The 105609-nt window shown below is 42.7% G+C and overlaps 1 protein-coding gene across 1 annotated transcript; it reads left to right on the top strand.

The window, feature by feature from the left end:
* The first annotated feature begins 751 nt into the window (after positions 1-751).
* Positions 752-61257, top strand: LOC105024434 (ephrin-B1). Its single transcript, XM_013133508.4, has 5 exons — positions 752-1876; positions 31852-32129; positions 51120-51212; positions 55566-55700; positions 56601-61257. Exons 1-5 carry the CDS (start codon positions 1758-1760, stop codon positions 56993-56995), a joined length of 1020 nt encoding a protein of 339 aa, XP_012988962.1. The 5' UTR covers positions 752-1757; the 3' UTR covers positions 56996-61257.
* The last annotated feature ends 44352 nt before the right edge of the window (positions 61258-105609 follow it).

Here is a 105609-nt window from a genome sequence, read left to right as displayed (position 1 = left end):
ACTGGACACATCAATCTATGGTGTTCCCCGTTTAAGTATACAATGCTTAATACTCTATGCATATTAAGATCACGCTAAACTGTCTGTTATCTTTCTTCTCCAACTCTGTAAGTGGCTCCTCATTCCAGGTGATCTATCAATCGATCTGTACTTAACCATTAGGGGGCGACATTGATTAAAAGATGGGCACTAACCTGTAGAGAACAGACACACACACACACACACACACACACACACACACACACACACACACAAACAAGAACCTGTAGAAACACACACACACTAATGCACTTTTATACGCACGTTAATATACACTCACAACACACAAAAAGGGGTGTGGAAACGGACGTGATCAATTAAGTGTCAAGCATTTCTTCCCTAAAATCAATGGGCTTCCCTATTGTGTTTAAAATAATAGGTTGCCATGAAGTTCATTGTCTGACATTGTGACACTTGACGCTTCAGGAGATACATTCTTAGACCACTCGCTGAGCAAAATACATGCTTGAAATAAGCCAACAAATTCACAAATGTTTCCCTATTTGATTTATCACACGTAAGCCATTGCAATACATTTGCTTCTTTTATAAATGTTCACATATGTAGTTTTAGGTAAGAAAAAGGTTTTAAATGGCTTTCAGAGAAATGGATTTGGGTAATGGACCGGAGCAACACACATACGCGCATCGATGCCCGAGTTCGGACCGAGCTATCTGATTGGTTGAAGCGGTTGATATGGTGGGCAGTCCCCGGCGCGCCGGGGCATCAGGTTACCGTACAGCCGTAGCCGTTCAGCTCGAGGAGGTGCGCAAACCAGGAGACATCGAGTTTTACGGACTGAACTAGAGAGAGAGAGAGAGAGAGAGAGAGAGGGCGAGAGAGAGAGAGAGAGAGAGAGAGAGCGAGGGAGAAGGGAGAGAAAGCCCTAACCCTTGGTAAACTAGACCACTTCTAACTGCACAATAACCCAGGGACAAAGAGGACATACGGCTCGGGCTACTGGGCATACGGGCAGTGCGTGCAGGAATGGCTCCGTCTCTTTCTATCGGACCCCTCACGTGCTCTAGGACCTACTGAAGAGAGACTGGGAGCGCAGCGGACGAGAGGAGCGGAATATTTAGCTACTACATTAACTCACTGCAGTTTCCCTGCTCTGGGGAAGAGAGAAGCGACCGAAGAGAATACATGGATGAAGTATCCGGAGTGCTGCAGATGGAGTTTTAACTGATGGATGCGACAGGTAGAGAAAGCGTTGCAGGGAGATAATATTCATTTTACAAAGACATTGATCGTTATTCAGTCCATCTGAACGCAGTACACATAATCGTTGCTTGGGAGACCTCATTAGGCTTACCTGGTCTAACGACGTACCGGATCTGTGTGACATTTAGGGGAAAAGAGAGAAGAAACGACATCCCACATTTCTCAGCTACAGGTCAACCGGATCACCTCAGCTTTCAACCGGTCTTGAACCTCTCAAAACCGGATTTTTAGGGCTAACGGTTCTTGTTATACCCACGCGCGCTTTGCAAACGGTTCAATCAAGGACACCGGAGCTTTAACCGGGGATCTGAAGACATTAACCGGACAAGAAGGACAGATGTATCTAACATCGACCTCACATGCACCCGACTGACATAAACACTCGACTCGAGCCACTGAAGAAAGCGGTAGATAGAGGCTGTTGCCCTGCCACGCGCACGGCTGGTCAGAAGCTCTTCTGAGTTCTCGGCTTGCTCTATCTTCCGGTTGTGAGAATGGCGAGGGTCGCGTGCTGGAAGTGTTACCTCTGGATCTTTATTGTGGTATGGAGGTCGGCGTTACCTTCTGTCGCCAAATCACTGGAAACTATAATCTGGAGCACTCAGAATCCCAAGTAAGTGTCCTATTTCATGATTCAGCTAGCAAATACTGTTTCAGTGTGTGTCTGTGTGCCTGTCTGTGTGCTACTTGCGAGTAGTGCTACTTTGTGTAGGATACTTATCCTCACAAGAATAGTGAACGAAGGGAAATTCCAATAAGTTAAGACATTAACCGTTGCTGTATGCGCGCGCGCGTGTGCACGCTTGTGAGGGGCATGCACACTACTGTTTGTGTGTAGCCTCAGAAGACCAGGAAACCGAGGAAAATTCGGACAAGTTAGGTAGGACGTTTCCTGGCCTTCACCTATAAAATTTTAGGCTCGAGTTATTTGTGTATGTGTGTGTGTATATGTATGTAGGATATTTATGCATCTCCTACATATGCATAAATAATAGAAATTAGGAGAACAATTTATGGATATCATTGTCTTTGGCTAATTCCATAATGTTATAACAGAGTCATTGTATTCAATATTTTCCTCAAACTCTCCACCTCATGGGAGAATGAACAATGCGCACAGGCATAGGAATGAGAAGAAAAGCCACCCGCGGACGATGCCAAGTGTGTCAAGGTGTAGCCTAACGCTTCTAGCTCGCGCTATACACTCAAACGAAGAAATAATACTTCTCTCCGTTAGACCTCGAGCTTTGTGTCTGAACATGCTCAGGCGAGAAATAAAAACGTGCACGCGCTGAGCTCAGCACACACACTTTCCTAATTATAGTTCCGGAGAGACGTCTCGAGGCTACCGGCAGTGAAAAAATGTGTTCTTGTAGCATTTATCACTCACACTATATTGAGTCCCCATCAAACTCAGTTGGTTTACATCCACATCACATAGGCCTACCGTTTTGGGAAACCATTTTCTTCAGCGTTTGGTAAAGGCACACGGCATTATTTGTTAATATCACAGGTGCGTGATTTGGATGCATTCATAACTTACTACTTAATTTGTTTGCCAATGCACCAAGAATACAGTCAGCATTTTATGCACCATAACTTTAGTTAACGTAAACTGATCAGTAAAGTATTTTTCAGAGAGAGCTATACTCTTGTCTGACTGACCTCTAGGTTTATGTGTCAATGGCAGGGTCAGTCTAACTAAAGTTTTTCTGAGTGCAGTGTGAATTTGCTCAGCACTGTCCAGTGTGGACTGGTGTTTGATGGACAGGGCTGTCTCAATTTGTCAAGCCCCAACGACTCCTTGCGGTAGGTTGGGCACCTGCAAGCTCAATCATGGCTATTGGATCGGGAATGAGCTTTCCTCCCAGTCCCAGGCTATATTATATGCATGCCAGTACTTTCTGTTTGAGTGATCAGTGAGATAAGAAGCACAACGGCTTGGCTAGATGTGCATGAGTGGACAAGTCTTGAACTTCGATCAGGGAGGGCCACAGTGGTGAACTGAATGTCTCAATGTTAGAAAAGGAGAAAACAGGGGTAAAACATTTTGAAGAAAGAAAAGCAAAATAAATCAATGATAACTTTTGGTGTATTCAATGTTTCAAAAGGCTTTCAAAATTTCCAGTGAAAAATGTCAGAACAAACACATTTGCCCTAACAAAAAAACCTAACAACTCCCACAACATTTCTTAGGAGTAATAATCCATAACATTTCACATTTCAAGAATATTTATTTATTGTTCATGGAACTGACTCAAATCAATATGCGCAAGCAATATGGCGAGTGGCCCGAGCTCATGAATGATTGTTTGATCATCACCAAGCTGACATGCAGCAGGGAACTATGTACGAGTCCCAAATGTGGTCACATTTCCTACCTTTTACCAGAGCATATGGAGGGAGTGGAGTGCCTGTGTGTTGTGTTTATTAGGTGACTATGAGCGGGCGCTTCATAGCATATCCGTTATTTATACAGCTGATTCCATTGGGATTAAACATCTATAGTACATCTCCGGGGTGGGCTTTAGAGCTCTGCCATGTGTTTATGAAGATGAGATGTTCGGCTGCTCTGAGAGTAAGTGTGTGTGTGTGTGTGTGCGCACGCCCGCACGAGCCTGAGAGAGCTACAGAAGTGTGGGTGTGTGGTCTGCTTAACTGTGGGACTATGGCCAATCATGTTTTATTTGAATTGACTGGGCTAGTCAAGATCATTAGAGTCTTTACACGCACTCACGCACACACGCACACACACACACACACACACACACATCAGGGTTGTGTCAGGCAGTCAGGCATGGAAGTTGGAAGGAGACAGACATATATTGATTTATGGTTTGTGATGTCATATATATGTAATGACATTAGATGTAAAACTCAGTGACATACTAGGACAGACTTTTTCCATCTCCCATTGTATGGAATAATTTTTACAGTAATTTAACTGCCAATTGATGGAATTATAGTACACTGAAATCTAAGACCTCTGGAGATATAAAAGGAGGCACTTTAAGTACAACAAAAATGGAGACCCACAGACAGATATTGGTAGTGTTGTTATGGAGAAGTGACACACAGATATAGGTAGGGTTGTCATGGTGAAGTGACAGACAGATATTGGTAGTGTTGTTATGGAGAAGTGACACACAGAAATGGGTAGTGTTGTTATGGGGAAATGACACACAGATATAGGTAGGGTTGTCATGGTGAAGTGACAGGCAGATATTGGTAGTGTTGTTATGGAGAAGTGACACACAGATATAGGTAGGGTTGTCATGGTTAAGTGACACATAGATATAGGTAGGGTTGTAAAGGTGAACTGACAGACAGAAATAGGTAGGGTTGTCATGGTTAAGTGACACACAGATATAGGTAGGGTTGTAAAGGTGAACTGACAGACAGAAATTGGTTGTGTTGTAAAGGTGAAGTGACAGACAGATATTGGTTGTGTTGTAAAGGTGAAGTGACAGACAGAAATTGGTTGTGTTGTAAAGGTGAGTGTCAGTAAAATGTAAAGCTGGAGGGCTGGAGGGATGTGAAAGATAACATCCATTGTGCATTTCTCCTATAGTTGGACACATTGTCTTGTTTGAGACCTCACCCCCTCCCTCCACCTCACCCCCTCCCTCCACTTGAGTGAAAGAGACAGAGAGAGGGAAACAGAGAGGAAAAGATGTAGAGACAGAGATAGGGTTAACGTTAGAGACAAAGAGAAATCTTTAGAGCAGGGTTGGCAATAGTCGCCCTACGGGCCATTATCATCCGAAAATAAGGATTTTTCTGGGACATATTTTGTAAAAACAAATATGTGCATGATTTTAGTTTTTTGGTCCAAAATTATTTTAAAATTAGCAGGAATTCTGCAATATAATTGTTTAATTTAGGAAATATGTCCCCAATTATTCCCAAAAACTAGAGACCGTGTCTGTGATCTTGTCTGAATCTAAACATGGTTTAACATTATTACCATTTTCAAATAGAATCAGTATGGTCCATTAATATGTTAACATATATATTTTTTAAATAATTATGGTTGGACCATCTGATCAGACAGCTACTGGTTGCCCTCTAACATTGGCTGAGTCTAGTGGCCTGATATAGAGGATACAGTATCTGATGTCTCATCTAGATTTATCACATCTTACTTTCTGTTCCAACTATAGACACCACTGCAGTCTCAGTTAATACATTAGGACTGCCCCCCCCCCCACAACACACACACACACACACCCACACCCACGCCTTAAACCTGCCGGGTTCCCTCTGTCACATAATTCACACCAGGGCGAGGTAGTCCCTACATTGTTGTCAGTGTGCGTGTGTGCGTTTGTGCGTGCGTGTGTCCAGCCTCTAGGACTGAACAGTTACAGATTGTTATTCCAGGATGATAGCCCTCTTCTTCTTTATTATTAATAGCTGATCAATAGGAGAGGAACTCTATTGATTGATCCAGTGCACCACAGATATCCAGACCAGCAGCAGAATTCGTAGCATGGTATCAGAACTTAGGAAATGGTTGGACGGCAGACGGAGAATGAGAGGAGCCAAATGGTTTTTCGTATTACAACAGATGAAATATGAATGTAGAAAGAAGCAATTTGCCAATGTTTATAGCTGCTGTATAATATTTAGTATTTATTCAGATTAATATGTATTTCCTCAATGTTTCTTGAAAACCTTGACAATTCTTGTTTATTTTATAGTTGGAAGATTTAAATTTTTTTGCTTTCTGTGAGCCTAAAAATTTAATTAATGTTAAAAGAGAAAATATAATATGTGGAATGTAGAAAATATTTGTATCATTATTAATTTCCATTTTGGCTTCATGCCTGGAAATGCTTTTGTCCGGGGCAAAGGACATTTTAAACTCTTAAAAACTTTCTGATAATAGTACTTTGTGCCTTTGATCAATATTTCTCACTGTTATTCCTGGAAAATATCTCAAGAGATTTGGTTAGATATGAACAAATCCTAAATGAATGAAGAATCAGCCGGGTCAGTAAAACCATAAGGACCTCTTCTTCACATTTTCATTACAGTGCAAATAGATGACATGGTCATGGTGTGGAAAGTAAAATATTTAAATTATCATGGACACAATCAACTCCATCTCCCTGATTGTTTAAGATACGAGATATATATTTGTTTAAATGTTTATTTGAATTTGTATATAAAGTGACCTTTTCACTTTCACAATCAATTAACTGACCATGTCGTAATAGTTATTTTATAATTGTTTTTTTATGCCAAAATGGTAATCAAATTTGCTCTGGCACTATAAAATAAAACTAACTTTATAGATTTGTATTACAGGTCTTTTAAAAAATTGTTGGATAATAAATGTAAAATGTAGATTTTATAGTGTCTGGTGGACTAAAAATGATTAAAGTTAGTTGCATGTAACAAGGCTCACTTTACACGTTAGGACAGCTGATACTGTTTATATATTTAAGATTTCAAATTTATATTATTACATTTCATTAATAAAAATGGATTGTCCTGGTTTTCAAAAATCCCTGACCTCTCTTTCACACAGAATTTGTGAATCAGTGTGGTTGCAGTAAAGACGAATCTGACAAGGCAACTGTACATCCAACCTCCCCAGTATACATTCCTCTCATGATTAGCTGGCAAAACCAGCTGGTCACTGTTTACCGACAGGGACATCAACTATGGTAAACAGAAATGAGGAGGGAGAAACGGGAAACATATGCACTGGAGTTAATAGAAAAGGCATCTTAGTGTGTCTTCAAGCCTGGAAAGTCAGTTTGTTTCAGCAGGCTGTTCCCTATAGAACGAACCACTACTGAAAGAGGGTCAACCAGTTGTTTAGTTCTGTTGCTCCCGTACTTCTTCCCTCTTTTTTTCCTCTCTCTCTCTCATTCTATCTCTTAGGTCTCCCCCTCCCTTTTGCTCTTTCCCACTCTTTCTTTCTTTTTCCCTCATAGTCGTCAGTATGTAATGAGAACTGTAGCAGAGAAACATGATCAGAGCCCGAGAGAGAGACACAGAAAAAGAAAGGTCGAACAAAAAGAGGAAGACGGAGGAAGCGAGAGGGTACATTTAAGGGAGAGCAAGAGAGGGCGAGAGAGAAATAAAGAGGGAGCAGAGAGAGTAGAGGAAGTGAGGAAGAAAAAGAGAGGCACACCCCGGCTAACAGCGTCTCTACTTCTGGAGAGCAACTGGCGCTCTCCCGGTGCTTTAAAGGCTGACTCTGTCTGGGCTCATTGGGACAGCTGGACTTGCTTTAGTTTGGAGTGTGTGTGTGTGTGTGTGTGTGTGTACGTGCATGCGGCTGTAGTGCTTTGGTCATCAGAGACACCTGGACAAAAGGGGCTTTAGTTTCCATTGGCCCTCTTCTACTTCACCAGTTGGACACGGTTCAAAGTTTCCATTTACTGGATATCTACGTATCTGTGTAATCTGTCTGTCTGTCTATCTTAATATCTGTCTGTTTGATGACACATCACAACATGGGAAGCCACATTTTCTGTGGCAGCATGTGTCTGCTTCGCCATTGATATCAAACATTTTTCTCTCACTGATTCAACACTTCAGGTTAGGGGGATGTGATGGAGACAACCAGTCATAGGCTGATGGAATACTGATGGACTTCACAGGGTGTCCCCTCTCTATCTCTGAGTCCATGCTCACTCTGCCAAACTCTCATAGAGGTTGTTATTGACATGAGAACCATTTTAAATATTGCCGAAGTGTCAATGTTTATATGTCCCAGGCCTTTCCACCAGAGTTTTGCTCAGTCTTCTCTAAACAAACTCGGTGTGACCCATTTCCCTGCTTGACACACAAACACACACATACACACACGGGTTTGCTACAGTATACACCAGTCAAAAGTTTGGACACACTTACCCATTCACTTCAATGGGTAAGTATTTCCAAACTTCTGACTGGTACTGTATATATTTATATATATTTTAAATATTATATGTATATTATATAGTATATTATAATGTAATAATGCCATAATAATCAAGCATGCTATTAATCACAACAAAATAATACAACTGGCAACAGTGGAATGATAACAGCAGATATAAATACGTGTAATAGTGTGAAGACGAAGAATAACAAGCTCCTATTATTTCTCCTGCTACATTTTGACTACCTCTTGCTCTCTCTGGGGAGTCAGTGTAAGTGTGTCAGTGAAGCAGATGGACTGCTGCTGTAACAACACTCCATTAATTATCTAACATCCTAATCCATCCGACTGGAGATATGGAGAACATTAGGCCTGGGCCTGCACGCATGCACTCTTACACACACACACCCACACACCCACACACCCACACACACACCCACACACACGTCTGTGTTGGAGCATCCCTCCTACCATGTGCAGACCAGACTCTGACAGTGACATCTCCATCCGTTCTGAAATTCACAAAGACCCTGACCTGATCAGCCCCCCCCCCCCCCCCCCCACACACACACACATGCACACATGCACACACACACATTCACACACACACACACACACACACATATGCACACATGCGCACACACACACACACACACACACATACACACACACACACACACACACACATATGCACACATGCACACACACAACCCCAGTGGAAGAGAGGTTTGTGGGTTTAGCGAGGCGTTAGACAAGATTAAAGTTAGCCGGGGTTCCATATCTGATGTCATTGTTCACTTTACGCCATCTGATGGATGTGTCCAACACACACACACATACACACACCATCACGAACCCCACCCATCCACTCTCACACACAACACACACATCGCTGACACACAGAAACAGAAATTCCTCCCGGTTGTTCCCCGGGGTAGCTGATTGATTGCTGGTTCCTATAGTATGTGACTGGTGTGCATCCTGTGGAGAAGGAATTCTTTCACATACAAAATAGCATGGAAATCACCCTGGATCTCACTCCATCAATCACACTAGCAATCAAACTAATTCAATTAGACGGACACAAATCCCGCTAGCTTACGGCCCCCTCATCCCACGGACCGAAGACTGACTTGGTTCACACACAACGCCATACATGAGAGTATTAACTTTTTTCCCCATTGTCAAAATGGAGGGAAATCCAGAGGAAAGATTAGATTCCATTCTGTTTACTGGGAGAAGAGAGGCGAGTAACAAAAGGCAACAGGACACGGAGACTGAGATCTGTGTGGACGTGAGGAATTGGCTCTTTCGGGTTTCCGAGGTGTTCAGGAAAATGCAGGCCTTTGTGTGAGCCTGCGTGTGTGTACGCGTCTGTCCCCGTGTGTCCGCGGGCTCGCCAGTGTGTGTGTGTGTGTGTGTGTGTGTGTGTGTGTGTGAGGCCTCCCAGAGAGAAGCGATTGAGGCGTCAGTCACAGCTGTCACGCAGAGCTGAACGGAGAGCTTTACCCAGCATGCCCCTGGCCGAGCGTTGGGCTGACACAAGGCTGGTCACAGCAGGACTCCCATCAGGCCTTTCTTCCATATCCTCGCCGTAGCGGACCCGGAGGATTGGAGGCTGTGTGTGTGGGTGTGTGTTTGTGTGTCAAGCAGGGAAATGGGTCACGCTGAGAGTTTGTATTGAGAAGACTGAGCAAAACCCTGTTGGAAAGGGTTAACGGGGGCACAGATAAATGCTTTTGGGCAGCGTGTCTTGACTCCCATGGACATGGTGGGGGAAATAATTTAACAAAAAGAATCATGTGCTAAATCAAATGTACAGCTCAAATCTGACACACACACACACACACACACACACACACACACAGACAAACTAACTCTATTAGAGGTGCATTGAAATAGCATGATATAATCCAGAGGATTTTACTACTGTTAAGGTCCAGGGCAGAGAGAAAAACAAATCATATTTCCATTAGTCTTTTTTCAGGAATTCATCCCTCACTCAGCCGGCCCCATAGCCTGTAGCGCGCTTGTGTGTGTCTGTGTGTGTGTGTGTGCGTGCGTGTGCGTGCGTGTGAGTTCCCTGTTGTAGTCAGTCAGGGCTCTTCTTTTCCCACTGCTTTAGTAACTCGTCTTGATGTACTGAATTGACGGAGCCAGAATATATACTGTGTGTGTCAGCATGTGTGTGTGTGTCAGCATGTGTGTGTGTGTGTGTGTGTGTGTGTGTGTGTGTGTGTCAGCATGTGTGTGTGTGTGTGTGTGTGTGTCTGTGTGTGTGTGTGTGTGCGTATACACATCGGTGCAGGGTACCTCATTCTATTCACGTTAGCCAGTCAGTTTCATCTGTGCCATATGTTTTTCCTCATAGGTGTTGATCTTGCCCCATTCTGCGTTTGTATACGAAACATTCTGTGTGCTGAAGACAACTTGCCTCACACTGGACCTTCAAAGCACCTTGGGACAGAGCTGTGTTCCACCGTCTCAGTGACGTCACTGGGGAGTCTGGAGATATGAAATGGCTGTTTATGTTCATTACATGTATCTGTTACGTTCTCTCTGTTGTTCTCTACATATGCAGCTGATTTGGCCCATCTTGACTGAAGGACATACAAACACACAAACTAAAGAAATATATATATATATGTATATAAAATACACACACTATAGAAAGGCATCTACACAAACACACACTATAGAAAGAAATACATAAAAACACAAACACTATAGAAAGGAATCTTTACAAACACATACTATAGAAAGATATTACATAAAAACACATACACTATAGAAAGGCATCTATACAAACACACACTATAGAAGTATATACATATGAACCTGGCAATATAAGCCATTACAGTAAATGCATTGACAGTAAGTATCATTTGCAGTCTTTCTGAAGAGGTGTAGTTCCCAAACTAGACAGACGTCACTAAGATGTCTGTAAATATGTATTTACAATAATATAAAACAGTTTGTCACAAAAACGCGTGGTATATCTCAGTTGAAACCAGAGTGCCAGGGGAATTGCACCGGTCATGGCCATTTTTCACTCAGACACACAGCTTCGATACAGCCGAATCCGTTATTGGCAGTTGTGTTTTCACATAGACAATCGCCATGACCAAATGGAGCTCATTTGATTCAGGAGAGTCTCTGGAACACGTGGATGTGTTTAATTTTGATGTACGATGCCCACAAGCCATGTTATCAACCAAAAGATAAGATGAGGAGTCAGTGGAAAATCAGCCTCATCACACGTCAGAATTACTAGTTGGAGCTAAAAAATTATGAAAATATGTTCTATATTCAGTAGTGTCTGGAACAAGGAGGTGGTTTTGGTTTAGCTCTAGGACGCCCACAGGCTGATCTACAATTGCAAGGGTAAGCACAGTGTGCATGTGGGAAAATGGACAATGAGCGTAATTTTTTTTATTTTCTGCCAAACAATAAGAAATGAATACTTTCCTTCTTTTAGATACAAAATAGGCCACATTGTATGGAAAACTTGGTAAATTTTGTAAAGTCTGCTTTTATACACTATAAAACTAAAGGCACTTTATTGGCATATCAAATCATTTTCCATTATTTTTTCTGGAACGCTACAACTCCATATCAAGATAAAAAATGATCTATGCAAAATGTATCTTAAAACAATTGTTTGCTTTGCACTCACTGAATTTAGTGCCTTGGAATTTAGTGCCAGATCTCTGGAAGTATAGGGCCAGTCACTGCCATCAGATCTCTGGAAGGATAGGGCCAGTCACTGCCATCAGATCTCTGGAAGGATAGGGCCAGTCACTGCCATCAGATCTCTGGAAGGATAGGGCCAGTCACTGCCATCAGATCTCTGGAAGGATAGGGCCAGTCACTGCCATCAGATCTCTAGAAGGATAGGGCCAGTCACTGCCATCAGTGGCATGGAAGGTTAGCATTAGATGCTGCCATCAGTGCCATGAAAAGTTAGCGTTAGATGCTGCCATCAGTGCCATGGAAGGTTAGCGTTAGATGCTGCCATCAGTGCCATGGAGGGTTAGCGTTAGATGCTGTCATCAGTGCCATGGAGGGTTAGCGTTAGATGCGGCCATCAGTGCCATGGAAGGTTAGCGTTAGATGCTGCCATCAGTGCCATGGAAGGTTAGCGTTAGATGCTGGCATCAGTGCCATGGAAACTTAGCGTTAGATGCTGACATCAGTGCCATGGAAGGCTAGCATTAGATGCTGCCAAGGAGTGAAGTGCTAGCGCTCACCTCACAACCATTATACCTATATTCATGAAATAATGCAATTGCTGTGTATCTGTACATAACATTAAGACCTGCAAAAGCAAGCAATAATGTTAATATATTACACATTACATTAAAGAAACTGCCACACAACCCTAGGCCTACGTGAGAGAAAACCACTGAATTAATAATTTTAGCACCGCGGCCAGGCAGTGCTAGCCTAGAGGAGGTAGCTTACCATTTAGAAGAGTTGCAGCCTCCTCATGCTGTGTTGAACCTTGTGAGAAGTTTCTGATTACATTCTATTTCCTGGTGAAATGTACCTGTCAGGTCTCTCAAATATCAGCGGGACATGTCAGGTTTTTTGTTGAGGCGACATAATGTTTGTTACAGAAAGCCCTGTGCGTTGTGCAGGGTGGAGAAGGAACAGGCCCAACAGAACACTGCTGACACCATCCCGCTGCCATATCTTTTAAGATCCTTGAGTGGGATTCCTTTGTTGCTGGCTGCAGTTGTGATTTCATGTTGCAAAAATGTGCAAACCACAATAATGTCAGCGTTTGGTTCAGATTCTGGTTAAATTCAACACTAGCGTGACCTAGTTTACATCCAGAAGGGTTGGGCTCTCTGGATCTATGTCTTTTTGGCAGATCTTTGCTTGCTAATCAGAATTTTACCAAATAGCCACCAGTGGAACTAAGGTAGGTAGTGGCCATAACTGCAGTTTAATGGAATTGCATGACGGTGAGTGCCAATCAGAAAGCATTTCTTTGAGTTGAATGGCGAGGTTTTTAAATTAAAGAAAAATAATTCTGTCTTCCCAATCAAATACAGCTGGAATAGTGTATTCCCAATCAAATACAACTGGAATAGTGTATTCCCTATTGAATGCAACTCTCATTGTTTGTTCCCTATCAGGTACAATGGGTATATGTTTATAGTATTGTACGCACTGGAAGTGAAGGAAAATATTTATAAAGCCTTGCATTATATGTCTGTAATTGTGGAGGTCTGTAGCACCCTGGTCAGTGGTGTTAGAGGTCTGTAGCACACTGGTCGGTGGTGTTAGAGGTCTGTAGCACACTGGTCAGTGGTGTTAGAGGTCTGTAGCACACTGGTCAGTGGTGTTAGAGGTCTGTTGGAGACTGGTCTGTAGTTTTGGAGGTCTGACGCTGACTAATCTGTAATGTTGAAGGTCTATAGTGGACTGGCCAGAGGCATGTAGCAGACTGGTCTGTAGTGTGGGAGGTCTGTAGGAGGCTGGCTCTGCTTGTGTCACAAATGGTCCCCTATTCCCTACATAGAGCACTGCTGTTGGGGTGCAGCCTAAGTCAGTAATGTTGGATGCCTGTTGAGGTTGGTTGAGTCAGTCTCCTGGCTGCAGACTTAGCCAGACTTCTCTCAGCATTAGATATGCATCCTGTGACAAGGCTTTGAAGACAAGAGGCTCTGGCACTGGGCTTGGGAGGGGATTGGGAATGTGTGAGTGATCTGCACCCCACCTTCCCCTGTGTGTGTGTGTGTGTGTGTTTGTGTGTGTGTGAGTGTGTGTGTGTGTGTGTGAGTAATCTGCACTCCACCTTCCCATGTGTGTGTACGTGAGTGAGTGATGTGCACCCCACCTTCCCCTTTCTGTGTGTGTATTTGTTTTGTTTAGGGCTGTTTTTTGTGAGTTATGATGTGATGCTTTTTGAGTGTTAGCCTATGAGTGTGTGTGTGTTGTCAGTAGGGAGGCTGTGCCCTCCTTGTGCAGCCTGCAGAAGCCTGAAGCCACTCAGTGCTGGTCAAGTGGCTCGGAATAATGCGGCTCAACCCAGAAGCACACGGTGTGACGAGCACAGCTGCACACACACACACGCACGCACACACACACCCTTACAGGGTAGGTAGGCTGAAGATTGTGTTCTGGTTGAGGGGGCTTGTAGGGATTACGTTGTGTGTGTGTGTGTGTGGTGCAGATGGTTGTAATGATGATCAGATTGCTTTTTTAATGAGACACTAAGACTATGACACACAGAGTGACTTGGTGAGACAGACAGACAGTTAGTGGTTAATGTGTGTGTGTGTGTGTGTGTTGCAAAAATCTTTCAGATTTTGTTAGGATCCCCATTAGTGACCATCACAAACAGCAGTTCCTCTTCCTGGTGTCCCCAGACAGACAGACAGACGTGAGGGTGTTATGGTTGTCAACATTCTACAGACGCTGCAGGCGTGCTGACAGGGAGCTGATAACGTTGAACAGGGGCTAATTTCCATTTTGTCTGAATTGTCAAAGCAGGCAAATGTTTAGTTTGAAAACAACTTTCAGTCTTCGTCATGTAATCAAATTGACCTTAGAAAGATAGCAGTGTTGTCATTACATAATGTTAGCTAGCTCAAATTCAATTGACGGCCCTCAGTCTTAGCTAACATTATTACATCTTAATATGAATCTGGCGGCATTAAGAGGATGGCGAAACGTTTCCCTACAAATTATCAGGCTTCTTTAGATATAGTATTGTGTTTTCAGGCCTTTCGTGCACACAGTCCTTCACAACTCTAATCTACTCCAGTTAAGGGTGAATTGAGTAGACTGCTCACTTGGGCATCAACTTCAAAATGATAATTCAAAACAATATTGTTACGAAATTTGCAACCCATGAACAGCTATAGAACACATGATGTTTCCTGTCTGTCAAGCGTCAACGTCCTGCCAGGTCTGTCACTCACAGACCCACTATGCTGTTGGCCACAGCTCTCAAAACCAATGAGAAACACTGCTTGTTTATCTCTCTCACACACACACACACACACACACACATTGGCGGTTTGTGTGTACATATGTATGTTCAAAACAGAGTGACAGCCTAGCTGCTAGCGATGAATCATCAAAATGATTTGAAAGTCAAATGTACAGTTTCATAACAGGCACATATTATTATTTTCTCTGTAAGCCCAACACAGTTTTCTTCTTACAGAAGATTAAATGAGCAAAAAGACCAGAGAGATAGTAGATCAGACCAGAGCAGTTTGGCTTATTATATTATGTGATGGCATCCATAAGTACATCCATAAGTACATCCACCTATACCTACATACAATACATCCATACAGTACACCCCTCCATCCATGCAATACACCCCTCCAGCCATACAGTATATCTATACAATACATCCATATAGTACATCCATCCATCCATACAAAATATCCTTCCATACAGTACATCCCTCCATCCATACAAAACATCCATCCATACATTAATCCATTCATATATAGATACATCCATACATACAAACATACATAGATACATACAAACATACATAGATACATACATACATACAAACATAAATAGATACATGCATACATACATAGATACATACATGCATACAAACATACATAGATACATACATACATACAAACATACATAGATACATACATACATACAACCATACATAGCTCATACAGAAGACAAAAACATCAGTAGAAACAACTTCCTACTGCTGATAGATGGTTAGCATATCTTCCCTGTCTATACATTACCATCACATTCCATTTATATTTTAGCTATAAAGACTATAAAACCTTTTACAGCTTACAGATACTAAAATGGTTTCTGTCATCAGTGACCCGTGACCTGGAGAAGAAAATCAATTTCATGCCTGTTACATCCACACAGCAACAATTCACTTCACATGATCTGTCCGAGTAATTCCCTGATGGCGAATCGATATCATCGGTCTATCCATCACGTGAACAATATATATATTTTTTTATATGAGCAAATACTCTTTAAATTTTTATGACATTTTGTGCATCGTAAGTCAAACACATGAGAGAGTGGAAGGCGTGGCATTTATTGACATGTATGTAAATGTAAAAGGCTGACGTGCCAGTAAATGTGTGTGTATGGGTGTTGAGATGTGCCCACGGGGCTGTAGTCAGGTACTTTCAGAGAGGGCTGTCCATGAGGCATCCAGAGAAGCTGAATGTCTCATTAACCTAGCTCCATCCAATATCCTTCCTAATTCATTTAGCCCTCCACGCTTCTCCTTGTGTGTGTGCCATTGTGCGTCTTTGTGTCTATGACCTGTGTGTGTGTACTAATATATTCTCCATCCTCCTCTCACAGGACTCTGTGATGATGGCGTATCCATGGCAATGATTGTGTGTCATTATTTCCCCCATCAGATGAGTGATATCCCAAAGGAGAGAGGGAGAGAGAGAGTGATTAGACTTGCTAATGCCCAGTGTTGCTGTGTTTATTATTCAGTGTCTCGATATTGGAGACAATCAGGCCAATCAAAGTGTCTCCCTGACGGAGATAGGAATGTGTCCCAAATGATACACTTGGGTGCTCTGTAGTACACTACTTTGCACCAGGGCTTGGGTCAAAAGGAGTGCACTGGGTAGGGAATAGTGTGCCATTTGGGACACGATTAAGGGCCGCTGTTTAATCTCAATTGTCCACACATACAGTCCCTCTCCTTCATTACGCCCTCTCTCTATTACCCACTCCCCCTTCCTTTCTGTCTTCTCCCGTGTTGGTTCTAAGGTGTTGTACTACCTTTCTACTGTACCGTTTTATTACTTGCTTGCTTACAGCAGGAGAGCGAGATGAGAGTGAGTTTTTAAGAAAGAAAGAGAGAATACAATGTAGCAGACTACCTGACCTGAAACGCTGACCCAAAATGAAGAAACATGTTGACTGTTTGCAGATTCATTGTGCATGGTTTGATATGGAGAAAGGCTGCTATAGACAGACCTGGCTCTCAATAGTAGCCTGGATAAGCGCTCACTGCCAACTAAATTAGGTGGAAAGAAAGAAGCACCTCCTAATCTCCAGCATAATGAATGACCACATTAGAGACACATTTTTCCCTTAGATCATACAAACCCACAAATAATTTGAAAATAACATTGATAAACTACCATATTTGTTAGGAGATATTCCACAATGTAGAAACATGGCAGCAAGATTTGTGACCCATTGCCATCAGAAAAGGGCGACCAGCGGAGCGCACTGGAAACATAACCAATATTTATATTCGATTTATTTTCCCTTGTCATTCATAGTCTAACTATTTGCACATTGTTACAACACTGTACATAGCTTAAATAATTACAATTTTCAAGTGGCTTTATCCATTTCAAACTTCGGTTTACCTCAAATTTCTGAGTTCTTTTTCACCTTTGTTATTTTACATTTTATCTTTCTTATTCTCCACTTTCTTTGGCAATGTAAAGAATTGTTTCCCATGCCAATAAAGCCCTTTAAATTGAAATTGATTTGAATTGAGAGAGAGAGAGATGGAACAGTAAATCTGCAGGCCTCTCCATCATGTGTAGTGGCGCTCCCGTCTCCTTCAGCTGAGCGATATTATAAAAGACAGCGTTCCAAATGACAGCCTACTCCATGCATAGTGTGCTACGACGCTTGTTTAAAGGCAGTGCACTATTTGGGAAATATGATGCCATTTAGGAAGCAGCCCAGGCTGTATGGTAATAAAGGAGCCTGAGACAAACATAAATTTCATCACAGAGAGAGAAGGAAAATACACACACAGATTAGTCGATGATTTCATGGCATCCGAAATCGTTTGGGGCTGAATTATTGGTTGTGCGATGAGGAGATTATTTCAAAAAGGGACTTAAAGGGATACTTTGAGATTTTGGCAATAAGGCCCTTCATTTGCTTCCCCAGAGTCAGATGAATAGTAGACACGTTTGTTATATGTGAGTCTAGTATTAAATTAGTTATGTAGTTTCACAAGCTAATGCTAACTCGTGTTATCAAAATTACTGAAAGTATTTGGTAGTGAAAGTGTGCAAGAAGATACTATAGATAATCATTAATTGTGGTAACACTTCTGATTGTGTTGTGTTCATTTTGGCTGCTATTTTAAATTAAATTCATCATTTTACTATTAAGTGTATCTTAATAATTTGACATAAACAATTAGATGTTGGTCACATATTGTTGTTTTGAGTATATTTTGTTTTAGTCAAGTCCAATATTAATGATTTGTCCGGTTTAAGTAAATTAATTTAAACATTTTAGTAAAATTTTATGTTCCATTCTTCAGTAGTGAATTTTTTTTTCTCACTTAACCATTGTCAGGACTGTAGAAGAATATTGTAAACAAAATTTACACTGCGCTTGTGCAAGTTAGGAACCCACTTTAAACAAGAAAAAAGTAGTTTCCACAAGCCACATCTGACTCTGGGAAGACAGATTAAGTGCTTCTATCAAGTGGCTTTGTTACGAATAGAACTGACAAACAGATGAAAAATGGCAATGGGTTTAGCAAGAAAACAGAATACCTTAGAATAGCAGACATCTAAATGTGCTTTATATGCTGTGCTTCATTGGAATCCACCTCCTCCCAATGAGTAGCCATTTTGACTTAAACATTCTAACTGTGTAATAAATACATTTCGCATATGCAATTGGAAAAAAATATATAATTTAGTTGTGTTTATGAAGGTGCTGGCTATAATAAAAAAATGTATTATTATGTTAATTAATACAGTAGCATTTCCATTTTTATGTTACACTTGGCTTTTATTTGCCACAATCTTTTTTCTGTCAGAGTGCAGAAGGCACCTGTCACATATTAGTTTTGGTTTCAGAACGAATCCATTATGGGTTAAAGTGTTCCATTCTGAAAACACAGGTGTCTGATAGGCCTATTGACCATGACATTTATTTCCAAGTTCCGCATTGCTGTATTTATGTAGACTTGCTGCAATTATCCACAACGTCTCATCCATCTTCTCTCTGCATGTCGGCGGTGTGTCTGCTTCTCTGCCGTTTCATATGTTTGACCCTGCAGGCCAAAAAGCTCTTAGAAATGAACATCACAATCCAGTGTCTATCCTTCGATGAATATGTGATTGAGATAGATGTGGTTTTTTGACGCAAAGGAGGGATGTGTGTGGTTGAGATAGCGCTATCAAAACCAAATACTGAAACCAAACAGCAAAAAGCAGCAGGATAAAAACCCCACCTCAATTCGCTTTATACCATGTTTTCCAAGTTTTAACCCAGGCCTATTTTCTGCACTCTTGGTGCACTTTCACAGGCTCTGTGTTTCGAGATCCAGACTTTTGAACGCAAATCTCAGTTGACTCAGTCCGCCCAGATTTTCTTTTGTTGGGACAACCCTTATTGTTTTAGTTTTTGGCAAGGCTTTAAAAAGTGTTTGAAAAGTGTCCCAATCTGCTCTTTCTGATATTTAACAGACATCTGAATGTATTACCTGCTTCTGACTGAAGGGTTTGAAAAAGTTTGATTCGGTTACCCTGGGAAAATATTGACATGTCTTTTTTAAACTGCTTAGAACACTTTCTGCTTTTGTAATCTAAATCTGGACGTGAGAGAGATTTACATTCCGTTTTTGGAGAGATACTGTATTTAACTCTACTCTTACAAAAAAGAGATACTGTATTTAACTCTACTCTTACAAAAAGAGATACTGTATTTAACTCTACTCTTACAAAAAGAGATACTGTATTTAACTCTACTCTTACAAAAAGAGTATTTAACTCTAATCTTACAAAAAGAGAAACTGTATTTAACTCTACTCTTACAAAAAGAGATACTGTATTTAACTCTACTCTTACAAAAAGAGATACTGTATTTAACTCTACTCTTACAAAAAGAGATACTGTATTTAACTCTACTCTTACAAAAAAGTGATACTGTATTTACCTCAGCTCATACAAAAATAGATAGTGTATTAAACTCTTCTCATACAAAAAATAGATACTGAATTTAACTTTACTCATACAGATAGATACTGTATTTAACTACACCGAGAGATAATGTATTTAACTCAGTCTTTACATACATAGAGATGTACTATACTTAACTCAGTCTACTCATACATAGATGGAGACTGTAACTGTACACTGAACACTGAAAGATAATATATACACTAAAAGATAATGTATTTAATTCAGTATTTACATACATAGAAGGAAACTGTATTTAACTCTGGGTTGGTTACTGTTGCACATGCATGCGACACGTGTACACGGAAGAATCTCCCCGAGGTCATATATGTTCTTCAGACAGACTAGTGGGTACACGCCTGTGGAAGGACAGGTAGGGACAGGTGTGTATGATGGAGGAAGTTTGTGTCTGCAGGAGGGGGGGTGTCTGGTATTTGTGAGGTTTTGAGCCAGTGTCGGCTGTAGTGAGGAAAATGATTAAATTCCATTTGGCTGTAGCTTGGTGGTAGTTCATCTAAATTCAAATCCAGGTAGTTTTTGCATTACTTTTGTGCCTTGTAGTGATGTTGTTAACTACTGGATATACATGTTGTGTTTTTTGCACCAAGAAATTAAAATATGAAGCAAATAGGCAATACCTTCTTTTCCTTTCTAAGGCCGACTAAATTCTGACTTGAAACAAAGTTTGCTTTTGATAGGCTGAATTACATTTCTATTAAAAAATCTGACCTGTTTGTGAATGTCCATGACACAGATTTACATCTAAATTATAAAATAGTAAATGCAATTGAGTTTAGTAAACTATATTTTTATGGGTAGATTTAGTAATGTCTGCGTGTAAAGTAATTGGTAGCTTGGTAAACTGGTTTTCAAAGTCGCTTCCCCTAACACTGGCTGAGACAGAGTTCCTGCAGGCCAGAAACAACTGGGAGTGTGGGAGAAAAGAATCATACAGGAACATGTATTTATGGTTGATTTATGCATCGGAGGTCAGTTATGGACACAATTTGCATTCGCATTGAATGCTCATTTAGCACATGCTCTCATCCGGTGAGACTTACAGTAGAGAGGGCCTCCATTCTGGGATACCTGGTGTGAGAGGTCAGTGTCTATGTGTTTGATCAGGTAGGGCTTCAGGGCTGCCCATCATGTACCTACAGAAGCTTTGGCGGGTGTAGACGGGTTATGGAAACCACCGGTTTGGAAGGAGGGAGAATGCCTGCACACTGTTTAATATGCTCCCAGTTTTAATGCTGCCACTGAATCAGTTGAACATGCCTGGAATTAATCGCAGCAAAACAGTGGTTGCGTTTATTGGCTCCGAAGCCTGGTTCACGATTGCCGGCAACAGCCAACAACGAGGAGCGCTAATATGTCTGTGGCTCTGGAAATTATATTGGCTTCATTAACATCTTGTTCACGGTTGATCGATCCCATTGTCACTGTATCAATATGAAAAGCAGCTTGTGGTCTGCTGGGACAGAAACATGTGTTACAAACTACAATAACATATTATTCACTGATTAGAGTTGCTGAGATGACACTGTGTGTGTGTGTGTGTGTGGGTGGGTGTGGGTTGGTGGGTGTGTGTGTGTGTCAGCAGGAGACATTTGGTCAGCTGTTTTCAGTTTTCTCAGGGAAGCCGTTTTACCAACGCAACAGAAACACAACAATGGAGACGCCAACGTTACGCAGTGCTGTTTTTAGCTTCATTTATTACCTTTGGTTGGCCCTGGAGTGGTGTGTGTGTATGTGTGTGTGTGTGTGTGTGTATGAGAGATAAGGTGAGTGACTGCTCCGTGCATGTCTCAGACACACATCACCTTGTATTCTGCTCCATCCATCTTGTAGCTCTAAACAATAACAGGAACATATGAATAATACCAGCCTGGATGTCAGGACAACTGAAGGAAAGGAGACATGATGGATATTGGGTTTGTACTTTCCCTCTCCCCTGTCATTGTCCCAGAGTCTGACAGATGAACAATGGTAGTGTTTTGAACTTTGCTGCGTGTTATCTTTCACTTTGTCTTCGCTGAGGGCTTCACGTCAGCCTGTCAGACTTATATTATTCTGCTCTCTGTGTCTCTCTGTCTCTCTCTCGCTGTTTTCGACTCCTCTCCTTTTCCTCACGGTGTGTTGCAACAGGTGTGGGTCGTCTCCAGCGGCCGTGCTATTAGCTGTTCTAGCTGGCTCATGTTAGCACCTGTCCATCCTCTTAAGTCCTTCACGCAGTGCACACACACATGGTCCCATCCATATTGATGCCGCGCTCTGAAGGCTAAGCATTCCGCCCGAACCCCCCAAACCCGAGGTCTCACACACGCCCAGCGGGGATATAAAGGCCCCCCAACACAACGCTGCCGAGGCAGGCACACACGGGTTGATGGTGGGGTGGGGGCGAGCCTTCCATGCCAACGTCTGCTATTGATTTGAGGCCGAACGCCCCCCTCCCAACCCCCCCCCCCCCCCCCCCCCCCCGGAAGTCAATTCAGACCCGGTTCAGATTCCTGTCTTGACCCGTCACTTCGGCCGACAACCCCAAGTCACCCCTGTTCCCTACGTAGTGCGGAACTCTTGCAGGACTCGGGTCAAACGTAGCAGAGCGTATAGGGACTGGGGAGTCATTTGGGACGCGATCCGTAACCACCCGGGTGCAGCTGTCCTCTGGTCGCCCCGCAGCCAGCTGGGAAGGTTTGATAATCATTATCATTCTTCTTCGCTTTTCTTTTCAGGGTGTGAAATGTTGCCCAGTGAATATGAGAGATGCTATTGTTTCTTCCTGCGAGGCTATCCTGTTCTCTCTCTCCGCTGCTTAGGTCTGATTAGAACCTTGGATCTGGGCTCCAACCCGCAGCCTTGGGGGAATCCACCCAATCCCAGAACCATCCTCCCTCTGAGCCTCTCTGGCTTACTATGGCTAGTGCACACACACACACACACACACACACACACACACGCAGTGAGTGGTTGTGGCAGGGCTGGGCTGGTTTGGCTGTCGCCTGTAGAGAAGAGAGATTTCTACTGAGCATGCAGAGTCCATCTGTAGCTGAGCCCCTGTGATGTGAGGCAGCTGGTTGTGTGTGTGTATGTTGCGGTGCTTGGATGGGAGGAACTGGGAAAGAATGAGCTCTCTGTGTGTTAGGGTCAGATTGCGACCTCATGACCGGTGCTCCAATCTGCTCAGAACGAACTCTAACTCTCCCTCTCAGCGTTGACCTGGGTGAAAGCTGTTGATCCTCATGTGACAGTGATTGAGGCAACTCACACTGATGTTATGTTTGCGGTTGTTTGTTTCGAGCGCGCGCGCGTGCATTTACGCGCACGTGAAGTGGGAACTGTCAGTTCGGGGCTGTTTAAGGCGAGGCCTGTTGAATGGGATTTTCACCGCATTCCAACTTGAGTTCATATAGAATCCTTTATCTCTGCGAGAGAGGGGGGTCTGTATTCACAGGGCATTCAGAGTTTTCCGTTTGTCAGGGTGCGTCTTTGACATCTTCATTATGCAGTACTGTCCTGACTCCTAATAGGAATGATAAAGAGGAGGAGTTTGGTACGTGACAGAGCAGAAATGACTGGATTTTCTCCAATAATAACCTGTCACTTGCTTGTTTGTTTCTTTGTAATTCTTGAAACCCACTAACTAGCTAGGCAGCAGATTTTTTGTTCACCCTTTTTAAAATGGAGACAACTAAAGTCTGGCTCTATGTATTCTGGGCTAGTGTCTGAATCCAGCCTTTAGCATGAAGTCTGTAAATTCAGGTCAAATCTGCCCTGCTGACTAAAACATGGTTAGCGCCAGATGTTTGTGTGTGTGTGTGTGTGTGTGTCTGTGTCTGTGTCTCTGTGTGTGTGTGTGTGTCTGTGTCTGTGTCTCTGTGTGTGTTTGTGTGATTATGGCAGTGCATCAGCTCTCTGACAGTCTGTTTATCTTTTTTGAAATGTGAAGAAATATGTGTGTGGTGTATGTTCAGTTCTGTGTGTTTATACGTGTGATGTATGTGTGTGTGTGTGTGTGTGTAGGCTTTTTGTGTGTGTGTGTGTGTGTAGGCTGTTTGTGTGTGTGTTTATAGAGCATTAGTGTTTCTTAATAACATCTGTACAGTGACAGGACACAGCTTGGGTTAAGAACTAACGGGAGAAAACATTTAGAAGCAAAACAGATCACAGCTGGAGCTAAACGAGTTCCAAATGTTGAATTCTACCCTCCAAATTGTGTACTCTTTTTATAGTGCACTCCATTTCGGAGACCCTGGAAATCAATATGACATTTAAACGTCGTGTTCTCTCTGTCGGAGCGGATGCGGTTCGTATTGATTGACATGAAAGAGGCCAAGCTGCACTGTACTCCATGAAAGTAGATACGTCAAGGAGCCTCCCGGGTGGCGCAGCGGTCCAAGCGGCCCGTTCGTGGCAAAGAGCTGACCGACGCAGTCTAGGTTTGAGCCTTGGATTTGCCGCTAGCTGGCGAGTGGCTGTCGGAGCCCCGTGGGCTATGCGGACAGGCCTGTGTGTCACTGCGGTCCTGCGACTCCGTTCCTTCCACTCTCGCGAGCTCCCCAGGGCCCCTGCGACGCTAACCAATGCGGTCAGGTGGGCATCTTATCACGCAATCTGTCCCAGGTGACTTCCTGTCGGAGGAGCGGGGCGGAAGTCAGCAGAATGCCTCGGCACGGGTAACTATGACGACAGCTTTCCCCCGCTCTTCAACTACCCAGAATCCATTGGAAGGGAGGTGGGATTTTATTGAATATGACACAAGTCAGGGAAGGGCGGGGAGAAGGAAACTAGATACATTACCTCCAGGTCTGTTAGAAGCCATGTTTCAAACCTCTACTGTCGACTCGTTGAACAGTCAACGTGTTACAAACCATAATTAACACAGTACTGTAACAACCATACTGAGCACAGTCAACAGTTTTAAGACCTTAACTAGTCTGTTCATACTGAGCACAGTCAACAGTTTTAAGACCTTAACTAGTCTGTTCATACTGAGCACATTCAACAGTTTTAAGACCTTAACTTGTCTGTTCATATTGAGCACAGTCAACAGTTTTAAGACCTTAACTAGTCTGTTCATACTGAGCACAGTCAACAGTTTTAAGACCTTAACTAGTCTGTTCATATCGAGCACAGTCAACAGTTTTAAGACCTTAACTAGTCTGTTCATATCGAGCACAGTCAACAGTTTTAAGACCTTAACTAGTCTGTTCATATTGAGCATAGTCAACAGTTTTAAGACCTTAACTAGTCTGTTCATATTGAGCACAGTCAACAGTTTTAAGACCTTAACTAGTCTGTTCATATTGAGCACAGTCAACAGTTTTAAGACCTTAACTAGTCTGTTCATACTGAGCACAGTCAACAGTTTTAAGACCTTAACTAGTCTGTTCATATCGAGCACAGTCAACAGTTTTAAGACCTTAACTAGTCTGTTCATATCGAGCTCAGTCAACAGTTTTAAGACCTTAACTAGTCTGTTCATATTGAGCACAGTCAACAGTTTTAAGACCTTAACTAGTCGGTTCATATTGAGCACAGTCAACAGTTTTAAGACCTTAACTAGTCTGTTCATATCGAGCACAGTCAACAGTTTTAAGACCTTAACTAGTCGGTTCATACTGAACAGTCACAATGATTAAAACCTTAACTAGTCTGTTCATATTGAACACAGTCAACAGTTTTAAGACCTTAACTAGTCTGTTCATACTGAACACAGTCACCATGTTTAAAACTTTAACTATTCTGTTCATACTGAACAGTCACAATGATTAAAACCTTAACTAGTCTGTTCATATTGAACAGTCACCATGTTTAAAACCGCTACTGTCGACTCATATTGAACACAGTTACCATGCCGACTCATTTTCAACACAGTTACCATGCCGACTGATATTGAACACAGAGGGCCTTAACTAGATGTTCTCTGCCCCGTCATACAGTACTGAACAAACCTTAGCTAGACGTTCTGTCTATGCAAGCAATGAATTTATTCATTTGAAACAAGCACTAAATTAAACACATCAAAAAGGAACAGAAAAGACCGGAACATTTACATGAATCATTGCTGACCCTTATATTTCAAGTCAGTACAATTGAAATGTTTCCATTAGAGCCGAAACATTTCGGTGTATTGTGTTTTGCAGTAGCTTAAGAGCAATGCTGACCCATTAGCATATTGGATAATAGCAGTACAGAAATAATTGGTGAGAAAACACTTCATAGAGTGATAATTACTGGGGCTGGAAGAGTGAAGGCTGGAGTCCCTGTGACGGTGAGTTTACGTGTGATTTTTGTACGTGTGAACACCGAGACATGAGAGTACCCATCTCTGTATGTGGCTCCAGTTGGCATGTTCCCCTAGTTTCAGGCTAATTAGCCTGTCTGAACAACGCTAATGAATTCTAATTGATATATGGGCTGTTCACGCTGCTTCACAGGATGAGGAATCAATTTACTGTACCACATATGGGCCCGAGCACATACACACACACACACACACACACACACACATACTTGTCAATGGGCACGCACACACACCAGCCGGCCTGTATATTCGTGGGCACACACACGCACACACACACGCACACAAAGGAATGTACACACGCCAGCCAACACGCATGCACGAACATACATACCGTCATATGGGCCTTTTTTGACTGAATTCATATGGGCTTTCTCATTGAGCCGTGGCAGGGTTGGCGCTGGGTACTTCCTGCTTCAGACTGGGTTATGCTTGGAGGGGGTACTGTCTGATAGAAAGGGGGTGTGAAGGCCAGTGAAAAGACAGACTATATATATGCTGAATAGGAACAGAGCAGGACTGGGGCTAGGGTTAGGGCAGAGCTGGGCGGGGACTGAGGGGCTATGTGGTCTGACTGAAGCAGTGTGAATGGAGCAGGCTGAGGCCTCGGGGTCCGGGGATGGAGGAGAACTCCAAATGCACCCCACCGGGCTTTGTGTTTTCCTCCTTTCCTACAGGGGAACTTGTGAAACTGGGCTGGTGTGAGTCTGTAAGAGAAAAAGAGAAAGGGACCGGACGAGGGAGAGTACATGCCTGCTGAGGGAGAGAAGGGAGGGAGGGAGAAAAAGAAAGATTGTGAGAGCCATAGAGAGATCATGCACTCATATTCTCCAGTGAAACAGCCCCCTTCACATCCCCTCTTCACTCCACTCCTCTCCTAACATCCCCTCTTTTCTCTAATCCTCTCTTCCCCTCTCCTCTGTTCCTCTGCTCTTCCTTTGCTCTGTTGTTCTAGTCTGTTCTTTCTGTCTCTGGTTGTGTAGTGTTGTTGTAGGCTGAAGCCGGCCCGAACAGGCCCACAACGGAGCCAGAAGAAACAGAATCAACTCTTCTGGTTGTTTTGATTCTATTCTCTTTATTGTGTTGGATTCTGATGGACACACTGGGTTTCTCCCCTCCTAATTTCTTGTGGACAGATTCTAATGGAGAGAGTAATTGATGAGGATCCATCAAGGGTCGCATAGAATGTTGAGTTTAGGAGCAGCAGTTGTTACTGTTTACGTTTTTTTTATTCCCTGATTATTTGGAATCAGGATTGGGCAAAGGCATTATGTAAACTATGAAGACCCTGTTCGGATGATGAACGGTTTCCGCCAAAATCCACGGCCACAAAGTAAAAATTGGCAATATCGTAGAAATGTGTGAAAATAAAGACAAGCTTATTGGCCATGATAAACAGGGGTGGAATTAGCTGAAGGGAGAGGTTTGGCTGAGGGTTTCTTTTTGCAAGGGAGTATACTTAGCTTCCATCCCTTACACAACGGGAATCACAAATGTTAATGGCATTCCCCCCCAGAAGTGAAACAGGAAATGCCAAACTTTTTGCGTGACAATTTTACTCCTGGTTAACAGAGATTACTCTTCTTCCTCTCCTGAGTCTTTTAGTGAGGACTGTGAGACAGACAGACTCCTAGCCTGTGAGTATAGCTCCCTGTTGGGTGTGTAGCAGGGCTTGCTGCTTGCCAAGAGGAGGGCTTTTAAAAGGGCCTAAACACTAATTGCTGCCCCATTTCTTTTATGCTGCTTCTCGTCCATCTGCGCCGCACTTCCAGCCTCACAACTCAGCCGGAGACTCATTACCACACTGTTAACAAAGACTGGAGACAGACAGACTGAGAGACAGACAGACAGAGAGACAGACAGACTGAAAGACAGACAGACAGAGAGACAGACATACTGAGAGACAGACAGACAGACAGAGAGACAGACAGACAGAATGTAGAAAGACTGACTGAGAGACAGACAGACTGGAGACAGACAGAGAGACAGACTGAGAGAGACAGAGAGGACTTAGATCAAGTACAGCTGAATGTTCATCCGTCTCTCTATTTTGCTTCTGAATCATTTTAAAAGCCCTGTGTTTAGTGTCCAGTGAAAATCATAGAAATGAACTGATATCAGACTGTTGATTGGCAAACCAACATGTATTTTAATGACTTTTAAGGTTGTTTCCCATGCCTGCAGTTCTTTTTCAATTGTTTGTCTGTAATGGATCACAGACTGTGTGTACAAGCGGGCGCATATGTGTGAAAGAATGAATGAATGAAAGAGAAACTGAGAAAGACAGACACAGAGGGAGAGAGAGAGAGAGGCGGCAGAGACCGAGAAAGAAAGCAACAGGGGTAGGTAGAGAGGAATGGTCAGCTACAAAGCAAAGTGTTGCTATGGTAACTTGTTTATGCCTCACTGGTGCATCTTGTAGATCCAATTAGCGCCCGATGGAGTCCCTGTCTGGGGCTGGCACGACACACACACGCACGCACACACACACACACACACACCCTCTTATCGCCCTCTGAATGAATGCTCCCCCCAAAGCAGAGAGGCAGACAACAGGGTGAGTAGCGGCCCATTGCCAAAACCCTATCAGATGTGTGTGTGTGTATTTGTGTAGCGGCCTAAGACCATGAGACCTCTATCATCTCATTTCATTAACACAGAGGCCATTCTCATCATCTTAACATCTCATTTTGGATTTATTCTGGCTAGTCCTCCTTTATTTCCCCTAACCCTAATACGTGAAGACATTTGGTAATGCCTCTATCCAAATAGAATACGAATGAATCCTGGAAATCTCTCTCATCTGTATCTCTCTCTCTCTCTCTCTGTCCCCCCTTTTGTCTTCCTGACAGGGAGTAGTTTAGTGGCGAAATGAGCTGAGTGATGATAGAATGTAGATAAGATGGCAGGGATTACACCCTCTGAGTGAGGCGAGCGGGAGAGAGCGACCGAATGAACGAGACTGAGAGAGAGAACCGGAGGGAGAGAGTCGGGAGACAAAACAAGGGAGACAGAGGGCGAGAGATGAGTGTCCCCGCTAAAGTCCCCGCTAAACCATGAGGGATCAGTAAAAACATCTCACTCCCTTAGTATCTGCTGCCGTGGTCAGATCTCATCCGCTGATAGCTGGAGCGCCGCATGTGCTCACTGCTCATGGCCATGAACACACACATACACGCACGCACGCACACACACACACACGTTGGGTCTGGGTTAATGGCCTGGCTAACTGGGACAGTGTCACTGAACCCTGTTGACATTTTAAACCCACCTAGAGTCCAGAACAATGGTTCAGCCTGTCCGCCCAGAGCAGACCGCACTCTCAGCGCTTTACTCTTTATCACGGGGTTAGGGTCAGGCTGTTGAAGTGACACGTTGTGCTTTTAACATTTGACATTCACATCTCCTCTCAGCTCTCGTTGTATGCTGTAAAAGGCCATTTCACCTACTACCGATGACATCATCACGAGGAAACAGTCGATCATCTGAGGCTGCGTAAACCGGGCTGCGTTCCCCGCTCCCCCCCCCACCCACACGTTCTTCTTTAGGCCAGTCACATTGGCTCAAAATAAGAGCTGATGTGAATAAAGCTAATGTGGTTGGTCAAAAGACCAATTAGTGGAATAACGGAATCAGAATCGGGCTGCTGGTTTCAATGCAGCCAATGTGGTCTGTGGAGCCAACCCACCCCCAAACTCAGTAATCAACAATCCTACTAGACCAGAGGGTGAAAAGGAGGGGTTTGGAAAAATGTGCCCCACAAGCCAAAACTGGTGTGCTAGGGAATATTTTGGCCCCAATGCCTTTTTTCTTTCTTCCTTCAGAGAACCACGATTATGTGAGTAAACTTTGGTAGCCGCTTGATGGGGTTGTAATAAAGAGAGCAACAGATGTAGCTCTAACTTTTAAATGGTTGAAGCTACAAAATATTATGACCCCTTTCCAGGAGGATAAGAATCCCAGGATTACACTGATGCCTCTTACAACACGTGTGGACAAGACCAGGCACTAAATCAGACTGGGGGAAAAACCATTAACAGAGTGGACAGAGTGGATCATTATCTTTTCTACACAGAAGGTCATACACAGCCTGATGATGTTCCTTCACCATAAAAAAATAACTGCCTAACTCATTAAAGTAATTGAGTAGTAGCTACTCGCACATCTACTAAGGTCACTTGAACTCAAATCATAAATGTGTTACTTTTCTTATCTCTTAATGTTTTTGAGTGCTGATAATGAATGTTTGGTTTTATTAACTATTTGTTTGTTTACTGCTCTAACATGTATCTAACACTTGCTCTAACATTCATCTAATATTTATTAAATATGTTATTTTCACTTGATATTATTTGTCATTTGAATAAAATACAATTTAATTAATTGCAAAAAGATACATCCTGTGTTGTATTATTTTATAATTATAAAATGTTAATACTTGCTAGCGTTTTAGGTCATTATATTTTTGTTGTTGATGCATTTACGCAATGCTTAATGCATTTTTAAAGGAAAAAATAAAATTTCTGAAATAACTTTAAAAACAATTTGTGGGGTGGTGTCACTTTTTCTTTTTGTAAGTATTGTCACTCCCATACTTTGAGCAGAGTTACTCAAAGTATTCGTTGTAACTTGTTTCTACAAAATAATTGCTGTAACTCAACACATTTTTACCTAGACCTTTTATCCAGACCAAATGTTGAAATGTACCTATACCTTTTTGATCAATTCAAACCATACTTCTCGTAGGTGTACTGTACAAATCAGCCAGTAATACATTTTGACAGTGTCTAACAGCCACAGTTTAAAAAGTAAGCATGTTTTTTAAATTACTTTCATGATGGGATCCGGCTGTAAAATCACCAAGAATTCTATTACAACAGAAAAACGTGTATTTAGTATTCCAGCAAATGCAGAGGGTTGGGTAATCGATATTAAGGTCTACATTGATTGTTATTTTTCTTATGCAATCAAATTTCATGGCTTACAGTAGTTGTGGTTCATTTGCGATGTATAATTGCGGGCCTGGGGTGGTGCAGCGTTCTAAGCTGCTGCCTCCCTGTACATGTACTGCTGTAGCATTGAGTCAAATCCAGCCCACTGTTCTTCATCAAAAAATTGCTCTCTTTTTTCCCTGCTGTCTCTATCAATAAAGCGTGCATGCAGGGGAAAAAAATTCTTTAAAAAAGAAAGGATTTATACAGTATATCATAGTTATGTTGAAGCCCCCTGACAATCCGCTCCATCAGAAATTGGCCCGCGGCTGAATGTAATTGCCTAGCCCTGGTGTATTGTGTAGGGGAGTACTCATGACTGAGGCTCAAAGGGCTCTGGTCAATAAGAAGTGCACTTTGTTGTAAATCACGGGCCGCTGGGAACGCAGTCAGAGCAGATCATGCATCAGCCACTAGGTAGGAGTGGTGGTAAAGATCACAGCCTTTAACTGACATTCTCCACTCCCTCAGGTTCTTGCCAGGTAAAGGCGTGGTGATCTACCCGAAGATTGGGGACAAGCTGGACATTGTCTGCCCCAAGGCAGAGCTGGGGCGGGACTATGAGTTCTACAAACTGTATCTGGTCCGGAGGGATCAGGCGGAAAGCTGCAGCACGGTCCTGGACCCCAATGTCCTGGTCAGCTGTAACAAGCCGGAGAAGGACATCAAGTTCACCATCAAGTTCCAGGAGTTTAGTCCCAACTACATGGGCTTGGAGTTCAAGAGGAATCAGAACTACTACATCACATGTGAGTACCGGTTTGAAACGTTTTCTAATTTCTTGTGGTCTTTCATCACGTGACTCGAGATACAGGTTTATAGTTTAACTTATTCATTTTATTGATGATGTCCTAACAGCCTGAACATTTGATTCACTCCTGTTGACTCGAAATTAATTAGCAAGGTGAAGAGAAAATGAATTCTGAAAGAGTTCGCACTCCATCAAATAGTTGCAGTTTTATAACGCTTGACGAAGCTTGATTAAGCTTGGCCGGTGTGTGGGAGAGTGGGTGTAGAATGTTTTGTCATGTACCCTAACCTAGCAGTATTTATTTGTCCCCGCTGATGGTGGAGTAAGTAAAGTGAATCAGAGAGGAGTACATCTGTTATACAAAGACACTTTAGTTTATCTGTGCTGCCAGAGAGGAAAAAGGGGACAGAGAGAGGATAGAGGAGGGGACGAGGAGTGGAGAGAAAAGGGAGGATGTGCAGAGAGAGGGAAGAAAGAGAGGAGAGATGAAAGAGAGAGAAAAGAAAGGAGAGAGACGAGATCCTGTCGGGAGCAACATGTAGAGTGGGTGGACGTCCAGCCGTTGAGCCAAGAGCAGGAAAAAGCCACCTCTTTTTCCCTTTCCGCCTCTCCCTCCACCCCCAGCCCTCTCCCTCCACCCCCAGCCCTCTCCCTCCACCCCCAGCCCTCTCCCTCCACCCCCAGCCCTCTCCCTCCACCCCCCACCCCCAGCCCTCTCCCTCCACCCCCAGCACTCTCCCTCCACCCCCAGCCCTCTCCCTCCACCCCTCTCCTTCTCCCTCCACCCCCAGCCCTCTCCCTCCACCCCTCTCCTTCTCCCTCCACCCCCAGCCCTCTCCCTCCACCCCCAGCACTCTCCCTCCACCCCCAGCCCTCTCCCTCCACCCCTCTCCTTCTCCCTCCACCCCCAGCCCTCTCCCTCCACCCCTCTCCTTCTCCCTCCACCCCCATCCCTCTCCATTTCAATTTAAAGGGGCTTTATTCCCTTTCTTCTTCTCTCTATACCTCTCGGTGCACATGTGGATTGGTCATTCAGCCCAAAGCCTCCCCTCCCCCTCCCCACACCAGCAAATGGTGTGTGTCACACAGGACTGAACTCCCCCGTATCAACAGACAGGCCGCCCTTACGGGGCGCCCCCGTATGGGGTACGGTCTTTCTAAGGCAGCCTCTCATGGACTCCTGGGGGTTACGGGTCTGGGTTAAAGGTCAAAGGTCAGGGCGTATCAGCAGGGGTCGACGGTGAAGATAACTTCTGAACCAACCTCCACCGCAGGGTCCATTTGGTTGGTTAGTGCCACAGCTTGACTTCCCCAGCTTCCAGAGCAGGCCTGTCGTAAACCCATCGACCTGAATCATCCCAACTATTCCAGACACCACAGGCATTCAGCTATGTTTGTGGACCATCATGGAGCTGAGGATAGATGTTTCAAACATACAGGGACATTTGGATTTTATTGTCCTTATTTTTCTCTTCAGAAATGTAAACAAATGTTTCCCATGCCAGTAAAGGCCACTATATTGAAACATTTGAAGAAGGCCGCCAGAGAGAGCGAGAGACAGAGAGAGACGGAGACAGACAGAGACGGACAAAGAGAGACAGACAGCGTCAGGAGGTGAACAGGAGCCTGCTGTCATCCGTTGTCAACTCTGCATTGATTTCCTGAGAAGTCTGAGGCGAGAAACGGGCTGACACATGCCACTCTGCCACCACAGCCAGACAGTCTCTGCCCCCTATCTCTCCACTCCTCTGTCCACATCACTTCTGTTTTAACAGCCTGCCTTCTACTGAGAGTGAAAGACTGTAGGGAAAAGAGAGAAAGAGAGGGAGAGACCACAAAGAATGTCAAAACAATCAAACCTTGATAAACTCCCACATTTGTTAGGTGATATTCCACAATGTACAAACATGGCAGCAAGATTTGTGACCCATTGCCATGAGAAAAAGGTAACCAGCGGAGCGCAAACAACACTGGAAACATAACCAATATTTATCTCTTTATTTATTTTTCCCTGTCTTCATACTTTAACTATTTGCACATTGTTTCAACACTGTGCGTAATTAAAACATAACAATTTGACTTGTGACCGGGTAAAGTTTGGTTAGAATTTTCTTTCTTCACTTTTCTGAGATTATTTTTCCAAACAAATTTTTCCCATGCTAATACATTATTTGGCATTTGATTCAGTTTCATTGATAAAGAGAGGGAGAGATTCACGTGCATTTCAATGCTCTATCCTTGTGTAGACCATAAAAATATTCCCCTAAACCTAACCCCTAATGCTTAAACCTAAAAGCAACTCCAATTTTAACACTAACCCCAATTGTATGTTTTAACCTAAACCAAACCCCAAAGCCGGAGATAGACATTTTCCTTCTGGGGACTAAATAACCGCGTGGGGACCGAAAGTCAGGTTTTACTATCTTCTTTTTTATAAAGACTATTGGTCCCCACATGTAAATGCATGGTCCCCACATGGTAAAATCGGTAACACACACACAGAATCAGAGAGGTAGTCGTATCCCAGTGTTTGGTAAACAAGTCTGTGTTAGTGTTTACTGGCGGTGTATGGGCTGTCCTCCTACTGACTGTAGAGGGATGTGGGCTGCCTGCCTCTGTCTCTTATCATATTTCATTCTGAAAGGATGAGCAGCCTTGTATGTAAGCAGCGGAGGGTTATTGAGGTTGGTTATTGCACTGGTTTTATTATTACTCTGAGGCCTGTTTAGATAGAGAGCGAGGAGAGAGGCAGAGGGAATGAGAGGGCAACGGAGAGAGGGAAGGGGAGAGGGAGGAGGGAGATGGCGGGAGAGAGAAAATATTGAAAGAGCAAAAGGTAGGGGGGAGAGAAAAGGAGAGACAGAGGGGAACGAGGGAGAGAAGGAAGGCTGCTTTTAATTGTCATATTACGGCAAGTGAATAGTAGCCATTGGTTACGGTAGAACCCTCTCTCAGATTAATCTCGTATTCATGTATTCGTCTAAATTAATCTGCACTCTGCATCTGCAAAAACACACACACACACACACACACACACACAGCCACTCATCCTGTTTCAGCCACGCATGACTCTTATCTTATTACGGTTGTATTTTATCTTACTCCTTTCCCCACACATCCTCACACTTCCCTTCATACATCCCTCTCTCTTTTCGGCCCTCCCTCACTCACTCCATCCTCTCATTCACACGCCATGGGTGCAGTGGAGGAGTGATTTTGTGTGCCCCCCCCGTCAGTGTATTTGCGTGTGCACTGTATTTAGCAGAGATCCCTTTATATAAGTCAACTTTGTTACAGTAACCGAGAGCTTAGATGTCCTCCTCCCAGCCAAACGCTGTGATCTCAGTCCAATAACTCTCTTTGCGCTGTCCAACCATTACACACACATGTTGAAACACACACACGGGACTGCATACATGTATGAACGGAGAGAAGAAAAGTGAGCGAGCACGAGTGCTGCGACAGAAAGCGAGCGAGAGAGACAGAGGACAAGAAAGATGAAAAGATTAGAAGTAGGGAGGGCGGGATGGAAAGAGAGGGAGAGAGTCGACCACAGCCTGGTAGTTAAGTTGACTTGATGAAACTGGGACCGCTGGTGTGAACATTTCTGTGGTGTTTAGCAGACAGTTTGTTGATTAAATCTCAGATGAACGAAGTAAAGAAAAACAAACATGAATCATTGTGCTGTGAGGGAGATGACTGTGGCTGCCCAGCACATAAATAAACCCGACAAATAAATATATAACTTCAGAAAGACTGCTATGATGGCCGAAGCCAAAAGCCCTTTCTCTGCGTTCGGCTCAACAGCTAAATGGGCCACGGCTCTTTTCAACACAACCACCGACCCACGCGCGTGCCTCGCTCTTGCGCATGCTTGCACACGCAAACACGTGCGCTTTCTGTGCCCTTTTGCTCCTTGCCGGGCTCAGCTCATGTAATGAAAGCGGAAGTGTTGTATATTGGTTAATGTACTTCTTCTGAAGCCACTGGCTGAGTGACAGATATGTTTAGTCAGCACAGCCATCAGAAGGCTTGGCGTACGCCTCCCAAATGGCTATTCCCTTTGGGCCCCGGTCAAAAGAACTGCACTACACTGGGAGGAAGGGAGGCTGTTGGGACGACACCAAGGTGTTTTCTGTCACCAGCTGCTCTGAGTAAATGTATTTCCAGTGAACTCAGCAGTACGTTGTCAGGTAGAATGCTGCTGGGATATTGTATAATGGATGGTGTACTTTAGGACAGTGTATGTTTCCTCATAATAAATACTCTGGCTGAGATTGAACCTAATATAACCTAGCAGGCGTGTCATAAAAGAAACACCTGAGTGGGATGCTCCACGTTCTGCTCCTGACGAGGCAGAATAAATGGCTGCGACCAATTTGGGAGACGGGAGGGAGGAGTTATGGATGAAACTGCAGGGCGTTCGAATCGCTTCGGCCGGTTCGTTTCCCCACAAAAGTGATGTTCACGAATTGAAACGGGTCGCTGTGTATTCCAGGGCTGTGACTTCACCCATACCATATGATCTGTATAACCATTAAGGGCCTGATACCATACAGTGGATATAAAAAGTCTACACACCCCTGTTAAAATGACAGGTTTTTGTGATGTAAAAGAATGAGACAAAAATAAATCATGTCAGAACCTTTTCCATCTTTAATGTGACCTATAATGTGAACAATTCAATTGAAAAACTAACTGAAATCTTCAAGGGGGAAAAATGAAAACCTTACAATAACCTGGTTGCATAAGTGTGCAAACCCTCTTATAACTGGGGATGTGGCTGTGTTCAGAATTAACCAATCACATTCAAATTCATGTTAAATAGAAGTCATTAAACATCTGCCATCATTTAAAGTGACTCTGATTAATCACAAAAAAAGTTCAGCTGTTCTAGTAGGATTTTCCTGACATTTTCTTAGTTGCATCTCAGAGAAAAAGCCATGGTCCACAGAGAGCTTCCAAAGCATCAGAGGGATATCATTGTTGAAAGATATCAGTCAGAAGAAGGGTACAAAATAATTTCCAAAGCATTAGATATACCATGGAACATAGTGATAGTCATCATCAAGTGGAAAAATATGGCACAACAGAGACATTCTCAAGAACTGGACGTCCCTCCAAAATTGATGAAAAGACGAGAAGAAAACTGGTCAGGGAGGCTTCCAAGAGGCCTACAGCAACATTAAAGGAATTGCAGGAATTTCTGGCAAGTACTGGCTGTGTGCTACATGTGACAACAATCTCCCGTACTCTTCATATGAATCGGCTATGGGGTAGGGTGGCAAGATGGAAGGTTTTTCTTACAAATAAAAACATCCAAGCCCAGCTGAAGTTTGCAAAAACAAACATCAAGTCTCCCAAAAGCATGTGGGTAAATGTGTTATATGTCTGATTGAACTTTTTGGCCATAATTCCAAAAGGTATGTTTGGCACAAAAACCACCCTGCACATCACCTAAAGAACACCATATCCACAGTGAAGCATGGTAGGGGCAGCATCATGCTTTGGGGCTGTTTTTCTTCAGCTGGAACTGGGGCCTTAGTCAAAGTGGAGGGAATTATGAACAGCTCCAAATACCAGACAATTTTGGCACAAAACCTTCAGGCGTCCGTTAGAAAGAGGAAGAGGAAGTTCACCTTTCAGCACGACAACGACCCAAAGCACACATCCAAATCCACAAAAACATGGCTTCACCAGAAGAAGATTAACATTTTGGAATGGCCCAGCCAGAGCCCAGACCTGAATCCAATTGAACATTTGTGGGGTGATCTGAAGAGGGCTCTGTACAGGAGATGTCCTCGCAATCTGACAGATTTGGAGTGCTTTTGCAAAGAAGAGTGGGCAAATATTGCCCCGTCAAGATGTGCCATGCTTATAAACTCCTACCCAAAAAGACTGAGTGCTGTAATCAAATCAAAAGGTGCTTTTTTATTTTTTATTTCTCCCCCTCAAAGATTTCAGTTTGTTTTTCAATAGAATTGTTCGAGTTATAGGTCACATTAAAGTTGGAAAAAGTTCTGACATGATTTATCTTTGTCCCATTTTTTTATCACTAGAACCTGACATTTTAACAGGGGTGTGCAGACCTTTTATATCCACTGTATGATGCCATGTGGCAAACATATGGGTTATCATACACTGTGTACAGTTGTGGCAAAAACTGACAATATTATTGGCACCTTCGAAAAGTAGTTACATATACAAAGAACAAAATTATAAACGCAACACTTTTGTTTTTGCCCCCTTTTATCATGAGCTGAACTCAAAGATCTAACACAAAAAGCCTATTTCTTTCAAATAATGTTCACAAATCTGTCTAAATCTGTGTTAGTTAGCACTTCTCCTTTGCCGAGATAATCCATCCACCTCACAGGTGTGGCATATCAAGATGCTGATTAGACAGCATGATTATTGCACAGGTGTGCCTTAATCATGCTGTCTAAGTTTCACTGTATTGGGGGGTCCGGGGGGAGTCCGAAAACCAGTCAGTATCTGGTGTGACCACCATTTGCCTCACGCAGTGCAACACCTCTCCTTCGCATAGAGTTGATCAGTGGGCTGTGGAATGTTGGTCCACTCCTCTTCAATGGCTGTGCGAAGTTGCTGGATCTTGGCAGGACCTGGAACACAATGTCGTATACGCTGATCCAGAGCATCCCAAACATGCTCAATGGGTGACATGTCCGGTGAGTATACTGGGCATGCAAGAACTGGGTTGTTTTCAGCATCCAGGAATTGTGCACAGATCCTTGCTACATGGGGTTGTGCATTATCATGCTCCAACATGAGGTGATGGTCATGGATGAATGGCACAACAATGGGCCTCAGGATCTCGTCACGGTATCTCTGTGCATTCAAAATGCCATCAATAAAATGCACCTGTGTTCGTTGTCCATAACACGCCTACCCATACCATAACCCCACCGCTACCATGGGCCACTCAATCTGAAATGTTGACATCAGCAAACTGCTCACCCACACAATGCCATCTGCCCTGTACAGTGAAAACCGGGATTAATCTGTGAAGAGAACACCTCTCCAAAGGGCCAGATGCCATCGAATGTGAGCATTTGCCCACTCAAGTTGGTTACGATGACGAACTGCAGTTAGTTTGAGACGCCGATGAGGACGACGAGCATGCAGATGAAGTTCCCTGAGACGGTTTCTGACAGTTTGTGCAGAAATTATTTGGTTCTGTAAACCGATTGTTGCAGCAGCTGTCTGGGTGGCTGGTCTCAGACAATCTGTGAGTTGAAGATGCTGGATGTGGAGGTCCTGGGCTGGTGTGGTTACATGTAGTCTGCGATTGTGAGGTCGGTTGGATGTACTGCCAAATTCTCTGAAACACCTTTGGAGACGGCTTATGGTAGAGAAATGAACATTAAATTAATGGGCAACAGCTCTGGTGGACATTCCTGCAGTCAGCACGCCAATTTCACTCTCCCTCTCCCTCAAAACTTGCGACATCTGTGGCATTGTGCTGTGTGATGGAACTGCACATTTTAGAGTGGCCTTTTATTGTGGCCAGCCTAAGGCACACCTGTGCAATAATCATGCTGTCTAATCAGCATCTTGATATGCCACACCTGTGAGGTGGATGGATTATCTTCGGCAAAGGAGAAGTGTTCACTAACACAGATTTAGACAGATTTGTGAGCAATATTTGAGAGAAATAGGCCTTATGTGTACATAGAGAAAGTCTTAGATCTTTGAGTTCAGCTCATGATAAATGGGGGTAAAAACAAGTGGTGCGTTTACAATTTTGTTCAGTGTAATTACATTTCAAGCAGGTAGATATTCTTTACTTTGGTATTAAACTCAATGTGTTGAGATGTAGGAGGCTGAAATGTGGAAATCACTTCATTTAACATTTCAATTCAACCCGTTTGAATGGAAAAGGACTCATTGTCATGTTTTGCATCAATTTGTGTACCACAATAAGCACAGAGAAAAAAGGGAGAATTATATGTGTAAATCTGACAAGTTTGTAGCCAAACATGGATAAGGCCATTTCCAGGGACCTTCAGACACAAGATAGGGCAGTTTTATTATCCTTGCCAACTCAATGAAAGGGGGTTGTCGGTAGAAGACCCAAGAGGACCCCACTGCTGAAAGAGAGACATAAACAAAGCCTGACTGTAATTTGCCAAAACACACCTGAACATGCCATAATCCTTCTTGGAGAATGTCCTGTGGACAGGTGAGACCAAATTAGAGCTTTTTGTTAAAGCACATAATCTCTATGTTTACAGAAAACAAAATAAAGCGTTCAAAGAAAATAACGCCTTCCCCCATTCAAACATGAGGGAGGTTCAGTTATGTTTGTTGTTGCTTTGCTGCCTCTGGAACTGGGTGCCTTGAACGTGTTCATGGCATCATGAAATTATAGAGTACCAAGGCACTTTGGCGCCCAATGTCAAATCCATTGTCAGAAATCTGCATCCTCGAGAGGTCATGGGTCTTCCAGCAGGAAAATGACCCCAAACACCCTTGAAAAAGCACCCAGGAATGGTTCAATACAAAACGCTGGACTGCTCTTTTGCTGCTAGTTTGGCCTGAGGCTGTACTACCAAATAGGCTAGGCTGTCAATAATTTTGTCAGTGTCATTTTTATTTATTTATTGATTTAAATACATTACGTTTTGAATCAGAAACAAAGGTTGCAAGGGTCTGATTGTTTTTGGCCACAAATGTTTGTGCAGTTTTGTTCAGTCATGGAAATAAAATCTGCTGAAATTGGCTCCGTATTTCAAAATAACTTTGAGGACCTGCTATGAAGGAAAAATATAGGGTTGTAGGTGCAAGTAACCTTCCCTGAAAACCGGAAGCATCCTGATCTGGCTGTCCCAGGAGAGTTGAATCTCACTATACAGGTCCTTCCAGATCATCTCGCTTTGCTTTCTGTTTTCAGTTCTATGTTTTGTTTTACTAATATATCTGAATGATAAAACAGGACACATTTGTACATGATTCTCTGTGAGGGCTTTTGCTTTCCTCTGTAGATGTGCTATAGAGGGTTAGTTACTAGTCTCCACACAGTGTAGTCTGTACTGTGGATTGTTGCTGCTGATTAGGATGTCTCATTGTCTCTCCATCTTATTATCCCTGTTCTCAAATTAGATCTGGGTGATATTTAACATTAAACACTCTGTTTCTAGAACTGTATCTCTGTTCTCAGATCAGATTTGGGTTTTGCTTCTTGAAATGACACACTCAGATCTTAGATCTGTCTTTATCTCTGTTCTCAGATCAGATCTGAGTGTTGCTACTTAACATGACACACTCTGATCCTAGATCTGTGCCTCTTCACATGGAACTGACACCAAGGAGCATGTAATCCGGGTGTGTGTGTGTGTTTGTGTAGGTGTGTGTACGTGTGTCTGTGTATGTGTGTGGTGTGTGTGCTTCCGTGTGTGTGTCAGGATGTAATCAGTACGGTTTTCTCTGAGGTCGGGTGATGTGAGGCTGGGGTTTTGGCGAGCGACAGAAAGAATTGTTTTGTCTTCTTCCCTCTCCTATTACAGATGGCCTTAAACTGGCTCTTCTGTGGTGGTTTGGAACAATTCTCTGTTGATTTGTGTGTGTGCGTTTGTTTGTGTACCAAAGTCCTCACAAGTATAGTAATCCGTAGAACACTTGGCGAATTGAGGACAGTTGACCGGGCCTGACAAACAAAAAAATCTGTTTCAGGCTTTGAGGGGTTAAGGTTAGGGTTAGACTTAGAGTGAATGTTAGGGATTAGGAAGAGAAGTTAAGTTTCGGTTATGGTTAGGGTTATGGTTATCTTGTGTAATCTCTAAGTAATAGTAAATCTCTGAGTAATAATTAAGCACAATGTTTTTTGTAAATGCAAATGTTTAATTCTCTTTTGGATTATTATATGACTTGATCCAACAAGCCTATAATACATTTTTTTTCATCTTGATTTTACTTAAATTATGACAGAATTAATTAATCAATTAATTAAGAATAAAAAACAATTAATGAAGAAATATATATTATTCTGAAGAACCTGTCATGATTACTGGCACCCCTTGATATTTTTTTCAAGTTAATCAGACAAACTCTTAACTGGTCATTCATGACTTGTGGGAGTATCATCACAGTTTGAGAATTGTAGAAGTTGGTTGAATCTTGGGGTGACCAAACTCCAAAGCTACGATTACAAGTCACTTTCATGCCAATAAGCTATTTTGACGTCTTGCTTTTATAAGAAAGCACTTATCAAGACAAGAAATTGTGGTATACATTTATATCTTGATAAGCCTTAGAATTTCTCGAACTGAAAATAATAGTGGCATGTTTTGTGAAAATTATTTTTCCTCAGTGTTTCATTTCTTTTGCATTTCAAATGTATTACCAAGTTGATGAACAAAAATGGCAATTTTTCATATCCTCTTTTGCTCATCTTCTCTAATAATTCTGGAGGGCACTGTATACTAATGTTTGTGTATGTGTGTGTTTGTGTTTGTTTATGTGTGTGTGTGTGACTGGGATCCCCTGGTAGCTGTAGTCAGCTCAGTTCATATTAGCAGGCTAGAGATGTTACCCATGGGCTGCAACATGAGTGCTACCTCCAAACACACACACCGACAGAGAGATACCATACAGGCACAGATTACAGTTAAGTGAGACTGTATGAATATACATCTACACACACTCGCGGTCTCTCTTTTACAATTCAATTTCCATTTAAAAGGCTTTACTGGCATGGGAAACATTTGTTTATATTGCAAAAACCTGGAGAAAATAAGAAAGATCAAATAAAAGAATAACTAACAAATGAATAAACTCAAATACAATTATAAAGTAAACATGACACCCAGAAAAGGATTTTCAGTGTGTGATGAGCTATCTTCAGTGTTGTAACAATGTGCAAATAGTTAAAGTATAAATGTCAGCGGAAAATAAATAGATAAATAGAGGTTAAGTTTACAGTGTCTTTTCTCAATTGCAAAGATATGCTCACTGTGTCTGAGAATAGTCAGTTTTCTTAATTTTGGTCAGCCTGCCATTGAGTACAGTCTGTTTATGGTAAGGTAGCATTCCAATTCCATTTTCAACTGTCAAATAATGCAAATAACACTTTTACTTTTCTCATGATTTGGTCTGTGTTTCACTCTCCTTGGTCAGTTTGTGTTTATTCTCTATGACACCCATCACACACACACACACACACACACACACACACACACACACACACACACACTCCGTCTCTATCTCTACATCTACATCTTTCTGTCTCCCCACCAATCCCCTTCCTCTCTCCCTTTCTGAAACTTCCCATTACAAATTAATAATGAGACTATATCATAACAAACACAAATGCAATTTTAATATTGGGAAGATAATATTGATTATAATTCCAACACAGCTCCACAGAGGCTCATTACCAACACTGTGAATCTCTTTAGAGTAAGAGGATTCCAACACAGAAATTGTTTGTTTCTTTGTCAACAGGAAGCTAGTCTTCCTGTTGAGTTATTTTTTTATTGTTACCTTCAGCTGTTGTCAGAGGGGCGGGCGGGAGGCACTCTGTGTGTTTGTGGGACTGTGTTTGCATCAATGTTTTGATAAAAAATCTCCACAAGAACAGTAAAACAAGGGAAATTCGACCTTCTGGGTACATTTTGCCTTTCCTCATGATAAAACGGGTCTTTAACGTACGGGTTAGTTTTAGCGTAAATGTTAGAGTTGGGGTTAGGATTAGAATCAGTTTTAGAGTTAGTGGTTAGGTATAGAGTTAGGTTTAGGTTAAGTTGGGGTTTCATTTTGGTTAGGTTTAGATTTAGGTTTAGAGTTAGGTTTTGGTTAGGTATAGAGTTAGGGAAAATAATAAAAGGAATGTGTAGAATGTGTGTGTGTTTGTGTGTTTGTCTTCAGCTGTTGTCAGATAGGCGGTCTGGAGACCCTGCTGAAAAGGTCAATGGAGACGGCTGGTGGAATCTATTGAGGATACACACATACACACACACACACACACACACCGGAGAAAACAAACAAATGAAAAATGCACAACCTAAGGCACACATGCACACAGGCTGTTGTTAGTGCATCTTTCACCACTGTCAGCCCATTTGTTAACCTTTAACTCTTGACAGGTGAGAAACTTGTTTTTCTATGGCTAATTTCTTTGACTAGCGACTCAGCAGCACCTGGATTGTACATTTGGACTCATTCTCAACATTTCCACGTCTTAACGGTCTCGTGCACATTACAGCTGACATTATCACAAGTTTATCAACACTTGTTTCCGCCCCCGGGAACAATTCCTGTCTTGCAAAATAAATAGATAATAGTGGCCACACATAAAACAAGAAAGACATCTTATTTTCATTGTTCTGGTTAATGTTGCCATTATTTCCCTCATTTTGTAATCTCTGCATGGTTTAGGAGCACCATGAAGGAGCATTTCAGTCCACCTGGCACAACAACTTTTATGTTGTGTGTGAGGCCAGTAAAAGTTGATTTGATGTGTCTTGTTGTTCTCCTGAGGTCAGTGACCAGCAGTGGCTAGACGGGCCTGGTACTGTTTGATGGAAACAGAGAAGGTCAGAGGAGGATGTGATGAAGGATCAACCTTTATGAAAAGAGGGACTGGGAGAGAAAGTGTGTGCGCATGTTTGTGTTTGAGCGGTCCATCTGTGTGTGTGTGTGTGTGTTTCTGTGTGTTATGTGTCTGTGTGGGCTTGGGTCTACTTGTGTCTAGGGTGGTCTTTGTGTCTGTCAGCGACGAGATGAGAATACCATGCAGTCTATTTTAGTTTGAGCCAGATGACTACCCCCCCAAGGTATACATATTATTCTGCATCCTTTAGCTCACACACTGGGTTTGTGTGTTCTCCTCTGTGCGTGTCTGTCTTCCTCTGTGACAGTGTGTGTGTGTGTGTGTATTCCTTTGTCTGTTTTCGTTTGTGAATGTGTGTGTGTGTGTGTATTCTTCTGTGTGTGTGTGTGTGTGTGTGTGTCTGATTGTGTACATGTGTGTTTTTGTGTCCTTCACCATGTGTGTCTGATCTGCCCTTTGTTGAGAATCTGTGGCTGAAGACAGATAAAATATGTTAGCAGCAGAATGCTGAGTTTGACTTCAGAGACAGGAGGTTGAAAGCAAAGTAAAGCAGGATAAAATGGTACTGATGTGATTCACTGGAAAGGTGACACACTGAAAGCCACCACTAAATGATGCAGAAGCCCTGACTGTCTGGGAGCAGGAGGGCTCGCAAACTCATTTTGGGTAGGTGTGGCTGATGGCAAGACTGCATAGGTTAAAAGCTGTCCTCCCTGATGTTGCCTTGTGGGCGGCCTAATGGGACATCTCACACACAGACACACACACATGCATATATACACACATTCCATGTCAAACGCAGGCTCCTACTTTACAGGGATAACACTTTCCCATCCAAAGAAACACCTCATCAAACTGTTCCTGCCAAGCCCCCCCTCCAGTAAACTCACCCCTTCCTGTTCCCTTCTCTCCCACCTAAACCCACCCCTTCCTATCCCGCCTCTCTCTTCATCTCAACATTCCATGCCCCATGATGCTCTCTGCTGGTAGTCTGTAATTTTCTGTGCTTGAGCTCTAAGTCCTCCTTAATCTGCTGGTAACACAGGAGGAGTGTGTGTGTGTTTGTGTGTGTGTGTAATCCATTGACAGTTGCAGGAGTACCCCTCCGACTGCTTGTTCGTGCTGAGTGCTGAGCAACAGTTCCAGAGAGAACACACCACAGATCTGTTTAGGAAATCATACTCATTCGCTCTTTCTCTCTCTTTCTCATTCTCCCTCTCTCTCACTCCTTCCCTTCTTTTTATCCTCTCCTCCTGCTAAAGAGCCTGGTTGGCGTTTGATTGTTTTATGTCAACTGCATCGAAGGCTGGCTACGTTATGTCCTGTTTGCAGTTCTACACATTATCATCTGGAATGCAGATCAAACACGCATGCGCACAATCACACAAACACTGGAAGTATTTAGCTCAATTTCATCTCCTCGTGTACCAAAGTAATCAGGATTATTTAGGCCAGAGGATTAGCTGAGGGTCAAAGTGCAGACAGACATTTTCTGACAATTAATCCTAGTCTGCCAGCCACCAGTGTGTGTGGGTGGATGTGTTTTTGAGTGTGTCAGGGGCTTTATCACTAGCACAAAGCCTAACCAAATATTACCCTGTCTGTGTTCATTGAAGGGTGAGATATTGTGTGCTAATGGAATGTGGTAGTCTGTTTCACAGTCTCTTCCAATATGTGCAGCTGGGTCTTGCTAACATTAAAAGAGAACAACGGCAAATTTAGAAGGTCTATGTGCCTAAACGTCCCTGACAAAGGGCTTATTTACACAAACAACCGTGGTTGTTATGACATTCCAAATTAAATAACATTTACATAATATATAAATACACTTCTCTTTATATTTGCATCTGGAATGTATTGCAAAAACAAAGCTTGACGACAGTTGGAAAACTTGTCCGTGTAGTGCTTTGCCCTGTCAAAATATTTTCTGTTGCTTTGGGCAACAGGGCTATAGTATAGCATATAGTTGGCCAGCATGCTCAGTTTGTAATCTACTTAGTTATTTTCAGGAAATTAAGTTTGATTTAAAAAGAATAACGTGATTGCAATCACATAGATCACTAAATCAATCTTAACAACACTGAACATTCTTGTCATTGTTTTCAGGCTGTTTCCTTCTCTGTATCTCTGTTTTCCTCTGTCCACTATTCCGTTAATTGTAAAAAGATGCTCAGCCCCTGCTGATGAGACGCATCCCCACGCCTGATGCTGCCTCCACCGTACTTCAGTGTAGGGATGGTGTTCACCCAGTTCACTGTGTTTTGGCCTATTTAATTCAGGTTCTTCCTTTTCTTAATATTTCCAACAGAAAACCAATGTCACCTTACAATAAAAGATTTTGGGTGTCAGTGCCTTAAATTAACTTATCTGACGCAACATAATTTTCAAGTGCCATTTGTAATTTTGTGTGAGAGAATTGATCAGCGGTTTGAATACCTTTGCAAGGTACTGTATACAGTGGGGAGAACAAGTATTTGATACACCGCCGATTTTGCAGGTTTTCCCACATACAAAGCATATAAAGCATTTTTATTATATGTACTCTTCAACTGTGAGTGACAGAATCTAGAAAAAAAATCCAGAAAATCACATGGTATGATTTTTAAGTAATTAATTTGCATTTTATTGCATGACATAAGTATTTGATACATCAGAAAAGCAGAACTTAATATTTGGTACAGAAAACTTTGTTTGCAATTACAGAGATCATACGTTTCCTGTAGTTCTTGACCAGGTTTGCACACACTGCAGCAGGGATTTTGGACCACTCCTCCATACAGACCTTCTCCAGATCCTTCAGGTTTCGGGGCTGTCGCTGGGCAATAAACTTTCAGCTCCCTCCAAAGATTTTCTATTGGGTTCAGGTCTGGAGACTGGCTAGGCCACTCCAGGACTTTGAGATGCTTCTTACGGAGCCAGTCCTTAGTTGCCCTGGCTGTGTGTTTCGGGTCGTTGTCATGCTGGAAGACCCAACCACGACCCATCTTCAATGCTCTTACTGAGGGAAGGAGATTGTTGGCCAAGATCTCGCAATACATGGCCCTATCCATCCTCCCCTCAATACGGTGCAGTCGTCCTGTCCCCTTTGCAGAAAAGCATCCCCAAAGAATGATGTTTCCACCTCCATGCTTCACAGTTGGGATGGTGTTCTTGGGGTTGTACTCATCCTTCTTCTTCCTCCAAACACGGCAAGTGGAGTTTAGACCAAAAAGCTCTATTTTTGTCTCATCAGACCACATGACCTTCTCCCATTCCTCCTCTGGATCATCCAGATGGTCATTGGCAAACCTCAGACGGGCCTGGACATGTGCTGGCTTGAGCAGGGGGATCTTGCGTGCGCTGCAGGATTTTAATCCATGACGGCGTAGTGTGTTACCAATGGTTTTCTTTGAGACTGTGGTCCCAGTTCTCTTCAGGTAATTGACCAGGTCCTGCCATGTAGTTCTGGGCTGATCCCTCACTTTCCTCATGATCATTGATGCCCCACGAGGTGAGATCTTGCATGGAGCCCCAGACCGAGGGAGATTGACTGTAATCTTGAACTTCTTCCATTCTCTAATAATTGCGCCAACAGTTGTTGCCTTCTGACCAAGCTGCTTGCCTATTGCCCTGTAGCCCATCCCAGCCTTGTGCGGGTCTGCAATATTATCCCTGATGTCCTTACACAGCTCTCTGGTCTTGGCCACCGTGGAGAGGTTGAAGTCTGATTGTGTGTGGACAGGTGTCTTTTATACAGGCAACGAGTTCAAACAAGTGCAGTTAATACAGGTAATGAGTGGAGAACAGGAGGGCTTCTTAAAGAAAATCTAACAGGTCTGTGAGAGCCGGAAATCTTACTGGTTGGTAGGTGATCAAATACTTATGTCATGCAATAAAATTAATTATTTAAAAATCATACAATGTGATTTTCTGGATTTTTGTTTTAGATTCCGTCTCTCACAGTTGAAGTGTACCTATGATAAAAATGACCGACCTCTACATGCTTTGTAAGTAGGAAGACCTGCAAAATCGGCAATGTATCAAATACTTGTTCTCCCCACTGTATGTCATATTTAGCAGTTTTAGCAAAGCTCTCAGAAAAGGTAAAATTGTGCATGCTGCATTCGACGGCATTGTATGCAGTGCTCCAGTGCAGAGCACTGCAAACACTGGGAGTGTTTATAACCTTGTGATGGGGTCCTTAACTCATGGAGGTGAGTTAAGGACCCCATCTACACAATGTGCAGTTAAATGAATGACATAGATATTGGGCATTGTTTTAAATATGAACTCGTGGTGTGATGGAGTATAACAGGTAGCTTGCCAATTAATGCCCCTCCACCATCTCTATGTCTCTCCCTCTCCAAGTTGGTCACCTCCCTACCTCTATAGCTTTATATCTCCCTTGCCATCCATCTCTCGGCCCTTCACTTCCTCTGCCCTCACTCTTTCTAACTCTTTCTAACTCTTTCTCCATCTCTCCCTGTCATTAAACTGCCCTGCTGCACGCTGCTTATCATACGGGCTCAGGCAGATTTTGGGGCGGATATATGTGTGCGTGTTTGTGCGTTGGCCGAGCTAGCGAAGAGTGATGGGTTTCTATATTTATTTACTGAACCTACATACTAAATGAGGTCAGTGAGTCCGGTGGCCACGCTGTTAAACACACACATATGCACAGATGAATTCCACTGATACAGCAACATACATTCATACAGCTCTGTCATGATCCAACCAGCCCTTTTTATCCCTGACCAGTCTGGGAGGCTGCAGACAGCTGGATACCTATGGTATACTGGCCCGAAGGATGTGTGTGTGTGTGTTTGCGTGTTCATTTTGTTGTTGTGTGTGTTGGCAGTTATTGAGCAGGTGTTTGTTGTCCCAGCTCTTTGGTGATGTGTTAGTCCATGCTGTTCTCTGCTTTGTTGTTGTCCTATCTGCACCTCCTGTCTTCCCGCTCTTCGTCTGAATTTTACAGCTCTGTGCATATGTGATGGTGTGCTTGTGTGTCTGTGTCTGTGTCTGTGCTTGTGTTCGTTCCTCCTGTGTGTTATTCTCTGTTGACAGTCCAGGAAGCCCCAATTCCCCAACGTCCCGCTTCCCAAGCAGAACACGAACACGCTCTTTAATAATGGGACTATCCAGATTTGGATTAAAATCAGGGTGAGGAGAGAGGAGAGCTTGGATCTGATTACAAACTCATATAGCAGACTGTAGCTGTGTCTTTCCTGCATCAGGGAGAGTGGCCAAAATGGCCCCTTTTTCCCAACATAGTGCACTAGTTTTAATCAATGGACCCTGGTCAAAACTAGTGCTAGCGTTCAATTTCTCCATTTAAGACATGTTTAGAGGCAGAGGCAGATGAGAAATGTCTGGTTAGAGTGGATTCTGACATTGTAGACATAACAATAGCTGCTGGTAGTATGTTTATTTGAGAACTTTGTAATTCTGTTATGCTGCAGCTTGTATAGTATTTATTAATCCACCCTGTATTTATATAATTGTGTGTTAGTTTAACTTGGAATATGGAATGTAGAACAGTCATATATCTTGATGTTTACAACAAAAAAGAAGAAGAACTATTTGTATTACGTAATTGTTTAGCACTTATCAGTTAGAATCTTCAGATGTTCTGGGAATACAGTGTTCAGAATGGATTTGAACTTTGGAATTCTTTCTGCAGAATCATAACGAGGTCTCCTAAGAAACACTCAAATAAGCCATCCTGAGAATTGTTTTGTTTTGAGAAAAATTGCTGAATCAGTATGAGCCACGCAACTCTTTGTACTCTGCCTCTTATCTAAAAGCAACCCTCTAAGATCTAACTTATCATATCAACATCAGTTAGGAGAGCTCCTATGAAGTCACCCTGGAGGAACACTAGATTTGAATGACTGAGAGGGTGTGTGTGTGTGTGTGTGTGTGTTGTAAGCCTGAAGGAAGAGAACATTTAGATGACAGAAATGAGTTAACATGGGGGGGGGGGGGGGGGTTTGCTGTCCCTGAGCGGATATACAACTCAAAGCATGACGATCTCGCTCTTGCACTCTCTCTCTCTCTCTCTCTCTCTCTCTCTTTCTCTTTCTCTCCTTCAGCCAGATTATTCAGGCTGCTTTCAGCTCTATCTTCAAAGAGCTCATTTTCGTCTAACCTTGCCCTGGGAAGTTAAACCTTAGAAAAAGAGATCAGGAGGAGTAAACAGAGGAATGGTTGAATAGTGGTGAAGTCTGGAGGTTTCAGGGTTGAGGACTGTTGGCCTTAAAAAACTTTTTTCACCTCAGCAAAAACTAACAATTGTTTTATATTGTGTCTGCGAACAGTCTGAGGCTCCCGACTATTGATTACTTATTTCTGCCTTGGAATCTCTCTCGTTTCCTTTCAATATGTTTGATGATGTGTTTCTAAAACCATTCTTCTCTCTCTCTCTCTCTCTTCCAGCCACATCCAATGGCTCAGTAGAAGGCCTGGAGAACAGAGAGGGAGGAGTCTGTAGGACCAGAACCATGAAAGTGGTCATGAAGGTCGGACAAGGTAAACAAACAAACGGCTTCATAGCTTCACCCGTCAACACCATGACGCAACTATACATTCCTCCAAGCCGTACTAAAATGTCCCATGTTGTTCCATATTTACCTGCTTAGGTCTACCACATACAGTATCTCACAAAAGTGACACAAGCTTGACACCATCTGAACCAAATAAGTTTATCTTGGTCTCATCAGACCACAGGACATGGTGCCAGTAATCCATGTCTTTAGTCTGCTTGTCTTCAGCAAACTGTTTGCAGGCTTTCTTTTGCATCAACTTTAGAAGAGGCTTCCTTCTGGGACAACAGCCATGCAGACCACTTTGATGCAGTGTGCGGCGTATGGTCTGAGCACTGACAGGCTGACCCCCCACCCCTTCAACCTCTGCAGCAATGCTGGCAGCACTCATACGTCTATTTCCCAAAGACAACCTCTGGATATGACGCTGAGCATGTGTATTCAATACCAAATTTATCACACCCGCTCCCCATTCACACCTGAGACCTTGTAACACTAATGAGTCACATGACACCAGGGAGGGAAAATGGCTAATTGGGCCCAATTTGGCCATTTCACTTAGGGGTGTACTCACTTTTGTTGCCAGCGGTTTTACACATTAATGTGCTGTTGTGTTTAGTTATTTTGAGGGGACAGGAAATGTACACTGTTATACAAGCTGTACACTCACTACTTTCCATTGTAGCAAAGTGTCATTTCTTCAGTGTTGTCACATGAAAAGATATAATCAAATATTTGCTAAAATGTGAGGGGTGTACTCACCTTTGTGAGATACTGTAGCCAAGGGGACAAAAACGAGCCTCCACTTAATATTTTAGGGGCCAAATTCATGAACTTTTGATAACAACTGTTGGTTTGAAATAGCTAGTTGCTAGATTTTTTATTGGCAATCTTGGCAAAATTTGCAAGGATGCCAGGAGCCGACTGGCTGAGCAGATAATTATACCCGGTAAGTAGGCCCTTATCAGCCAATTGAAGTAGTTTATGTGGTGGGTCATGATCCAAAGTCCACCCGCATGTTCTGATTTTCAATCAGCTACATCACCACTAGACATGTGTCAAGATAATTAGCTGAGTTATTGACCCCGAATTCTTGAAATGTTTTCACGACTTGAGATTCAGTCCCTTGTGGGGTATACGTTCTCCTTTGATACATGGAGTTACTACTATTATGGTGTTGAGAAGAGGACTGCAGTCACCTTTAAAATGAAGATCAAGGTTTTTAGAAAAGGTCTTTCCTCAGCCTTTTTCAACCCTGCTGGATCCAATAGTAATAATCATAGCATATTGTAAAATATTAGGGGAAGACATTTTTATATATTTGTTAAATTCTGTTATGTTAATAACTGAAATGAAATCAATATCTATACTTTTTAATATTGATAATTACAGAAATCAATGATTAAATGGTTTACCAATTTCCCTATGGTGGAAAATGACGTGATTTACATGATGTATAACAAATGGGATCGGATGGGGGCAAACATGTTTGATTATTTATTTTGTTTCTGTATACAACTCTGTCAACCAGCATCATAGCTAATTCTACCAGGTTGGCCAAGAGAAAATCTAGCAGCTAGCCAATTCAGACCAGTGGTACACTAGTATGACCCCAAATTGTCTGCCTATCAGTTTGTATCTCAGTATGCAACCTTGAGGCTAACCATATTGGTTAACATGGTCACAATGACTCCACTAAATCATCCACTTTGACACTGCACAGACCTTAGCATCCTAGCATGCAGATATCATCATACATTATTCATATCATCTCCTAAGTGTGTGTGTGTGTGTGTGTGTGTGGAACATCTCTGTGATTACAGTAGAAGCCAAAGAGCAGTAAAAGCATAGATTCTATCCTCCCTCCTCCCTGTTCAGTCCTCCTCTATGGCAGGATGTTGCTGTGAATATTTAAAATTGCGCACACACACACACACACACACACCATCCTGCTGGCGTCCTTCCTTTCGTCTGTCTAGCGAAGGGAAATGTCAGCACATGCAGAGTAGAACTGGGTCACAAGATGAGAGAACACTCAACTGCACGTGCTCAGTCTGCCAAATGCCACTTCGGTTCAGGCCTGAGCAAATCAGATGGTCTGTAGCCTCTTATAGTCTATAACAGATAGAGAGCATATGTGTCTGCCGCTTCACACCCTCATGCTCAAACACTCTATTATGAATCAGTCACAACACTGGAGTTGAGCTGACGACCACTGGAAACCTCAATTACACTACAGCTATGAATATAAAGAGGATGGAGGAGGATGAGGAAGAGGAGAAACAGGAAAATCACAAACCAAAAAGAAACCATCCAATACAACGGTGACTAGTATGAAAGACCCTTGTTTCTCTCCGTCTCTATCTTTCCAATTCAAATTAGCTTTGTCAGCATGAATGGCATCAAAACTTACAGTAACATATAAATCATTGTAATATTAGAATATATTTCTTTATATACTGTATGTAGAAACATCATTAGGGGCCTCCTAGGCTGACCTGCGCCCATCTTTCTTAGCGCCAAGCTGTTTACCAGAGTTTAGATTATGGTTGAAAGAAATTAGCCAGCAACGACTGAGGGGGGGACATCGTCAGCAGGAATTTCCGGATCTCATATTGCTGCAGTGACCCCCCAGGTGAGTGAATGTGCCCTCATACACGATGATCCTTGTGACTTCGTGGTTGGATGAGCTGTGGCTTGGATAAATGCCTATAGGGAAGGATTGCTGCAATCTTCAAAAATGTTGGCATCCCCACTGCCAACAATTTGGGCGACCCCACAAGCTAGGACAACAGTCCTAGCCCACTTTCCAAAACCTTTTGAAATCCGACACAACTAACACGTCGGTGCCGAGGAGTAGTGCTGAAAACCACATCGATGATCGTGTTTCCTAGACTTACTCGTTAACACAAGCGGTTGGGGTTGTAGAGACATTTTCATGACTTTGTCTTTTACAGATCCTCTTATTGTAAGCAAACACTGCAGTCCCCAAGCCTTATACAAGTCAATACATGAGTGGCGTATGCTGGTGGATTAGGAAAATCCCCACAGACACAGGAAAAAGTTTCTACCACAAATAGAGCTATTTATAACAGAACATTATGATGTCAAACTGGTCTAGCAGGCAAGATATTGACTTTTACAGGACTTTTACACATGCTAAGTATGACTGACCTTTAATCTTCTCAGGATGGTGACTTTAAGTACATACACAAAATTGTCATATCTGTAGATATTTTCCAAAACCTAATTTAATATGATTTCCATATTCCTTTAGGATTGACATTGTTTTCCTCTTTCGGTTTCCAGACTTAGTTTTTTCTAACTTTTACTTAGATATTCTGCCAATGTACATTTTCTATTTAGGTAGAAATGCTAACACTCAAGTTTGTTCAGCAAATGTCTTTTGTTGTTTTCAATTTGGTGTGTTGGTAGTTTAGATGTTTGTTAGTGAACTGCAGAGCAAGCTGACCGAGGGAATCATCCTCTGAGGAGAAGTGGATTTCCCTATCTTTCTCTTTGGCTCTCTCTCCCTATATTTCTTTCTTTCTCTCATTTTCTGTCTCTCTTTATTTCTCTCTCCCTCCATCTCTCAGACTCCACATACCCATCTCTCTTGGCCAAACCAGAGTGAAAATAGAATTATAGCCCCCCCCCCCCCCCACCAACCACACCACCACACACACGCACAGCTCAAAGGAAATAATTGAAATACCAGACGCACGCACGCACGCACACACACACGCCCACGCACGGCGGTGCAGTCTTGCCCTAGGGGGAGATGCAGATAAGACATGATAGTTTAGATTGATCTGATAGTCTGGCTGTCTGCCAACCATGCTCTCAGAAACACACACACACACACACACACACCCTGTTTGTCTACACGTCCCCGGTAAAACCATCAGCAGAAAGACTAATGTTTACTTCTGAAAGACTTCAAAGACTCCGGAGCCGAGAGCATGAAATACCAACAGTTGGAGAGATGAACTGTGTTTCCTCCTGTAACGCTGTTCCATTTCCAGCTGATGGAACCTCCAACATTGACTCTTGACTGAGCTAAAGGCAGAACTATAAATAACACACCATGGCTTTTAACATATATGAATAATGAATGCCAATAAAAAGTGAATATATAACTGTCTTAACCTCATTCTGCCATGTCAGTTGTCTTCTCTCCAGACTGCTGAGTGTCTGACTTTGGGTGTGTGGATGTTTTTGCGTATGTCCGCATCTCTTCTTTGAAATGCTGTGTTTTACACAGTGTCATGTGTTTCAGACCTGCTGCTAGTGAAGCCACCAGTATCAGAGGAGATAACATCGTGTCCCTTCTTTTCAGACCCCAACACAGTGCTACCAGAGCCGGTAGTACCGGTGGAGCCAGACAGAGAAAAGGACAGCAGCCAGGGAGGAGACACCAGCCCCACTCCTGTGGACAACCAGCTGCCGGGAGCAGGAGAACCAGGCAACACTGGTGAGAACTCACCAGAACCCAACATAAGACAACAGAGCTTAACCTATGGAACTGATAGATAGTTGCAAGGGGCTGGGGGGGGGGGGGTGTAGACAGGGGGTCATGGACAGTGGGGGGGGGGGTTGGGTTTCATGGAGTGAGTGACTGTGAGAAAGATTTCTGGCAACAGCTGCATGGAATACATGGAAAACCGATTTGATTCTGCTCCGATTTCAGTCTGTCAAAGAGTTAGTCACTCTGTCTTCCAGGAACCGTCCTCCCTGGAACCCCTAGACAATGGGATAAAACAGATTCAGATGTGCATATCTCCGTTAGCCTCTCCCTTGTATAACGGTGGCCTGGACTTTGAAACTTTTCTTGCCTTTTGGCTCCTATATGTCATTTGTGTTGGGCGCTGACCACACATTACATCTTACAAGGTCATCTTGATTAAATTAAACCATCAGTAAATAAATGACATCATGTTAATAAAAGGAATTCCTTGTTTTCAGAGGCATTCGTTCAGCTATCGGGAAACAAAATTAATAAACTGTACATTTCTGAAGTTGAAATGAACAATATGTTCCCATGTAAAAAAAATAATCCCCCCTCTTTATCCTCCCCCTCCTCTCTGCCCCTCTCCTCCCCCTCCTCCTCCCTCTCCTCCCTCCTCCTCTCTGCCCTCTCCTCCTCTCCTCTGCTCTCCTCCCCCTCCTCTCTGCCCCTCTCCTCCCCCCTCCTCTCTGCCCATCTCCTCCCTCCTCCTCTCTGCCCTCTCCTCCCTCCTGCTTTCTGTCCCCTCTCCTCCCTCCTCCCCTCTCTCCGCCCCTCCTCTCTGCCCTCTCTCCCTCCTCCTCTCTGCTTTCTGCCCTCTCCTCTCCTCCTCCTGCCCCTCTCCTCCCTCCTCCCCTCCTTCCTCAGACAACAGGTCAGGGTCCGGAGGTTCCAACAGCGACAGCTTCTTGGATTCGAAGATTGCAGTGTTTTCCGCCATTGGAGCCGGCTGCATTATCTTCCTCCTCCTCATCCTCTTCCTAGTCATTCTGCTCATCAAGATGAGGAAGAGGGCCCGGAAGCACTCTCACGCACAGCCACGCCCCTCCGCAATGTCCCTCAGTACGCTGTCCAATCAGAACAAGCTGCCGGGCAGCGGGGCCACGGCAGGGACGGAACCCAGTGACATCATCATCCCGCTGCGAACGGAGAATAACTACTGCCCTCACTACGAGAAGGTGAGCGGAGACTACGGACATCCTGTATACATCGTACAGGAGATGCCCCCGCAGAGCCCGGCAAACATCTACTACAAAGTCTGAGAGAAGAGAGAACATTTGAAGGTTGAAGGAACCGAGGAGAGAATAAATGTCTTCAGAAGGAGTGGAGCAAATGACCATCTACAAAAGTATGACAGGGGAGAGGACAGGAGCCATTAAAATTATACTACAGTTTGAGTTGAAAAGAGGAGAGGAACGAGTTGATTTCTCACTGACTTGGGTTGTGTTTTATGGTGTGGACTTAGCTGGTAACGAGTCCATGTTTTTCTAGCGCCTACTGACAGACCACGGGCTGATGGAGAACCGGAACTGACAGAAACCCTGTAGGGTCGGTAGTAGGATGTCTTGCCCTTTGTCCTCCTGTTCTGACCACATGACGTCCCTCCCTCCGTTCTTAGTTCCTTATCTTCTCTGGGGGTTTACAGTCACAGCCAACTGTTGCTGTCTAGTGCATGATAGACATGTCCCGGGGAGCGTTCATTCCACCAAACAAAAGTCTTTAGTTGCAAAAAAATAAATACAAAAACAACAGTTTCCATTAGACAAATCGAAATAGGTCGTTTTCAAAATGAATCCACCCCCGGTGTGCTTTAGGAGCCCTAACAGAGCACGGTTTTAGTTTACTTTCACTACAGTATTATCACAGTTCAGAGTACTAACTTGTAGACCACCACAACACGTCACAGAGAAACATAACGATGCCCACGTGGCGCTGGACTGGGACCAGGCAAACAGACTCCTAACTGAAGCACCAGTCCGAATGCCCATGTGTCCCTTGTTTTACTATGTTTGTTGGACCAAAAATCCCCACAAGGATATTAAAACGAGGAAAAGTTGACCTCGGGGGGGGGGGGGGAGGGGGGGGGGGGGTTGGGAGCATTTTTATGAAGTTCAGTCGGGATATGATTAGGGTCAGAGGGAGTGGTCAGGGGTAAGGTTTAGGGTCAGAGTTAAGGTTAGGTTTAGGATTGGGGAATTTTGGATTGCGTGTGCGGGTTGGTTGGGGCTCTGTGCTGGGGGGTCCAGATAGCTCAGGTATCAGGCACAGTGTGTGTTCCTCTCAACTCTACAGTTGGCCTTACTGCATGGAGTATTTTTGATGGAAGATTCCCTGGACCCGGCGTCAGTCCCAAGGGCCCTTGTATTTTGTCACATGAGCGTACAGGTGCACAATAGATAGAAGTTAACATGTCACTGCTTCCTCCACTCATCAACCTCTCATCTTCCCATTGAGATGACCCAGGTCGCCGTTGTATGTGGACAGGCCCCGCGTCTGGGAGTCTGGAAGTGTGTGTGTGTGTGTGTGTGAGTGTTAGATCGGCCTGATAGGATCTGAGCCATGATCCAGGTATTTATGACATCCTTTTAGTGCTACGTGCGTTCGAAGGGGTTTGTGTCTTCTGGGGGCTGGGAGGAGATTCAACAGAGGTAGTTATGTCAACTAGCTGGAGAACCGTCACCTCTAATGAGATAAAGCACTAAAGAAGAGTGATGATGGTGGGAGACTTTTCAGGTCGGATGCCCCTGGCCTGTTGACTGTTGGCCAGGGTGTGTGTATGTGTTCTGCTGGCGGACTATTGGTCTTGGGTGTTGGCTCCTGTCAGTGGATGAGTCAGCTGAGACCGTAGCACTGCCACAATGTGACTAATCAACATGGCAGCAGACACAGACGTGCACGCCCGCAGTCCACACGTGCACTCGCCCTGATGACAATAACAGGACGACTAAGGGAAGAGGAGGGGACGAGAGGAGGTATGGTGTTGGTTAGCAGTTTTTTTTTTTTTATCTTCCTCTCCCAGTTGTGCTCTGAAAGAAAATGACTTGCTGAATATTCCACACTAAAGGTGTTCACACACTGACGAAACTGAGAGAACTGAGGGAGAGTGAGAAAGGGAGAGAACATATTCCACACTCAAGTTGTTCAGTCACTAAGGAAATTCCAGCTTCAGCTATCGCACAGAACAGGACTGTCAGGATTAGCTTCAGCGGCTGAGTGTGTGTGTGCTCGCACGTGTGTGTGTAAGTGTGTGTGTAATCTGTATTGGGCAAAGAACTCCCACTGCGTAGAGAAGGTTTGGAAATTGACAAATAGATGAATCATGGACTCTGTCTGCCAAATACCAACTAGTACCAATTTAATACAAGATATTCCATGAGAACAGACAGAGACAGATAAGGACAGATAGTGAGCAGAGTGGATCAATTAAGTAACTTTGTCTGTCTGCTGGTGTGTTTTCTAGTGAGTTCCATTCTACACCATCAAAGTGTTACCACAAAACCATTTCTCCATTGAAATCATCTGTTAGTGTTCAAAATGATGTGGCAAAAACAAATTGGAGCAAACCATGTAAATAATCGGGATGAACTCTGATTTAAGACAAATGATAATTTCACCCGAGCACGGCTCTCCTGAAACATTTAAGACTAGATTTTTGTAATGGAGATAGGTTTTTGTATATAGTTGTCTTTTTTTAAAGAAAATGTGTGTTTTGTATGAATTATTGCATTTTGTCAATGTTTGTTTGAATTTTCTTTGATTTTTTGTAAAATGAGATGTCTGGTTCAGTTCACACAGGCTGGTCATTTTAAGTGTCCAGTATTGTAACGTATCAGCTACTTCTTATTTCATCAAGCAATCCCAAATGGACCTTTAGTCCTAACCCTTACACTCTAACTCCTACACATTAGTCACTGAAGTGAAAGTCAGTACACAGGTTTAGGCATTACTACACTTCCAGTTAGCCAATCAGACAACATGGAGCTACAGGTATTAACTTATTGCTGTCCCAATCCTTTCAAATCAATTTTTGTATCCATTCAAAAGTTATTTGTAATGAATAGCTAGGTGGGTTCAGAATCATGTTCCTTGTCAGAATTGAACTGAACTTCAGTTAGTTAAAGAAGAAGAGCAGGCCCACAGTTTTGATATGGATAGTTAATAAAGACAGTGAATGGCTGTCGCTATAATGATAATAATTGAGTTGTGACAAAGGATAGTTGTCGCTCTATATAATCAAGTCCCTCTCAGATACAGCACTTAGTTATTGTGAAGACTGTGGTGTTGTCTCTGTCTCCGTGTATTACCCCGCCCCCCCCCCACACCCACCCACATCTCAAAGGACTGCTCACCAGGCTGTTGGTCTGTCACATTCAGAATTTGGCTGATTTCTACTCTTGTTCAAGCCACACAGTTTTATGTTCCGTGTGCATGTGGATAACTTGTTGACTTTGTTTCTCTCATAACCGTATGTTTATTTTTGCCATTAACTTCGCCGCTTCCCAACGTATTCCTGTCGCCACCAGCTACCATGATAAACTTCCACAAGTTTGGAAATCACATATTGAGAAATAAATTTTTTCCCATGGAAATCATTTGTGGGATGTCGTTTTTTTTCTCTTCCAGAGTACAGAGTCTCCTCTTCTGCTGCCACCACGCTGGCTTCTCTAACACACAGACACACACACACACACACACAGACACACACACACACACACACAGACACACAGACACACACACACACACACTCACTGGGATGAAGGGTGGACAGATGGGTCTGTTCTGACACATTAGTCAGATCTGAGACACACACAGGCTTCACACACACCGCACGCCCACGCTTGATTTGTATTTTTGAGGAGGGCCAGCCCTGTCTGCTACGCCTCCCTGCATATTAAGTCATCCTCATATCAACCCTCTCTGCCCCGCTGTCCTCCACAATTACCGTCTTCCACAGTTTATTAAATCGGATTGGTTGCACTCTGCATTTCCACTGCAATTGCATGAAATGACAGCTTGTGTTCTCCACTGTTGAAGGACAGATTCCAGGCACTTTGTGTGCGGGTGTGCTTGTGTGTATGTCAGTTTGTGTGTGGGTGTGGGGGTGTGCGCGCATGTGTGTTCCCTGGGTCTGTGAAAGCAGAGACGGCATGACATGTTATTTAGGTGATTGGGTCTTTTCTACTCTCAGTATGTTATTTTGTGACTGCTCTAGTTGCCATTGCTGTGGGAGGTACAGAAACCGACAAATGGATGGGTCAACATTCCTAAATCACCTTTTAGTTAAATGAGAGGAGATCCTCAGGGAAAGTTACGCACATCTATCAAATGGCAGTTAACCACAGTGCCACAGTTCTGTACACACTGGTGGTTGCACACTGCTGGGCAATATTCTGATCTTAATCAACACCTCCCATCGTTGTTAATATAGTTTTATCTCTGCTCAGGCCACTCCTAGTTCTTATTGTTTGAAGAAGTTATTTGCAAAAATGTATTGTACATTTTTACAATAAACTTTTTTTACGTATTTTACTGTATTTTATGTAATGTGCTTTAGATTTTTACAGATTGTAGGGGCTGCTGACCACACATTTTTTAACCTGCTCTTTTAAACTCTCCTATACACTCACTTCACTGTTAATGTAATGTTTTTATTGTCTTTGACTATGTATGCTGCTTTTTTGACCAGGGCTGTTTAAAAAAGAGGTTCAAATAACAATATGACTTCCCTTTTTAAATAAAGGAGGCCTTTTTTTAAACAAATCTGTTACCCAAAAATTATTTCTATCGAAAAAATAAAACGACTACATTGGAATTAATTAATTAGTTGGCATTAATTCCCTCGTAAGTTTCATGTCTGATGAAACAAAAATGAGCACAAATCCAACTGATATTACATCTAATACAATTTTTTCCGCCTGATAGAAATAACATCATTCTCAATGCACTGTAATAGAGAAATCAATAAGCTCTATTGATATGAGATTGGTCAATTAATCTGTTTTGTGTATATATATCATTGGGAAACATGAAAACAATAACATGGCAGGAAACTAAAGTATATCACCTGAACAACTTTACCTCAGTGACATTTACGAAACATCACGCTATGGGTACATGAGTAAAGGATGATGCAACGAGATGTGTAAAATGTCACCTTTGGGCATTATATAATGTTTTTATTATGTAACAGGTTTTCTCTAATGAAGCAGGAAGGTTGTGGTATATGGCCAATATTCCATGGATAATAGCAGGTTTTAGGAATTATGTATCGTTGAGTGCCTGAATTCTGCATTTAGCCATGGTCCTGTATATTGCTAATATAATACAAACCCCTGATGTGACTTACTGCTATTATAAACAAGTTATCAACGCAACTATTACAGTGAAAAATTATGTGATGTCATACCTATGCTATACAGTCTCTTAAAAAACTTCTGGTTTTAATCCTGAATGCTGATGGGTTGATAAATGAGACCGTATACCAAATGTCAGATGTTACACATTTGACATTTGTAATGCTAAAGTAATGCTAAGATTTTACACATCACTTTGTACTGCTCTAATTGCGTTGGTAAATGGTTTATATGAGCAGTAAGGCACCTCAGAGGTTTTTGATACATTAACAATATCCCACAGCTAAGTGCTGTGTCCAGGCACTCTGCAATTCGTTGTGCCTAAGAACCAAATTTAACCATGGTATATTAGGCATACATCAAACCCCCTTGTACCTTATTGCTTAAATATACCACAGCTTTTAGCCAATCAACACTCAGGATTTGGCCTACCTGTTTTAGTTTGAATATACTAACTGGACAGTTTATTAGGTATACTTATGTACTAATGGGGAGGACATATTTTTACCTGCAATCACTTCCAAGTGCAACGCGGTGTACGTTCAGAGATGCTCCCTTCTTCGAACCACTGTTGTTAAGAGCATTTGTGACCTTTCTGTCAGCTTGAGTCTATTCATTCTCTCCTGTCCTAACACTCACTGGTTGTTTTTTGTCGATTGCGCCATTCATCTTTCAATTCTAGACACTGTAGTGCATAGAAACTTCAGGAGGTCAGGTGTTTATTAAATGCTGGAAACACTACATCTGGCACCAACCGTCAAAGTTGCTTAGATCAAGTGTCTTCCCCATTCTATTGTTGGGTCGAACACCTACTAAACCTCTTGACCATGTCTGCATGCTTTATGGATTCAATTGCAGCCACATCATTGGCTGTTTAGCTATTTGTGTTAAAAAGCAGTTGTACCTAATAAAGTGGCCCGTGAGGGTAGCTACTATCTGACAGTAGGCCTGATAATCAGTAGTCCTGATAAACGCAGATTTTTAACAACCAATTTCCTAGTTACCTTCATTGATAGCTTACATTGCGTATGATCCCACTCACGCTAATGCCTTTAATTAGTTTAGGTACCTTAATTTACTTCCTTTGTAAACTCAGCGACGGGTGTGTGGTTTATGATAAGGATCATAACAGTTGTGTCAGATGTGTAAGCTAATTGAATTGGTATGGAGCGAAGCACAGACAAGGCAGTTGGGCACACGCAACACTAGAGTATATCATCATTGCTGCAACAGACCAGGCTGAACTGTTCTCCCTCTTATTATTCTATATACACTAATCTTCCAGCATACTATGGATTTAATATGGGTTGACGAAATACATGTGGAAATATTAAGAATGAATCAAACCGCCATTTATTTTTATTTTTTATTTAAGGGCTCTAGACTTGTTGCTGTTACGCAGGCCTCCCTTGGAGGTCTGGAGAATGTTGTTTTAGCCAAAACAGTTTGAATGGACCCCAAATTAGATCCTGAATTTCAAGAACCCTCCCCCACATTCCCGTTGGTGTTTTGTGTTAGGTTCCGTACCGTTTTCAGACTGTGTAGGACACAGTTTGGAGTCAATCAATCAATCAATCAATTCCAAGTTTGTAACATTGCAGAATATGGAAAACGTGGATGACTGAATTGTGTTTTGCCAGAAGTGTGCTTTATGCACAAAGTCAGCATACATTGGAATATTTTGATATAAGGCTGTATGGGGAAAAAATGGGTAATTCGGTCATTGAGTATCCAGAAGTGGGTTTTTTTCTGTGTATCCTGCAACCAGAGGGAGAGGGCGTCAAGTGCCTCAGGACGAAAGCGGTTTCCTGCTTTGCTGTCTGAAACAGAGCTCCACTGAAAGGGGAGATTACTGTGGTTGTGAAGTGTTGAGAACAACAGAAGATGAGGATCCCCAGAGTCATCGATGTCCTCCGCTCGATACAACGTACACCTGGCGGAAAGCACGTCTGCCATTTTGAGTTTTTATGTAGGGATTTTTCCAGATAAAGTAATGCTAAGATTGGTAAGTTCTCCAGTGAGAGCTCCGGTTCCTAAGCCACTACGGTGTTTTAGTCGTCATGAATTTGTCATACGCTGAGGCAGAGGGGAGAGTAGAGGGTGATGGGCAAAGGGTGGGGGAGAGGATTAAGCCAGTACAGCCACAAACAGCTTGTGCTTCAGTAAGGTTGGCTTCTCCGAGTTTATTGCTATGGTCATTAACTCTACCACACAGATGGAACTGAAATCCCGCAAGATTGATTTTATAGTTAAAGTTTTTATGTGTCGGAGATTTTAGTGTTAAAGAATTAAAGGGGTTTTGATAGGAATGGTTCCATCCTCTCGGGCCAGTGGCCTAGTGTACATGTGTGAGCACCAAACATTTGTGTGTGTTACGTGCGTAAGAAATTCTGACCTGAAATGACAGCAATATGTACAGTGAGGCAGCCGGATCTGCTGGTCTTTTGGTGGATAAAGAAAATACGAAGTTTTGCATTGCTACCACACACGTGAGTAGGTCTATTTTTTGTCATAGATGTTTGATAGCTTTAGCTATTAAATGGTTTCTGGGTAGCCTAGTGGCCAAGAACATTGGGCCAGTAAACAAAATGTAGCTGGTTGTAATCTCCGAGTCCACAAGGTGAAAACCCCTGTCCTTCTGTCGCAGAGAAAGACAGTTAACCCTAATTTGTCCAGGTTGTTGCCATAAATAGGAATCTGTTCTTCTGGTAAAATAATGACAAAGAACTGTTACTTTGTGATTCCTTGGTAAAAGTTAGTTTGGGTTATGGAAATTTGAACAAAATGTACAAGACACATTTAATCAGTCATATTAATTGTCTCAATGAGCTTAACGTTTGCACAGCACAGTTTGCTGAATAAAATTGCATTGTTTAACTTGAAATAAAATGTGTGGTCTAACTATGAACAGAAGTGATAGCAATACCTAGAAATTCACTGTTTATATTTGAGCAGGAGGTCACTATTATGCTTGAATTTGACCCAAAACCAACAAGGAAGTCTGCAGTGTGTTGAAACCTTGACAGAAGTTGGTTAAAACCAATAGGTACATCAGGCAAAGCACTTCAACGTGTCAGCAACTCTTAATTTCTATTCATTTTGACTAGCCAAACATTTGACGTTAGACTTATGCATAACACAATAATTAGCATTCAAGCGGCGCGGACATGCATTAATCGGACATGTATTTGCCCCAGATTTAGTGGTCACTCCCTCGCATTGCAGCTGAGCTGCGTCATATTGGCCAGGCATACAAGTCATCCTTGTGGCATTCTGACAGTGCCTGGGGTCTCTGTGGGTGGATGGGTAGGTGGGTGGGTAGGATGTTTAACAGGGTTGCTTGTCTCGTCTCTGTCTAGCAACGCCTTGTGGTAAGTCATGTACCTGCAAGCTCAATCATGGTTATTGGCTGGAGATTGTGCTGTCCTCCAAGCATACATGCAAATTCATCCTCGTTGAAGTAGCAGCGTTAGAAAAATCTGAACTGCTTTGTGACATGTGCATCGAAAGAGATCTTCAACTCAGCCAAACCCACTGGGGAGTAGCTACGATGAGACAAGGCCACAATAGCAAATTTCACATTGGAATTAGAAATTTGGAGGGGAGAGGAACGAATTATATTAAAAAAGACATGAAAAGAGCATACCACCACATTTGGCAAGCCATACTCTTTCACACCCTAGCCAACGATGACACATCTCCCAAAGGGGTAGAATACACACTGCAACACAAATCATGGTTTTACATTACTGTCGTATAACATGGCAAGTGGTAACACGTTTATAGAATGAGAAGTAAAAGGATTCTTACCAAACATCAACAGCACCACCTCGGCGCGAACGGCAAAGTTTGCAACCCCCCCTGTGCTTTGGACAGAACCAATTCCACCCATGAGGCTCATTTCCTCATCTCATACCAGCCACTAGGTGCCACTGGCCACACAGAGAAAGAGTGAAACAGTGAGAGAGTGAGACGAAGAGTGATATAAAGTGTGACAGTGGTAAAGTGTGTGTGAGGTTCACTCTGGAATTCACTCTCTCCTTATCTATCCTCTTTCCTCTTTACCTCCCCCCATCTCTCCTTCTTCCCCTCTTTACCCCCCCCCCCCGTCTCCCCTTCTTCCCCTCCTTGACTCCCTCCCTCTCCCCAATCTCTCTCTCTTTTTGCCGGAGGGCAGGTACACTCATCTGATTCCTGGCTTGGTCCCGAGACGCCCCCATAGAGCCACGCTACTGTGGGTTTATTAAACCCCCCGCCCCACCCGTGTGTGTGTGTCTCTGTGTGTGTGTGTGTCTCTGTGTGTGTGTGTGTGTCTCTGTGTGTGTCTCTGTGTGTGTGTCTGTGTGTGTGTCTCTGTGTGTGTCTCTGTGTGTGTCTCCCTGTGTGTGTGTGTGTGTGTGTCTCTGTGTGTGTCTCTGTGTGTGTGTGTGTGTGTGTCTCTGTGTGTGTCTCTGTGTGTGTGTGTGTGTGTGCCACAGGGGCCTAGCTATTGTTCTGAATCTGAGTCAACATCACAAAATATCATTAGAGCATTCTGCAGCAGTCGAGCGTATGTGTTCAGCTAAATCCTCAGAATGGTTATCATCTTGGTTGATATTAAATCCAATCCCCATCATATTAACTGTAAATAACACTTGAAATAGATTCTAATATGTAATATGTGCTTGAATGGTCCAGCATGGCTCCATGAAACCAATAGAAATAGTCACACTGCCCACCTGGCAGACAAGCAGACACTAAGGGATGACTTCCTGGATACAGATTAAGCCTTGTTCTTATCCAAATCTGTGAAGGGGAATGAACCAGTGCCAACTTTGGGAGAAAAGCAGTGATAATTAACACCTAAATCGTCAGGGTTAATCCTTTTTAGAAGTGGAACTTAAAAACATAAATTTTTAGAAAGAGCTCAGCTCATGATGATTTAGGTTCTAATTATCACTCCTGTATCCTAACAGGAGCACTGGCTCATAAAAAAAAATACATTAACGTATTAAATAAGACGGTTCATGATGTTATATTTGAAGACATAACACAGTGCCACTTAAAGTAAAAGAGTTGACAAAAGTTGACTTTGTTGTTTGAAATGGGGTGACATTTTAATGCAAGCTTCACAAACAAAAAAATTGAAAACAAAATTCTAGTCTGTGTGTTTTGTTTTTTTGTGGGTTCTTCATTTTGAATAAAAAAGCAACAGAAAACGATCAAAATAAGTATAACCAGTTCATCCATTCAAAATCTTGGAACTTTTGTGTTGTTTTGCCTTGCGGTCATACAACCAAAAGTATATAAATGACAGCTAGCTAGCTAAAGAGCACTTTCACAATTGAGCCAAATATTTAGGCAACAAAAAAAACATCCACTAGCCTACTAGCTATATTCAAAATGGACGGTGCAAATTGTAGAGTGTTCTGTTTATTGCATGCATTGGATTTATCGAATGTATGCATCAAGTTGTATGTGGATCCTATCAGTGGAAATTTGAACGACTGTTGCCCACATACCCCGATGATGTACGCATGAAAGTTTGAGGGTTGACTCTGTAGGTGTGAATGAGGCGATAATGCAAAGAAATAACGCACAGCTAATGCCGCGTTCCATTGGAAATGAATGAACTTCCGGTGTACCAGAGCGCATTGATGCTACAGATGTGATTTTGGCTACACCTGCAGCGCCAATGCTCCATGGTACAGCGGAGGTTCATTCATTGCTAATGGAACGCTGGGTATCCTTGGTTGTAGAGGCGGTTGGAGTTCATTCAGAGCATGTGAAATTACACGCGAAATGCCACACTTGTAATGCCCAGAGCTGCTCGTTTGTGGGTGTGCGAGGAGGATTTTTTTTTGCAGCACATTTGTGCTGGAAGGCTTTACCAGGGGAATGTTGTATTAAGGAAGCTCAAGATATTCAGTGGGTAAAACCTTATTTAACTATAAATAAAAATCATAGTTTATGAAATATAACAGATTACCTCCAGGGATATTTTCACACCTCTGTACATAAACAGTGTCACATAGTAGAGCTCCAGGAATCCAATCTTGCCTACCATCTGTTTTTCTAGTCTATCCTCCATTTTCTTGGTAAATAATTAGCTAGATAAAAATAACAAATAAAACATGTGGACCAAAATAAAACTTGGGGGACTAACATACATTTGGGAAAAGCTCAGCGGTTTCTTCCCCTCCCACATTGTACTCCAACGCCAACCGTTTTCCCAAACTGTTTCATTACTCTTCCATGACAATGAAGAGCGTGAGCTTGACGAGAACCAGTCTGTCCCATCATTATTTTGTCACAGTGTTCCAGGAATGGTGCAGGATAGTTGATTGGCTTTGAAACATTCTCAGCACATTTAAGGAACTCAACCAAAAAAAAGTTACCCGCCCACAAATTGAATATTAATTAACAATTGTTGGCACCCATAACGTTTCACCTTGAATGCATTTGTTTGTTCATGATATGGTGGGCAAAATGTGAAATTAACTACTCTGATGTCCAGTCTCTTTAGCTAACATTCCATTCCTTGCCACTCCTTGTCTTTACAGAATACATTTTGGCACATGACTTTGGCACATGGCATGGAGTACATCGAGTGGAATGTAAGCTAAAGGGACTGATACTTAAGCTACACTTTAACAGCCTTGCAAGGAATTTTGACTGAACATATCCCCCATCCCAGGCCCCTCAGCCAGAGCAAGGACTTCATTCACATTGGACTGTAATTTAAGTAGCCCATTTTACTTCAACAAAACAATATATTTAAAATGTATTTTTTGGTTAACTATCATATATCAAATGAATCAAGGAGTATCTTAGTGTCACAGTTTCCAGTGGAATTGAGCATTGAGTGAGCAATAATTGTGTTGCATTTTCTTTCATAGTAATATACTATTATTGTTCAACCTTGAGCACCAAGGAGCTTTTAAAAGAACCAAGGGACAACGTTGTGGAAAGACAGATCAGAGGATGAGCATAAAAAGATTTCCAAGGCCTTGAATACCCCTGGGAGAATGATGTAGACGTTTATTAAGATGGCATTGACTCCACCATGACCCCATCTAGATCAGGCTTTCCTTCTAAACTGGATGACCAAGCAAAGAAACTGATCAGGGAGGTTACTAAGAGGCCAATGGAAACTTTGACACAGCTAAATACTTTTAATGTGAAGACTGGTTTCTTTGTTGTGCATCTTTGTTATGCATGCACAACGTTGGGGTTTAGCCATTATCATGCCTGCTTACTAAAAAACGGTGTTAAACTGGAAACATCGAAGACTCATCTCTCTTGCTCTCTTAGTCCAAACATGCGCCTTTATATTGTAGAAAGGAATCACTAGCAACCCTTTGGAACGTTGTTAAATCAGGTTGTTCATTGGTGTCACAAACAATTTGTTCTGTTTGATCGAATGAAAAGGTGAATGTGTTCTTTCAAGTAAAATAATGGGATACATTTATCAACACTGCTTTACAGACCTATTTAATTTGAGGCAGACCAATATTAGGGACTGACCTATAACATGTACCTGTCATAATAAATATAGCCGTATTAAAATAAAATATGTAAGAACATATGAATCTGGAAAATGGTAACTCGGTTACTGGCCTCAATTATGGAGGTTGGGTTTTCAATACCGCACCATATACCAAAATATAAGATAATATCAATTCTCATTGCAGGTTTTCTTGTGAAGTGACAAAGCCACATGACTCATGTAAACAATACACTGTCCTCTAGGATTATTGGCACCCTAGGTAAATATGAAGAAAAACGTAAGTGAATAAATGTTGTTGTTTATCTGTTTCATCTTACAATCAAAATCTTATATGAATCTCATCTTTGAGGGAACATTTTTCAAATAAATAAAATCATCAAGCTTAAAATTATTTATTTGAAAACATGCCTGCCTCTATCATTAGCACCCCTTGAAATGGTTATGAACAAAATCAAACTGTTGTATAGTCCTATTAGGCTTTACATTTAAAGTTCATCTGAGCCTGTGGGTACAAATATGAGGTGACACACAGGCTATACTCCTTCAGTCATCCACCAGCAAGGAAAAGCCATATGAAATGAGACAAAAAGTTGTCAACCTTCACAAATCAGCAAATGGCAATAAAACAACTCTACAATCTTAGCGCAATACAGAGATGTAAAACAACTGTAGCCTTTTTTAATCCACCTGGAAGAGGACACATGTATTTTGCCATACACACAGTGAGAGATGGTTTAAAAAAATAGCAAAGATAGCAAAAAAAGGAACAAAATAAGGTACTAAATGTAGGTTTATAATATAATAATTGTAGCATATATTTTTGACAATTAAAAAAAGAATAGATTTTCACTCAATAAACATTTGGGTTAATAAATTTTTTTGAGTGTAAGATCAAGCTGATGAACAAAAAAAACACAGGTAAAAAAAAATCTGGTGGGTACTGTAGTTGTTTTTTAAGCAAAAACTTCTCACTTACAAACAAAAAATATATCTCTTCTTTGGGCTAGTTTTCACCAGGCTAGACCACCAGCCTGCGTGTCATTGCGAGGGCTGAGCGTGTGTTTTCTCCTGGCCCCTGTTGACTTCCTTCACTGAGGCTTAAGTGTCTCTGTTTGTCTGACTGGACAGGTAGATAGGACCTCTTTTCTTGATCACACTGTTGTGTCAGCGAACCTTGAAAAGCACGATCTGTCTTTTGTAAGTGCCGTGGCCTGTCTCCTGTAGTCAAGATCGCTGCAGCTGTACCTCCTTTAATGTAAATATGGATATTCTCTCTGTGAGTGTGTGTGTGTGTGTGTGTGTGTGTGTGGGCGCATCCCACAGCTCCTGAAGTATGGCTGTCTCATCATCTCTTCTGCAGATGTACACCTCCCTTGCAGATACACACAGTGTCTGATAAAACGACAGCAGCGTGTCAATGACATCAGTGTTCAACCTGGCGGCGTGGTTGACGAGGGGCTGTATCCTGTGTTTGGGGGTTCTTGGAGGACTGGGCCGTGGAGTCCCTCCCGGTCCAGCTGTCCACTGCGGGTGTGCCCAGTCCCTAGATGAGGGACGGCTCGTTCTCCGCAGCACAACCAGTAGACAAGGGGGCTCCCAGCTGCCATTTTGCAGAATGTACAGCACACTCCCCACATGTCTATTTTAAATCTGTGCGGAGTACTCTGAGGAACGCAGGAGAGTGTCTCCATGCTTTCTGGGATGTTGTACTTCCTAGTTATCTGTTGAAGAAGTTCAGGAAAATAATAATCAATGTTCTGACTGCCTCTCAGAGAACGGCCTCCTTTGGGGAAGCAAGAAATGTTGTGTGTCATTTTGTCTAGCATTCCTGTCCCAGGAGTTTAATTTCAGGCTGGAGCAAGGACGTAGGAGTGTGTGGGACCCCCCCCCCCCCAATATTAGAAGCAGGTAATTTGGTCCACCCCAATAACAACATCATTTTGTGAAAAATATTAAATGCCCCCCCCCAATATCAAACTCACTCTTACGCCCTTGGGCTGGGGACAGTGTTTCAATTTAAAAGCAGGAATGCTTTGTTGTCTCAATGTAGTCATTTCTTATCTCATGTAATAGGATATTTGGTGTTTCATTTGGATCCCCTCACCAACGTGATAGCTACCCTTCCTGAGTTCCAAAAATGAATCAGAAAAAATACATCATAAAATACATACTGAGAACATCTGACCAGTGAACAAAAGGATTACAACTTGAGCTGAAAATGTCCCTTTTTTAAAATGTGTTTTTGTATCTGAAACCAAGAAGTTAACCCCAAATGCTCCCAGATCATTGTTGAAAGTAAGAATTCTTAGTCATCCTTACATGGTAAAATAACATGTAAAAAAACACACCTGAAAGAAACACATACAAACAACATATCCAAGAAAAATAAAAAAAAGTAAGCAGTAGTCCAGATGTGAGCTGATAAGTTGCCTGCATTGTACCGGTGCCACTTCCTGGGTGAGTTGTTCCTGCGCTCTATGAATGCCATTGACCAGTGTTTCTAAAACCTCATTGTACATAATGTTAATTGGTCCAAATACTTTTGCTATCCAAAAACGAGATGCCAACCATGCTACATTCAGACAGTAGAATGTAGCACAGACACGCACACATTGACATCCATGGTGTTGGTGGATTGCAGCTGGGTTTCATTCCGTCAAAAAACCTGCCAGGTAAAGAAGTCACATGGAATGTTTGTGAAAATGGTTCCTTCTACAAGCTTCAGGTGTCAGACATCATTGTTTTATATGTTAGTCATTTAGCTATTATCCAGAGACACAATACTGAGTGCATCATTTTTTTCTACTTACGGGACCAGAGTAGGGCAGTGTCATACAACAATTTAAACTGTAATTAACATAATTAATATAATGTTTAAAAGCTGCCAGCGAAACAGTCCTCAGGCTTAACCTTGGTGTCTGACAGTGTTTGCCTTCAGCATTCATTTGTAATTCAGGATTACTTAATTCTTAGGAACCGTGTGCATACAGTTTTGTTTGGTAATTACCGCTGTGGGTTTGCAGCATGTGCAGCCCATCTGTGGCAAAAATGTATTAGCAGACAACAGGTCACGGCCACACCACTCACTTTGGTTGTAAGGGAAATCTCACACATTCCCCAAAGGAGGCACCCCAAACCAGAATATTACTCTTTACCTCTTAACAGGTTTATACTTTGTGCTTTATGGTTTGTGCTTTTTTTTTTTTTTTTTATCTGACAGCCAACATACATCAATATGAAATATCAAGTACAGACAACTTCAGCAAGGAAAGGGTGAATTAATTAATGTTTCAAATTGAGAGTATGGATGTGTTTATGTGCGTAATGCATAGTTTAATGTGGAGTCAGTGATATGATGTGACCGCCTGCCGTAGTGTAAGATATGGCAAAGCAATTCCTCCTACACTCAAAGCACTTGCATTGACCTGAGAGGGTTAGATAGGTGGAAACAACAAGGTGACGATTCCTCCTGGCCAATCAGAGGGCAACAAAGATCTAATGTGGCCTGGCACAGGGGTTATCTACTAGGTTTGTTCTAAGCTCATAATATGAATATTATCCCGCTGGCCAGAATACAAATAACACTGCAGTTAATAGTGTCAAATTGATTTAACATATTAATACATAATAAATTCAGTCACAGTACGTTAACATAATCAATTCAGTCACAGTACGTTAACATAAATTCTGATTGCACTAATAAAATCACCAAGGTAGTCCTGAATTAAATTAATTATTAAATTATATTTTTTTGTAAAATAGACCCATTTCTATCAGAGTTCATTGGTAGGGAAAATAGTTCTGAATAACATACATTTTTAATATCCAAATGATCTCAAAGCCATTAGCTTCCTTGCAAAAAAAGATATTGCTCTCAAAAAGTGTCAAAGGAAAGGTGAATCAGAAAAACAGACATTTCATGGGTAAACTCTTTATGTGTGGAGTTTTAGGGTAACACATCACACACTTTTTAACTTTTTTATCTATTTCCCTGTAGGGGGTGTCCGTAGGGGGTGTCCATTGGGTATGTCTGTAGGGGGTGTCCATTGGGTATGTCTGTAGGGGGTGTCCATTGGGTATGTCTGTAGGGGGTGTCCATTGGGTATGTCTGTAGGGGGTGTCCATTGGGTATGTCTGTAGGGGGTGTCCATTGGGTATGTCTGTAGGGGGTGTCCATTGGGTATATCTGTGGGTGGTGTCCGTTGGCGTTGTCCGTTGGGTATGTCTGTAGGGGGTGTCCATTGGGTATGTCTGTAGGTGGTGTCCGTTGGGTATGTCTGTAGGGGGTGTCCGTTGGGGTTGTCCGTTGGGTATATCTGTAGGTGGTGTCCGTTGGGTTTGTCTGTAGGGGGTGTCCGTTGGGGTTGTCCGTTGGGTATGTCTGTAGGTGGTGTCCGTAGGGGTTGTCCATTGGGTGTGTCCGTAGGTGGTGTCTGTTGGGGTTGTCCGTTGGGTATGTCTGTAGGTGGTGTCCGTTGGGGTTGTCCGTTGGGTTTGTCTGTAGGTGGTGTCCGTTGGGGTTGTCCGTTGGGTTTGTCCGTAGGTGGTGTCCGTAGGGGTTGTCCGTTGGATTTGTCCATAAGGGGTGTCCATAGGGGTTGTCCGTTGGGTATGTCCGTAGGGGGTGTCTATAGGGGGTGTCTGTTGCAGAAGTGTCCTACATATCTTTGGAAGGCAACGTTCAACAATTTTGCCAATTTACAAGTACAAAAAATTATGTATAAAAAATGTATTGCCGATGCAAATCTGCAGACACATTCATTCCAGTAAAGTCTCAAGGGTGGATATATAAACATTTAGTTTTAATATATACAAAAGGATTGGCCCCCTTTCTCTTAATTCAAATATTGCAAAATATCTTCAAACAGTTCAAACAGTTCAAAAATCCTTTTTCAGTTGAACAAAACCAAAAAGTCAGAATAATTTACTAAATGCTTACATAATCTACAAAGGAATCCTAAAAAGGGTATATAAGTGCAATGTTGAACCCATAGTCAGGAAGCTGGATCTCTGTAAAAGGTAATGAGTGTTCGAGCAGGACCATGACCACAAACACACTTCAAAATGGACCTAGGAGTGGTTTAACACAACGCTTGGATATTCTGAAGTGGCCTGGAATCATTCCAGATCTAAATCCCATTGAAAACCTGTAGAGCTGTGTTTCTCAACCCTGCTCCTGGACGCCCCCCTCTCATCTCTCCCTGCACTAACATACCTGATGTAGCTCATGAAGAACTTGATAATGAGTTGATCATTTGAATCAGGTGTGACAGAGGAGGGAGAGATCTAAAACATGCAAGGCAGGGGGTCGCCCAGGAGCAGGGTTGAGAAACACTGCTGTAGAGAGATCTGAGAAAAGCAGTTGGGTGTTGTTTGCACAAGAAGACTGGGCCAAGCTGCCAATACAGGGGTGCTGGAAGCTCATTCATGGCTGAAGGAAGCATTTGATTTCAGTTATTTTGTTTGCAGTAATTTTTTGTCTAGGATGTCAATCTAAATGACAAGAAACAGGGTTTTGTAGTATTAACAGTGAAATAAGTAAGTGTTAATATTTAGTCCATTTTTGAGACTGTGAGTTATTTGTAAAAACAGCAAGGGTGCCAATTTATTTGGCCACAACTGTATTAAAAATGTTTGCAAAAAAAGAAAATCCCCATTTAATTGTGCAGTAATGAATGTGGTAAAGATTTTGTATGTATAAAAGGGAATCATATTTTTTTTTTTCATTAATAATATAAAAAAATCGATCTGAAAGGGATACAAAATGTCTGTTGTAATTGCGCTTCGATGGCTAGATTTAAGTGAGTAGTGTAGTTGCAAACGTCTAACCCTTTGTTTTCCCAGCAATAGGATTAAAAACCACTGTTGAAGACAAGCTTCTGGTCTTTTTCGTACTCCACAGCCAAGTAGAGAAGCTTATCCCTGAAGTGCTGAGTTCTGGGCTTGTACACTTTCTTCACACTCTCCTTTATCCTCCTGCAGAAAACTTGATTGTAAAGAAAAAAAGATATGAAGACTGATGAGGATGTGTAACCATGCAAGAAACCATGTTCATTTGTAATCCAAAAATGGTACAGTAGACTGGTGTTTTGTTACAATCTGAGTCTCAGTGAAACGTTTGAAAGAGCTTTAGTTGTCGACAGTCTATTGAAGTGTTTTGTGTAAGCCGTTGCGATGTTGAGACCACAGCTCACAAAAATTGAATGAATTGGCAGGAATAATATATTAACAGCTCTTCTCCCCCACGCATAATAAGTAACTGCAAGAATGTAAAAAGTTTGAGGAGCACTGTGCTTGTTTGTGATTTTTTCAAAATAGGAGAATGTGCTATCAAAAACACTATTTGCTGTCTTGGCTTCTTGGTGTCCCACATTTTCATGATGCTCCAGAATAGCATTATGTGTCCAATCCATCATGCCCAGTGACCCAAACTGCTACCGCTTTGCCAAGTACTTGAATGGCCTGTGTTTCCGGAAAGAGAAAGCAAACTAGACAAGGATTTAATAATTCTACTTAACCGTGTAGTAGGTGAAATTCACACTTTTGACAGCACATACACTACCAGTCAAATGTTTGTCTGAACTTTTGACTGATACTGCAAGATATGTTTATACCATATTAATGGACAAACATAGGTAAATATAGCGGCAGCAATATTTCACTTTAAAACATTACTTTTTCCAGCTGATTGTGTTGGTAACCGGTTTACAACAGCAATATTGCACCCTTAGGGTTTGTGGTATATTACCAATAAACCCCTGCTAAGTGCTGCACTACACATTGCATTATGCCTAAAAACAGCTTTTAGCTGTGATGTATTGGTTATATACCACACCTCCTAGTGCCTTATTGCTTAAATATTCTCGAATCAATTACTAGTGTGTATCCTAAAGACTCAATGTTATTCTGAGGATTAACACAGCATTAGCTTTACAGAGCATTTAGACACACTGGCTGAAAGCTTTTAGTCTCAAAAAGCCTCAAGTTCTCCATCATCTGACTCTAAAATGGAAGCTGGTTAAATCTCAACCTGTCCTGTATGTGGCAATAGTCTGTCTATGACATAGTTGTGTTTATAGACCTCTGCAATTGTGTTTTCAGGATTACTATTTTGTCAAACTAGGTACTACATTCAAACAGCAGATCATCAATATTAAGTCACACTGCACACCCCCAACAGACAATACCTCAAACCATTCCCTCTTTACCAATTCATCTGTTCAATTCCACTTTCGACTTCAACCTATACACAGGCCCTTACTTGTAAACAATGTTGGCAACAAGATTAGAACAGACCATCAAGTTTCAATGTATTTATTTGTTTGTTAATAAAATAATGTAAAGGACTTGATTAAGCAAATTTACATGATCAGCTAAAACATTATGACCACCACGGTTCACCGCTTATCCTTCCTTGGACCATGTTTGATAGGTACTGACCACTGCAGACAAGGAACACCCCACAAGGGCTGCAGTTTTGGAGATGTCCTGACCCAGTCGTCTAGCCATCACAGTTTGGCTCTTGTCAAAGCTGCTAATGCGTTCCTGATGGGAAAGAATTCTCAAAAGAAAACATACAACAGTCACGTTAGTCTCTGGTGTAGTTTGCTATTAAAAAGGCTGTAGCTCAATTAGCCTGTTGACAGTGGCTAACATTAACTAATAATTAGAAATCACACTGCCATACAGTAGGTACAGCGGGGAAAACAAGTATTTGATACACTGCCGATTTTGCAGGTTTTCCAACTTACAAAGCATGTAGAAGTCTCAAATTTTTATCATAGGTACTCTTCAACTGTGAGTGATGGAATCTAAAACAAAAATCCAGAAAATCACATTGTATGATTTTTAAGTAAGTCATTTGCATTTTTTTGCATGACATAAGTATTTGATACATAAGAAAAGCAGAACTTAATATTTGGTAGAGAAATCTTTGTTTGCATTTACAGAGATCATACGTTTCCTGTAGTTCTTGACCAGGTTTGCACACACTGCAGCAGGGATTTTGGCCCACTCCTCCATACAGACCTTCTCCAGATCCTTCAGGTTTCGGGGCTGTCGCTGGGCAATACGGACTTTCAGCTCCCTCCTAAGATTTTCTATTGGGTTCAGGTCTGGAGACTGGCTAGGCCACTCCAGGACCCAAAGAATGATGGTTCCACCTCCATGCTTCACGGTTGGGATGGTGTTTTTGGGGTTGTACTCATGACAGTGTAATGTGTTACTAATGGTTTTCTTTGAGACTGTGGTCCCAGCTCTCTTCAGGTCATTGACCAGGTCCTGCCGTGTAGTTCTGGGCTTATCCCTCTCCTTCCTCATGATCATTGATGCCCCACAAGGTGAGATCTTGCATGGAGCCCCAGACCGAGGGAGATTGACCGTCATCTTGAACTTCTTCCATTCTCTAATAATTGCGCCAACAGTTGTTGCCTTCTGACCAAGCTGCTTGCCTATTGTTCTGTAGCCCATCCCAGCCTTGTGCAGGTCTACAATTTTATCCCTGATGTCCTTACACAGCTCTCTGGTCTTGGCCATTGTGGAGAGGTTGGAGTCTGTTTGATTGAGTGCGTGGACAGTTGTCTTTTATACAGGTAACGAGTTCAAACAGGTGCAGTTAATACAGGTAATGAGTGGAGAACAGGAGGGCTTCTTAAAGAAAAACTAACAGGTCTGTGAGAGCCGGAATTCTTACTGGTTGGCAGGTGATCAAATACTTATGTCATGCAATAAAATGCAAATTCATTATTTAAAAATCATACAGTGTGATTTTCTGGATATTTTTACAGACCTCTACATGCTTTGTAAGTAGGAAAACCCGCAAAAACGGGCAGTGTATCAAACACCTGTTCTCCCCACTCTATATCCCCACCTGCGTTTGCTTTTTTTGTTGATCAGAAGTCTTGATAGATAACCAGCCAATGTCAGCACTGGGAGCATGTAACCAAGGGTTTTTCTCCTGCAGCCTGCATGTAACCAAGGGTTTTTCTCCTGCAGCCTGCATGTAACCAAGGGTTTTTCTCCTGCAGCCTGGATGTAACCAAGGGTTTTTCTCCTGCAGCCTGCATGTAACCAAGGGTTTTTCTCCTGCAGCCTGGATGTAACCAAGGGTTTTTCTCCTGCAGCCTGGATGGAACCAAGGGTTTTTCTCCTGTAGCCTGGATGTAACCAAGGGTTTTTCTCCTGCAGCCTGGATGTAACCAAGGGTTTTTCTCCTGCAGCCTGGATGTAACCAAGGGTTTTTCTCCTGCAGCCTGCATGTAACCAAGGGTTTTTCTCCTGCAGCCTGGATGTAACCAAGGGTTTTTCTCCTGCAGCCTGCATGTAACCAAGGGTTTTTCTCCTGCAGCCTGGATGTAACCAAGGGTTTTTCTCCTGCAGCCTGGATGTAACCAAGGGTTTTTCTCCTGCAGCCTGGATGTAACCAAGGGTTTTTCTCCTGCAGCCTGTGCTTCCTTGCGGCTGTACACCACACCATGATCAAGTCCCTTTACGGTCCTCACAAAATGATGAAACTATGTACACAGTATGTACATAGATACACAAATACTAGCTGACATTTAACCTTACAGTAATGGACATTTCAAGAGTAGTCAGTGAAGAAGATGGTTTGGAAGGCAAAGTAGGTTCCAAGCCCCACAGTTGAAGAGGTACAGAACTTGATTGCGTCTTGGGTCATCATGTCTTCTAATCCACAATTAAATGCCACCTCCATTCCAATAGCCTTTTTCTAAGGGTTGTCAGAATAAAAGCATTTATTGATAGCAAACCATCTAAGTGTCTGGAGTTTGCTGAGTGACATTTGTACTTGGATCGGAACCGAGTGTTATGGTCAGAGAAACATGAAAATAGAGATCTTTGGCATTGCATACCAGCACTTAGTCTGGCATTTAAAATTGTTTATGCAGAAAATGTTTATGCTGAAAACAACAGTGAACCAAATGCAAAATACAGTGGTGGATCTTTGATGTTATGGGGCTGTTTCACTTCCTCTGGTCCTGGGGCCTTTGTTAAGCTCAACAGCATCATTAACTCTATCCAGTGCCAGGACATTTTAACCAAAAACCTGGTTGCCTTTGCTAGGAGGCTGGAACTTGGCAGCAGATGGTACATACAATGACTGCAGAGCTTTATTTTAATGTCTTTGGACTTGCAACTACACAAGAACTGGAGGAAAATAAACAGCCGAAAATCACAGGGAAGATGCTGAATCTACTGAATGTGAATATGGCGACAATAACAAACTATTTTGCAAATGCTCATTTCAAATAACATAAACGTCTGATGTTTGTAGGAAATGTAAAAGAAGAATCTTTTAAACAATTCTTACAATATAATTCAAGTTTTTCACTTAAATGGAATGCCCCTTAAAAACAATAAATCGACTGTATATTGACTACTTTTTTCAGACTGTATATTCACTACTATTTTCAGACTGTATATTCACTGCTAGTGTTATCTCCATTCTCCTTTTCTTCAATGTCACTTTCTTTTGTCACAGTGCCCCTTATCTGCCTTTCCTTTCTCACAGTGTCTCTCATCTGCCCTTCCTTTCTCACAGTGTCTCTCATCTGCCCTTCCTTTCTCACAGTGTCTCTCATCTGCCCTTCCTTTCTCACAGTGTCTCTCATCTGCCCTTCCTTTCTCACAGTGTCTCTCATCTGCCCTTCCTTTCTCACAGTGTCAGTCATTGCCTGCTCATTTTCTTCTTTATCCTCCTCTTTAGTACAATAACAGAATCACCTTCCTTCTGTATTTTTCTCTCATTTTTCTATGATCTCCTCTTCCTTTTCCAAAATCCTCTTCTTTCTCTTCATCCTCCACTGTGAAAGTTTCTTCCTCTGTTTTCACTGTAACATCCTCTTCTTTTTTTCAGTCTTTTGACAGCCTCCACTTTTTTTTCTTTCATTCTAAAAGCATCCCTTTCCTCTTCCTCTCCTTTAACTTTATCTCTCAAGCATCTCATCAAACAAGGGGCCCCTCCTCTTCCTCTCCTGAGTCGCGGGGTGCAAAAAGTGAAGCAGAGTTTGCCAGTTTATGCCTGCCTCTCCTCATCAACACAGGTTCTGGGGAGTTCAGCCCTGAGGGACGTATTAGCACACAAAGTAGAGACACTGCACATTTCAACACAAAGACATTGACTCTTCTAGGACATAGTGACTCCTCTGAACTAACTATAAGTCGTGCTGCTAGATGACTGAAACATTAAGGTGAAATAAGAAAAAACACAAAGCTTACTGAGGTAACATTTAGTAATAGGGATGATGTGTTAATGTCCAAGGCATATGTCTCTGATGTACCCATAATACCCAATGCCAGGTTCTTCTTCTTCTAAGCAGGAAGTAAAAACAGTGTAAGCATTTATTTTGGTGTGTTTGCAGAGTATGGCTTGTGCACGCAACAAGCTAAATAAATCTCAGAAATTGAACTTTGGCTTAAACAACAGTCTGGATGATGCTTCAATACCTAATGTAATTGGAAAATTAGGCGTGACATCCTGAAAACTGAAATATCCCATTAAGGACAAAATAATTATTAAGAGGGAATGTCCGACCAAGTCTGTTGGGCCAAATGTGGGCATGCTATTTGAGCGCATATCATAATCTTAATGTTTCATTATGGAAGGCAGGCATTTAATTACATTCCTGTTAAGACAATTACATTTTTTAAACAATGCTTTCACTTAATATAAAGGGTCACGTCTTGAATAAATAAATGAGTAAATAAATATAAAATGCTGCTGGATACCAATTGAAGATATATTTAGTCTTTCAGAAATGGGACTAATATCATTTGGTTCCATATTATTAGGCAGTTGTTCTATTTAGCATGCAGTGTGCATGTTACCTATACCCTAACTGAAGAACCATAGTGCCTAAAAATAGACTTAAGCATATAGTAGTGTTTGCCATCTGCAAATCACACTGAGCTAAACAGCAACATTAGGACTTTAATGTCCTCAAAAACATCCGACCGCCAAGGATTTACTAGGAGTCCTGTGAAGTCAGCCCCAGTGGGACACCAGGTGTTGTGGGAAATGTGTGTTTGCGGGTACTGTGCTATAATCAGTTTTCAAAACAACGACAACGGCTATTATTGGGTTGATGCAAAATGTGTTCCGTGATTGAAAAATGATTTGGGTTAGCGTGACGCCAATGTCGTGTGTGTGTGTGGTCGGGTTTCTCAGATGATCCATGGAAACAAGTCACAACTACCTAGGACATACAAACACAGGAAACGAATGTTTTGAAACATAGTAAGAATTTCTTTAAAAAGATTGATAAGATGAAGGGGTACAAGGGGTTAATCCGTTTTTGTTCTCCATTTTCAGGACACTAGTATAGGTCAATTCAATAGATGCGATTGAGGTACAAGTTAACATACAAGGGGAAGATTTTTACTGGGTGGTTAAACAAACAAACATTTAAATAAATGTAATTTGAGTTGCAGAAGCGCTTGATACATTGCACATATTAATTACTTGACCTGTTACACCTGACCTAACTCATATTGCAATTAGCTAAGCTAAGGATTGTATAATACTGTGACCTATAAACTGTCTGACTCATGACATTTCTGCCATGGGGAATCTCTTTCAATCAGATGCTTACGAAACAATGACCTTGTGTCCTAATTCCGCCATCTTTAGGCGGGTTGGTTATTGGCTAGACATACTGTCGGCCCCTCAGATGTCCAACTCATGTGGAACTTTAGTCTGTGAAAACAGATGGACATTTTGGCCGCTGCCACATTGGGAACCGAAACGTTATGTCCAAAAACATAAGGTTCATATTGAGGAAGAACTGGATATCAGAGAACAGACAGTGTGGTGTCCGGGACAGCAATCTCTCCCGCAATGTCAGCAGGACAAAGGAGCTGATCACTGACTACAGGAAAGGCTGGGTTGAAGATTGTTGGGTACAGAGGAGATGGTATAAGTGGACCACGTATAGAGCTTCTTGGCGAACGCATCACTGATGAACTCATATGGTCCCCACACACTGAGACAGTCCCCACACACTGAGACAGTCCCCACACACTGAGACGGTCCCCGCACACTGAGACGGTCCCCACACACTGAGACGGTCCCCGCACACTGAGACGGTCCCCACACACTGAGACGGTTCCCGCACACTGAGACGGTTCCCGCACACTGAGACGGTCCCCGCACACTGAGACAGTCCCCACACACTGAGACAGTCCCCGCACACTGAGACAGTCCCCACACACTGAGACAGTCCCCACACACTGAGACGGTCCCCGCACACTGAGACAGTTCCCACACACTGAGACGGTCCCCGCACACTGAGACAGTCCCCACACACTGAGACAGTCCCCACACACTGAGACGGTCCCCGCACACTGAGACAGTCCCCACACACTGAGACGGTCCCCGCACACTGAGACAGTCCCCACACACTGAGACAGTCCCCACACACTGAGACGGTCCCCACACACTGAGGCGGTCCCCGCACACTGAGACAGTCCCCACACACTGAGACAGTCCCCACACACTGAGACGGTCCCCACACACTGAGACAGTCCCCACACACTGAGACGGTCCCCGCACACTGAGACATCAGCCTCACTTGGGAAACTGGACATTTTTTCAAGGGCCATCAGAACTGTGGTTAAAATACCCCGAATAATAATTAATAAATAAAGTTCCTTTGCAAAATACCTGCACATTATATTGCCTTTACTTAAAATTGCACATTTTATACCCACTTTTGTGAAACTTTAAATATAGTTATTATCAATTAATAGAAAATGCATTGAGAAGGTTTTTGTTCAGACGTCAGTGTAGTGAAGGGTTGAGGTTCCGGAGCAAACCTCTGCACACAATTATCAGTATTAAATCAAGAATACAATCTAAAGAAAAAGAAAGATATCTGGGCAAAGGTTTTTGATGCTTTTTTTTTTTTTTAGCTTTTCTGTAGAGATTAGTAACTTCCACTTCAAAGTTACTTTGGGTTACTCATAAATCCTCATCTCCAACATTCCACTCTCCTTCTCCATCTGCATCCCAGGGCAGTCATCACCGGAATGAATGCCGCTAATGTCAGTGTGATGTCTCGTGACCTCTGTGCAATGAGACGTCTGCCTAAAACCTAAGCTGGCTACCTAGGTTTGGACAAGTTGAGTGATTGAAAAACACAATTGAATGAAGGAACGTTTTGAATGGTGGATGAATCATGGCTGCTTCAAAGATTTCTTCTAATATCCTGTGAAAACCCAGCAGTTATAACACCTTGAACTATCTAATAGGTTGCAGCAGACAAGTTCAAACACTCCAGTAATTCAACTGTTACAGTGCATTTACAGAGGGTTGGCAAGAGACAGAAAGGAGAGAGTTCGAGAGAGAGAAAGAGCAATATCTTTACAGAAATCTGTAGATAAAGAAGTGATGTGCTAACCTAAAGCCTCAGAACCATAATCCCTATGGCAAATGTAGAGTCAACATCCTATTGAAAGTAAATAGCGTGTCTGGCTGAATGGAACCAGTAGTGAATGGTAGCGAAAGTATAGAGACAGTCTCATTCTGTCTTTGAGAATAGTCAAACCCCACCCATCTGACACTAGACTAGAGCAAATTCTATGTTTCCCACAGACATATTTAACCTGATCCCAGACCAAAGAGGACATCAATGGACATCTAGATCTATGTCGGAAAATAACTATATATATTATACAGTAAATTCCAAAATCATTCACTCCGGTACTTGCTAAACTTTCTCTTATCTGTCCACACTTTTTAATTCTCTAATTGTGTTGGTATATTGTCTTTGTATACAGGAATCTGTCAGTCTACCTTGTCCCGCCTTCAGCTTGTTCAAAATGCATCTGCTAGGTTTTCAACTGGTACAAAAAAGAGAAAGCATCACTCTTGTACTGGCCTCTCTCCACTGGCTACCTGTTAAATGTAGGATTTATTTTAAGGTTCTTTTATTTGTTTTTAAGGCCCTACATGGATCAGCAGCCTCATATATTTCAGACCTCCTTAGCCAGCACTCTTCTTCAAGGACCCTTAGGTCGTCCAACAAACTGCTTGTGTGTTCCACGGTCACCTTTGAAGTTTAAAGGAGATCATGTCTTTTCTGTTGCTGCTCCAACGTCGTGGAACAGCCTACCTTTATATATTAGGTCCTCTACTAGTAGCAACGTTTTTAAATCCCACCTTTAGACCTATCTTTTTTCTTTAGCATTTGAGTCTGCAAATGGGTAGGAAGTTCTGTTTGTTCGTCATGTCCTATAAATATGTTTAGTTGGCTATATGTTTTGACTGTACAGCACTTTAGTCGACATCAGTTGTTTTATTAAATGTGCTTTATAAATAAATGTGACTTTGACTTTGGTAACCGGTAAGGCTTCTCAGGGGTTTGTGATATACCACAGCTAAGAACTATTTTTGAGACAAACTAACTTTTTAGCACCTTGCAGCCGAGACTCTGTAGTTCTGCTGGTGATGTTAGCAGCTGGCACGTCCACTCATAACTCCCGGAGAGTGCTCCTGATCTGTCAGACAGTGGTTTTTTCTTCTTCATCATCTTAAAAATTCTTTGGTCATCTGCTTTGGATATCTTCCTTTGACTACGAAGTGTTTTACCATTGCTGAACAAACCAGTGCTTTATTCTTCTTAATGTACCAAACAGTTGATTTTGGCACACCTAATCTTTTGGCTGTGTCTCTGAGTGATTTATTTAGATTCATCCGCCACATAATTGCATCACTTGTGTTGCATTGACACTTCTTTGGTTCTCATGTCGTCAGACACCAGCTTGACCTTTTATACGGGGGTCGTGTCAGACATAACATGTTGTCCAAAATGCTCCACTTTTGACTCATCTTTCCATGGAACATTTTTCCTGTAGTCTTGACAGGTCTTGACAGGTCCTTTCAGATGCATTCTGAAAAACCCCAAGACAGGTCTGGTTGTATGTTTTTATTATCTGTACTTTATATTACCAGGTACATTAACTGAGAACACATTCTGATTTACAGCAACAACTTAATGGACAGGGACTGCCTTGGACAGGCACAGAACAAAAGTTTATAATCGTTTTCCATTGAGCTTTTTTTTTTTTTTTCACAACTATGCTTAATCTGTGTCTTTGAAGCTTTAACCTTGGTGGCTCAGGGATTCTATTTAGCAACCCTTTGGTCACTTGTCATGTGCTCTAACCGCCACTGAGCGATCTTCTTTAAATATCTACTAAAATTTAATTAACCGCATATCAAAGGTCTAGTATTGCGGTGATAGTATGATGTTTTAGGGATGCTTATACAACTATACATCTGGAAAATTTGAATCAGGAGACAAGTTCCCTGAAATAATAATGTAGTTGTAGTCAGCAGATGCTTTAATAAAGAAAGATGGAGTGGGGAAAAACACGAGACAGAAGAATAAAGAGAGAGAGATTAAGAGAGGGAATAACATAGAAAGGATGGTCAGTTGGACAGTTGGTTATCAATAGCTCTTAAGCGATTGAGTGTGGTTACTGCAGTAGGATCTGTCACTTAATGCTTTTCTATGGATCTTAAAGGAGAGCTCGTAATTCACTCCCAAATCAATAGGACATGTCAAGGGACATGTTCCTCTCATGTAATGTCCATATGCATTTTTAATGGGCTTAATGCATTACTCTCCAGACATCAATAATGTAGTCACACTAATGCTCTATATCAAATACTCCTCATCAAATATCTAACAGTGTTTGGTCAGCGGCAGTTCTGTGGGAAAATTTTAAATACTTTGAGGAAGGAAATGTATGAAGTTCAGTAAAATAACTTAGAGAATAAAAGAACAGAGTGACTTTAATGTAATGTTCAGAGAAAAGAACTATACATGGAAAGAGAGTTCATCAGTCGTGCTGACACATACAGCAAGCAACGTAATTGTTCATGAAAGGTTGAATTAATTTGATTGGGATTTCAATCAGTGAGTCAAACCAAATCTAAACAGCCAGGAAATGACAGAAACAGATCTTTCTGCTGAAACTTGTTGGTTTTCAGCCTGTGAAGTGGTGCGTTTCATCTCTACGTTTCAATTATTTTGCACCCCTCCCCTTCCCAGGCACACACACACACACGCCGGCACACCCGTAAACGCACATGGACACACACACACACACACACACCCACACATGCTCGTACACGCACACATCAGCCACATATTGATGGCATTATTATGAGCGGAACATGTCCGATCGGGCCCGCTGTGGCAAAGAACCAGGTCTGACAGAGACTCATCAATCATACACACTCACTCACACACACACACACATATACACGCACACACTCACACACTCCTGGGAGACAGTTCTGGGGCTGCTAGCTGCTGGGTCGCAGGTGTGGAGACTGGGGGAGAAAGTGGGAATTATTGCCTCTCTTCGTCTCTTTCCTCTTTAAAGAGAAACAGACCCCCTTTCTGCAAACCTCCCCTGCCTTCCAAACCCCCCCCCCCCCCCCCCTGTGTTTCCATCAACATTTCCTTCTGCCAATTTAAAGAACACACTTCCCCATCAAACGCTTATACACATACACGCACAGATACTTTTAGGTCCACACACACACACACACACATATTCACAACATCACCACTCCTCCAGTCTCTCATTAGATCAAGAAGAGACATTATCACTGCAGAGACATCTATAAAGTACAGCTCCAAATGTATTTGCTGAATTGTCCAATTGCTGTATTGTGCCTTGGAACCCCACAGTCTAGTGTCACACACAAACACACACACACATTGACGTAACATTAGTGCAGATGCAATCTGATGCCAAACACACACACACACACACTGCTGCTACTGTTTTTTATCACTTCCCTACTACTAGAAACTATTTGAGTTTGTATTGGTATACAGCCCAGTTATAATCACTATAAGATTTATTTCCTTCTGTTTGCATTTTTGAAAAAGGTCTGTAGGTGAACATTTCACTGTAAGTTCACACCTGTTGTTAACGAAGCATGGTGACCAATACATTTTACATTATTTATATTTGACTGCCTTTATCTTACCACTCAATCTTTCTCAATTTCTCTCCTGATCTATCTTTGTTTTCCGCTCTCTGATTAATCAAATTGCTCAAAAATGAGTACAGACAGTTACACACATTCACTCTTGTCTCTCCTAGCGGGGACTTGAATCTTAACCCTGGGTTTCTCTTGTCCTAACCCTAACCTTACCCTCATTACCTTACCTTTAAGACATTCACCTAACATAGCCCAAACGCCCAAACTTAACCGGTATGCATAAATCTCCACCCAAAATAATCCCCCTCCCACACACACACACACGCACACACACCTGGAAAAAACTAAAAGCCAGGACTTGTTTGTTTCACCACAACATCATTTTCACACAACATCTAACCCCTGATCTTGTTTTTTGTTTTTCCAAAGCTTTTTTGCTTGAGTAACAGATATACCAATAATTTACAAACAGCGGACCGAAATCAGCTGATATCAAGTGAATTTCAAGAGTAACCCATACCCTGGTTTAAAAAAAACATGGCCATCCATTTCACGTCTACTGAACACGACCCAGTTCTCTTAGGTCAGACACAGTTCTGTTGGAGGCTCTTTCTTTGCAGCAGTGCGTTTCACTTTGGAGTACAGTTGTTGCTGCGGCAACCCATTTTACCACACGCAAGCTGACATCACTCAGACAGCAGCGGAACACGGAGCACGAGGTGGGTTATGAATATTCATGAAGGAAGACCAGGGAGCTGAAGACACACACACCCACACACGCCCAAACACACACACTCACTGAAGGGCAGGGACTCGTAGCAACCCAGAGAGCACATGCTCATCTCACGCTTCACTGATCATATTTTCTTCGCATAGAGCGTGTTCAAAGACTCCTCACACACAAGCCCATACGCACACAAATACACACGCACGCACACACACACACACTTTATATACTGCATTTTAACCTACAAATGATATTAATTACACAAGGGATTCGCACATTTTATGACCCAGATATCTGGACACCTATGGAATTACATACCTCCTCCCTCTCCATGCAGAAAGGCTGTCCATAACCTCTGACACAGAGCAGTACCTCATGGGCTGCCATACCCAACACTAAGGAAGGCCCGCAATCTGAAGACAGCATACTATCAGCCCCCCAGAGAATGGCCAAGCCTCCTAATTATCAACATCTCAACCATGCACCGATAACCACGGATGTTACTCAAGCTGATACTCAAGTGTTCGAATGAACAGCCCACTTCCAATCCAAGCACATTCCTCCGACATCACACAGACAGGCGTTATTCAGGACTGACACACAGTCCCGGCAGGAGTCCAACCGGGGGCTGTTTAAAAACCTGCAGCAGTCTCACGTGCCTCAATTATCCCAGGAACCGGGGCCGTGTCACAAATGTCAACCGTTTCCCAGTGTTGTATATTGCACCACTGTTGACAGGGCCCGTAGGGTCTAGTTCATTTGTTGTGCACTCTGTAGGGGAGAACTGCACGATTTGGGACAAGGCCCGAAACAACACAACGCAAACTATCTTAAAGAGTTCTCTTAGGACGCCCGGACAGACAGATAGACTGATAGGAAGAGCTGACATGCAGCCAAACGCAGTCTTAGGAGATTGATCATTGGCACGGACAAAGAGGCAAAACATATTATTTGGTTGATAGTCATTACTTCAATGACGTCTCGTTTTTTAATACTCACACAGCTGTATTTTGCAACAGTTGGGGAATTTGAATTCTTAAATAAAGGAAGAATTGTCAGAAAGTTCAAGCCTCTGCTCTGCCCAGGATCTCTGTGACCTCAGCCTGAACTTTCTCAATGTTACTGCTCAGTTTTGAAGAGGACTTAAATGGCAATAAACCCATTTTTATTCTGCATGTATTTATCTATGCACCTAGCGTGGGAAAAGTCATAGAAAATATAATAAGGGTTACTATGCTCATCGTGAATAGCAATTAGGCCTGACTTTTTTATTAACATTCCTGGTAGTTTTTCTGTCACTGCTGCTTGTTTCCTAAAGCAGATGGAAAATCCTCCCACCAACCTCTAACAACCCTAACCACCTTTCTTAATGAAGCTGGCTGCCGTCCTGGCCTGGGTTGGCCTGGGTTGACCTGGGTTAATAGAACCCCTTAATGATTCACACTTTGGAGGTCATTACGCTGGGGGAATGCCATGGGGCACTGCTGAGAGCTGAAGGCTGTGTGTGTGGGTGTGTGTGTGCGTACAAAAGTACATCCATGCATGTGTGTGTGTGTGTGTCCTGGGTCAGGGGCTCGGTCTGTGTGTGAGCATTCATGTGTGTGTCTGAATGTGTGTAAACATGCATCCATACAAGTGAGTGTGTGTGTGTGTGTGTGTACGCCTGGAGGGCAGCACCTGTTCCTACCTGGTGTTGAAAGTGAAACATGGAGATACATACCATATGGACAGTCATGTAGCCAGACGGACACTATGCCTCTTCACAGAATCAGGCTAATTCTCTCCATCTATTCTCCTGTTCAGTGTGATTTTAAACATCCAGCTGAACAGCAATAATAGAGGACACACTCGCACCTACAGAGAACGCCTGAATCCGCCTCGTGGAGGTGCCTGGTGTTTCACCTGTCTGTTCAGCTGGTCACGTCTTTCAGGGAAACAGCCTGTCAATTACCACTCACAGCAGCCTGACTCAAATGGCAAGTTATTCCCTATACACTGCATTCCCCTGTGCCGGGGTGAACAGTAGTGCACTATGTAGAGAATAGGGTGCCATTTAGGACGCCCTCCTTCACCCAGTGTTACAATTTAGCAGCTCTCATGTATTTCAGATGATCATGAATAGCCTCTAACTGCCTCTATTTGGGCTGATGAGCCAATTTGGAGAGACATTTTAAAAACCAACAGATGTCCTTGCTCTTTATCTTCTGCACTGTGGAAATGCTCTTCAAGGGTAGACACGCGCGCAAACGCACACACGCACAAACACACACGCACGTACGTGCCAGGGTTATTGGATTGTAATGGAGCTGGCTGTGTCTTTCCTCTGTGTATTGATTAAATCAGCAGGCGTATCATGTTCAAGCTCATATCATCTGCTGTCACACACACACACACACACACATACATACACACACACACACACACACAACTCCAGGAAAAAGGAGTGATCCATCACCATTTAGCTAAATACAGCCACTAGTCTAAACAGCCAATCATTAGGGTGGTTATAGGATGACACTTTGACCTTGGGGGTGACAGGTCAATGACATCATTATCATGGAGACAGAGAGTGTACCAGAGCGCAACTAATAGTTGTCAGACTACGCTAATAAGAATTATTATAATAGATGTTTCTAAATACTAACATCACTCACAAATAATCGGTCGGTAAATGGAGTAAAATACCCCCTGAAGTAGTCAGAATAATATCCTAATAAATATTGTTAGCTATACACATCACCGACACCACATACAAATAGAATTTTAATTGAGATATTTGAGACTCCCTCCCAAGACATTCAGCCCCAATAAAGTAGTGGACAGACAGAGGTTGGGAAAACCTTATTTGAAGTAGAGCATTAAAATGTGTTATGACATGGTCAGAATGTCAAAGCATGTCTCAACTCAGGGGTGTCAGAGTAATTCAACCCCTTGGGCCACATTAGGCCTTCATTGAGGTCCAGGGGGTGGCACTGAAAATATCTTGCCTTCAAAGTTTTTTGTTTTTTTTAAATAGTCTTCTTTTAATCGTTTGGGGAATTCTCAGTTCTCCGACTGTCTGGCTTTTATTTCAGTGATTATTTGTGAGCCGGGAACAGTGAAAAAAAAAGAAAGTAGTCCTTTTATCCTCCCCCTTCAGTCTCTATTTGTTGTCTGTCATTTTAAAATGAGTTCCCAATATTTAAACTATTATTTATTTCTGGATTACTCAAACCACACAGCGGCTGAATTGTACCTCCACAGAGACTGTATTTTGGACACCCCTGCCCCATCTGCTGCCACAACTTGCCATAACCTGTAATAATATTGTTGGAGCAGGGGGGACAAGGGGAACATGTGCCCCCCAATAAGTTGCCCCCCCCCCACATCAATCCATTATAAGCAATAATAATATGCCTAAATGATGTAACATTTCCTGGAATTAGACAGATTATTATCATTGAACTCGCATTGATTTCATTGTACCTTCCCTAGCACTTGGTTGCTGATGACTAAGACGAATTCAGAAGCAGGTTTTATGACACTGTCAGGAACTATAATGACCATCATAATCATATAAACCAAATAGGTCTATTACGTGCGTGCCTTTCTGGCAGTCATCTGTCACAGAGAGTGTCCTGACCTGCTGCGGCAATCATCCTGGTCATCAGCCAAAGTGCGCTGGGCTAGGGACTGGTCTGACATCGATGTGAGCTCAACCGCAATGACAACAATATAACCATCCCTGGACCTAGTATAGTAGGCTGTGTTGTATTAATATTTTTTATGAATGTTTTATACTAGTTTCTGGAAAAGACCACAGACTATTTGCTCAATAGAATCTCAATTAACACAGGAATTCAGGGCCACTGTGTCCCCAAATTTAACTCTCCTTGTTCGACTTATTACATTGGCTGAGAGTCTACGAAGAGCTGACCTGAACGGTTAAATTACCTTTTTAATGGTTGTGATATAATGTAACAAATGTCTTTAGAAAGTGATGTTCCTGTGGTAAAGGTGTCCTGTGGTTTAAATTGCTGTGTCTGGTTCCCATACAGCACTGCATTATGGCTTCACATCCAGCCCACTGCTTTTCTGTTGCAATTACTTGTTTTATTCTATTTATCCCTACTTTCCAACCCAATAAAAAATATAAATACCTGAAATAAATGTTACATGACTAAACACCCGGTGATGCCTATTTCCAGTCAGACATTCCCAGAGTGTCTCTTCCAAATTCCCAGAATTCCACCTAGAGTCCCCAAAACCCTACTCTCCCAAAGACACCAGAACCACCACCTCCCAAATTCCCAAGAACCCCATCCTCACAACGTCCCCCAAACCCCAACCCCCCATTATCCACCACAGTCTTCTGTTCCTGGAGGCGCCACGTACAGAGGAGTCCAGCCTGGGTCTGTCAGCAGAATCACTGGACCTTGAATTCAGACAGACAGAACACAGAAGAACACACACTCACGTGCACACACACACATGCACACACGCGGCAGGTATCTCGCTGCAATGACACAGGAGCCGTCCTGGAGCAGTGGCCGTGGAAGGGTTATCTCCCATATGCCCCTCCTCTTTCCCCTCCACATTCTCTCAGGTATTTAGCCAAGACCTTTTCACTTTGTCTGGCCTTTTCAAAGACCTCATTTATACTGCCAGACCCCTTCCCGTCCCTCGCCCCCGCTCTCTTCCTATCTCTCCCAGTTCCTTTCTCTGTCTCAGCTGCCCCCCCATCCTCCGTGTCACCTCTCCTTCCCTCTCTGTTGGTCAGGGGTCAGGTATTGGGTAATAACAGCAAGATGAGGGGCCCTGGTTTAACAGGCTTTGTAACAGTGAGTTAGAAGAAGGGCTTTGGTTGGAGACTAACCCGGCGGTTAGAGACTAAATGTCTTCCCCTCAACAGAATGAGAGAGAGATCAGTGAAGCGCGTGAAGGACAGGTGGAGGAGAGAGTGACAACGCCTGGGATCTTTAAATCACCGGCTTATGAAACCACCGCTGCTGCTTCAAAAAGCATAACGGTAGCTTAGCCAATGACTGAAAGGCAGTTCACAGTCCATATTTCTGTATGAAAATAGTATTCATGCCATTGGAACAATAGCCCGGCGGGCTGGGACAGCTTATTGACTAATCGGCTCTGACACCTGGAACAAAACAATTAATACAGCACTGATTTCATAGCATTTGCAAAAGCTGTGTTACATTCACCCAGCCATGGAAAGACTGTCCTTCTCCCACTGACCTCACCAGGGAACTGCAGTATGCATAAAAACATGCACAGACCCAAGCCCACACACATACACACACACACACACACACACAGCAGGATGAAAGAGTGTGCGAGGGGATAGAGCTTAGTGTCTTCTGTGAGTTAATGTCCTATAACAGTTTGGCTTCAGGGCAAGAGGCTGATACAAAGCCAGAAACAGAACCTGCTAACACGCCTGGAGCGAAAAACAAAACGTGTGAGTGTGTGTGCGTCTTTCTTATTTTCTGTGGGTCAGTCGATCGGTCTGTCAGTGAGCCTGTTTCCCTGTGTCTGCCTGTGTGTTTGTATTTGTGTGATGCAGAGCTGCAGATATGGGACAGCTACCCCTGAAGAGTAAACGAGTGGGTTGGGACAAAGCCATCGACAGAAGCATTAAAGTGACAATAGAATATTTACAGTGAGAGCCTTTAATTCATTCTACAGCCTGATAGGCTAAACATCAATATCCTGCAGAATGCTCAGAACACATTATAGGGAGCCACGTTGGAAATTAGTCAGGCAAACACACATTAATACACAAACACACACACACACACTTAAACAAAGCCACACACAGAGTATAAACTTTAACTTCAAGCCAGAATGGGGGTGGGACTGAGAATGAGTGGGGAGGGAAATGACTGTTGTGGGTGAATAACTCTGTCTTGGAAAGGATAATTGCTCTGCGTGTGTAAGTGTGTGCGTGTGTGTGTGTGCGTCAGTATGCGTGTGTGTGTCGGTATGTGTGTGTCTGTGTGTGTGTGTGTGTGTACCTCCGAGCAGAGGAGAATAGATGTCTCTGTTCCCCCCCTGAGCCAAACCTTCTCAGGTATCCCACTGGACATGAAGTCACCTTGTCATTTAATATCAGACGCAACGGAAAAGCTGTAGGGCAGCGTGCGCGTGTGTCGGTGTGTTTCTCGGTGTTTGCGCGCGTGCGTGAGAACACACATCAGTCGCATGTCCGAATTCTCTCTTCTCAGCGGCTGAAGGGGGATAGTGAACACATGTTTGGTGATGTATGTCCACAGGTCAGATCCACTCATTAGAGCGGAGTCATGCACTCAACACAGTCATTTAGCCGCCCACCCCCACCCCCGCAGACCGGAGGGCTACTCGCCCCAGCCTCCAACTCCCTTTCAGCCCGTTCTACCCAACACTTCTGCTTAATGTTTCATGTCATATATTATTTAACCTCGCAGCAAATTAAGACCAGTTTTAATGTTTTTGAACTTGATGAGAGCAGGGGAGGCAGACCTTTATGAAACGAAAAACCCTTGACGTTGACTTTATTATGGGTGCATGTTGAACTGGAGCACTTACGCTGAACACATTGCCCTCCGTGAGGAAGCAGGGCCCTGTTTGTATTGCTCCTGTTGCGTTGTAGACCGCTCGTTGTGCAGTAGGATATGAGCTCTTCTCTCTCTGTGTGTGGGTCCAGATAGACTGAGATGAAAGAGAAGAGAGACTGTCTGTTGTCCTTCATTAGGGCTGTCCAGATACAGCTGGGTGCACTTACCTTTAATTAGCCAAGAATTAGTCCGGCCGTCCTCACTAAAATAAACACGCACACACACACACATACCGCCCAGGCGTTTATTACCTGTAGGTAGTGATTATTAGGGATAATTTGGAAGCAATTTGGGCCTCACCTATTACCGCTGTTTTGGTTCGTCCCAGTGATTAGTGGACCTGTCAGGAAGATGGAATGTTACACGTTTAAAGGGGGGTTCCTGACTCCTAGTGTCAGAGTCAGTTATATGGAGCAAACCCATCCACTGAGCATCAAACACAAAGCCGTGGCTTGTCTTTTAGGAACGAAATAACAGAAGCGCTCCGTGTAAATAAATGAGTTGCCTTAACAATTTAGCAAGATTGTGTTTTTATCGCCGGGGCTTAATTCCAGGCCGAACTTCCAGGGTCTACTGAACTAGTGCTGACAGAGGCAGAGAGAAAGCGTTGTGTGTGTGTGTCCATGCCTGTGTGACTGAAGATTAATCACTGTTTCAATAGTCAGGCCAAAAAGGCTCTGGAACCTTAATAAAGGTACCAATTATAACAGCGGGTTGCTGCTATTGTCTGTAGAAAACCTTCCCCATTACTGTATTAATTATAGAGGACTGCTCATACCTGCTGATTTCATAACGGTAGCCTCTTCAGATGGTCCCTTCACTATACAGGGACTAGGGTTCCGTTTGAGGCGCTCACCAACCTTTTCATGTCTTTCCTTTCTTCTCCTTCTCCGTGGATTATTAATATGCAGATCAAAATGAGAACCGTTTTCTCAGGCATCTCATTAGCATATTGCTAATTTACATCAAATAAAAGAGTCGCGGCTAGGCGCTGAGTCACGGCAGTGTACTATTTATCTTGTCTGTCCGTGTGTGTGTGTGTGTGTGTGTGTGTGTGTGTGTGTGTGTGTGCATGTGTGTGTGTGTAGTGTAGTATAGTGTGCATGGTTTCACATTGTCTGTCACTTTCATCAGAAACATTGCCAACCGACTTCATCTCAATTAATCATTTTTCTTCATATCCCTTGTTGTTTTTTTTTGTATTTTATGACAAATCTTTTAAAGGAAATCGGTACATTACATAGTCCCTGAAGGGAGAATATGGACCAAGAGAAGACGTAATTCATGTTTCAGAATTCTTTAAAAACCCATTGCAAACGTCAGCTAACTTGAGCTACCACTAACTAGGAAATGAATGGCAGCAATGAGGGTTATTATTAATTATTACTACAGTACTGTGTCAGACTACCGGTAATGTGTGTGCTAAAGACACTGCTAATCTAATCTGTATACAGGACACAAACATCCAGATTTACAATGTCTCACAGGATGTTTCTATTTCTTACCCTCATAAACTGACTGAGTTTGAATTCAGTTTGTCTTAAAGGAGCATTCCACAGTTTTTGACCACTGATGGGCTGACTATTCATAGGTTGTTTCCTCACTTCAGCTGCGTAGATTTGGAGCGAACCATGAGCTGACCGAGGGATTTTGCTTGCCCCCTGTCTGCCATAACTTGTTTGAGGAGAGATGATTGTGTGCCTCAGGAGAGCAGTTGGGATAGACGGGTACTGCTTTACATTCTCCAGCAGAAGCGTACCTTCTGTTTACCAAAACAAATGCTTCATTTTTAGGATGCACTTCTGTATGAACTTAAAATAGCTTTTGGTGTCCAGATGCTGTAAAAAGCTATAATTTCACTATTATTGAAGATGTATCAAAATTGTATTTTATTGCAACGCAAAAAGTCTAGAAAATGTCCCTTTTAGTACTGGATGCCATTGCAAGTCTTTAAGTCTTAGGCTGGATGTGGATTTTCCATCCACCTCTGTTCCACTGGATCAAGTCTGTCCAAATGCAAATGTCAGTATTTATCATAGTATATGGCATGTTTTTTCTTTCTTTTTGTCTGCCCCAAGGTGGAATATTGTTTTGTATCAAATGAATAGACACATGTATATTCATTAATGTATTACAGTTATGGAAGGGTCAGAGTGTTAATATATCGTAATGGGACATTTCTATGTCTGACAGAGGCTAACTCAAAACTAATACTGCTAGTTACCAGAATCCAGCGGTATTATATTTAATACTACAGTTAAAAGCATAATCATGAGACTTCAGTATTTGCACTCTAATATTAAAATATGGGCTATTGACAGGCACCCTCTTTGTGATTGTATGATCAGTCTGGAGAGTGTGGAAGACCATAGAAAGGCTGATAGCATGACAACTCAGTGGATGGCCGACAGGTCACGGAGAGACTTATCACTGTTAGGAAGGTAACACATTAAGTAAACAAGAAAAGAAAATAATATTTATCATTAAGCAAATGGTAACACATTAAGTAAACAAGAAAAGAAAATAATATTTATCATTAAGCAAATGGATTTACAATTGAAAAGAAATAGGATAGCAACTAATGAAAAATCTGACCAGAAGGAAGGAATTAACAAATGCTACTTAAAGTGTGTAATATAATAAATAAAATAAATAAATACATTTAGAAACAATATTAAAGACAAAAAACACAAGGCAAATACATGCATTATCTTTTTCCTTTGTAACATCCTGCCGTTTGTTAGTGGCCCTTCTGTCTCTTCTAATTGGGCCTCCACTGACCCCTACAGGCAAAGGCATTACATTATTATTTGAAATCCAAGCTGTCCGGGTACGGCAGTGCTCCTCAGGACTGTGGTCCAGGATGTGGACTGGAGATAGACAAATGAATCTGCAGTGTTTGTTTTCTTCCTTTGTGTAGATGTGTTGTTAGTGGCACATCATTGATGAACATGTTCCAAAATTTGAGCTCCCTGCGGTAGGTGAGCTGCATCTCTTCAGTAGGTAGGCGGCGTCTCTGCGGTAGGTGTGTTGGATCCCTGCGGTAGGTGGGTGGGGTTTCTGCTGTAGGTAGGTGGAGTCTCTGCGGTAGGTGGGTGGAGTCTCTCTGGTGGTTGGTGGTCTCTGCGGTAGGTGGGTGGGGTGAGCAGTCGGTAGGTGGTGACTCTATGTAAGCGGGTGAAGGAAATACGTTGTGTTGGGGAAATGTCACAAGTTTCTGTATGAAATGAAGGGGAGTTTGAGTGTGAGAAGGTTCTGAAGGGTTACATTTTGTGTTCTGACTGTTAAGGCACCACGGTTAGGGTTAGAGTTAGGGTCAAGGTTGGGGTTAGGGTTGGGGTTACGGTTAGGGTTGAATCTGGGCTGTGGACATTAAGCTAGGGCTAGGATTAAGGTTAGGGTTAATCCATTTGTTTATAGTTGATCATTTAGCAAACATCTGTAGCAGGTCAACCAAATCAAGGGTTACCCCTGACACCCCCACACCCTTCCTTCGATGTAATAACCAGGCTTAGAGCAGAGGGGTATTAGCAGTAGGAAACAGCTGTGGCCATGGCAATTATTCCTATTTTACTATAACACCACCGAGTATGAACAGCTGCAACCCAGGGTGCCCCCCCCCCCCCGCACCCCCAAATGAGTGTAGACAGTGAATGAGACAGGAAAGTTGAGAAGGAAGTAGAGAAAGACAAGAGAGGAGAGGGAAGTGAATAGGTAGCCTCATAAAAAACATCCTGATCTCGTGTGCACACTGTATGTTCTGCTGTACATTTAGACGAAAGAGTGCGTTTTGTCCTGTCACGGCTTTCCGCTATCCTCGATGTGCGTGGGTTGAGTCACTGACAAGATGTTTCTGTCCGCTTTTGCGCACTTGGGGTTAGGGTTAGAACACTGTGGGCTGTACTCTGTCTTGGTTGGTGGTCTGTCAGTGTCCTTTTGGTGGTCTTGGCAAAGTGGTGACGCTATAACCCGTCTTTCGACGGCCATAGTGTCCACCGACCACAGACGCCAGGGGCAGTCAGTCCTATCAGGCGTAATTTGCATTGTTGATCTGGTATCCTATTGGGATCGTAGGCATGCACCCTAAGATTTCGCCAGTGTCCTGTAGAATCTTATGAACTTGCGAGATCCGGATGATTGTTATGACACCAGGGGATAGGAGGAGACAAGAAGAAACAGAGCTTGTATTCATTAGGAATCCTCTGTGTTCAGAAGAACCGACAGTAATCTAGGACTGTCTTGTAGTTTGCAAATGACTCATGTCTTCATTGTAGTCTACATTGTTAGGTGATTAAAATGACATGAGGGGAGTAATGAGTCTGTTATATTAGGCTAATGACTAAATCACTGGACGTCATTTGCATTTTCTGAGACAGGGCTGCCAGTGTGAAGCTGATTAACATGTTTTACATCAGTAAAATGTCAGGAAGACATTAACATATATTTTTGTACCAGGCTTAACCCACTCGAATGGCATTCCCCTGTCTCTGTCCTGCTGCCAACCCTAACGCCTCTTGCCTCTCGCTTAACTCCCTCCTTAAAAATATTTCTTCCTGTTGTCAACTCCTCTTTCCTCACTCCCTGCTTAAGGATATTCCTCTCCCTCCTTTAACCCTGTCTTTCCTCCCCCTTCACAATAAAAGCCAAGCTGTTCTCATTTACCTTCTCAGAGACTGTAGCTCTTCTCCTCGCCTGCAGCACAGAACCACCTACTGTCTGTCTGTATGTGTGTCTGCGAGTGTACGTATGTGAGTGTATGAATTATAACTGCAGTTTGGCAGAAAGAGAGAGAGAGAGAGAGCGTGGAGAGGGTGAAGGTGAGAACAGAGCTATAAACTCTCTAAATTAAATCACCCTATTCCCAGCCATCTATAATTCTCCACTAATTGTCTGGAAGGGTCTGCATTCAGGTGTGGAATAATTCTGTTCATCTGCAGCATTGAAATTCAACCACCGTTCTCCCAAGGGTACCTCAGAGCCATGAGTCCAGAGTCATGAGTCCAGAGTCCGGCACCTTACAGACCGTACGGAAACTACCGTAGGCTATCAGAACCCGTCCACCCCCTTCCCCTCTTCCTTGTCCCATCACTTCATCTCCCCCCGTTCCCCAGACGGGCCTATTACGCCTAGCCGAGACATGACAGTACCGACCCAGAGCTGTTTCAGAGAAAGAGTACCAACTCTAATTAGAAAAGATCTGAGAATGAATCATAGAATAGAACAAAATATGACATTTTTATCTGCTCTTTCTCCTTCCGTGCACCTGGGAGGAATCTACATCAGAATCGGCAATGTGCTGTGAAATGGAACGGAACCCAACTGACAGCACTACAACATAATAGAAATATACACAATAGACAGAGTTACTGCTATTACTTTCAACTGTTCCTATGTTAGTCTGTGGGTCAACATCTGTTGCTGCTGTGAGACCTCCAGTGTTCCAGTGGTTTGTGTGAAAGGCCAGTGTTTCTAGTGATCTGGCCCTTCACACAAACCATTAAACAGTACCACCAGTGGTTCCAGTGACCTGGCCCTATACAGCAACCATCCTGCAGTACCCTGTAAAATGATCTGCTCCACAAGGGAAATATAAATGTCTCTGACCAGACCGAGCTTTGATTTCCTAAACACTGGATCTGGTTCCTGCATTATCCTACACTGGCTTACTGCATTCCTCTGGACACAGCTGTTGGAAAGGAGAGGAGAGAAGGATAGGTTTTAGTAGAATATAGGTGAGAGGAACTCGGACCCAAGATCATACATACAGCTCCCGAAAACATTAAGCGACCAAAAAGGTCAAAAAGGAAAGTTTTGAGTGAGGTACAGAAGCGTTCAATTTGCAGTGGTCTCTTGATTTTAACCCTTTTGTTCCTCACTCAAAACCTTTCTTTTTGACTTTTTTGTATGTTTATTGTCTAGGCATTAAGCCTTGTGTTATGGTCGTAATATTGGTACAAGATGAATCACAACGCAGCCATCACATTTTATATATCATCCTTCAACAATGAGTTTTCCTTCCATCTAGAGTTACAAAATATACTTGTCTTTTAAATTGAGTAGTCCATACAGACAACATACATGTTTCAGCATGTTTTTACTGAATTCCAAACATACCCATTGATTTATAAAGCAACTAAGGTCTTGCACAGCAAATGTGCGAAGAGATGAATCATATGTTCTAAATCTATTTTATAAAATGTACCAAAACCATCTATATTCAGGGGATTAGCAATCAGTGACAGAGTTGACAAGCCACTGCCAGAGTTGACAGTAGTTGACAACAGTTTTTGGCCAAGGTTGGTCTAGGGTTGCCTAATTATGTGGGTCTTATGGTCTAGGCAGCTGCCTCCTGGGCCCAGAAACTGTTGCAAAATGTTTTATTCAAGAAAAGTATATATACACCAATCAGCCATAACAATATGACCACCTGCCTTGTATTGTGTAGGTCCCCCTTTTACAGCTAAAACAGCCCTGACCCATTAAGGCGTGGACTCCACTAGACCTCTGAAGGTGTGCTGTGGTATCTGGCACCAAGACGTTAGTGGCAGGTGCCTTTATGTTCTGTATGTGGCGAGGTGGGGCCGCCATGGATCGGACTTGTTTGTCCAGCACATCCCAAAGATGCTCGATTGGATTTGGATGGAGATCTGAGGAATTTGGAGGCCAAGTGAACACCTTGAACTTGTTGTGTTCTTCAAACTATTCCTGAACAATTTTTACTTGGTGGCAGGGCGCGTTATTCTTCTGAAAGAAGGCAATGTAATCAGGGAATACCATTGCCATGAAAGGGTGCGCATGGTCTGCAACAATGCTTAGGTAGGTGGTTTGTGTCAATGTAACATCCACATGAATGTCAGGACCCAAGGTTTCCCAGCAGCACATTGTCCAAAGCATCACACTGCCTCTGCCAGCTTGCCTCCTTCCCATAGTGCATCCTGGTGCCATGTGTTCTCCAGGTAAGCGATGCACACGCACCCGGTCATCCATGTGATGTAAAAGGAAACGTGATTCATCAGACCAGGCCACCTTCTTCCATTGCTCCGTGGTTCAGTTCTGATGCTCACGTGCCCATTGTAGGCACTTTCGGCAGTGGACAGGGGTCAGCATAGGCACACTGACTGGTCTGCGGCTACGCAGCCCCGTACGCAACAAACTGCAATGCACTGTGTGTTCTGAAACCTTTCTATCAGTACCAGCATTAACTTTTTCAGCAATTGGAGCTACAGTAGCTCATCTGTTGGATCGGACCACATCGGTCTGCAATCGTTCCCCATGTGCATCAATGAGCCTTGTCCGCCCATGACCCTGTCGCTGGTTCACTGCTTTTTCTTTCAAGGACCACTCTTGATAGGTACTGACCACTGCAGACCAGGAACACCCCACAAGTGCTACAGTTTTGGAGATGCTCTGACCCAATCGTCTGGCCATCACTATTTGGCCCTTGTTGAAGTCGCTCAGTTCCTTACGCTTGCCCATGTTTCCTGCTTCTAACACATCAACTTCGAGGACAGATTGTTCACTTGCTGCCTAATATATCCCACCCACTGACAGGTGCCATGATAACGAGATTAACAGTGTTATTCCCTTCACATGTCATTGGTCATACTGTTATGGCTGATCGGTGTATATATATATATATTTATATATATAATATATGAGAGAGAGAGAGGGAGAGAGAGATAGATATAAAGTACTCAGACCCCTTTACTCTCTCCACATTTTATTATATTTTCGTAGCATAGTGTGGCCAGTTCAGCCAGGAAACCCAAGTGATAATCAGTCAGCAACGCTTCCGCTGATGCAGATTGCTCCTTTCACAATGTCCAATTTTATACCTGTCTATTTAAATGTCAGGTTACTCACTCAGACAGATATGCTGATGTTTGTACTAGCATGCTTGTTAAAATCCACCCACCACGCTGCCTCCACCTGTTTGGTTCTGTGGTTCCTTTCTGTGGGGGAACGGTACTGTGTTCCTTTGCTCATTGCCTGTGGGGATTGCTAATAATAATATCATGGTGATGTTATTTTGGTAGTATCGGGGACACGATCATGTGATGGCAATGAGTTACCCGAGAGGAGCAGAACCTAATGCCAGGACAATGTACTGTATCTACATTGCTATGCATAAATCCTCTAATAAATGGTTAAACTAATACACGGCGCCTGAACTAATCAAATATATATATTTGGCCATTGGTATACACCCAATACCCCAAAGCAATAACACATTTTAAGAATGTGCGCCAATTTATTGAAAATATAACATGTAAATATCTCATGTAGATAATTTGAGCGATAGGGCAGCCTGGTTAATCAGGTACCCTGTGGACAACCCCAGCCTGGCTGCTGAGTACAGGCAGAGCACAATTTATTGCACCTGTTGTTGTTAATTGCTCTTGTTTCTCTGCCGTAAAACCAGGCCAGGCTGTACATTTGGGAGGAACTCCCTTTGGAATCTACAGAGCTCCACTTTAAATGCTGTGTGCCAACAAAGGAAACACATTCTGTATCACAGCAGAATCGTGTGTCCGTGCATCATCTTCCAGCTACGAGCCACTGTTGGAAGTATGGGTTGGCTGTGTGGTTATTGCTGTATGCTTAGCCCTGTTTAAGGGACTCAGTCTCCCTATGAGCTTTATTACGTAAGACCCCTGACTTTGTTGTTTCCTGAAGCACTGATGTTTATTTTGGACTTGATTTTTGTCATCTCAAGACTGAAAACGGTCTGTCGACCTCTGAGACTGAATTGCGTCAAGGCATTCAGTAGATCTGGGGAAGGTCATAGAAAAATTGCTGTAGCATTAAAATTTCCCAAGGAGCACAGTGGGTTCTATCGTTGTGACATTGTAGAAGTTTAGAACTAACAAGACCCTTCTAGAGCTGGATGTTCGGCCAAATTAACCAGGCAAGCAGGGCCTTGGTCAGGAAGGTGACCAAAAATATAATGGCTGCTTTAAAAGAGATTCAGAATTTCTCTGCAGAGATGAAAGAACTTGCCACAAGGAAAAACATATCTGCAGCACTCCATCAATCAGCCTATAGAGTGTTTAGACGGAAGAAACTCCTCAGTAAAAAGCATATGACATGCTTCCTGAGGATCTCTGAGAGCATAACAAAAATGATTATCTGGTCTTATTAGGCCTAAATATCAGGTGCTGAATCTGGCAAAAATGAGGTACCACTCATTACTTGGCTAATACCATCACATGGTTGTGGGAGCCTCAAGTTATGGTATGCTTCTCTGGATTTAGAGGAGGATGAATAGAGCTAAATAAATAGAAGTCCTTGAAGAAAACTTGAGGCGGAGCACACAGGACTTCATAGTGGGATGAGGATTCATCTCTACTAACTACGACTCGAAGCCCAAAGCCAAGGCAACCCTGAAGTGGCCCAGCCAAAGATCAAAGGTCATTGAACATCTCTGGGGTGACCTGAATACTGCAGTTCACCCACCCTCCCGATCCAATCTGAAAGACCTTGTGAGGACCTAGAAGGAAGGATGAGAGAAACTGCCCAAGTCCAGGTGTCCAGTGCTTGTTATGTACATATATATATATTTTTTTAAATAGGCTTTCCCTTTGTCATTATGGTGTATTCTGTGTGGATTGGCAGCAAATAAATGTAAATAAATTATAAATTAATTTGAAAACAACAAAATGCATAGAAAGTGAAGGGATCAAAATACTTCATTTTCCTCATGCGTAATTATTTTTGTTTTTATTTTAATTATTTTAATTTATTATTATGTATAAATAATAATGAGTGGCATTGATTGTTAATCATGAACTGTTCATTTAAATCTATCAATCATCTGTAAAAAGCTTAACAGACCATGACAATGTGGTCTTGTTGCACTGTAATGAGGATGTGAAGAAGAGGTCCCTGTGGTATTACAAGCCTGGCTGATTCTTCATTCATTTAGTATTTAAAAATACATTCAGCTACGGAAAAATTAAGAGACCACTGCACCTTTTTCTTTCCTTTCCAGAAAAAAGGAAAGAAAGGAAGGTTTTGAGTGAGGAGCAGAATTATTAAAATTAAGAGACCATTGCAAATTGAACGCTACTGTTCCTCACTCAAAACTTTCCTTTTCAACTTTTTTGAAAAGGAAATAAAAAGGGGTGGTGCTCCATTAATTCCGGAGCTGTATAAAACATTAAAATACAAAAAATATATACATACACATAATCTTTAGAATCAATTAACAAACTTGTTTCCACATCCCAGATTTATATACATATCCAAACCAAAAAATTGCAAAATGTCTGTCCCAGACTTTTAATTAAAACCCTTATATGTGAAGGGCAACGAGCAGCCTTTACACACAGACCGTGACCAGTGCTTAATACTTGTGATTCCTGCTTACAGGGCGTTGTGTGGAGATTCTATTAGCCCCTCTATAAAGTGTAATTGTACCATAGGGGGAGGGAGGGGGGGTTACGCTGTTGTCGGGGTGCCAGCACCTCTCTGTGGGAGTAGTAGAGTGTGGTAATCTACCACACCATCTCATTACGCTGTAAAAACCCCAGGCAGCTGCTTGCATTAGACTTTTATTACATGGTGGCGCTCACAGCTGTTCTGGCGTGGCTGGATACACTACAGGACGGCCGGGGAAGGGAACAAAGACAGTCCCACAGACATGTGTGACAAATGGCACTCTATCCCCTATTTTGTGCCCCATTGACCTTAGGGCCTCAGGTAAAAACTAGTGCACTAGGCAGGGACTGGGGGTGCAGG

This window comes from Esox lucius, chromosome 4 (assembly GCF_011004845.1).
Source record: "Esox lucius isolate fEsoLuc1 chromosome 4, fEsoLuc1.pri, whole genome shotgun sequence".
NCBI lineage: Eukaryota > Metazoa > Chordata > Actinopteri > Esociformes > Esocidae > Esox > Esox lucius.
This window is presented reverse-complemented; position numbering and strand designations above follow the sequence as displayed.

Coding starts and splice junctions, on each gene's coding strand:
- LOC105024434 (XM_013133508.4), top strand. CDS start 1,758: ATGGCGAGGGTCGCGTGCTGGAAGTGTTACCTCTGGATCTTTATTGTG. Junction 32,130..51,119: donor TCAGAACTACTACATCACAT/GTGAGTACCGGT, acceptor TCTCTCTTCCAG/CCACATCCAATGGCTCAGTA. Junction 55,701..56,600: donor AGGAGAACCAGGCAACACTG/GTGAGAACTCAC, acceptor CTCCTTCCTCAG/ACAACAGGTCAGGGTCCGGA.